The following is a 144,179-nucleotide window of genomic DNA, read 5'->3' on the forward strand; positions in this document are numbered from 1 at the left end:
GCCAGATAAAACGATGTGGTGGCCCAGTTCTAGCCCCCTGGCCTTGAGTTGAACACCTGCGAGCTAGACCCTCGGAACAGAGGCAGATGTGCTAACTCATAGTCCACTTGTGCAATCTCCCCTTCTATTTAGTATGAGGATAGCAAAGTAGAGCCACTCAGGCTTGGAAGATATTATTTTCATTGGATCTCATTGGTGGAATTGTACCTAATATTATGGCTCGCGGGAATTCATCCACATAAAAGTCAGTGGCTTCTGGTTATTTATTTCATATCGTTATTACAAGCGGATAGAGAAAGTCCCAGTGTGATTGGCTGGGGAGTCGGAGTGGGCGTGGCTCGAAGAGAGCGGCTGCTTTATTTTTTATTTTATTTTTTTTTTCCCAGGGAGTCTCCACTTGGTGCAAAAAGCAGCTGAGCGGAGGAGGAGGAGGACGAGGCGGACGGCATCACAAAGTTTGAGGTTGCAGCCGAGGAACCTCGCGCGGCATCAGGTTGGTGCAACATTTGTCTTCTTTTTGAAAGCCTTGCATAGAAAAAACACAATATAGTTGACAAACCCTTGGTGGACGTCATGAGGGGCAGTACGGCTGCAAAAGACAAAATGATCTCCACGTTTATGTTTGGTCAGGTTTCTACATTTAGCATGAAACCAAACCTGTGCCATGAAGTACACCTAAACATTATGCGCATTAAGTTTTGAACTTAAACAGAGTGTCTTGTTTACTGACCATTGTTTCCCGACCTTTAATGAGCCAAGGCACGTTTTACATTCGAAAAACAAAAACAGAAACGTGGCACTCTACCAAACTAAAATGTCAAAATAGTCGCTTCATTCCAGATTTTACCCTCATTGTTCTGCCTGTCACCAGTCGTACCTGGCTCAAACGGATGACAGATGATGATGATACATCATTGGTGGTTGTTAAATAATGATTTTTTATTAAATGCAAATGTATTTGTTCTCTCACAACACATTAATGTGCTGCAAACAACATAGGCTGATATAAATTGATATTTATTAGCCTCCTTATCAGGTAGAATGCATTTAACTATCCCCACTTAGCGGAATTTCTTCTCTTTCACATCATGGACCAGCGTGCCATGAAATTGCAATGACACGGGTTGTGTGGAATTCCCATTTAACCTCAAGACACCTTGAGGTTATTGCATTTTCCTGCAATTCTTTTTCTTTCATTTTATTTCACAGCTCCGTCACTCGGATTGCACATGTGCCTAAAGCCATTAGTATATATCTTCAATTTAAAAGTGTCCCCAAAACCAATAAATCTCGTTTTCCCATCGTGATGTCATTTCAGCTTACAAAATGGATACTTGACGGAAGAGGTGCATAAGATGTCGCGTTATCTCAGACGTGAAGTGTTGTGACATGAAATAACTTGTGGGATTCAAGTCGCTGTGTGGGGCTCCTAAATCCGGACCTGGCGTGAATAAGTGAATAATTGCTGAGTTAACTTTTTGGTTCATAGTAATTGGTGTTGCTTTCATGAGTTTAATGATGCCAGATGATACTTTGGTGTCTTACTGTTACTTTGGAATGTTCAAGTGGATAATATGATGGAGATATGCACATTACATAGTTTGCACTTACAGTCTGTATTTATGTGACTTTTGTTGCCTGCAACCTAATTTAAAGACCTCCTACATGGCCCAGTGTTGGTCCATTAAATGGAACTGCATGTTGTTCATTGCTCAGACTTATGAGGAAACTCAGTAAATCGTGACACTTGAATGCACACAGATATATTGAGCCCGCATCTCTTTACCGGCCACAATATTTGATAGACTTGCTCACTTTTTATTGACACTGTCAGAGAGCTATTCATTTTATTTTGAATATTAATTTTTAAAAATGTTATTCTGTTATTTTAGACTTTTTTTGAAAATGCTATCAACAGGCATGTCTCAATTTTGAACACGTATTGTATGTATATACAACATTCTATATTGAAACATGTCTGAGCATGTGCATTTTCTATGAACAGATGTTTTATTAAAAACGTTAGTGAACAGGGAATTTCCAAACAACCTGTAGACATGATCATTTATTTATGAATACAGTACTACATTACTTGAGTTGAGTAGAGTTCAAATCTGAATTCCTGTAAACACCTCTGTACAGTATACCCATGAATTACTACAGAAAGTTTTCATATAGACACTGATTGCAATTTTCTTTATGACATCCATGTAAGATGTCCAACACACTTAGTTTAATATTAAAAACTAGCCACAAAAATGGGCAGCGGTAACAAATTGATTAACATTTTTTTTTATTCTACAAAGGCTTGATCAGGACTGAGCATTATAATCACTGTAAATGCGACATTTTGTATACAGTGCTTGCACTGGATCTCAAGCACGGTACAGTGAACCACCATTTTTCTCATGGAAGCTGAAAAGCTTTGATCTAGAGAGCTCATTTAAATTGAATGAATGAATACTGACAGAAGGACTTTCCATCAGACTTTTTTTCAAGGTATTGGATACTCATCAAGGGTGTTGATACCAGTCACTGCTAATTAAGGTAAAAAAAATATATGACATCAATTTAGTTGTCTTAATACTTAGTTGGCGCTACATCGCTGAATGATCATGTGCTTCAGAAGAAAAGAAGAAGTCACGGTCGGGATTTGGAGGTGGGAGAGGCAAGACAAAATGTAAAGGATCCAATTTCAAGAAAGCAGGGAGTCAAGCCAGGACTACAGGAATCTATGAACAAAAACCACAACAGGCAATCAAGGATTGTAGGGGCAAAAAACAAAATTAACAAAGTCAAAAATTTATAGTCAAAGACGAGAACAGGTGGAGACAATAACCAAACATGCCACAAGACATGAACATGTGACACAGGAAAACACTGCAAGAAGCAAACGAAATCTCATCAGAACCAAGTCAACAAAAACAAAGACCACAACAAACCCTCTGTCCTCATAATTTTTTGTCTTTGTGTTCGTTCAAATTTTATTCAGCAAAATCACTACTGGCATTGGTAATCAGTATCGGTATTGATGAGTACTTACTATTGCTGGTATCAGTCTAAAAAAAAAGTGGTATCCGTCCATCGAGTCTCTTATCCTCACTAGAGATCCGGGTTTCCTGTCACCTATCTCAGCTGACTTCAGCCCAAAGTCGGGGCACACGCTGAACTGGTTGCCAGATAGTTGCAGAAACACTGGCGAACATCCCTGATATAAATGCTTTAGAAAATAGTTTTACCCACATACACACACTTTTAGCAAACCTTTTTTAAAAAACACACTTCAACATGTGAAAAAAGTAAAGTTTAAATTATAATAATCATACTTAGCGCTTGTTCACTTAATCCAGTGGTTCCCAAAGTCAGCCTGGACCCGGACCCCCGGTGAGTCGTTCAAAAAGCTCCCGGACCCCCAACCTCAACTTTCGCCAATAATGTAGTGCTGGACACAGCTATGCCATTCTGGTACAAAGAAATACTCAATTTTAGTCGCTCACGTGCACTTGCTTTTTATTTTTGCACGATAAATCAAAACGTGGTTCAAGACTGGAAAGGGCAATTCTCACATCATGATTAGCTTCCAGACGATTTAATTTTTTCGGGCTGGGGCGTGGTGCTGCCTGAATCACTCATCTGGGCTGGGCTCAAAATAGAATAGATAGGATGTAGGACATAGTGAGACAGAAGAAAAAAAAAACTTTGTTCTTTTCTTCAGAAAAATATTTTATTATTACTGTGTCTCAGACATCGCGTCGCAGACCCCCTGGAAAGACATTTTTTACCCCCTGGGGGTCCGTGGACCCCACTTTGGGAACCACTGACTTAATCACACGGTTAACAAAAAGAGAAGCAATCTGTGCTTGCGTCAAGCTTTTTGTCAATCCCAGTTGAAATTTACTGTAAAGCTGAAAAATAAAACAAAGGAAAATTAAACATTGTAACACCAACATGTTTACCAAAACCATATAATATTGTCTAACCAAATTCCGCTTCCGTAATGCTAACATATAGAGGGAAATGCCATTGACAGGCTAACAGAATCCCTCACAAGTGTTATGATAGAATAAAAATGTATTCAGGCATGTATTCTTAGTGGTCTGTGGAAGCAACTAGGAATGGAGCTCAGTTTGATTTGGGGGCCCTTCTTCTGGCTCTTAATTACTCTGAATTGCTTACAGTAGACAATTTTTCCTGACATGTTGCAGCACAATGTGGAACTCCACTGAAGGCATGTTACCCTAAAATCCTACTTGCCTGTATAAAAGTTTCTTTTGGCTTGTCCTGTTAGGGGTCGCCGCAGCGTGTCATCTCAGATGAAACGCTCATATTTACTGCACTGTAAAAAAAAAAATCATTAAATGTGATCTTTTAAAAATCTGTCGTATGGCAGGGGCACAAACGATAAACTTTGATATAGCGGCGGGAACACCGTAATGGTGATGCAAATAAGAGAAATCAGCGCTTAGTACAATCCCAATGTATATGTCCTGTATTTTTGACACTAAAAGTACATTTTGTTTTTGATTCAAATGTGTGGAAAGTGACTCCTGGTCCTCACATGGGGCCAACAGGCAAACCACTTTGGATACTGTACAGTGTCTGCCTTGCCTCCATGTGCACTCTCATCTTCCCATTCGTAATTCAAGACGACAATAATGCTGATCTCCAGGAAGCCCTTACCAGTGTGCCGTTCTAATGACCTGTAACTGGAGCGGAGTGGCTGGGGAAAATGAAAAACTCTGGTGGGGTTTGCCCTGGAAAGCCCTCCCGAGGTTTACCGGGAGGATTGTGCAGTGTAACGAAGAGAACATTAGTTAATCCGCACACACACACACTGTCCCACGGCCCGCCTGTGTTATCCGCTGCCATATCTGCTGTCGTTTATTCTCCATCGCCCACCATGGCGGCATCTTTATGACACTGTGAGGGCTCTCTTAAGACACCAAATTGTCTTTGTCTCCCTGTTTTGACAGCCATCATTTGAATGCTATAATACACTTCAGTTCTAAAATGACTTTTTCAAGTGGCTGTGTGGAGAAAATGGCCTGTATATCTATATATTTTTGATACTACAGTTTATTGCCCCTGAAATAATAGCAATGTCACAGTGAGTTTGATTCAATTTTGGCTGTATGTAATGTGGCTACGTAGCGCACAAGGTCATAAACAACCCTTTTGATGTCATTTGAAAACACCAATCGCCCACCCACCTTTCGCACTCACCTCCCGGGGAGAGTCTATTAATGGCAAATCCTGGGGGGGAGAGAGGACATATGTCAATGAAAAGTGCTGATGGTCCCCAAAGCGAAGTGTGTAGATAATCTCTCCCATTTTTTTTTCCCCAGCACAGATGTGTTTGGCCCCTTCTGGTGTGTGAGGCTTTCTGACCTGGCGGTCCCATTCTCCAGCCCACCCTAAGCTGAATAATGTAATCAGCTGCACTGACTGCCTTCACTTCAGCAAGGTGATGTGTCCATCTTTTTATTCTGTCTTTCTTTGTTGCTTTCAGCGCTACTTCCAAGTAAATCTATCACGGGGCTTCTTTTGTCACGGTCTGATTAGAGCAATCAGCGAGTTCTCGCTGAACTTTATCATTTGAATAAGTATTTTACTATACTGTACTGAGTATAGTCAGTATAATACATACTCCATCATGAGATCTTTTCCAGGCCATTTTTTCCTCCTATTTATTGAGCCAAGACAACCATTAGACTGTGATTGCATTATGCTACAAAAATCTTACATCACACAACCAAACAAAAAATTTGATTTCTGTGACATACATTTGAAGCGCGCTTCGCATTTGTTCTCACAGCTAGCTAGCTGCCTTATTCATCGTGATATTCTGGCTAACTACACACGTGTGCTCACTAGACTTTTATGGTGTTTTTTTTTTTAGCTACATTGGCTAAGAGTTTTTATGAACCAGCGCTGACCCTGATTTTGTCTAACTTTGTGTGTCGTATGTTTTCAACAGCTAGATGCAAATAGTTTCACAACACATGACTTGGTGAAATAAGTTCCTGCCGTGTGCGAGCATGCAGCCCTTCGCTGCTGCTCCCTTTGCTTTTCTCATAAACCTCATAAATAACTTTTGGAAAATAACACCAATAGTTGTCACCTTCTCACTAAAACCTTTACTGTTGGTTTTGTATGCCATGCCGGCGTTGTGCAGGTTACAATCTTGTCTGCGACATCTTTTAACAGCTATTTGTTCTTGCCTATGGTGGTTTACCTATGGATACTGGATTCGATTGGGAAGGTTTAGATCAGGAGTATTGATGATTGGTTGATGGGCTCATGGGGACCTGCCAATCAATGGGAGCAGCAATTTTGCTGCAGGGGATCAAATACATATTTCACTCAACAAAATGTGCATTTTATAACTTTGATAGTGTATTTTTCCGTGCATTTAAAAAAAACTTTCCTACAAGTGAACAAACTGATAAATTTAGCACACACGTTTGAGATGTTTGTCATCAAAGTTAAGAGCAAATATATATACAAAACGATTATTAATTCTGCATCTGAACAAGACATTTAAGACAATAGTACACTTCCAACTATGCGATAACATTACAAGGAAGACCCTCTTCTGTTCTTGCATGAGTGTGCACCAGTGCACAAAAGCATTTCCTTAAAGATAAAATTTGGTGTGGAAGAAGTTGGGCAAGCTGACCTTAAGTCTGTCAAACATTCTTGGAGAACAGCGATTGGAAGCCACTCCCAACTTCATGTAGAAATACTTCCTGAATGGGAATAAGTAGCTACATTGACCAAAAAAATATTGTTATACTTCCTGTGTAATCATCTGCATCCTTCACGCCTCCCACAAGAAACCTTCTTGCTTCCTTTCCCTGCTGGTTTTCTGATGTTTCTTTAGGTCTTGTGCTGCATGAGTAGAGCATATAATATATACAGCCTTTGTCATAAACCGGATGATGGGTTGGCACTGTTTCCGTTCTATTCCGGTGGACTTGACGGACTAGCGGCCTGACAGAAGAGAAGTGCTGTTTTCTGACTTTAAGAGTGCTGACATCTCCATATTCCACTGCTTTTCATTTTCCTTCAGTCTTGTTGTTTTTTTCCTCTCCTCCAAGCGTTCTCTCTGTTCGACCTCCAGATGTATTTGATCGATGCCACCCGACCTCCCGAGCTCCCCGGGTAGCCGGAGAATGAAGGGGTGAATCACAACCATTACCGTTCTTCTTAATGCCTTTTCTCCTTCCTTTTACCAGCTTTTACATCGCTCCATTTTGACTTTTCACTGCTTATGCCTTCACTTAATTCAACTTTCATCTGTTAGTACAGTATTTTGTTTTTCATTATATTTTCCCTTCCAGACCCCAATATTATCTTTCACAAAAGTCAATTTTTAATGCTGTGTCCCAATGTAAACAGGTCAACTTTACACTAATGACATGCACTATGGGGTGTCTATACATTTTTCAGCCATGGTTTGATTTATTTCCAGTATATGTTTTGTGTATAAATATACAATTTTTGTCTCTCAAACTGGTTATTTTGCTTCGCTAGAAGAAATGCATTTTATAGTTTACTGAATAATTCAACTTACTTCGAGATAACTGTTATTTAAACAGAACTCTTTCAAATCTTAAACTGTCTTTTATTCCTCGACTAATTCTATAGATGTTATATATAAAACAGTACTCTAAAAATTTTTTAACACGGTAGGGTAATGGAAGACTAAATTGCCTGTTGATGTGAATATGAGTGTGATTGTTGTTGATTGTTTATATGTGGCCTACAATTGGCTAGCAACCATTTTAGGGTGTACCCCGCCTCCTGCCCGAAGATAGCTTCTATAGGCTTCAGCACTCCCACGACCCTTGTGAGGATAAGCGGCTCAAAAGAATGGTTGGATAGATATATATTTTCCCAAAGTGGAGCTCGTTATTGGATGAATATTTCATTTGTCGGATGCATAAATTAAATATAGGATGTCAGTGGAGGTGATTGGGGTGATGTTTATTAGCTCTGACTGGAGGAACTGGGGCCTTTGGAGAGTCGAGGGGTTTGAGAGGCCGATAAGGGGGGTTTAAAAAAAACCCAGCAAATGACAACACAGGTGCGTGTTGAGAGGGACTGATAGAACTGAAGATATGGCGCACGATTGAGGTGTTGTGCTGCAACTGCTGGTGGACAAGAGAGATGCATTAGATCTGAGAGTGTGTGTGTGTGTGTGTGTGTGTGTGTGTGTGCCTGATGTAGATTTCTCACTAAATTTGAGAGGTGGGTAGTAGTGTTTCGAGTGCATGCTTTAATCAGGCTCACATTGCGCCATGGAAAACTACAGTAATAAATACATTGTTAAATTAATACCTCAAAAGGGCAAATTTGTCATTTTAAATTTCAGAGATAAGATATCTAACATACCAGTGTGTCTAATGTTTTAGCTTTTGTGATTATTGACCGGTGACCAGCTCAAACTGTTTGCACACATCTCAGATTTGAGCAGAGACACACGAGTGCTCCATGCTGTCAGGGAGAAAGACACAAACAACCAGTGGAGATGACACGGCGAGGTGGAGGTGGTGTCTGGAAGTTTGATCCTGCTTCATGTCTTGGAGTGCACACAAACACACACACACACAACATCGACTTTTCTGCCTATTTACGAACAGAAATGTACAAAATGAGCTCTGATCTGTAATCTTGAAATCTGTGAATACTAAAGCAGAAGTGACCTTGAACCCTTTCAAAATTGCTGATAGGGGAAATAGACTTTGCTCTTTTGAGCTGGAGCTAAAATGATAGATGGTAGGGCAGTTTCCCAGAAGGAATTGCTTGCTGTTGTTGAGAATCACAAAGCGCTCGTTCTTTTTCCCCTTGCTCCTTCATCTGTGTACACTTCCATTTGTGTTGTCCTCAATATCCCTCGCTCATTTGTCCGCTTTTCCACAATGTCAAGTTTCTCTGAGGGCTGACCGGAACACTTTCCAGCAGCAGTGGACCACTTTTTCCCTTTTCCAGTCACCATTTATCACCCTGATGAGAGCAAAGTGTTGGGGGTACATACTGTATGTTATTGACATGACACCATGGAGGGCATTGATAGACTGTACAGTGAAGCCTAAGCGCAGACAAAATCAGTTTGCTGGCATTGCTTGGCCTCCAATTTGTTCATATTTGACGTTTTTCTCAAAGTTAATCATGGTAATGGACATAACCACTATCGCCACTGCAATAGGACACTTTCTTTACTTTGTTAACATATAGTTACTGCTTTGCAAGTGAGACAGCTTTGTTCATATAACTTCCAGTGTATATTCTTCTTTTTCATGACTTCTAAAGTTTTTCTTCTCTTCATACCTCTTGTTCAGGCTGATTTGAAAACAAAACAAATAAAAAGCAAGCCACACAAACGTGATCGTTTAAAGCTAGTAAAATTAAGAGCTCCTGTTTTGCGAAATATCTCGCATGAGAACAATTCCAAGTCGTGACATTGTCAATCAATTGTGTGCAATTGAGGGTTAGTGCACATGGCCCCTGCAGTTGTAACAGCTGTCTTGAAAATAAACAGGAAACAAACGTTTAAAAAAAATCCCCACCTCCCCTCTTTTGACAATGGATCGATCACCTGATGCCATTTGGTCACCTCTGAACAGAAGCACCATTTTGACTTAATATCACCATTGCTCCACTCCCGGTATTTAAAATTCGAGTGGCCAGTTTTTATAGTGGGGCCTCCTAAGGTGGCAGAGGCAATTTTATCACCTGCAGGGTTAGGGACTGGATCACGTGGACTGAACGTATACATGTGCACCGACTGTGAAGAACAACAATGACTGCCTACTTCGAGGAGTGCTTGTAAGGGTCGATACGCCTGTATTCTCATAAAACATTACGACAAACAGGTTTCTTTTAGCTTTTGTGGTGTCGGTATTTAGATTATAAATGTGCATGCAAGCACCGTAATTACCAACGATGATGCGTGAACCAATACGGATGGAACGCATACAGACATAAACTCTGAACTGTTGCCTGAATGGAAGTCCAAAGTGGTGTGCGTACATACAATGCAGAAAGTATAAAAGAGTGACAAAGGGGGCAACTTGGCTGTGTGTTACTGGGAACATTAAAACGTGGCACTTGCACAAATGTGACATAGAGGAAATTCTTACTCACAGGCTGGGAAAAAAAGGTTGCCCGTGTGACCATTTTGGTCACAGTCTCGAGCCCCGGTTAGTACATACAGTAATTCATAATAAAATTAACAAACAAAAATATCGCTGGAAAAAGTCACATTTGCAGGATCAATACTTGAATTTGCAATTGATTGAATGAGTGCCCTATAAAGGGTTAATTCAAAGTGTGCTACCTTTTTCTGTGGTAACATTTTGTTTTAAAAGGTCAGCAGTCTTGAGTCTCCTCATTTGCATGCACGCGAGCTGAAAGAACATTTGGCCCGCCTTCGGTGTGTGTGTGTTTGTCTTTCTATGGGCCTCTCGCGCACAAATGTCCTCCTTCTGCTGCTTGTCCAAGCGCAACCTTCGGTTGTGAGGAGGGAGACAATGGACTATTTAATTGTCAAACTTTATCATCCTTATTGTAGCTAGAGCCTGTCTGCCAGGCGAATTACGACGCGTGAGGAGACGTCTGGTAGTGAGCTAAGAGTGCAAAGAGAAATGACTCCACAGACACTTTGTCTCGCTCGGTGGCTAAAAATACCTCCTAGGCTCGATTTGGTATCTGCAATGTCCATTCTTGCAGGTTAATTTATAGACTGTGGACATTTTTTTTTCTCCCCACTATTTTTACTTCTTTTGTTCTCAAGGTGACCTACTTACCATCACCTTCATTAGCAACGCTCCACAGGTGGCAAGTCCCTCAAGTGATAAATGAATTCAAGGACACATGAATAATCACATCAAGACAATATCAATGACACGTCTATTAAGCAGTACAGTTGAATTCAATTTGGATACAGTGCCGACGACATTATGGGTAGTTTATTCTATTGTATTTTTTATAGCTGATTTGATATTGAAATATCCGTACACCATACAGTCAAGTAGTTATTTGCACATTTGCCTCACAGTTAAGCAGTTCTGGGCTTAAAACTCAGTTTCAGACTTCTTGTGTGTTGTGTGCGTGTTGTAGCCCAATTTTGCACTGTTTTCTCTCTGTACAGTCTGACTTGCTGCCAAATTCTCAAATAATGTATGTTCAGCACGTCAGTGTCTATGTTATGTTTCTTTGTCTATTGGCCTCGAATTGACTGGTAACTAGTCTACCGTGTGTCATGCCTTTCACCCAAAGTTAGCTGGAAATAGCTCCAATTCACCCATAAGCGTTATAATAAATGTATAAATGTGGCTGTCCTACTAACATACGACACTTTTCAATTAGTCACAAGTTGCGCCATAGGGGAAAAAAAATCCTTCTTACTGAATTAGATCTTCCTTTAAATCAACGTCTCCCTTTTCACCTCTTGATAAAACCACCTTTAACCACATTAAGTAGTTAACTGCAGACCCCACTTGATCTTCGTTGCCCTCACAAACTACAGCACAATGGGCCTACTTTGGGTCCCTGCTGCCAGTTGTTTTGGCGCCCCGGTGGGGCCGGCTAGCTGCCCTGGGTCCTTCGGTGTGGGATGTTTCGTGTCTGCTGGGTTGCTTCCTCTCTTTGGCCCAATCCAACTTCTAGATTGATTGGGTGGGGTCCTCAGCCCCCGTGGTGCAGGTCCAGCAATCACTGGACTTCTGTCAGTCATTGTGCATATGAAAAGGTGTCAATTAATTTGCATGAGTTTGTAAGCACACACCCCTGGGAATCTTTCGCTGGGTGTGGGGAGCACTCACTTATTGCGACAAATAACTCATGAATATGCGAATTGCTCACGTATCCCCGACCACTCACACTCTGGTTCTATATACACTCCCACCCCACCTAATTGTACAGCTGGGTTCACGAGACTCAGCCTGCTTGGATCCCCCTTTTCTTGTCCTGTCCCATCTTGTCCTGTCTTTCCCTCACAGGGAGTACTACTACTGCTCCATAAAAAACTCAAATCTAATGTCTCAGTGTTGTAGATAATTTACTTAATAATTTACTTTTCTCATCTTGTCTACAGTTAGTGCTTTGTCTTTTGTTCTCTTCTTTTCACAATCTCCTCTAACAAACATGTTCTGTTCCACTGATTGACTTTGATGCTCAATAAATATCCATTATAGTACTCAGAAACTACAGCAGCATCTTAAAAACTCTACTGTGACAGTAAAACTGTTCAGGCATACAAAGGATACAGGTCCTCAATTCTGCTTGACCCAAAAGGACAAAAAAAAAAAAAACATTTAAACTGTTTCTTGCCTCGTTCAATGCTTCTATAATTTAATTGGTCATTAGTCAGGTTATAAATAACAAAGCAAGACTGACAGCAGTGAGCCAGTTAGTAGCTCGGTTGTGTTGCACGCAGAGACACATGTGTGTATGTGTTTGTATGTGTGCATGCCTGCTTGTGTGTTTGTAAATGGCAGATGGGGCCTTGCTTGAAGGGACAGGATGCGAAACAGGAAGATAGGCCCAGAAAGTACCAACCAAAAAACATTTGGGGCCAGTTGTTGTATGTAGCTTGTGACTGGAAGGACAGATTTTAATGCCCCTAATCTCCTGGCATTCACATCTGTGGTGCCCTTGTCTGCTTTGATCTATTGCCATTTTTTGTGGTGTCCTGTCCTGTAGTTTCAAATCACAGAGTATTTTGTGATGGTGACACTGGGGAACACAAATTTTGTTGCATTAGGTCTGACAGCTGTTTTTAACTTTTACATTTTTGCTTGCGAAATTCAAATCTGATCTCAGTTTTTCTCTATCACGTCATGTTTAGAGCTATAGCTTTCCATTTTCTTGAAAAAAATTAAAAAATCTTGTGTACTTGTTCTATACAGGTTTTGAAATATTGACATACAATTAAGTATGAAAGAAACAGGCATGACTGCAGTGTTTAATGAATGAATGATGTTTTACGAAGGCCATGTAGCTGAGCCCAATCATAATCAGACCATATCACAACTAATCAGTGCTAGAAAAAAACTGACCACAATTTTGGAATCACCATGCCAGTTTTAGTTTTAATGAAGATAAAAATCTTTTCACATTGTCCCACAGTGTTACACATCATTTTTCCCCGCAGTGTTCTTCGGTTTTCAATGTACTCAAATGAAACCAAATTAAATGATTTACCAGACTTTTCATGCCCATTTCTTGCATTAGGATGAATGAAATGGTACATTTTCATTTTTTTTTTTAAATGACAAACAGGATAAACAATGGGGCATGAAATTATCAAAGACTTTTTTTTTTTGCACAAACACGAAATACACTGATGAAAATACCCAGGAATCTCTCTTGGAAGAAGTCATATATTAGGTTCTTCAAATGTTAATGATTAAGCAAATAATCATTAACTTTGAACTTTATGACTGCACATTCTAAAAATGCAGCGACAGGTGGCGAAAAAGACACAGTGAGAAAGTAAAAATGAGACTGAGAAAGGACTGCTCATCAAAAACCTGTTTGGAACATCCCATTGGTGAACAGGGTGATTGGGAACAGTTGGGTGGCATGATTGGGTATAAAAGGCACTTCCCTGGATTGCAAAGTCATTCACAAGCAACGATGGAGCGAGGTTCACCGCTCTGTGAACAAGGACTTGAGAAAATAGTCAAACAGTTTAGGAGCAATGTTCCAGAAAGTACAGTTGCAAGAAATTTAAGGAATTCATCATCTACGGTCCATGTTACCAAAGGGTTCAGAGAATCAGGAGAAATCACTGCATGTAAACGGCAAGGCCGTAAACCATCATGAATGTCCGTAATGGTCGACCCAGAGGCGGCAGTGCATCAAATACCGACGTCAATGTGGAAAGGATATCACTACATTGGCTCAGTAACACTTCAGAAAACCAATGTCAGTAAATCAGTTTGGCGCTACACCCATTAATGAAACTTAAAACTCTCTTGTCCAAAGTAAAAGTCTTTTAGAAACAACACCCAGAAATGTCACCAGCTTCTCTCAGCCTGACCTCATCAAAGATGGACTCATGTAAGTGGAAAAGTGTTTTGTGTTTCCAACAAGTCCAAATTTCCAAAAGGACCATCCGGACCATTATGGACGCAACTTTCAAAAGCGGGCATCTGTAATGATATAGGGCTATGTTAATGCCAATGGCATTGATATCTTACACATCTGTGAGGGTACCATTAATGCTGAAAGGTGCATACAAGTTTTGGAGAAACATATGCTGCCATCCAAGCAACATCTTTTTCATGGACAACCCTGCCTATTTCAGCAAGACAATGCCAAACCACTTTCTGCACATATTACAACAGCTTCATTGGAATTGGATTTGTAGTTACAACAGTGTGACTGCTGTAGTTTGTAGGAATAGGAATATTTCTTGTGCAAAAACATCTTCGTTTTATCATATCATATGTATAACGATAAATACAACTATATCATCAATCATTTGTGTTATTGTCGATAGCAGAATGGATAACTGAATTGCAATTGCTAAATTATTAATTCCCATCCCTGTGTGTTATGTTTGATTACTTCCTGTTGTTTTAATGGAAAAACATGCACCCAACATGTACATGCACCCAAACTGTATTGTTACCGAGTTGTTGTTTTTTTTCCATTTGTGTGTGTGGGTGTGCGCGCGTGGGTTTATTTGTGTGAGTGTACAGGGGAAAGTATGACTCCTTGGTCACCTGAGAGGTAACAACATTGTCTACTGCCCGGATGACTTATATCGATGGTGGCAGAATGATGGCCCACTGGATGCAAGCCGTGTGTGTGCATGTGTGGGCGTCTGCGAGAAAGAGGAACAGATGACGGGGCTCGATGGTGGGAGGCACAGTGGATTTAATGAAGAGGAAAATAAGCTGAGTTGAGTCTGTTCTGGCTACTTGCGGTACCTCACAATGAAGTACACACGTGCCATACTTGTTATAGTATGATTTAATAAATGCCACACCGTGAAGGTCAAGTACAATCATTTTTAGCCTCATGGGTTACAATGTATACGCTTGCTGCTTAGTTTAGGAAAGATTAAGACTCAGATGGTTACATTTACCCTTTTAAAAAAAAAAAAAAACTTTTTTCATCCGGGCTTACAAATGTTATCTATCCCAGTGTCTTGTTTTAACTAACAGCTGTTTCCTGTGTGTAGATGTGTGTTCTTGCTATCTCTGTGAGTGTTCCAGTGGGTCAGTTTTAGGAATTAGTCCACCTTGTGAGCCTCCGGGCTTTGCCTATCTGACCAGTGGAAGATGAAGAAAATGAAAAATACACCTTGGGTTCCCACCCCAACGACACAATTGTGCATCCATTTTTTAAATAATTCAAACTATGTCTTAAATAATGTATTTGTATTACACGTCTGTATACAGGTGGCACACTGGACAACTGGTGAGCACATCTGCCTCACGATTCTGTGGACCCGAGTTTAAATATGGTCTGGCCCGTGTGGAGTTTCCATGTACTTTCCCGGCCTGTGTGAGTGTTCTCTGGGGACTTCGGTTTCCTCCCACATCCCAAACGTATGCGGGGTAGGTTGATTGAAGTCTCTAACATCCTTGTTGGTGTGACTGTGAGTACTAATGGTTGTTTGTGTACGTCTGTCCTGCGATTGGCTGGTGACTAGTTTAGGGTGTATCCCCCCTCTCGCCTAGAGTCCGCTGGTGTATGCTCCAGCACGACTGCGACTCTAGTGAGGATAAGCAACTCAGATGATGGATTGTTGGCTGGATGGATGGCTTCAAACAATGGAGACTCCTGTCGCTTTTTCAGGCTTCTAGTGCAAGTATACCTAATGAAATTACTTGCAGATAAGATGCAACACCATTCATCATTAGCGTTTTGCTCAAGGGTACTTGAACACCAGACATTATAACTTTTGTTTACAAGACAGCCACCCAATCGTTACCATTCAGAAATAAAGTCATTGTAAGGACTTTGATGCTTTTCTAACCTATTTTAGGCATTTTGTGACTCAGCTACACAAACCCATTCACACTCGCACACATGCACAGATAGTTGTATCTTTCCATCCTGCTTCCCGGCCCAGTTGGTGCAACAAGCACCCCAGAGGCAGCCACAGATAGGAAACATTGACAACGACAGACGGATTGGTTAGTGGCATACAGAAATCCTTTCCCCTCTCCTCTGTGCTACCAATCAATCACCATAGCAACATGTGCTCTGTCTATCCATCACCTCCTTTATTCATCTTCATGAATTCATTCCTCACCATGCATAAACCTGTGTGCGTTTCACACGTCTTCAGTGATTTAAAACCCGGTCGGTCACAGGAGACGAGTGAATTTAGATTATTGATGAGGCTCCACTTTGTCTCCCCCCCACCCCCAACCCCCGTCACCTTTTGGGCTCAATGAGGATGGCCAATGAGTGTCGGAGTAACCGTGCACTGACAAACGAGGGTTGATGTAATCCCATCCTGGCGACCATGATCACTATTCATTACAGCTAAGTGGCCATCATCAACTTCATCACAAAGGATGTGTGCACAGATGGCCCACATTACTGTCACTTATTAATTATTAAGTATACTACTGATAGCAATATGGTGGAAGGATGAAATGAACAAGGTGTGACTTCATGTCATCCTTCTGCTATTCATCCCAAGCAATAAAATGTCCATTCATTTTTGGATGCAATAATGTCTCTTTACTGCATGGATGGGAATTGACAATGTTTCCATCGCTCCACTCTGTTCACAGACGCTTCTTGTCAAAACTACAAGCTCACGATGGTGCTACGCAAAAGTGGATAAACTAGTCTGATCTTTAAAGATGAGTATGCTCACGTCAGATTAGTCCTGGTTTTGGGTGGCAATATAATTTTTTCTGCCCCCCCCCCCCCCCCCCCCCCCGGGTCTAATGCAATGATGGGCTCAAGGGCCCCATTTGATCTTGAGAATGCCTAGGTCATTCATAGTCGAGGTACAAAAATGTGCATGTAAAATTATTCATTTTATTAATAAACTAAAAATTACAACTTATTTTCAAAAGGTTTTGCTTATGATCACTTACCATTAGGATAACAGGTAATTTCCTGCCCCCCTGAAATTTCCAGGGTCCCCAAAACATCTCAGAAAAACTGAGAAAAAGATACATATTTTCTTTGATTTAATTCAATTTTTTTTATTTTACTAGACAGCAAAGGATGGTGGTGTGTAAGGTAACTCTGGTAGAGGGTAGGAAGTTTAAGAAGGCAAAGGTAGAGCACAGAATCAGGTGGTGGAAGTTGAAAAAGGAACAATGTTGTGTGCCTTTTAGGAAAGAGGTGAGACAGACTCTAGATGGACAGGAAGAGCTCCCAGAAGACTGGAATGCTACTGCCAAGGTTTTCAGAGAGGCAGGCAGGAGAGTACTTGGGGTGCCTTCTGATAGGAAAGGGGAGAAGGAGACTTGGTGGTGGAACCCCAAAATACAGGAAGTCATACAAGGCAAGAGATTAGCGAAGAAGAACTGGGACATGGGAAGGACTGATGAGAGGCGGAAGGAATTCATTGAGATGCGCCGCAGGGCAGAGGTAGAGATGGGGAAGGCTAAACAAGACTCATATGACGATATATACACCAGATTGCATATGAAATAAGGAGAAAAGGATCTCTACAGGTTGGCCAGACAGAGGGATAGAGATGGGAAGGATGTGCAGCAAGTAAAGGAGATTAAGGATAGCAATGGAAATATGTTGACTGATGCCAGTAGTGTGCTAAGTAGATGTAAAGAGTACTGTGAGAAGTTAGTGAATGAAGAAAATGGGTGAGAAGGTAGAGTAGACGAGGCAAGCGTGAATGACCGGGAAGTGGCTTTGATTAGTAAGGGGGAAGTTAGAAAGGATGAAAAATGGAAAGACAGTTGGTCCTGATGACATACCGGTGGAGATATGGAAGCAATTTGGTGAGGTGGCTGTGGAGTTTTTGACCAACTTATTCAATAGAATAATCGCGGGAGAGAAGATGCCAGAAGAATGGAGGACAAGTGTTCTAGTTCCCATTTTTAAGAACAAAGGGGATGTTCAGAGCTGTGGGAATTATAGAGGAATAAAGTTGATGAGCCACTCAATGAAGTTATGGGAAAGAGTAGTGGAGGCTAGACTCAGGACAGAAGTAAGTATCTGCGAGCAACAGTATGGTTTCATGCCTAGAAAGAGTACCACAGATGCATTTTTTGCCTTGAGGATGCTCGTGGAAAGGTATAGAGAAGGTCAGAGGGAGCTACATTGCTGTGTCTTTGTAGACCTAGAGAAAGCCTATGACCGAGTACCAAGAGTGGAACTGTGGTACTGCATGTACAAGTCCAATGCGGCGGAGAAATATATAGGAATAGTCCAGGGGATGTATGAGGACAGCAGAACAGCAATGAGATGTGCCGTAGGTGAGTCAGAAGAATTTAAGTTGGAGGTGGGACTGCATCAGGGATCCGCCCTGAGCCCCTTCCTGTTTATGGTAGTAATGGATAGGCTGACAGACGCGGTTTGACTGGATTCCCCTTGGATCATGATGTTTGAAGATGATATTGTGATCTGCAGTGAAAGCAGGGAGCATGCAGAGGAACAATTGGAAAGATGGAGACATGCACTGGAAAGGAGAGGAATGAAGATTAGCCGAAGTAAAACAGAATATATGTGCATGAATGAGAAAGGTGGAGGGGGAAGAGTGAGGCTACAGGGAGAAGAGATAGCGAGGGTGGAGGGCTTCAAATACTTGGGGTCAACAATGCAGAGCAATGGTGAGTGTGGTAAGGAAGTGAAGAAAGCCGTCCAAGCGGGGTGGAACAGTTGGTGGAAGGTGTCTGGTGTTCTATGTGACAGAAGAGTCTCCGCTAGGATGAAGGGCAAAGTCTATAAAACAGTGGTGAGGCCGGCCATGATGTACGGATTAGAGGCGGTGGCACTGAAGAAACAACAGAAAGCAGAATTTGAGGTGGCAGAAATGAAGACGTTGAAGTTTTCTCTAGGAGTGAGCAGGATGGATAGGATTAGAAATGAGCTCATTAGAAGGACAGCCAAAGTTGGATGTTTTGGAAACAAGGTGAGAGAGAGCAGACTTCGATGGTTTGGACATGTTCAGAGGCGAAAGAGTGAGTATGTTGGTAGAAGGGTGCTGAGGATGGAGCTGCCAGGCAAAAGAGCGAGAGGAAGACCAAAGAAAAGGGTGATGGATGTTGTGAAGGAGGACATGAGGACAGTGGGTGTGAGAATGGAGGATGCATGAGATGGGCTTAGATGGAAGAAGATGACACGCTGTGGTGACCCCTCATGGGACAAACCGAAAGAAAAAGAATAATAATAATAATTTTGTTTTAGTTTTAACTCACAGAGTGACAAACACATAAAAAATGGCTCATCAGTCATTATTGTCCTTCCACTGCCTTCTCGTAGCGTGAACTATTTCATCTTCATACGCATATGCAGACTTGATCCAGGAAGGGCATAACAACAACTTTGGCATGGTTGTGAGGAAAATTAAGATGAGCTGAGAAGAGAAAGATAAGGTAGAAAAAGATCTTATCAAAAAAAGTTTCTTTTTCACGGCGACGGTGAAAGTGGCTCACCAACAACAGCAAGTAGCAGGTCAGTGTCAGCCTAGGAGGAGACAACAGATCACAAAGATGTGAATATTAACATGCTCGAAAGGGAAAAACCACAGACCATTTTGCACTTCAAACTGTCAGTCAAAGGATGCACGTCTGGAAAAAAATGAGTACTGGCCCGGAAACAATCAGGCTCTGGAGCATCCCATCACGGAATACAGATAAAGTAATCAGTCGTACGCTAGATCACAGTTCTTGTTTCGCTGTCTTGCTATATATTGAAGATATTTATTACAGCTGTTACGCTATTTTTATACTGTTTGTCCAATGCACGTATTTTTGTGTAACACATTGTTCTGACTCTCAGTAGCTTATGTCTAGTTTTTTATTTTTATTTTTAACCATGATATATTTTCCTAAAAACCATCATGACACATTATAGTATCATTCATATTTTTTATGCCACTGAGATAGTGATTTTTTTCAAATAATTATTTTTAACAACAATCAACTCAAAGAATATACTGAAAATTGGCATTGTAATGTAGAACAATAAATACCTAGCTTACATGAATGAAAAATACAAATAAAACACACTTTGTCTCTCTTCACAAAAAAATGCACTTGAACAAATATGAAACATTTTGCACAGTGGTATGAACAGTCATAATTGCTTTCAGGAGCCAAGAAACTGCAATCCAGTTTCCAGTTGATTGAGAAAGGGTCAGAAGTATCGCAAAATTAATAACAGCAAGTAGACCAAAGCGGCCTGTTTTGATCCAAATGTTGTTCTACTTTTCAAAGGTCTGCAGCCTTTCTTTAAGTGCTGCTTTGTCAGCATGTTCACTGGCGACATCTCTTACAGTAGTGCGTAACACAATACTGTATATGATGTGAGCATACGTGCACCACATACACTGTCACAAGCATGCACGTGTCTAATCAAAGAAAGAGTGGGTTCCCTCTAATTGTCCCGCCCCGCCCTTCACTATTTCTTATTGGTTTCAAGACCGGCTGGAATTCATGCATCTGCTTTCAAATTGCAGAGATTTCTTCCTCAGATGGCCGGCTCTCTTTTTAGCAGCACCATTCAGAAATTAGGTCGGATATGCGACCAGATTAGTCACACTCAAGAGCCCTGTCTTGTCAAAAAAAATCCATCCCCAGGATTTCCAGCACTACACTGGAACACATTAATCCAGATCATAGCATCTGCAGATGCAGATTGATTTTACTTTATGTGCCCTTCTCCTTTTTGTCTCTCACAGACTATAATAAATGTTGATTAATGTTATTGTCAATTACAGTAAAACCATTGTGATGGCTCTCGTTAGACAATAACTCTCAAGAAACATTTTAAGGCCATTATCTCAATCAAGAAATTCACACCTTTTAGTTGATGATAAACAAGATTCCAAATCTTTACTGTACACTCATGTGGAGCGACCTATGTCTTGGTTTAGCTTGGTCTTCAAAATGACACAATACACACATGCTTATAATTAATATTTATTCAATACTTTTTTCATCTCATAGATTTTCACAATTTTTATTTTGTTCACAGGAAATCACTTAACCCAGAGCATTAACCATGCAATATCCATCCATCCATTTTCTTAGCCGCTTATACTCACAAGGGTCGAGGGGAGTGCTGGAGCCAATCCCAGCTGTCATCGGGCAGGAGGCGGGGTACGCCCTGAACTGGTTGCCAACCAATCGCAGGGTACATTGAGACAAACAGCTGCACTCACAACCCACACCTAGGGGCAATTTAGAGTGTCCAAATAATGTTGCATGTTTTTGGGACGTGGGAGGAACCCGGAGTGCCCACAGAAAACCCACGCAGGCACGGGGAGAAAATGCAAACTCCACACAGGCGGGTCCTGGATTGAACCCGGGACCTCAAAACTGTGAGCCTAACATTCTACAGCTGCTCCACTGTGCCGCCAAAACATGCAATATAGTTGACTATATTTTGTTGAGGACAAAAAAAAAAACCCAAAAAACAAAAGGCCACTATTACAGGAGATGACATTGTTGATTAGCCCTGTCAGCTCCTCTAACATCTTTTTTCTGTTTTCCAAATTGATGCAAATTATTTTTTTCGTTTAATGAATGGTAGATTAATTTCCTGCAGTCGCCCACTTTGCAGAAATGATGCAGCGGAAATGACAGGATGTAAATCATACTTTTTCCCCTAGCAGTTGCTTTTATAAAAAGCTGAATAAACATATTATTTAACACTTCTCGATCAGAAAACAAGCATGCAATAATTCCTTTGCAAACAAAAACAATAATGATAATTGTTTCCAATGAACAAAAAAAAAAAGCTTTCCGAGAACCCTTAGCTGCCCAACAAGGTGCCTGACATAAAACAAATGAAGTCTGGTGTGACGGTCTGAGCGTTCCCCCATGCTGAAAAATCTCCTTGTGGTTAATGCGCATGCGTTACTAAGAGGGGAACTCTGGGTACGTAGCAGACACTCATTGGGAAATCACCCAGTCTCATAGTTCCTCTTCTTCTACATAGAGGGAGCTAACATACATTATACCCTAACCGTAACCCTAACCTAACCTTAAAACAAAAGTTGATAAAATGAAATACATATATATGCGCGTTCGCTGTGTTCGTCTTTCTGAGATGTCCATACCAAACATGAACATGTTGAAGCATGGGTGGAGACATTTCAGACTGGCCGGAAGTTTACAAAACTTAATATTAATATATGTGCATGCGCATTGATCACAAGGAGACTTTTCAGCACCGGGAGCGCTCAGACCATCACACCAGCAACACCTGAGGAATGCATGTACAAAATGCAGAAATAATTTATAACAATTGCTTCTTCAGAAGAATCCATCCTTTTTTTTCCTCATGGCCGTCATTCAAAACAGAATAAAAATGTTGCAGATTGTTGTAAAATGGACAAATGAACCTGATTGTTTGCAATTTTTTACAGTTAAATGCAAGCACGGAAAAGTGCAGCGGTGAGCCTGTGGTTAAGCAAAGCAAAGCAAATTTGGATCGATGTTGGTGGGGGCCACGTTCTGACTTTTCCAATTTGCTGGGGTCCGTGGCCACACCACACGCGGAGACTCTATGGCCCAGATGTGCAACGTGGTGATGAAATGGGCAACATTTGGCCGGTTTCCATGCATCAAACTTTATTATTTTTTTCTCACACTCGCCTCTCACCCAAATGGATGCACAGTCCGTCTCACCCACTACATCAACACACACACCCATTTGCACCGAACCCGCAACACACTGTAAGACACTGTAAGACACGACCAAAATCGTTCAACTTTTGGACTGGTCTGACTGTAGTAAATAAAATAGCCAGAAGGAAATACTGTAGATAAGGAAATTACACTCTTTATAGTTTGTGCATGACTGACCAATAGCCGCAGGAGAATAACGGAGCGGTACCGTCCTTAATACTGTAGTTCACGATATTAATGGTGGGAATTTTCAAATGAAAAGTTGGTGCTTGCAGGCTAATGTTATTGGCTCCCATCCATGGACTGTATTTGCGTCCATTGAGTTGCAATCGTTGATTGTAGTTTGTAACGTCATATTTCTTCCTAACCTTGTTACTAAAGTAGGATGTTTTGGGCATATTTAAAAAAGGAAATCCATCAGATATGTATTTTTATTTCGATATTCATTTTGAACTAAAAACTGTTACGTATTGCTTGTTAAAGGGCCACTGTCATGAAATGGATGATTTTTAGTATGTTATTAATGAAAAAAACGGCAACCAATATGGAATCACACCGGCCGGCTGTGATGAGGCGCAATGGCTCATCTCCGCCGCAGAAGTGGATCGGACGGCGAGGGGATTTGGCCGTGATCGCATATGATCTGAATATGGCTCGAAACAATAGTGTAATATTGTCCCGGTAACTTCACTCGGTTGTGTAGTGTTCTCCTTTTCCAAAAGAGCTTCCGTGTCAGAAGGGGCGTGTTCGTCTGCCATAGTAGGGTCCACCGCGTGTTTTCATTTGCGAATGTCCGGGTGACGTCACGGACAGGGGATGCAGCCAATATGGCGAACACATGGATGTCGTAGAATGACACTTCTGCAACTTTGCGCATGGATGATGCCCTCTCCACTCATATTTATTTTTTCGTATAGACATTGAAGTGAATAATGTTATATGTATTTTTTATTACAATATCTATTTTAGAATGTTTATAGGGATGACACTTGACCTTTAAAGGTAGTGCAATAAAAATATTTTTTAGCATGGCGAATGATTGTGATTAATTGGGATTAAACTGTTGATCAAAACAATCAATATTGATGGCGATATTGCAGTATTGTATTTACTGTGCACCTATCTGTAAAAAAAAGTAGATTGATTGAGTGTCAAAATTACTACCAAAGCATTCCATTTATTCATGACTTGAGCTTTTGTAACTTGTTTTCCTCCACCTTTTCTTTCAGGTGCCGAGTGAATTTGAGCTGCTGTAACTCATCCACGGCTGACGTCATGTCTACACAGGACGTCACCTGGAGTCCATTCTAAGACTCGGCTATTGGACTCGCCTTTTATGAATGAACTTCACACATCTGTTAGACTCACACTCGTTATTTTCCACCTCTTGTTGCCTCACCATTAGTCACTTTTTTATGTGTGTGCGTGTGTGTGTGTGTGTGTGTGTGTGCGGGACTCATCCCAAAGGGAAATGGTGAGAAGAACTTCTCTGGACACTTGACGTGTCTGACCCACTTGTCAATCTGTATCTTGGTAGGCAGTTGGAGGACTTTTGTATTTGCTTGGGAATTACTGTTAGCTTTCTTTTTTTTTTCTTTTCTTTTTTTTTTTGTATTGATGCACCCACTGAAGAAGACAGTAGGAAAACCTTATCAGCATCACTGAACTGACATCCAAACATTGCTCTACCCAATTGCTTCTCTTTCCTAATCAGCGCCGTATCAGTTCCCAGGACATTGACCTTGCCTTGCTGTGACTTCCTGTCTTGTCTGATTATTCCCCTAAAAATACCTGGGGGGTTCACTGCAGACGGATTTGCAATTTCCTTTCTTAAGTAAGTCCTTATTAATATAAAAGAATGTGGCAGGTTGTCACATCAGATTAGGAAGACAGTTGTCACTCCGACTGACCTACATTTATCTAAATAAACCAGAGTAAACACTGCTCTGGAGGTCGTTCAATCGTATACGCAATCTCTGATTTATACTCCAAGAGAGATTTAAAAAACACAATCAGTTGCTCATGAACACCTTTCCTTCCTTCTCCTCACCACCCCCCAATACACCAACTATCCAGTCGGTGTGCAAACCGTGCCTCCGGGCCCCGTGGGGGATGAGCGATGGGCCCACGCTTGACTACGAGATGCTGCTGTCCCCGGCCGGTTCTTCCCTCCCCGGCAGCGCTGGCGGCGGCGGCAGCAGCAGCAGCCCCCCGCTGGCTCTGGTCGGGGTGGACGCTGAGCAGCGCACCGCTTTGGCCTTCGTGGGCCTCCTCATGCTCTTCTTGGTCTTCCTGCTGGTCAGGTGCTTCAGGATCCTGCTGGACCCCTACAGTCGCATGCCTGCATCATCCTGGACTGACCACAAGGAGGGGCTGGAAAGGGGTCAATTTGATTACGCATTGGTGTAGGAGGGGCTCAAAGGGTAACAATGCACATGGGTACCATCTGTCGGAGCTTTGATTTGAAATCTAAATGTCGACATTGAATCATATTATGAACACTCTCAAGCAGTTGTTTTTTTTTTTTGGGGGGGGCGGGGGTGTTCACTTAAAAGCCTGATTTTGGGTGACGTGTGTTTGTGTTAAGTGTGAGGCATACCGTGACTGCACTCACGCAGACCAGCAGGAACACAAAAAGCCAAAATAATGAAGCTGCACAGCTGCCTTAATCTGACCTGTTGTACTAGCTTGACAGCATACAGCACAGCATCACTTTAGCAAAATACAAATTTATCAATTCATTTTCATCTTCACACAAATCTTTTCAAGTGTGGGACAGTGAGAATAGAGAACAGCTAAATGTAAAAATACTGAATGACTTCCAATTTCCAAGTTCCAATAATAATAATAATAATAAAATACTCTTAATATAGAAAATGTAGCGTCAATTAAGGATGTTAATGTCAAGGGGCACTTAAGGCATGTTACATTGTTTTACAAGGTCACACCGTACAGTGGAGTAAAGAAAAAAAAAACATGCGGTTTTTCTCAGCCCAGTGAGTGTGCATGGATGTGAAACATTTGCAGCACTTGGCTGGTTCCTATGTGTGCAGACACACAGGAGCAGAGCAAGGTGGTGAAAAATGTGAATACATCACCCAATGATGATTTGTCAATGGGCTGCTAAAATTGGCCCGATTAATCAATGGGGGGGATAAAAGTGGGTTTCAGTAAAAGAGAACTGAATAGTTGCAAGATTAAACCACTTTTGCAACATTTCTTTTAGGTTGGTAAAATAACTTGCATTCTTAATACATATTTTTTTATTTTGATTTTATTTCTAATTGCATTGAGGGCAGAACAGTGTGGTCAGTTGGAACGCCTTGGCCTCACAGTTCTGAGGTCCCGGGTTCAATCCCAGACCCGCCTGGGTTTCTCCAGGCACTCCGGTTTCCTCCCACATCACCAAAACATGCAACATTAATTGGACACTCTAATTGTGAGTGCGGCTGTTTGTCTCTATGTGCCCTGTGATTGGCTGGCAACTAGTTCAGCGTGCCCGTTGGCAGCTGGCCTAGGCTCCAGCACTCCCGCAACCCTTGTGAGGATAAGTGGCTAAGAAAATGGATGGATGGATAATTGCATTGATCAAGTATTCAGCCAGCAGACGTGAGTTCCATCCTCCAAGCCAGGACTCCTTTTGTGGCGGCATCGCTTCAGGTATGACAGGAAAAGAAGACACACAATAATATAATATCATTCATCTTGATTCTCACTGAACTGAATTCTAAAAAGATGGACAGGCTCTCTCTCTATATATAAATTAACCTGTTTTGATTTTCTGCATTGCTTATCCTCAATACGGTCTCATGAGGTCGGACTTGGGAACCATGCCGCAATCTGCCCCTCCACTGAAAGCTGCTGATTTAAGGTTTACATTTGGACAGCAAACATCAGTTCACGCTGCTAACACGGGCAAAGATGGCGAGTTTACACTGAAGCAGTGGGCCCTTTAATTCATCAAAAGCTGTTCCAAAGCGTTCATTATTTATCTGCTCATCGAGGATTGCACATGCTACCTTTTTTTGCGTGTGCTAATTGTGTTTATAGATGTCAATCCTTGACTAGCACCGCAACTTCAAATGTTTTCAAAGCCACAGCAGGTAGTTGATGTCTCCTTGAATTCTTATGAGTGTTATGTGTTTGTGTCTATAACTTGACAAGCCATATTGATCCAATATAAATATCTAATCTCTTACTCGCAAGTACGTTTGTGTTATATTTTTTTCTTTTTCATTTGCCTGCCAAGTGTGGTGATAAAGCAAAAGCAATCTTTAGCTCAAACATTGCTTTATTTTTCTAATCTTGACTCGAGTTTTGGAGTCTCCTTTTTGCTATCTGCCCGTCCTTCCCGATGATGTAAAAGTGCACTGTATATTTTGAGAGTAGTGACTCAGCCATGTCGTTTTTTGAGGGAGGCAAAGCTGATTGCTTTTCTGTTTCTTTCTGTTTTTGTAATAACATCTTACAAGACTTGTCTTCTTTGGTTTTGATACTCTGAGTATGATTAGTCAAAAATAAAAAGAAATAAAATTTCCTCTTCAGTTGGGTGCGTTCATTTTATCACAGTCTCAAGCCAAAGTACATGAACATTTTTGCACTGTATGAAGATAAAGCTGACTTGATTGACCCCTCTTCAATTTTATCCATCCATTTTTTTACATCCCATCTGAATTTAAGCGAGAGGCCGGTACACCCATTCCATATTGACAAACATTAACGTTTACTTTCACACCTCACATTCAAGTTTTTTAGAAGGTAGAATGCTTGAGCTCTTGAGTCAAACCTAAGAACGGCCAACATGCACGCTGTTAGGACACCGCACTGCTCCAATTGACTTTTCATTAAAAAACAAACAAACTGAATTTTTAACTGTAAATGAACTCTTTTTCAAATGTACAGAAATCATAGCCAGGAAGCAACACTTAAAAATGTAACCCACAATATTTTATTGCAAATAGTCACTGGGCAAACGTTTACAAGATAATGTGAATCATTCAGATCTTACCAAAAGCCAATGACGCACTGTCTTTGGTTTTTGACTTTGCACATAAACGAGCGTCTGAATATAAAAAACATTGTGATTTATTGACGTTCAACTAAGCACTGTGCCGTGTATGGATGATTGTCACTTTAGCATTCGCTTTTAAAGGGATGACACTCCAAAGTGTTTCTGGCTAATAAAGCACATCATAGTTCAGTGCAAGTGGCTGATGATGCTGATGGAACTGTTCAAGTTTGGCACTGAAATGTCAAAAAAAAAAAAAAAAAAACCAAATAAAAGAAACAGCGGGTAAGAGACACAAGGACACTTTTAGGATACAAAGTGTTACAAGATTTCCAGCCTAGAAATAAACAAAATGGTTATGTGTGATAAACATGGCCGAGGCTGTTGGCCCAGTGCGGAAACCATGAATGCTCAAAATGAGAATTATCATAATCATTTAGCACCATTATGAGCCAAGCTGGCGGTGGTCAAGTTTGTATTGACGCTTATAGCACAGTGTAAGTTCCCCTTATGCCAGCATCAGAGTTGATCATTTTAAATTTAGGATACGTCCTATGAGAACAACAGTCCATAGCACTAAAAGGCCTTCAATCAATCAACTGTTTGTTTAAGCTGTCTTGAAATTGAAAGAAAAAAAACTAAACAAAAAACAACAATTATATTTCAGTTAAAAATATACAATTTCAAGAAGCATGATTGATAATGGTTTTTTTTTCAGCACTGAGACAACACAAAGTACAAACAAACAACAATAATCAAGCCTGGCACAAACTTAATAACAAATGTCACTTTTGCAATCCAGATTCAAGACTGTGTTCTTTGTACAGCAGACGGGATTTTGTATAGCACCTTTTTTTTTTCCTCTTTGAGAGAAAAAAAATTATGAGAAATGAAGAGTATGACCTGACTTTTTTTTTAGTGCATGCATTGATACTGTAATCACGAAAAGCTTGTCAAGACTGGTACTGTTTTGTGAGGTGGTGTAAACAATGCTCGGCCCTCCTTAAGATCACAATTCTGATCAGGTGACTGTTGCCTGGGTTGAGAATCAATGGACCTTAAAATTCCCGAATGAATGCAACGGTGACCGGATCTAGCTTCTTTGTAAAAACCACTCACTGTAGTATTCCCTGCTTGTGATGATAGCACCCTCTTTGGATAGCATGTCAGCATCGCAGTGGGTGAGAAGCTCTGAGGTAACCTCACACATGCAAACAAACGACAACCTGGATTGTTGCAGTCCTCTCACACAAACAGCCCCGTGACATGACACGAAACAGTAGGATGAAGTCAGATGTGATGTTTCAAATGAATGTCCCAGAGAGGCGCCGTGAAAATGCCCCATTCTTTGTCAGACATCACTTGGCAACTCTCAGAACTTTTTTTTTCTGAAAAAAAATCCCGTGTTGTGCATTCTTTTGGATTTGCCTGCCTACAAAAGTGCTTCATGGACTTGTGTGCCATTATGTCTTTTAAAAGTGCACCTCAATAAATTTGAATATTGTCAAGAAGTCCATTTCATGAGTTTATTTTTTTTTAAAATTAACATCATATATTATATAGATTCTTAAACACATAGCAAAAAAATTTCAGGTCAATTCTTACCCACTAATATATTAAAAATTATTAGAATTGTTACTGATGTTCTAATTTATTCAGATAGTGAATTTGCAGTTTCCAAGGGGTTTTAATTGAACGTCTGAAATAAATTAAGTTTTCCACAATATTCCAGTTTATTGAGATGCACGTGTATTTGTGGGGTGTGGGCGGGAGTCGAAGGCCTACGCGCTTCACTGCGATCTGCTCCACAGGAGTACTTGTGGAAAAGAATAATGGACACAAGTATAATCATTGTAAAAAAAAAAAAAAAAGGAAGAAAAAGAAAAAGAAAATCTAAATCACACAAAACATGAACCATAATAATATGAACAGTAACAAAGTGGTGGTAGAGTTGGGCTGCTTGACTCAGTCTTTCAAAGCCCTTGGTTACCCTCTGTTGGATACAAGGGCGGATGAAAATTCAAAGGTTCAGGCTTTAAGGGCGGTCAGTCCAGGGGCAGGGCTCGTGAGCGCGTTCAGTGCAGGTGGATGTGGAGCTTGATGCGCAGGGCATCCCCGATTTCCCCTTGTAGGTAGTCCTTGTCGTGCTGCTCCTCCAGCTGGTTTCGTCTTCGGGGCCCGAACAGAGGCAGACTGGCGATAACGAGCCGGTAGGATCCGGCAGGAGGCGGCCTCTTGCCCAGCCTCAGCACACTCTTTCCGTCGCGGCGCTCCAGCAGGCGGAAGTGTTCGTCGGCGTTGCCGTGGGTGATGACGTAGCGCACGTGGTGCTCCAGCGGCTGCAGGGCAGGCAGCAGCTCCAGAAGAGGTTCCTTGTTGAGGAGCGAGGCCAGAGAAATGTTCATGGGGATGGAGGCTTGTGTGTCCACACTGGCCAGACTCACCGGCTCCTATCAGGGACCCCAAAGATAAGACATCTTCACCATCGTGCTATAATTTACATTTCGACAGGTAAGTTGGAGAGGCAAATAGTGCAGCCTTCTCAGGTGGGGGGCGTGGAGCCAAACCAAGTGCTGAAAAAAGTCTTTGGACTTATTCATGCCGAGCTTCCCATGGTAAATCCTCTCAAAACGTTTTGCCTTAAGTGAAATATTAATTTTTTCCTTCCTCCATGTTAAATCTTTATCTGATCTTTAGTCTTATTCAAGGTAATGTGGTATGTGGTGGGTCGGAGCCCGAGTTCCCTCTGTGGTCAGCCGCCACTGGTGATACAAATTCAGACATAGTTAACATGATCGTAATCTGGGAAGGTCTAATTATTGCAGGATGTAGCGTAGAAAGAAATCAAATACTTTAAAATTGATTATGGTAGACAAAGAGATGTCTTAGCATCAAACCATCTATCCATCCAACTATTTTCTGAGCCACTTATCTTCACAACGGTCACAGGAGTGTTGGAGCCAATCCCAGATGTCATTGGCCATGAGGCAGGGTACACTCTGAACTGGTTGCCAGCCAATCGCAAGGCAATGTGTTAGCTTATGTTCTACGATTACTATTCATGACCATTATTAAAGTGCCCCCGAACGTAAATGTTTTGTTCCTAAATGAATTAAATATGTCTGAAGTGCTTAAAAACGACGAGCAAAGACAAGTAAAAATAAATAGTACTGTGCTAAATTGTTGAGGTATGGTTTAAATTCTGATGGGGGCGGCTTTAAACTATCCTCATGTGGTTCAGGCATACAGTATGATTTCTTTGTGACTGTATAAATACTGAGCACCCTTATTCCGTGAAGTGGCCATTCGGTAGAATTGCAACTCCTTCATTCCAAAGGATATAATTCACAGTATATCGTGTATCTGACTCTTGCTGCTGAAGCTTTGACCATTTTGAAAGTGAATTTCACATACTTTGTGAGTTAATATTATCCTTTTCTATTGTGTGTTTAATTTACAAAACATTTTTGGGCCTGTTTTGTGGCACTTTAAAAAAAATAGCCTAGCAATGAAATGCTTTGGTTACTGGCACTGTTTGACTGAAAAATCTGTGAGGATATAGTTGGTCTATTTCCCTGCTATCTGACGAATGAGGTTCTGATCGCTTGAGCTTGACTTTTCTGTTCTTTCCCTTAATGATACAGTCCAAAGAGTGATATTGATAGCAAACTCTAGTGTACTCAGCTACAGCGGGTGTTCAGTGGTAGTAACACATGTTCTTCCAACCAGAAGAATCTTGACGCATACTGTTTCCAAACATTGTGAATAGGTGAATAACTTACCTGACCAAGCTCATTTTTATTTGCGTTGCGTTTGTGTCGTCCGTTCTTTCCTCCTCCGTTGATCTTACATTCGTAGCAGGCTTCAGGAGACAGACTGTCGTCCTCCTCGCCTTCCCCACCGAATTGGCCAGGGAAGCCTGAGCCTGATATGCAATGACTGCATGGAGACCAAGACAACACAGTCAAAAACGCGACATCATACAAATAAAACAGTGATGCGCTCATAGTCAACAGTACAGTGGACTTAGTGGTCAAATTCAATCGAATGCAGAACAGATTAAATTGGAGATCAGAGATTCACTGACTCCTTCGGAGCCTCACCCTTGTCCGGCCCTGAAGAAGCCTCCAGGACAGCCGCACAGGTACCCTCCATCCGTGTTGGAGCAGCCATACATGCATGGGTTGCTTCCCATGGAGCACTCGTTCACATCCTGGCAGCCGCCAGCGGACGCCTCGAAGTCGAAGCCAGAGGGACACACACACTTGTAGCTGCCCAGCGTGTTGTAGCAGGAAGCCGAGCCGCACATTGAACCTGACTGGCACTCGTTCTCATCTGCACGCACAAAAAGAAGAGAAGTAATTATTCAGCGTAAGCAAAGGCAATACCAAGCAAATTCATTTACAGTATAGTACGCATTTCATACACAAGGTAACTCAAAGTGCTTTACATGACTGTTAAAAGTAAGGTTGGAAACTATCAGTACACAAAGGTTTTGGACTTGGTCTTTGTTTTTTTTTTTTTTTTTAAAAAAGAGGGACTACAGGTTTTTACTAACAGCAACCTCTTTACTTTACTGCCAAAAACAATTACCTTAGTTTTGGGATCGTTTAATTGAAGAAAGTGTAGCCTCAGCCAAAAGATAATCTTTTTTTAACTGAACATGTTACTTTTTGTAGTCCTGCGATTATTATTATTAAATCTAAAAATGCTACACCCACTTGTATATTCATTATTCTAAAAAGATAAATCCAAACTATATAAAGAGTTTGAAGCTAAAATGTGTCAGACAAAGGTTCTTTATGTCTGTACTGTATACATCCACTGGTCACTGCATTAGGTACAACGTAATGAGATTTAAAAAAAAGAATGTACTGTAAAACCTTAGAAACATAAAGGTACTTACTTTTGATTGTCACCATCAGACATAACATGCATAATTTTAAGCATTTTTTTGGTTGAGTTTTTTTTTTTTTTATTCTTATGCAGAAACACTCAATGGATTCAAAATAAAATGGAAATTGGGAGCTACACTCCTCCTCCCCCCAGTCACTGAGCAATTCTGAATTGTAACATTGGACAATAGTGCCATGCTGTAACAAGTCATGTCATTATTCAAGCCACTTATCCTCACAATGGTTGCAGGAAAGCTGGAGCCTATCCCAGCTAGCTTCAGGAGAAAGGCGGACTATACCCTGAACTGGCTGCCAGTCAGTCGCAGGGCACATATTGACACTATCACTGAGTGGGAACCGATCCCACGCTGCCTGCACCAAAGGAAGGCGTGTGTACCACTACACACATGTATGTATGTACACATGCCATGCTGGAACATATTAATCTATATTATCTTCCTGAATGTCTGTGGGAATAGCAGTTTTGAGGTTTAAAAAAAAACGTTTATTCAGTCATTCACTATGCCGCCCAAACATAAAAACATAACCTATAAAAGCTTAAAACCATGTAAACACTCCTGCCTCGCCTCCACTGTCTTGATCAAACTGTCACAGTCCTTGTTAATTCAATTGAATGGTTAATTAAATGGGTGGAACAGTGGCGCAGCTGCAGAGCGTTGGCCTCACAGTTCTGAGGACCGGGGGTTTGAGTTTGCATGTTCTCCCTGTGCCTGCGTGGGTTTGCTATGGCCACACCGGTATTGAGATGTCAGCGGAGCTCACCGACACACTGGTTCCATTGGTAGTGTTGGACGTAGCCTTGAGGACAGCCACAACGGAAACCTCCCATCATGTTCTGACAGCCATGTTGACAGCGGTGGTTACTGCTACACTCATCCACATCTGACAAACGTAAAAGTGTTTGACATCAAAACATCACGCTATCCTGGTTTGGTCACATCCGCCTGACGCCTCACTAAGGGGCCACTTACCTTCACATTCCAGGCCCGTGGTGTCCAAGGAGAAGCCTTTAGAGCACTCACAGTTGAAGCTACCAGGAGTGTTGACACAAGAAGCCTGAGAACCGCACACACTGTTCTGACCCATGCACTCATTGTTGTCTGGAAAATCAGAATCGATTATTAACTATTTCATTCTCCACAAGGCATGCAAACATGATTTGCAGGAATCTCCTCCACACCGATGCAGGCCGTTTGATGCTGAGAGAAGCCAGGAGGACACTTGCAAGTGAAGCCTCCAATGGTGTTGACACAAAGGAACTGGCAGTTGTGTTGCTTGGTGGAACACTCGTCCAGATCTTAGCATGACAGAAGAAACAATGAGTTGATTAAAAATAAATAAATGAATAAATAAATACTTTTTAAAAAATGAGCACCGACCTCCACCAAGCCTTTGGCGCATGCATATGCAAAATTTCTCAGTGAAAATCCACAAGAAAAATGGAAGTGAGCCTTTTCCATTGAAACTGGGCCTGATATGAACTCACTTAATTTTACAGGACTAAAGCTATATAAAAATAGTAGAAGCTATTCTTTCGTACGTGAATAAAGTTGCATTGTTCAAGAACGAAAGTTTTATTATTACTGGCAATAAAACGAAAAAATAAAAATGATTACAAACTTGCAATATTATGGTGCTAAAGTTGTAGTATTTGCTGGGGATAAAAAAATAAGAATAAAGCTTTATTCTTATGAGCTATATTCTTAAGGCACTAACATAAAATAACTAATGAAAATTATTTTTATGAGAATAAAGTTTATCTGCTATAGGACTAAAGTGATTTGAAATAAATAAAATATGGAAATAAATGTGACGACTATTCCTGCTGGATTAAAACTTTTTTCCTTTGAAAACCAGGATTTTTTTCCACTTTGCAATTGTAACTTGGCTCAAATAATAATCCAGAGTTGTGATTATGTCATTGAGCTGTGACTTGTGTCCAAATCTTTCTCAGAACAATTCCAAGTCAACATTAAAAGAGATCATTCTGAGCAGGAATAATGAAAAGTTTGGAGCAAATGACACGCTATGAATCTTTGTTTGTACCTTTGCATGTCTTTCCATCAGGCTGCAGGCTGTATCCTCTTGGGCAGGAACAGAGGTAGCTACCCTCTGTGTTTTTACACAGGAAGTTACAGGGCTTAGGGGACAGCGAGCACTCATCCATGTCTGTAAACCGCATTAATCATCAATGAGGACTAGAAAGCAAGGATGCTGGAGCATAACCACAACATTGCTCAAAATCAGAAAAGGACCTAATTCTGGATAGGGGTCAACCTTACCGACACATGAGGTAGCAGTAAAGTCGGTCTTGTATCCAACGTTACAGTGGCAGCGGAAGGATCCGATAGTGTTGATGCATTGACCGTTGCCACACAGCTCCGGCAACACTTGACACTCGTTGATATCTGGATAGAACGCCAAGTTGAACATTTCCAAACAGTTCAGTTTCCACAGATGAAATAACCCTGGAACCTGAAAAACTCGTTATTTTTTTCTTAATGTTTTTGAGAAGGAAAGTGACAGTAAAAGCTGTTGCACAAGTGTGCACACCCTACTTTAAGTGGGATGTGGCTGTGCTCAGAATCAACCAATCGCATTCAATCTCAAGTGAGCTCAGAGTCAGCACAAACACGCTACTCACCCCTGCCATCTGTGGTGTAGCCGGGCCCAAGAGGGCACATCTTCTTGTACTGGACGGTGCCCGGCAGCGGGCAGAGCTCACACTGCGAGCCCCAGCCTCGACCCGTGTTGCAGCAGCACTCGGACTTGGTCACGCTGTTCCTGTTGGTGGACGACTGCTGACACATCGTCTGCAGGACCTCCATGTAACAGAATCCCTTGCGGTTGTCTGGAGGAGGGTGGGGGAAAAAAATTACGACTCATGCTTTTTGTAGGTTTCAACTGGATTTACTTACAACATCTCCATTAAAATGTATTAGAGTAGCTTATCAATGTCTTACCTATGCACTCAGTTCCAGTGGAGCTGGGCTCAAAGCCATCATTGCACTCGCAGCGGTAGCTGCCCACAGTGTTGATACAACGCCCGTTCTGACAAATGCCAGGCTTGGCTCTGCACTCATTCAAGTCTGCACGTCCACAGAAGGACACAGAGACATGACCCAGATGCATCAGTACATCTCATTAGCATCTACTTTTAATCATCGCATCCACTTTATAAGTGAATTGTTGCTGTTATTCAATGCAGACTCTAACAAACGTAATATTGGTTGTAAAAACTGTGTTTATGGTGGTGGTGGTGGGTGGGGGGGGCACGTGTACTTGCATGCGAGACTGTCATTGTGCCTCATTGAAAGGAAATGAATGAATGAAGCCCCTTTGAACGGTGGCGAATAAAGTTGGCTGTGATCACGCCCACCACTTTTTTTTTAATTACACCAGCTGTGCCAGGACTGGAAATGGAGCCGTTCGTGTGCGGTCATGTGACTGCCTGGCTCTATTTGATTGGTCCAAGCAAGTCACATGTCACTAGTAGTTGCACTGGATTGGTGAAACAGTCTTGTGTCAGCGCACAAAGTATAGCCTATGAAAACCACACGATAAAGATTGTGCAAGCATATAATGAATTAAAAAAAATAAAAGTAGCAAGCCAAATGTATCTCAATGTAAAAGTAAGGAGGAATGGAGTAAAAGTAGCATTACTTCTTCCCAAAAATACTCGTATAAAGCTAAAAAGTACATTGTGTTAAAGCTACTTTGAAAAGTAAAATTAAATCCCCCAAATTCCTGTGGTAAATTGTTTTGTGTTACAAGGCACAGTACAGTAAGTACAATGTGGCAAGAAGTACATTTCTAAAATCTTTTGAAAAAAGATTGCTATTTTCTCACCCATGCATCCCTCTCCATCAGGCCGGCGCTGCATGCCAGGTGGGCAGATGCACATGAAGGTCCCGATCAGGTTCTTACACATCATACCCTTGGAGTCGCAGTCATCCAGGCCCTCTGAGCACTCATCTTGGTCTAATTGGCAAAAGGCCAGCAGGTAAATGGTCATCAGCCTGGATAATGTTCTCTAAATGAGTACATTTTTACACTCTTCTCTGACCTCTACACATGCGCTGGTCATCTCGCAGCACGTAGCCGGCTGGGCACATGCACTCGTAGGAGCCAAAAGTGTTCACACAGCGGAAGGCGCACAGCAGAGGGTTTTTGGAGCACTCGTTGATGTCTGCAGGTCGGAGACGTATCATACTGTGTATAATACTGAATATAGTATAATAACAATAATAATGTGGATCCCGCGACCCTTGCGTGGATAAGCGGCTCAGTAAATGGATGGATAATGTGGATGGCTGACCTTCACATGTCATCATGGGTCCAGGTTCGAAGCCCTCCTGGCAGGAACATTCAAAGCCTCCCACCACATTGGTGCAGGTTCCATTTCCACACGGGTTTCCAATGGAGCACTCGTCCGTGTCTGCAAAGGACAAGAGTGGAGATCGTTCCAAATCAATACAATTGCATGTTGACCTTTTTTTCCACATTGAACCATAGGCAGCTACTTAAGTGGCTCAAATGGGACATAATGCTTATTACTTTGAGGCACTGGAGCCACGTGTAAAATGTACTTTCATCTAGTGTCTCTGATAACTGTCTATTCTAATAAACCTAATAAACAAATTGCAAACCAACCCACCGACACAATTAACTCCAGTGTAGTCCAAGTTGTATCCAAAAGGACATTCGCAGCGGAATGAACCATCTGTGTTGATGCAAATACCATTCTGGCAGATACCCGGGTTATCCAGGCACTCATTCATATCTACAGGGAATAAAAAATACATTCAGACCTATGTTTTACAATATCCCATCAGATTGGCTTATTCAAATTGTTTGATGTAGTACGCACCCTCACGAGCATTGCCGGGTCCGGGCAGTGCTCCGTGGCCGTATGGACACAGAGTGTTAAAAGCAGCTGGGAAACACAACAAAAAGGTCAGTTTCATTATTTTACAAATGTCATCATGCGCATACATTAATTCAGCCTCTTCACACATTTTTTGTGAATGAATGTATGGATGTCTTGTATCATAAGTATGACTTTCACACACACTACGGAATTTTTCAGTCATATTGACTATTACAATATTCTCGCACACAACTGGAATAGCATCACACACTACTAAAACACTCTCAAACATACTGCTGAAATGCTCTCCAGACCACGAATATGCACATGGACTACAGAAATGTTTTTCTTTCACACAGACTACAGAAACACTCATGCAAAACTAAAGCATGCCACTTCAAAGTCGTTGACCTCACTAACAGCCTTCAAATAGTTTCATTGGATCAGAAGCAGTACTTAACAATAAACAGCTCCGGTGTTAGCGGAGACCATCAGAACCTTGACAAATGAACATTTGGAGCTTCATTTGCATGATTTTGTACTGTAGTCTTTTGAGAGTACATTATATGGCTTCATAACAAGTGTACGAATACGTCTATGCATGTGTGTTACACACCTTCGGTCTCTCGGGGGCACAGCTCGCAAGGGAGCCCCCAGCCCTCCCCGGGCATCTTGCTGCAACAGCACTTGGCCTTGGTGGTGTTGAAAGCTTTTGGGACAGAACACTTTCCGACCTCAAATTTGGTGAAACAGAAACTCTCTCGGGTGTCTGTCGGAGAAAACACGAGAATCAGTCGGATCAAGGGCATCGGCTGGCAATACTTAATGGTAAAAACAGCAGCTACAGAGGTTCATCTATAGCAGGGTGACCCATCAAAAGTCCCATAACAGTTTTTTTCTTACTCTTTTTTTCAAATATGTATTTGGCTTTATGTATTTATCTGCTTATTTATTTGGTTGTTTGTGTATCTCTTTATGTATATTGGATAAATCAATTATGGCACACAGATAAAAAATACTTCTGAATGATGTCATATTGAACACTTGATGAAATATTGGATATTTAATTACAAATATATTAAATATAAGTAGCAAATTCAAATATGACTGTAAAAATAATTATTATTTTATTATTCAAATACCTGTACATATTTTACTTAGACACAAGAAAACTTTGTTTTTTAAGCTCATCTATTGACCGAGCTGGCCCATCTGTCCGTTTTAAAGCAAATTTTTAAAGCCTCTTGGTCACGACCTCCACCCACTGATGATAACAAGGAGCTTTGTCTCACCATAACAACGCCGCTTGTTGTCAGAGAGCACGAAGCCCGGTTGGCAGGTGCACTGGAAGCTGCCAGGGGTGTTGGTACATGTGCCAAACTGGCAAAGGTTCGGTTCCACTTCACACTCATTAATGTCTGGTAAGGCATAGGGACATAAGACCATGGTGTGAGTGGTGAAGAGACCAGATTTATCTTCATTTATTTTATTTTTTTGCTAGTTACTACCATAAGTGCTCATGTCCGTGTCTTACCAATGCACTGGTCATTCTGCACCTCATACCCCGGAGGACAAATACATCTGAAGGATCCATCCAAATTCTGACAAGTTCCTGGTGAGCATGTACCAGGCAGACTCACGCATTCGTTGATATCTGCAGAAAAATAAAGTATGGAATTAAAGCCATAATCCACAACAATTTTTTTTATTAATAGAAAAGTTATTTTCACCACCCCCTCTACAAGCATAGATGACAGAATGCAGATTAAGCCAGTTAGCTTCTGAAAATCTTGCTACTGTATATTTTTCAATATTGGTGGTTTTACAGTATACTTAGTGAGTATCTTTTGTGGATGGTGTGGACTCAAGTCACACGACTTGGAGTCGAGGCAAACTCCAGTCATGAATTTGATTACTTTATACATGACTTGAGAAAATGTTACAAGACTTCGACTTAAAGAGCAATGACTCGTGACTTTATTCGGACCTCAGCCCCTTAAATATGCTAACACCTGTTACTTTCACCAAAACACCAAGAGTACTGAGCACTCCATCTCTCTCTCTGTCTCTCTCTCTCTCTCTCCCTCAGTTGTGTGTGGGAGCTGCGGCCACTGCATCCAAAATGACTGTGGATCACATTGTTTTGATAGGACAGCCTTCAATCAAATTCTAGGGCAACCAAAGAAGATGAAATGATGAAGAATGTGCCAGTTTGAAAAATCAGTTGTAGCTGTGAAATAATTGAAACCAAATATAGTGTTGTTTGGCTAGAGAGGTTTCCAGGTGGCACATTTTTGTTTAAAAGTGTAGTGTGCAAAATGTGGAGGTCATGAATATCGATGGAGAAGCCAAAGCATGAAACACGAAACATATCATATATACATAATATCAGGAGTTTTATCGACCTCATAGATCAGACTTACCGACACAGTTTTTCCCATCAGGTGTGTTTTCATAGCCTTCATGGCAGAGGCATTGGAAGGAACCCAGCTCGTTGATGCACTGTCCATTCCTGCACACTTGACCCTGCAGGGCGCTGCACTCGTCAATGTCTACAAGGTGAACATTTAGGGTTAAACCTGTAATGTATTTACATGTATAAAAAGTTCACAACAACCAGTAAGGTGTTAATATTTGCAAACTACAGCTACACTGCCACATTTTCTAATTATTTATTCAATTAGGCATCACGATCCTGGCGTCACCATGCGCTGTGACCACCGCGTTGGCAAAAAGCAAAATTTTGAGAGCATATTTTGTAATCCGTACCCATGCAGTCATTGTTGTGAGTGAGCTCGAAGCCAGGGAAGCACAGGCAGTTGTAGGACCCGACAGTGTTTTTACAGGTACCGTTGCCACACGGCTGTCTGTCGCACTCGTCAATATCTGAAAAATACATGCGAGAATTGTGAGTGAAACACAGCAAGGGTAAAAAAAAATAGTCACACATTGACTTGTGGATCCTCCCTCTCACCCATGCACATGGTCTGGTCTGCAGTCGCCTTGAAGCCATTATGGCACAGACAGCGGTAACTGCCTTGGGTGTCGATGCACTCGCCGTGGCTGCACACGTTAGGAATCTCCTGGCACTCGTTGCGGTCTGTCAGAGCCAAGGACAGCATGATTGAAGGCAGCATTTTCACAATGTTGGAGAAATCCAGGGGGAAAAAAAAACTAAAACATACATATATATGTCATCCATAGGACATGAAGGTAAGAATGATTTTGCGTGGAGCATGAACCAGTACTATACATTCAGTAACTACCACACGGTACTATCCCCTCTATTTTCTGTGGATAAGAACCGAGCCCTGCTGCAAACAGTGAAAAACTGTGAGTTGTTGAGCACACTAAATGTTTATGTATTGCACTGTAATGTAATAATGATAATAATATTGTACACAAAATATTATTTCTGAATCATTTTATAAGTTTATCCTCACAAACGAAACAATGCAACAGAAGTGCTCTTCAAACAAATACTAATCCTCTTCATTTTTTAAGAAAACAGTGAAGCTTCAATCACAAAGGCAGAAAAAAAACTCCTAAAAGTTTATAAATTAATCTCGTCAACAAAATCAATGCATATAATCACGAGATGGGAAGAAAATCTTTCTATGCCTGCTGATCATAATTACTTGATCCAGATATGTAACAATATGTTTAGCATGACAAAAAATACAAATTGTTCTCTATAGACACTTGACTCAATACATTTTGCATAAAATGGGCGTCATTTCATTTAATATATGCACCCAATGCATTAAAAGTACCACAGAAAGCTGTTTTCATGGTACAGTATATGTGGATCCACACCAATTCTAAGTTTTGGAATCGAGTTTCACAGAAAGTCACTTGCTTTAGTGCTGACACTCAACCAGCATCGGTGAAAGCCCAAATCGCATGCACTCACCCACGCAGGCCCCACTGGGGGACAGTTTGAAGCCTGGAGAACACTCGCAGCGATAACTGCCAGGAATGTTGATACATTTGGCGTTACGCTGGCACAGATTGTCCCCGCTGTTACACTCATCAATATCTGTGCAGGACACAAACAGTACATCAACACGGAACATGGGCGCAACTGCTGTCGATTATTTTACAAGGTTACCTTCACAAATGAGCAATATGTTATTATAACTGAAGCCCATTGGACATTCACAGCGGAAGCTCCCGATCTGGTTGATGCATACGCCATTGGCACAGATACCAGGAATCGCCCGGCACTCATCAATATCTGCACACAAGGATGCCACACGATGGATGGATGGATGGATGGATGGATGGATGGATGGATGGATGGATGTCAACCAGTTTGATATTCTCCAGTAGAAGCCATGCAAGTGAATATTTTTGACAAGTTCAGCAGGATGTTAAGCACATGTACAGTAACTATTCCTTTTTCAGAATATGCATATACAAGTGCACAACCACGGTGTTTGTTGTTTTGTATTGTGGGCTCTGAATGGCTCACTTGAACTTCACAGCTAGCCAGTGGATGAATTTAAGTTTGTGTTTTAGCAAATGTATATTGTTGAGGCCACCCAGGAGTGGGAAGTTTAAAAAAACAATACACGAACATCTGGATTTTACCCTATAATTAAGGTTACACTTGAAAAGAGAGGAAATCACGCAAGGAAATTAAAGCTGCAATCATGTGAAAATAAACTTATATTGTAGTATACTTAATATTAATATTATAATTTAAAATAATGACATTGTTTATTATTGAGAAAAAATAATTATATATTATCAAGATGAAAAGTGTTTTTGTTGGTTAAAGTTGAAATAATAGAGGAATGAAGTTCCATTTTCTTTCTGAAGGTCGTATATTTTCAAGACGCATGGTTATGTACTTACCAGATGAGTCATAACATTGCAATAAAAAAGTCAGAATTTTACGAGGGAAAGTAAAGCAAAGATGTCAGAGGGATAGCTTCTTGCTTGATGCCCAATGAGCCTGTCAAGATGTACTTTAGTAGAGAGTTTGCAAAACAATACAATGCTTCATTTTTCTGTCACATAAACATGAAAATACACTCCTTTTCTTTATTTTGCAAAATACTGACATGCATAATTATGACCTTACCAATTGGCTTGCCGGTGTGGATGTCAATGATAAAGCCAGGGGCTTGGTTGCCACAAAGTAACTGATACTCAGCTGAAACACAAAAGGGTGGGTGCAAGATTACCACAAATGCATCATATTTGTTTCTTATGTCTCCATCAGACCACTACACAAATGAAAACATTCCTGATCGCAAGATTTCTTGCTGTCTCTTGGTCAGACGATTTAAACACTACGCGGTATTTATTACGATACCATCGTATACCTTCTTTTACTATCAAAGGGTTTTATCTGATCACATCAAACACTGTCAGGTGGATTTTTTTTTTTTTTTTTTTTACAGTGGATCGTAGCAATACGCAATGTGTTTGGAAAAAAGAGGCAGAAAAAAAACACGTGGTGCCATCATGACTCGAGATGACTTTTGGACTATCGATTTAAGGAGCACTTGAGGTATATTCATCATTATATTAGTATTTGAATATGCCTCATAAGCAGGCAATATAACTTCTTTTAGCCAGCTAATGCAAGCACATCATTTGTCATGGATTATGTCACACTACAAGAAGTTTTACCATTGCTGACAAAAAAACGCCGAGCGCCACCCGACTTCACGACCACGATAACAAATCGAGGTAATAATGACTAAAATCCTGTAGGCTGTTCTAGGCTTTAGTCATAAGGTTTTATTTATAGGGTGCCACTCACGAGTAGCGGGGGTGGGGCAGGCCTCACACGGCTTGTTCCATGCCTTGCCCACGTTGTAGGCGCAGCAACACATCTTCTTGGTCATGTTGAAGGACAGCTCGTTCTCGCACGTGTCGTTGAAGTTGCGGTAACACACGCTTTTCCTCATGTCTGAATTGCACAGACAAAACAAAATCAGCAGCAGCATTCTTAAACAAACAGCAACAATGTGAGGGCTCATTTACCCATGCAGTTGTTTCCTCCGTTGACCTGCATGTACTCAGGGGGACACACGCACGTGTAGTTGCCCAGTGTGTTGTAGCATGTACCAGGTCCACAGATCCCAGTGTGGGTGGTGCATTCGTCAATGTCTACACATTTTGAAAGGTGGAGTGCAGTTAGCGCAATAAGAAAGAAATGGGATGGAGATCATGACTGGTTGTGAATCTTCGTACCCTCACAGATGCGAGTCTCCTCATTGAGGTAATAACCTGCTGGGCACTCACACTGGAAGCTACCAAAGGTGTTGACACAGTTTCCACCCTGGCAGAGACCAGGAAGCTCCTGGCACTCATCAATATCTAGAGAATGAATCAAATACTATACTGTGGGACGGCAGTTTAATTTGGAGCTAAGAAGGAAGGGAAGATACGAGGGAAACTGCTTTGTTTACCTTCCAGAATGACAGTAATGGGGTTGGGTCTGAAACCTTCTCCTCCGGGGCAAAGGGTTCGATATTCGGCTGTTGAAAAAAGAAAGTTTGTAACTAGGTGTTCAATAAACTATACTGATATTTATATTTATATATATAAGAAACTAGGATGTGCGCATGTATTGTTAACGGCTCATACAGTGTAGTAGCTCATTAAGTACAATACAAACATTGGATAAATTTGAGAAGAACTGTATTTAATAAAGTGCAATGTATAATAATACCAATGCATTTATTTATTGCGTAATGTTAGGCGCATGTAAGTAAAGAAGGTAACCAGAATATGATCCATTACAGCTCTCAACCACTGCAAACCTAAACCACAATGATTAACAATATTGTTACATTTTCCTCTATGACAATGTCAATCAAAGTTGATCATTTCTAATCGCAATCTTGTATTAATTTAAGATTGGGCACGTGTACCATATTTTGTGGCCACTGAAAGAATATTGAATATCACATCTAAAATTAAATTGGAGATCAGGAGCTCATGCATACTAGAGTTGGGGGCAGGGCAAAGTTCGCAAGGGTTCCCCCAAGCGCCTCCGAGCGAGCAGCAACAGGAAGCTCTGGTTACGCCGACTCCAATCTCAGCGCTGCATGAGATTCCTCCATCGCCGCGTGCGAGAATGTCAAGGAAGCAGTTGCCCACACGAGTATCTAAGGGAGACAGACAGTATCGTGAAAAATAGATGCAGATAAATGAATAGAAATTCACTTCAAAAGCAATGCTATTCAAAATCAGAGCATATGGTAAAACAAGGGTGAGTAATCATTTATGCATGTACCATACATGCATCGTCTTAACTAATAATATAGAACATACCATCTTCATAGAGATTGAAAATGATCTATGAAAATGTAACTAGACTGAGTCCATCAGAACCATACACATAAACGGCGTTTACTTTTGCTTTCTCTTACAGTCAAAATTAGGATATTCTTCCTCACCTACACAACCAACACCAGTGGGGTTGAGCTCAAAGTCAGGTGGGCAGTTGCACAGGTAACTTCCCGGAGTGTTCACGCACAGCCCGTTGATACAGTTCACTGGGTCGGCGCATTCGTTGATGTCTGTGATACAAAACGGCGCAAACAAGCTCATCGCAACATGAAAAGTCATTGAAAGTGTATGGAGAGATTGAAAAAAATCAAATGCATGATTTTATCTACTGATGGAGCCCTGACCCTAACCTGTGCAGTTTCCTCCGCTACGATCCAGTTCATAACCATCATCACACACACAGCGGAACATCCCCGGAAGATTCTGGCACGTTCCAAAAACGCAGATGTTTTGGAAGTTGCACTCGTCGATATCTGTAGCATAAAAAGGACTATTCCTTTAACAAAAAAAAAAAAAGAATGTAACTTAAGTGTGTAAAAGAGGCAGAGGCGCACACCTTGACAGGCCTTGCTGTCCTCGGTCGGGGTGAAGCCCATCTCACACTCGCAGCGGTAGCCTCCCGGTGCATTCAGACACTGGCCGTTTTCACAAAGGTTGACGTTGTCTGCACACTCGTCCATGTCTGAGAAACAACACAGCCATGCGAAGTCAGTGACAACATCTCTGGTTCAACAAGAAACATTGTCTTGCATGGGGTAGAGTAGGTATGGAGATGTTTGGGAAAAGCTCTTTAAAAAAAAAATAAATAAAAAAAAAGTCTTACCAGAGCAGGAAAAGCCATCCCCGTTGAAGCCCTCTCTGCAGGTGCACCTGTATGATCCTGGCGTATTGACGCAGTCTGCGTTCAGGTTGCAGTTGTGGTCCTCTGCGGCGCACTCATCCTGATCTACACACAAAGAGAAATAAATCCACAGTAATGCTTTGTCCAATCATGTTGAACGGTGTCATTGGAAAAGTGATCACGTTTGGGTTAAAATGGAAATACACTCACCAACACACTTGATGCCATCTCCCACCCAGCCATCCCGGCAGCGACACTTAAAGCTGCCGGGAACGTTGATGCAAGCGGCGTGCATGTCACAGTTATGAGCGCCGATCTCACACTCGTCAATATCTGCAAATACAGGCAAGGAAAGCCTCGTCATCACTGTTACTTCATTGTTCCGATTGTGGTTATGAGAATACTGAGAGGGTCATTCACACTTGACAGGGAGTAACGGTGTCACCTTTTAGCAACGGAATTCAATGACACACTCGGTGCTTTTTCTTGGGTGCGAATATAATAATTTCTACATTATCACACTTCATTATTTATGAAACTATTGAATACTTTTTCAGAGGATTAAAAATCACCAGAAATCTGGTTCACACACTTTTCGTAGAATACATTTTTAAAAAATATATGAGCCATCATCCTCAATTAACTATTCTTGTTTTGTATTTTTTTTTTATTCGGTGAAAGCCCATCTGAGCAGTTACATGAAAATATAAATAAATTGGAATTTCATGTACAAAAGTTAGATATTTACATAAAATGGTGTCTTACATATCCTAACCATTGGATAGAAAACTATTTCAAATTTGGTCGATTTTATGTTTTTTGGGGAACTAATACTACTGGTCAATCCCCACATTATTTTTACGAACTATTGACCATTACAAAAGCTTGCTCTTGGCTGAATAAACATGCCATTTTTGGAGGTTGCTGAAAATAGTGGGTTTTGGAGAGGATTCCACCACCGGCAGTGAAATGTAAAATGAATAGATATTCACTTTTTTTTGTACCTTTCTTCAGAATAACTCTAAAATAAAAATGAGAGACATGCATAAACAAGGAACATGTTTGTCCCACTTGCACTAAGTGCATCTATTGCATGTATATCACATTTCACATACAGATTGTACATTTCTGTGTGTGCATGTATTAGTATTTGCGTGTGCACCTGTGCATCCAGTGGATCCCTTCTTGACAAAGTATCCAAGCTGACAGTGACATATGAAAGAGCCTTTTGTGTTCTCACAGTCGCCGTGGAGACAGATGTTTGGGTTCAAATCACATTCGTTCACATCTGTGTGTAAAAAATGGCCACAAATAAAGGATGTGTGATTCTTGAACTGCACAGATGACTATATTAAATTACATCTTGAGAGATAAAACATGAAAAAAAAATAATCTCACCAATGCAAGTCCTCATGTCCATAGAAGCCATAAAACCATCATAGCACAGGCAGCGATATTCCCCAGGAATGTTTGTACACTGGCCTCCATCGCAGATGTCTGGCGTCTCCTCACACTCATCAATGTCTAATCCAGGTGGAAAATAATTTGAATTCTCCAACTGCCAGCTACAAGCGGGAAGAAATGCGTTCGTTTACCTGAACACGTCCTGAGGTCAGGCATGAGAGCGTAGCCTTCACTGCAGCTGCACTCGTAGCTGCCCTCTGAGTTGGTGCAGTGGGTCTCGCAGCCTCCATTCATGATAGTGCACTCATCAATATCTAAATAATCAATTGTATGTATGATCACAGGGTGTTCAGGTAATGTTAAGGAAATTGTGGACTCGTGTGCGCTCACCAACGCAGCCCTGTCTGTCCGGCGTGGCCTGGTAGCCGGTGTCACATGAGCACTGGTAGGTTCCTGGCATGTTGACGCACTGGCCGTTCTTGCACAAGTTGTCACTCAGCTGGCACTCATTCACATCTGTTGAGAAAAACTGAACTGTTAGATATTGTTGTCCGAATCATCTTAACCCTAAAATATGATTTAGAAGTGGTGCACGATCAGGGTCAATACGGCCTTTTCTGTTGCCCTGAACACTATCCAAGCACTGACCTACATTTAGAACACAAATTCCAAAATGTGGTCAAGAAAATTGTAATCAGTGATTAGAAGCTATTTTATTCATTTTGGAGCAGTTGTCTTTGGTGCTCCGCTTTCACTACATGTATGATTTCAGCCTCTGACTGGCTTGTCAGGCGTAAACTCAAATATAATCATCAATCAACATATTTATAATCGGGCTGTTTCTTCTTTCTACAATCAAAATTCAAATTGTGTGATAATTGGTGATGTCAGCATTTGCCATACTCTGATTGGTTGGTGGTCACAACAAAATGTTACAGACAACTTTAACGAGCAAATAACATTTGTGACAAGTGGCGCATATTCATAGAATGAATGATCTGCATCTCTGGTGATTTTTTTGAAAAAATATTTTGTCAAATTATTAGATGTTGATTCTGAACAGAAAGTGGGACTGTTGTGTACTGTTACATTCCATTTTTATATTGTATTGACATTTTCTATAATCATGATGTGACAGTGGGTATGGCCCATTAAGGTCCGTTACCAAATGCACGACCTCTTCTTTGGAGTTTTTGGAACATGTGAACCAAACGTTACTGGATGTTAGGAAAGCCTGCACACGCTAATAAGGGCAGAATACAGAAGCAATACCCACACATTGACAATAATATGTTTAATAATGTACTGTAGTTGTAATTTGCAATAGTTTTAAAGTGGAGTGCATCACATTAAGAGGTGTGTGTGAAAGGCAACCATAATATCAGAAAGCTACTAAAAACAAACAATGACATTATTATATTTTTGTGTTCACCGCCTCCACACAATGACATCTTGCAGGTTAAACAAAATGAAATTGGGTGGAAATGTTTTTTCGTTTTGTTTTGTTTTGTTATTACACCAATGAAATCTCAACTGAAATTACAGACATTGTAAATCACAAAAGATTGAGCATCATTTCTTCAGTCAAGGTCAGCCATGTTTTGATTGTTTTCGTATGCTTGCTGCAAAAACCTCTTTACTGATTTCCACAAAGGTGGCAAAATAGAACATTGTAAAAATATTGGTATGAACCCGGGATCTTTTTTTATTTTGTCCTTTGAGTCCCCCTAGGTGAGGGTCTGCCCTCTACTGAGTGAAATTCGAGCAAGTATTTTTTTAAAGAAATCATTTTTGCTACAGTTTCTTTCAGTTGAGTTTGAGGACTGTAAGCAGGAGGAGGTATGCCAGTCTAAAGGTCAATGGCTTAAAAGAGGCCCTTTAAAAATATATATTTTCCATTTGCAGCATTGACATAGAAACCCCCCAAAGTGATTTTTTTTTTTTTGGGTTCACAGGAAAGCAAATATCTACAGATGCGTGCCGCACCTTCACAAGCTGATCCATCCGGGCTGAGGGAGTGTCCCGGGGGACATTCGCACTCGTAACTGCCTTCAGTGTTGAGACAGGTCCCTCCGCGACACAACAGGGGGTTTCGCTCGCACTCGTCGATGTCTGCCAGTCGTCAGGAAGACAATAGAGAGGGAGGGGAAGTTCAGTTCAAATGTACAAAAAGGTTTCAGAATCAAGAAAAGACTGTATTGATCTGTGCTGATCGTGTGTGTGAGTTTCCTACCCATGCAGTTTTTCATCATCATGAAGCCACTTTCGTAGCCTTCAAAGCATTCACACTCAAAGCTGCCTGGAGTGTTGACACATGTACCGTGACCGCACAGATCCGGGGAGATTCGACACTCGTCGATGTCTAATGTACAAAGACAGAATCAAGAACAGCTCAATAACATGGGTCATTTAAATTGTTTTCTCCGTTTGTACCTGTGCAATTTCTCTCCTCATCTGTCAGGGCGAAGCCGCTGTTGCAGCGACACTTGAAACTTCCGATGGTGTTTCGGCAAGTTCCATGAGTACACAGGCTATTGAAGACCTTACACTCGTTCACATCTGTGTGAAAACATGCATTCACAGAAACAGTTCATAATACAACAGTGAAACAAGCACAAGCAAATTGTTTTTCTGAAACAATGTTTTCCCAGGTCTCAACATGTGTGACAGCTTATTAATATTGGCAAGCGTATGCGTGCTCGTGAACAGTTACTGCATGTTTTTTCGGCATCTCGAGCACAAAGCTTAAAAACCTAATCAGTAGCCCCCCACAGCAATGTGTTTCTCACAGTGATTTCCAGTCTACCTTTGTAGAAGGGCCTGCCAGTCAGGATGTCCCTGTTAGCAAAACCAGGTCCTCTTGGACAGATGGCCCGGTATTCAGGCGTGCTGGCTTTGGGACACTCTTCACAGTCGACACCCCAGGCGGCGCCCACCGAGCAGCAGCACATGTCCACCCGGTAGCGCCCAGGCAGAGGCTCGCCACACTCGTCCTCGTGCCACTTCATGTAGCACTGCTCGCTGCGCATATCTTAAAAAGTAGAAATGTGCTCGTCACTTTAGGATTTTTGCTTTCGCGCCATGGCTCTGATTCCACATATTTCCTCTTCTTACCCACACACGTGCGGCCAGTACTGTCCAAAGTGAGGCCCTCGGCACACTCGCAGCGGAAGGAGCCCTGAGTGTTCACACAGTAGCCATTTGTACACACTCCAGGGAATACCTCACACTCGTTTATGTCTACAAGAAATAAGAGCGGGGTCCATTTGAAGCCATGGGAATCAAGGGACAAGCTATTCATTAGGGGTTCAGGTCTTTTTACCTTCACAGACAAGACCTTTCATGCGAGCAAATCCTCGTGAACAGGCCGCGTCTGGTAAAAGTGCAGTGAAATCATGTCACCAATTTCATATGGATATGTTATGTTGTTATCATAGATATTTTGTCTTCTAAGAATTATTGTGAGTTTCTACTATTGTTCTACTATTCTAGGAATGTGCATCTTCATAATTATACACTTTTACATGACTTCCTCAATGAAAGTCTATGACACTGACCAATCTCGCAGGGTTCGCAGGGGCTTCCCCAGGCCGCTCCCAATGTGGAGCAGCACTCGGACTTGAGCGTGGCCCCGTTGATGTTCACCTCACAGCGGCTGTTCTGTATGGTCAGCCAACAAGTACTCTTCATACTGTCTGCGGGGGCAAAGCAGAATACATGGAGTGTGAGATGTGCTACTCCAAAAACCTTAAAACCTTGTGGATCAGTGTTGAGTATGCATTACTTCAGAAAACTACATTTCATGTACTGCTCACGGGTATTGGGGAACATATTCCCATGACATCTGAGGATTTCTCTATGTTGTATGATGCTGTATATGTTTTTTGTTTTAGCGCTTTTGTTCAGCGACTGGATCTCTCTGCACCAAGACAACATTTCTAAAGACAAACTCTGCTTAGATTTGGCCTCTTAGTAGACAGACAGATAGATGCTGTAGATGGATAGCAAGATATTTTCTTCAGCACATCACCATTGCAGAGAGTGAACTTAGTTAGTTGAACTTAGAACAAACTTAGTTGCACATTTTAAACAAAATCAAAAGACCATCCAAATAGCAAAGTACAATTCAAGGCCCCTTCATCTTTCCGGGAGACTGATGATCCCTCAAATTAAACCAAAAGCAGAAACAGTTATAGCTCTCTGACAGTGGCAGCTCATGTAAATCTTACAATTTATTCACAGAATAATTATAGCCTCCACTTACAGCAACTTCAAGCAATCTTCCAAAAGTAAGCAACCTCCAAACAAGCACAGACTATTAATAGCAGAGCAGTACATGTCAACTCATAGCTTTAACTCAATGCATAATGTAATGCAGTGTGCAGCTGAACTAAGGCAATGCATGCAAATACCTATCCAGTAAATCACCTTACAGACCATTGCGTGCATAGTCGGAGTCTTGAAAAAAAAATCCCACTATTGTACCCCGTAGGACGAGGACTAATTAATGGATTCACATGAAACTGACCTTTTTCCAGGGACAAAAATGCAAAGATGTTCCCAAATAGTAAAAGTCAAGGATAAAATAGTCGTACACTTTAGATATCACCCCAGTGAAAAGCCATTACACTAAAGAATTTAGAGTAGGGGTGGGCAAAGTCTGGTCCACAAGCCACAAATGGCCAAGTTTTTTAATATGGCCTACTGAGGATTTACAGCGTCAAACCATTTTTCGTTCTAAAATTGGTTAATTAAGATGTTTTTGTAATGCATGTGTTAATTTTTTAATTCATTCTATCTCAATAAATAATTGATTATTTTATGTATTGTAAATAATTTAAAAGCAAAATGGACAATTTGCTGCTATATTTAAGGTAGTTGTTTATCCTGTTCAGCGTCATAAAGGGCAGACTATACCCATGACTAGTGGCTATCACGTTGAGGGAACAACGACAGATGCACAACCACAGTCTGTCCCCATTTTTTAAAATCAAATGTTGGCCTTGGGCACAAAAGTTGGTTTGAGTATAGGACAACATGGTGGCAGGATGTCTTACCCACGCAAATGGTGTTGGTAGCATCCAGCTTACTCCCATGGGTGCACTCGCAGTTAAAGGACCCGATCACATTGCGACAGACTCCATTGATGCACGGATTTGACTCACATTCATTGATATCTGGAACAGAGACAAAACACCTGAGGCCTGGGACGTGGATCAACATACAGTATTCACTGTGGAATCTAGGTCACTTTGTTATAACCTTTATTGAAAACAGATGGAAGCCAAGATGCTTGCGTTTGTAGACGTGCGTGCATGCATGTGTGTGTTTGTGAGCATCTTCACCTTCACATGTCTCTGAGTCTGGCTTGAAGATAAAACCTTTTGGGCAGGAACACGTGTATGAGCCAGGAGTGTTTCTGCATAGGCCATTGTCACAAAGCTGGCGGTTGACCAGACACTCATTGATGTCTGAAGAAAAGATCAATATAATTCCATCACAAAAAACATTAATTGAGTTTTAGCAAAGTAGATGTTTTGAGATATACTATAAACAAAGCATAAAGATGCTATATTGTTTACCCATGCATCCATCCATTCATTTTCATCCACTTATCCAGGGTACGGTTGTAGGGGCATCTTAAGCAGGAAAGCACAAAATGTCCTCTCAATGGCTACGTTCTCCAGCTCTTCCATGGAACTACAGAAGTACTCCTCGGCCAGCTAGAGACATAGTCTCTACACCATGTCCTGGGCCATCTCTGAGGCATTCTCCCCATGGGACACGCCAGGCGCACCTCAACAGGGAGGCTTCCGGGGACATCTTAATCAGATGAACGAGCCACCTCATTTGTCTCCTCTCAATGCAGTGGAGCAGCGGGTTGACTTTTAAGCCCTTCCAGATGACCGAGCGTCTCATCCTATCACTAAGGGAGAGCCCAGACACAAGGAAACCTATCTCGGCAACTTTTATCCACAAGCTTGTTCTTTCGGTCACGACCCACAGTTCGTGACCGAAGGTGAGGGAAGGAACATAGCTTGATCAGTAAATTGAAAGTAATGTCTTTTGGCTCAGCTCCTTATTTACCTTTGTTTTCCTTATTTATTTTAGACAGATGGTCTGTATCATTGCAGATACTACACCAATATGTCTCTTTATCTCTTGCTCTATTCTTAGCTCACTCATGAAAAAGACACCAAGATATTTGAACTCTTCCACTCGGGGCAGCATCTCATCCTCAACCCGAACAGGCAACCCCATCCTTTTAGAACCGAGGACCACGGTCTCCGATTTGGAGGTGCTGATTTTAATCGTGTTTCACAGTTGGCTGCATACCACTCATTGTGAATATCACATTTGGATGAACCCATCAGAACCAGGTCATCTGCAAAATGGCAGAGACTCAATTCAGATGTCACATACCGGACCCTCTCAATGCCTTGACTGCAGCTAGAAATTTCTGTCGGTGAAGGTAACAAACAGAAGCAGATACAAAGGGAGGCCTTGGGGGACTCCTCTCACTGGAAATGTATTTGAAATGCAGACTAAGCTCTGACACAGGTGGTATAGGGACTGAACAGCCCTAATCAGAGGGTCCAGTACACCATATACGGGAACTCTCTCCAGAGGACTCCCAAAGGGACATGGTCAAATGCCATTTTGTCCACAAAGCAGATAAAGAATGTTTGGGTGAATTCCCATGCACCATGGAGGATCCTGCTGAGGGTGTAGAGCTGGTGCACTGCTCTACGGCCCGGACAGAACACTGCTCCTTCTGATTCTAAGATTTTACTTCCATATGGACTCACCTCTCCAGTACCCTCGAATAGACCTAAACATAGAGGCTGAAGAGTTAGATCACAACCTTCATGATTTGATTCTCCTTCTTAAAAAGGGGGACCACCACCCCATTCTGCAGATTCCAGAGGCACTCCCTAAATGTCTATTTTGCAGAGGTATGTGATCCACGACAGTCCCACAACATTCAGAGTCCTCAAGAACTCTGGGTGGATCTCATCCACTTCTATGACATTCACATCGAGGAACTTTTCAAATATCATGCTGACCTCAACTCCTGAGATAGGAGAGCCCACCTCAGAGACGCCAGACTTTACTTCTTCATAGAAGGCTTGCTGGTAGCATTGAGTTGGCCTTTGAGGTATTCGGTCTATCAACTCAAACCATCCTAAGTAGAGGTCAACCCGGCCCTACAGTACAGTTTACACTATACAGCACTGCTTCAATCTCTTGAGATGTCGGATGGTGGAGCAGAATTTCCTCAATGCCGTCTGGAAGTAATTCGCCATAGCCTCACTGAAATCCTCTCATGTCTGAATTGTTGCCCGGTACACATCAGCTGCTTCCAAATCACGTCCTAAAGGTCTCAGTGTAATTCCCCGTGTGAGTGTTAAAACTTCCCAAAAGATCAAGTGAGTGATCTCCTGCACCTCCTCCAAGGACTCCAAGAAGGGTGGATACTCTGGACCACTATTTGTGCATAGGCACAGACAACAGTCAAAACCAGTCCCCTGATCTGAAGGTGGAGGGAGGCTCCCCTCTCATCCACTGGAGTAAACCCCAACATACATGAACCGCCACATGTGCCAATCAGCATGCCCACACCTGTTCGGCGCTTCTTATCGTGGGGCATTCCTAGTGTCCAGCCCATCTCGACAAGAGTGCTATGAGAGCCCAATTTGTGTGTCAAGGTGAGCCCAACTGTCCAATTGGAACTTCTCAACACCACACACCAGCTCGAGCTTCATCCCTGCCAGAGAGGTGACATTCCACATCTCTAGAGCTAGCTTCCATAGCCGAGGTTTGGACTACCAAGGTACTGAAAATCGGCTGTGCCCAGCTCAAGTACACCCTGCCCCTTTGGACCCTCCCACAGGAAATTAGTCCATGGGAAGGGTACACTGTGTAAGGAGAAAATGTTACAGTTGTAGTCTGTATTTCTACTTCATACTGTATGCGGTATGATGAGTGGACTTTGCACTTCTATTTCTGTATTTTTCAATATACATTTGCCACAAATTATATTAGGAACACTGACACATTCTGAAAACATTCCATAAATGTTCTGCATCAAAAGAATTGACCTTGACAACTTCAATTGTACATTTTAAAATATTATGTTATATAATGTTTATACTCAGTGCTGTTCCTAATAACCGCGGCTCCAATCTTTAGCTTAAGGAGGAGGACAAACTGAAACATTTCTCTGCATGATGCAGTATAGTTGCACATCACTGCAAACTAAACAGTAGTGAAAACATGATTGAATTAACAATTGTCTGGCAGTGTAATGTCATGTAAAATCAGAATATTTGCTGTTTTTCGTGTATTAGATCCTTTTAGAATGTGCCAGTAATGTGCCAATGTACCTAGTAAAGTTTCCAGCAGAGGATTTTTATTTGCTATAGTACCACTACTGGACTACAAATCTCATTTGAAGATGAAGGTGAGAAATGTACAAATTATTTGAGCAAAATATTGACATTTATGCAGAATTTGAAAATATACATACCTCATCTCAGGGGGGAAATCCAGTCTACCAGGTCTCACTTCAACGTTTTATCATTACAGTAGTGTATTGTTTTTTTAAACTAACTCACCAACGCAATTTTTGCCACTGGTGTCTGACTCATAGCCGATGTTACAGATACAGCGGTAGCTTCCTCTCAGATTCTCACAAATTCCGTTCTGACAAATGTCTGGGTCCAGGGCGCACTCATTGATGTCTGAAAGCAAGTTTACAAAAAATATTTTATAATAGCAGAAGGGATGTTTCGTAGCAGCACTGATGGCCACAATACTGACCTCTGCCATCGGCAGTGATCCCGATACCACTACTGCAAACAGCCTGGAACTCAGCTGAAAGAGCATGAACACCGTTAAAATTGGATAGTATATGAACTATCGAGTTAAATTAAGAGATACAACCTGAGTTTCGCGAGGGACAGGGGTAGCAAGGTTCTCCAAATCCATGTTCAGGATTGGCACAACAGCACTCTGATTTAGTCACGGCGCCTGGAAAGGGCCGTGAGCACGTCCCCATCTTTATGTCACCGTAACAGGTGGTCCTCATGTGGGTGTCCACACACACTCTCCCATCTACATCAATAGCCAAACCCGGCGGGCACTCGCAGCGGAAGGAGCCCTCTGAGTTGATGCAGCGGCCGTTCATGCAAATTCCTGGTGTCAGACACTCGTCGATGTCTATAGGAGGGAGAACATCAAAAACAATGTGTGGGGTGAATGTCTGATTGCTCCATTAAACTACACTTGCAATGGGACTGTTTCTTGAAACACTCAGATTTCAAATTTGCCTAATTTTTCATCCAGATTGGTTGGTTAGAGCAGCTCAGTTTCCACTAGCAAAATTAATCTGGAGCAATTTGCACGGACGAGCTGCACACAGAAACAGTGGAACCTCATTTTTAGTATGTCCTCGAGTTTGTATATGTTTTTTTAAAGATTTATTTTATGACTAACTCTCAGTTTTCATGCAAAAGCTTGGTTTTTGCAAAAATGAAAATAGTCCGCACCAAACACATTCATGTGCCCGTGTGGCTTGGCCACTAACTTCCTAGACTCATCGTGCACAATTGTCTCTTTTCTGGTTGTGTGTGCATCACACTCCTTGTTTATCTGAAACATACTGCAAGTTATATTTGTGTGTGTTTATTTATTTAGTGCAACTCTTCAGTAAGCCCGATGGAGCTAAAGAAAATGACCAAAAAAGTGACAAAAAATATCTTTATCTTGATATTTTTGTGTGTCTGGAACAAATGTTTTGAATTTCCATTATTTTGTTTGGGAAAAATTGCTTCAGTTTTTCTACAATTTAGTTATAGAAAACATTGGTTCCAATGTAAAACCAGAATACAATACAATCAGCATCTTTGGTGGCTATGATAAGTTTTATTGTCTTAATTTTGTGTTGCTGTCACTTCTTAGATAAAATATTAATTTTCAACTGTTCTGGGTGACATGTGTGACAAATGTGTATTCTGCACTGCCACCACTGCTTTCTAGTTACTTCCTGTTGCATTTCCCATCTTATTAATGTGTACAAAATGTTGGTGCTGGCCAGTGCATGTGAAGCAGAAAGTGTTTAATTCTGAACTGGACTGAACTTATGAATCTCAATAGCATCATCCATTTAAGGATTTAAATTTGGACCAGAACCAAATTATGCAAGTACAGTCTCAAAATAAATAAACATACCAGTGCAGTAGCGTCCATTGGGTGCAAGGGCAAAGCCAGGCTTGCAGATGCACTTAAAGCTACCGTCCTCATTGATGCACATACCGTTAAGACACATATTGGTGGTAGCACATTCATCATGATCTGAAAAGAGAAGAAGACCACAAAGTTAACCAGACAAAGAACTAGCCTTTAATAATTTCCCTACGGTGAAATGAAAATATCACATGCTAGGAAAACTCACTATATAAGTAAAAGGGTTCGAAATATCCACATACAGTACTGTACATTTTCATCCAACTCTAAAGTTCAACTTTCTCGTCTGATTCCAACCCAATATTTTACAGAATGGGCTTCTATGGTCTGAGTTGGTGCTTAGTTTAACCTAAAATAAGCAGTCTGTGTCCTTACCAATGCAATTCTTGCCATCAGATGTGAGTTCAAAGCCAGCATTGCAAATACACTGGAAGCTTCCCTCAGTGTTGACGCAACGGCCATTGCGACACATCACCCCGTTGACGATGCACTCATCAATATCTACACAGGAGAAATAAAATAGTTCATTAATAATGAAGAGCCTAAAACCTTTTTTTTCCCTGACATACCAATACAAGCTTGCTTGGTGGGTGTTCCCTGGTAGCCCTCATGACACTTGCAGTGGTATGAACCGGGTGTGTTGACACAGTCACCATTGATGCATGGATTACTCACACATTCATCCACGTCTAAAATGAAAACATAAAGCAAACTAAATCACTGATTTCCAGTTGTTTCCAGTTGATGCTCAGGTCCATGGACGCATGATCTGTTAAGTTACAAAAACTGTCACAAGGTGGCAGTACAATGCTGTTTTTTTTAACACTATGCATGGACAGTTGGAGGGTTGTGTGTGTGTCGGGGGGGAAATGGGTATGGGCAGATTTCTTACCAATACATTCCCCTCGTCCATCCTGCTTGTACCCCATATTGCACTCGCAGCGGTAGCTTGTGGGTGTGGGAATGCATCGTCCATTCAGACACAGATTGGTAAAGTGCTTGCAGATATCAATGGTGTCGTTCACAGTAACGGTGCCTGACAAGAGAGATTAAAAAAAAAAAAAATCACACACAAAAAAAAAAATCATGGGTAATTCCAGAATTGGAGCACATTTGATGTCTCCTTCATGACATTTCCAAACAATCCATGCATAAAACAGAAACATTGTGTAATTTATAGCTGTCCTAAAACAACATATAACTTCCATCCATCCATTTTCTTAACCACTTATTTTCACAAGGGTCACGGGAGTGCCGGAGCCTATCCCAGTTGTCATCGGGCAGGAGCCAGGGTAGACCCTGGTTGCCAGCCAATTGCTGGGCACATAGAAACAAACAACACTCACACTCACGATCACACGTAGGGGCAATTTAGAGTCTCCAATTAATGTTGCATGTTTTTGGGATGTGAGAGGAAACCGGAGTGCCTGGAGAAAAGACACGCAGGCACGGGGAGAAAATGCAAACTTCGCACAGGCGAAGCTAGGATGTTAACCCCAGTCCTCACAATTAAGAGGCAGACGCTCCAACCAGTCATACACCATGCCACCTAAAATACAACGTGAAAGTAAATGGGATTCCTCAAATATTTATATAGGCCTTCCTTTTTAATGAACAACTCACTTCTGAAATGAAACAACTAAAATTATACACTGTAAACTGTTTGTTCTGGTGATATTCCTTGTACTTGTTTAAGCATTTTTTTAAACACAGACATGTTTTAAATAGTAGTTATCATACTGTCTCAACAACAACACAGCCCTGTTATTAAAGCCATTGAGAAAGAGAAAAAAATGAGCTACACGACTATAACATATACAGCTACACGGGTATAAATAAATATCAGCAAGGTAAATGACTAGGTAAATGTAAGATAATTTCACATTTCATAACCTATGTAACCCACCTTTTTGGCAGGGGCCATCTGGAGGCCAAGGGTTTGAATTCCATCCTGGATGGAGTTTGCTTGTTCGCCCCATGGCGGTGTAGGTTTTCTCCGGGCACTCCGGTTTCCTCCCACATCCCAAAAACATGCAACATTATTTGCCCACTCTAAATTGCCCCTCAGTGTGACTGGGAGCGCGACTGTTTCTCTCTATGTGCCCTGCGATTGGCTGGCAACCAATTCATGGCTTACGCCGCCTCCTGCCCGTTGACAGCTGGGATAGGCTCCAGCACTCCCGCGACCCTTGTGAGGATAAGTGGTTCGGAAAATGGATGAATGGTGACCCATGTTTTTAGCTGTAGTGGAGTGAGTCACTCAAACTAATGCAACCCTTTAACTCATATTATCATAAAAATACATATGATGTATTTACATGTATGTATGTTTACATGTATTACATGTATATTTTTTTATTATATGGCTAGGTTTGTTCTTGACCACTTCGTTCAGCAGCTAAAAGAGCTAGCATGAACATTAGCATTGATTTTCAACTCTGTCCAGTCCAAACCTTGTTAGAGAAATGTTGTTGGAGAAAAAAAAATGAAATGAAAAGGTAACTTTCATTATTAACTGTTAAAAAACAAAACAACCACGTTTCTTTTTTTTAAAAAAATAGCTCTTTTGTTGTGTGCCTGATTATTTGTAACAGGGCTGGCTCGAATACACCAAAATATTAGCTAATAGTTAATAGTGGCTAATAAAATGGCTCATAAAAAGTGTACTATTGATTCGTACAATCGATTATTACCTGTCTTTTGTGAAAACATAAGACAAAATACATAGTAAATCATTTTTTTTCTAAATGGTGCCTAAATTGTCAAACCATTTTCAAAGAACCCACATGCTAAATTAAATTAGGTCATTTTTAATGTAATACCTCACACAGCAGACGTCTGAGTAAAGTGTGTGGGGTGAAGTCCTTCTTACTCAATGTCCCATTAACAATCACCAAGTGATTGACTGGTGCTCAGTCTCACCCACCTATTTGGTGATGGGTCATAAGTCCCCCTCCGTTCCCACCAAAGCTGCCTCCGTTCCCCCCGAAACTTCCGCCATTGCTGCTGAAACTTCCGCCGTTTCCTCCAAAACCCCCACCGCCATTGCCCCCATTCCCATTGGAAATGCTGGGAAACTTGTGTCCGTAGTTGCCATTGGTGTTGGGGAAGTATCCGTTGGGGTAGCCATTGGGGAGGCCGTGTCCCTGAGGAACGCCGACAATACATAAACGACGGAACTCATCTGTGAGATAAAAGGAGAGAGAAGGTAAATACTGTAATATTATACACAACAACACAAAAATGATGGTCTCACACAAAGTGGACTTGTTACATTTTTACTGAAAACATGAATGCTATCAGTCTGAATTCATGAAATTGCTTTTTGCTTCAATCTGTCTGATTTTGCTGTGCTACATTACGTCATCTAGGCAAGGGGTAATGTTTTCCATTGCAATTGTTTCTTGCATCAAGACCTTCTCAAATAAAAATTTCCATGAAACTATATGGAGGTGTTGGTAAAAACAAGAAACGGAAAAAAATATTCCCTTTTGATGCATATCGCTTTCTGTATCGTGCAAATTAATTGTCAAAACTCCACCCAAAATGTCAACCTTGGTGAAGGGCTGTGATCTACTGAGTGACGTTTTACTTTCAGCCTATTTACAATCAGTTGCATAAACGTTCCATATTCAGCATAATGTAAAAAACATTAACTGTTCTTGAAAGTTTAAGATTTACTCTATGTTAATGTGGGTTTACACTCACCAGACCCCCTCACAGGGCACATCTCAGGAATCTGTCCCAAAGCCCAACAGCGGCCGGTGTCGCAGCAACATTGCATCTTGGTGTACTGACCCGTCAGCTCAGCAGCACAGCGGCCATTAGCCAGTGCAGAGAAACATGTTCCCCCACGCTGGTCTGCAATGGGAAAGAATTTCGTTGGCAATATGACACATAAGACCGTAAACGTGGTCTCACATTTTTTTCTGAAATTACCAGTACAATTTCCTTTCGAGTTCAAACAGAAGAACATTTGAAGTTAAATGTAACAGTTAACAAATGATCTCAATGTTTTGCTGTCTACCAGGGGCACCAACGTAGCACGAGACAATGGATTTATTTTTCCTTCACACACATTTGGTCAGTTGTTGCTAAGCAGAGTTCATATGGCTCAATGAGAACTGCTGAAAAAAGTCTTTTGCTGATTAAAGAAATTGACCCCAATTACAAAACATGGAATTATTTTATAATTAGATGGCTAATGCAAACTAAACATTTACAAGATGATGTATCGGAGAAGGTGCGACTTATGGCAGGGCCCAAGCATGTCACTGAACCCCCCTTTAACCCAAGCCCCGAAAACATCAGGGATACTGAAATGGTGAAACACCGTTTAATGCTTTATCTCCAAAACTAAGTACTATAGAGTTGTTAATCTGTAAATTTTCAGCAACTATCTTCAAACATGTGCAAAGTATTTAGAAGCCATCTTTAAGTCTGAAATAGTTGCCATAGTTTCTCAGTATGAATCAATGCCAGATTTTATCAGATGGTGCAGGTGCACTTTAAAGAATATACTTAAAATACAGTATATACTTTCAGTTTATACTTTTATAAGGCAATATATACAAGAGGATTATACAGTACACCAAGTTGCATAATGATGCAAGGATATGATGGTTAACATTACAGGTGTACAAAAGGACGTCTGGAGTGAACAGAACAACAACATTGGTAGCAGGTGTGGTCAGAGATCCAAAAGACTGCACTCTTCAATTAGGAGGGACTGTGTTGTTATACGTTAGCTAATAAAACAAGTTCATTTTTCCCCGTCATGCAACTGTATTGCTCTCATGAAAAGGTCGCAGGTAATAACTGCTCTGAAAACAGCAGCCGTAAGGCAGAGGATGCTCTGCACCCTCCAGGGTGGTTGGGGAGGAAGTTATTTTATGGGTCGGCAGTGGGGAAAGAGTGCCTCGGGTCTCGACTAACTGCGAGCATCTGAGGGGGCGTCCCCCCCAAAAAAGGAGAGGGTTCTTATTTGTAACAGTTTGACAGGTCAAGGTCATTGGGGCAGAAGTTCGAGGAGCATGTGTAAGTTGAGAGAGAGATTGAGGGGAATGAGGCTATTACCTGGAAATCACTTGATTAGCATGAAAGCACCATTCATTCATTAAAGTATGTGTGTGTCTGTCAACGAAAGAGAAAGCTAAGCATTATTGGAGGGGGGGGGGAGGGTGCGTGTTACGGGCCCCACATCTCGATTATCTCACTAATGAGTAAGCAGTCTGGAATTAATCAGTTCCATGTGGAGCAATTCTTGCCAATTAGATCAGAACATTAGTGGGGCTCTGCGGTGTGTGGGAATTCATGACGTCTACACACACACGCACTCACACACTTGATATACAGATATGCATAATGTGCACAAACGCGACACTTGAGTTCAAACCCATTAAGATCCCATAGGACTCAACGAGCTGGAGGACTTCGATGGGATTTGCTGATGAGGATGACAAAGAAATATAATTAGAACCAGATGGTGGTTTCTGCCTTAGTGTTGTGCCACGAGACCAGCATATACTTTCATTTGAAGAGCGATGTTTACAGAGCCCAACTGAGTGGACAGATCTTTTATCCTGACTTCCACTGTGTGACTGGGCATGACGCTCTGATTCCTGCCACGTCCTCCTGACCGCCGCCACTGACTTCCTCTAATGTAGCATCAATGCAAAACATCCAGCAGACCCAGTCACTTTGCCTCCAAACAGCAGTCATAAACTCTGCAATTGGCCTTTTACCATCCATCCCTTTTCTTTGCCGCTTATCCTCACGAGGGTTGCGGGAGTGCTGGTTGCCAGCCAATCACAGGGCACATGGAGTAAAACAGACGCACTCACAATTACACCTAGGGGCAATTTAGAGTGTCCAATTAATGTTGCATGTTTTAGGGATGTGCCCGGAGGAAACCCACGCAGGCAGGGGGAGAACATGCAAACTTCACACAGGGAGTGCTGGGATTGAACCCAGGTCCTCAGAACTGTGAGGCCAACGCTTTCCAGCTGAGCCTCTGCCTTATTTATTTGGAGAAAAATAATTGTTGGGCACCAACAACCACAAAATGGGAATTCGATGAATTATTCATTTTGGGGGTATTTTGATGAGTGTATGTCACAGACGACTGATTATGATAACTCCTTCCATCCATCTATGCATCTACTTTCACTTGTCCTCACAGGTGTTGCAGGACAAATGGGAAGTTTTTCCCAGGGTCTTGAGTATGGAGCACCCCTGGGTTTTAGGAAATTGAAGTGCAGATATTTTGAAAGATTGTCCTGCCGGCGAGTCCTTTCTGATCGGCAAAATTCGTCCTCCCTCACTACCGCCCTCGAATAATTTTCCCTCGTGACCAAAATATTAGTGTGTTGGGTCTAATTCATTGAATTTACGTAAGCGAACCCAGATTGTGGTGGTGCGCCCTTGGTGGCACTCTCATGAAAATGTAAGTGTTATTGTACATCCATATGAATGAGGGGGACTGTTTCTACCATGACTATCTACTTTTCCAAAATGTTTTGATTCGAAAGTTCATGAGTTAAATACAGCCTTAACATGGGCAAGTACCGGTATGCTTACTTGCCCTGGTCTTGCACAAATCAGTCTCCTATATTGTACAATGAGTGGTTTTGTGCATTTGTAAAGTTCTTATCAAAAATGAAAGTTTTACTGATACATTCTTTATTTTATTTTTCTGTAACACTGTCAGTCTATGAGGCCCAATGCAGAATAGCTCGTGGCGTATTTCTCCCCATTCAAGTCGATGTTGAGCTCAGGCCAAGATGGAGGTGTGACCTGAGATTACGGGCTCGGAATATTCCAAGACGATATCAAACGGATACGTTGGCGGGTCTGGCTTCCTTTATATGTCTCCTCCGTGTCTTGTCTGGTTCAATTTGGAAGTGAGACAAAAGCCTAGGAAGGATGTACGGGGATTGCGTCTGGCACCTGTTGTATTTGTTATTGCTCTTTTTTTTCCCTTCTCTCCCTCCAAAAGGCTGAGGAGAAGCAAACCATCAACTAAAAGATGTGAGGTTGGGCAGCAACTCAGAGAACAGAGGGGAAAAAATTAACCATGAAGAATATGGATACATTTTGGAGAAATAGAATGCAAAATTAAAGGAGGAACTACCATTCAGCCTTTCCCCTGTACAGTGTTATATTTTTAAAAAAATCTACAGTCTCTCTTCAATAACTCCCTTTAGCCCTTTTCATTCACATAATTTGTGTTGATTTTAAATAAGTTCTCACACGCTCAAGTTAAGGTTATGACTCACAAGGCACCTTGTGACCAAACACAAGTGGACATATATGGGGATTTTTATTCCTGTGCGTCGGATTAAGGGGAATTCTTGGTACTTGACCGTTGAACTGAGGCAGAGAAGGCTCACTCTTGTTTGTCTGGAAAATAACAAGCGATATCGTACAGCGGTAGTCATGCTGTATGGGAGCAAAAGATTGCTGGCACATCACTAAATCATGTCAAAAACTTTTTTAGAAAGAATCTTGTATATATATTCCGATTTTTATAAAATTAATTATTACCTGTCTGTCTCCAGGCAAAACTTTTAGTACTGCATCACCAATTGCTTTTGATTCCTATTCCTCTCCACTGTTTCCCCTTCAAATCTTATTAATCTGATACTCTGAAGGAGACCACCAGAAATCAAAATCATGCACTGAATACTGATATCATAGAATGTCATTAAATACATTTATGTAAACATCTTGTGGAAACCGAAGCATGCAGCGCTGTGCTGCCGTCATGAATATTGTTGTCGTCATGACCATTTTCACAGGTGTGACAGTTATAGCTAATAATATATTTACTCAGGACTTAGCAAAGGACTCGTGGTACACATTTAATGGGGCTCTGACCAGATGTCCATTTCCTTGCTTTAGTTGTTTTAGGACGTGCATGTTTTTTTTGTGTTTGTAGCATTTCATTTTGCAGTTGCTTCCTGTTACTGAAGCATTTTGTTTTTGCTGTTTTTGTGATTGCAGTGTTTTTATCTTGCAGAATTTTTCATTTGCTGTTTTTTTTTCTGTTGATTGCATCATTTTCATTTTGTTTTTAAATCTTGCAGCACTTTTGGTCTACAGCACATTTGTCCCTGTCAGCCACCGTATAACTAGGGAAGGTATCTTTATTTTGACGTTGAGCTTGGTCTTATTAATAAAAAAAAAAAAAAAAAAATGGAAAGGCTATTTCAAGCAGACCCAATAACTACGTATCTCTGAACTACAAATTGTTGCATATTATTTGTCCATACAGACTAAAGAGCAGACTTCCTGATGTATTTTATAAGTCATTTACATATGTTTTTAACAAATTTCCTTCCACACCAGCAATCGTCTGAAAATTTGACAAATACGGCTTCTCACGCAGAAACCAAAAATAAAAACAAAAACATTTTTCTTTCATCGTAAACAGGTTTTGCATAACATGAAATGTATTAATTTCTTTCCTGGACTTAATCTTATAAGTAAACACCTGGTCGGTTTCCTGGGATAAACTTCAAGAATACAGCACATTAACACCTGGTAAAGTTTCATTGGGCGCATCAGTGAGGTATGCTGTGTATTGATGGCTCACCATGTATAAATTCATGCTGTGGAGGCCAAAAGGTACATCAAAGTATGTTTGTCCGCTGCAAATGTGCACCCATGCACATTCAGATACACGAGCCAACTAACGAAAGGGAAAAGCACGCGAATGCTGTCCGGACATTTGGCGGCACTCACCCACACATCTGGAGCCATCCGTGCTGGAGATGTAACCTCGTGGGCACGTGCACACGTAACTACCAGCCGTGTTGGTACACTCACCGCCATCACACACGCCGGGGATGGTGCTACATTCATCAATATCTGGAACACATTTATTTACAGGAGATCATCACATGTCCATTCTGGTGTGCATGGTGATGAGTAATCAGCATTTGGAAAATGAGGAGCTATATTATGAACACACACACAAAATCATATCCACAGTACATGTATTGCAATTGAAAACCAACATTACAACAAACACTTCAATTTGATTTTAAACAATAATCAATAAACACCACTGATAGACACATCCACAATTTTTTAAAATCTTTTTAAAATGATATTTAAATAAGAATTCAATACACATATTGTTATGATGACATTTTAGTTAAAGGTGAGAATATTATCTTTACAGAGGCAGAATTTTTGATACAGCTCTTATGTTATACTCCAGATTTTCTCATTTGAGCAGGATTAATCAATTCAAGCACATACGCAATAGGGCAGTCTAGTGTTTTTGTGGAAACCCGACTACTCATCCCCGAAGTTTATCTTATGAAGTAATTCTGTTAGAAGATATTGAAATTATTCTTACTATAATGATAAAGGAAACAGGACAGTAAATTGTGAATAACATTTTTTCATTTTCATGGAAAGATGGTATCATATTGTGCATCTCTCTTGAATATATTACTTTGGAATTATTGAGAGGACATACTCCACGAACATGGAATATTGTTCCACACAACCAAATGATCACTCATTTATTCCTGGCGACGATCGGTGCATGAAGTCATCCAAGCAATTACGTCTTTATTCTTTAAATGGGATTTGAGCTGCAAACATGAGATTCTGTCAACATAAAGCTGCTAATTCATTTATATTTCCATATAATGGGAGAGAAGAACTCAATAAATCCCAAATGATACGCCAATGACCCCTAAGTGTACCAAAGCACAGCGCTGAGTTGGCCCACCTAGGTATGTGCGGTATCCTTTATAACAACCCCATTAACTTATTATTATTCACTGGGGGATTGGGCTTGAATGGTTCTTGTTGCGTCGTGAGGGGAAACCCAAACTCACTTTGGGTTCCACGCTGTATCAGATTTTTATGGTGTGTGCCACATATTTTTATGCATGTGCAATTACTCCACCGCTGTGGGGCATAATTAAAGCTTTAGTGCTGTGTGGTTCAAATGGTTTCTGTATCATTATATGTTTTCCCAGTACAATTGTGTGTTAGTGCATTTTTCAGGACTGTATACTAGGAGGAAAAGTATTCAGGTAAACATTTTCATTCATTAACTAAGCCATCCAGCCATGAGCTAGACTCTAAATGCAACTAACATCTTAATTTATCCCACTGAGGTATCTTGAACGAGTGAATGCGTCTGGATGGATGGAAAATGGAGGAATGGGCAACGAAAAAGAACATGTGCCATCATTTGTGTGTGTCTACAAACGTCTACATTTCAGCCGAAACAAAATCCATGTGGACATTCAGACACAAACTCTGTGTCATTCTGCATCTGCAAAATGTAATTTGATGTTAGCGTGCTATATTAAAAATAAACAAATCAGAAGTTAATCGCCAGTTCCTCAGAACTTGCGTAACTTTATCACTCAATAATGAATTATTTGGAGGAGGACTTTTTCGTTATCCTTATTATTCGAGTGAGTAAAAGATGCCCGACTTCATTTGATTTATTTATTTTTTTTGCTAGTCTACACAACTCTAAAGTAAAGTCGAAAGTCTTCTCTCACAAATAGACCAAAAACAACAAAATACAAAAGAAAAAAAACGATACCCACATCTTTTCAAAATTTCAAAATTTGAAAACGATTATAGTTGCAATGTCATAACTCTACAGCAACTCCTCTTCTTTGAAGGTGTAATCTGTATGGTTGGTGCTTGTAATTAAAGTATGTAACAGAAAATATTTAAACTAGCCATTATGAATCCATTTATCTCATCTAAATACGAGGGCATTAAAGAAGCTGAGAGTGAGTGTAACTTAAACAAACCGAAAGTGTTCCTTTGTTCAGAAACCAACAGCTGGTTGGCAGAACTGTTAAGTGTAGACTCAAGTGAAAGCAGACCATAAAAACCAGGTGCCTTTTGAGCCAAAAACAATCAGACACCCACATCTTACATCTTAACTGCACTTTATCTAAATTGCCTTAAAGCCTCAGTCAGGATCTCAGATTGTGCTTAGAAAGGCAGAAACATGAAGAGCCGACCCAAATGGACCCCTGCTGAACGTTTCTACTCAGACCGTGAAAATCCTTACAGACTGATAATATATAATCAGAATTGTCCTTTTGTTTCTAAATGTTTTGTTAACCATTTCAGCTCTACTACAGTATTTTAGAAAATGTATGACTACTTTCACTCGTCCGGCCACATGATTAGGTACACTTATTGAGAACGGTCCTTCTGGTGCCTTTGAACGAAAATTAATTTTCATTCAAGAGTGGCAGGTTGTGTCATGGGACTTCTGGGAAAAAACTCAGAAATCTGATCGAATGTGTTTTTTGGTTACTAGAAAAAATATCTATATCAAAATGTTTTCGTTAAAACACTGCGGTGCAACTGGTTAGAGCGTTGGCCTCACAGTTCTGAGGACTGGGGTTCTAATCCCGACACTGCATGTGTGGAGTTTAAATGTTTTCCCCTTGCCTGCGTGGGTTTTCTCCGGGCAGGTCTAAAACCTGTTTATCTAGGGGGACCCTGGCAGGGGCGTGAAGTCCCCGACAACATAGCCCCTGGGATCATTGGGACACACAAACCCCTCCACCACAATAAAGTGACAGCTTCCAGGAGGGGTATTCTGATTAATATTCTGCTGATTTGAAATTGATCATTTCCAATTCTATAATTACACTTATTAAGACCAGACTCACCTTCACATTTATGGCTAGTTTCGCTCTGACGGTGGCCAGCGGGACATTTACACTCATAAGATCCCACGGTGTTGATGCAGTTACCTCCGGCACAAAGACCTGGTACTGCTTGACACTCGTCCACATCTACCAGCAAAAGAGAGCATATCAAATATAAATCCACAAAGTGGTGGCCATTTGTCAGATTTTTGTAGACGTATTAAAAGATTACACAGTGGGAGTGACTGCAGAATGAGTCATAACTTCCAGGAAGATGAGCTTGTTTGAACAGGAAACAACTTTGTTAAATGTAAAGTTTTCCCAGAATTCACAGTGAGTCACTTTTCCCAGTATTGATGATAGGTCAGTTGGCGGTGCTACTCGGGAAATGAAGGTAACGGCGTGCATACACATTTTCACCAAGTGGATTTATTTCCCCCTCGACACCCTTCAGAGTCCCAAGAGCTTTGAGCACGTGCAGCAGTAAGACTCTAAAAGAGGCTGTTTTCAATCTCCGGAAGACATTCAACCTCTGCTCCACTTGAAAACAACGCTGCCTGCTCTTGAGTACGAGACACAAAGAAAGCATGTCGCCGCCAACACTGCGATGGGGCCTGGAGTGCACTCCTTACATTTGGATTCATGCTCACGTGCACTTTGTAGTGGTTCCAGCAGGTCGTCATTCAAGGCTCTCTGGTAATTTGGTGACATCAGCATAGATATTAAGCGCAATAAACGAGGATGTGTTTAACCTACAGCTGCATACAAGCTGATATTTGGATGACACGTATACTTCTGTGTATATAATTCCCGGCGGGCTGAAACTTTCCTAAACTTTAATACCATGTGATGAAATAAACTTTTAGGTGATTTAGACACATGACTTGTTTATGCTTAATGACTTTTATATTCAATTTTCTAGCAAAAGATTACGTAAAATAGAAACTTTAAAGTCAAATAACGGTACACTGGTAAAGAGAAATCAAACTGGGATTTTTATGAAAAACATGTCTCAAGACTCACACACACAATGGATTTCTTGCTTTTTTTGTGACTTTTTGGCAAAATTCCAAAAGATGGACCAGCCTCAATAATACAAGAGGAATACATACAGTATATTACAAGGCAGCTCACATTCAAAACAATAAAACTTCATCTTTGTTCATCCGTCCATCACTTTTCCGTCAATTATTATTAAAAAGTTATCTCGTTGATTTTCTTTCACAGTGGTTATCTTATTTGATGCTAGTTAAAGCTCATAAAGTGATACCAAAAAAATCCTGTACAAAGATTTGATGACTCTGCTCATTTGACTAAAAAAAATTACGGTGGTGGCTTGAGGTCAGAGTGAGAGACTTTTTTTGGAGCTAAAAGCTGTCGTTCAGCCAATTTTTCCCCCTCCTCCTACCCGACGATAGCTGGGATAGGCTCCAGCACTTGTGAGGATAAGCGGCTCAGAAAATCATGATCGTGGGAGTGCTGGAGCCTATCCCAATTATCTTTGGGCAGGAGGTGGGGTGCACACTGAATAGGTTGCCAGCCAATCACAGGGCACATACAGACAGACAACCATCACACTCACAATCACACATTGGGGCAATTTAGAGTCTCCAATCATTGCATGTTTTTTGGGATGTGGGAGGAAACCGGAGTGTCTGTATAAACCCACTCATACATGGGGAGAACATACAAACTGTGAGGCAGATGCTCTGTGCCACCCCCTCTCACTATATTTCCATTACTTCATTTGGGAATGTTTGATTTTGTTCAACAAAGCTTCCACTGGAATTAGAACTGATTATGTTGCATCAAACTTTGCTAAAGCCCAATTTCTTTGTCAGATTTTTTTCTTCACATTCTATACTTTGTATAACTAGCTGACCTTTTGTTGGGAGTTTGACTTCTCTATCTTTTGTCTGTTCCAGATCTTTATGACTCCAAATGATTTTTTTTTTCCATTTTGAAAAAAAAGATACAGTTACAGAAACTGGGACACTCCTACAGATATGTAAACATGCCTTTTCCCACGAAATACGCGTCCGGTACATGTAAACAGGCCTCCGATTTGTTGACACTGACCTAGACATGTTGCGGGGTGTTTAGTCGAGGTGATGACATCATGAGTAATGTTTGCCGCGGTGAAGAACATTAGCAAAGGTAATTATCTGACCTTGGCATGCTCCGGTCCGGATGTTAGGGATGAAGCCTCGTCTGCACGGGTGGGGCTGGGCGGGGCACTGTTCGCAGGGGTGTCCCCATGCTCTGCCAATGGTGGCGCAGCATAGTGTCTTGGTGCACACGATTCCACTGAGCTGGCCCTGACACATCTGGTTGTTCACCTGCGTGAAACACGGCCCAGTCCTGTAGTCTGTTGTGGTGAGAGCAGAAATGATTGGTTAATCGCGGACATTTGATTGAATTATGATAACATTCTGAGTCATCCCATTGACCACATCTGGGGCTGCGGAGAAGGATTAATTTAGGAGATACTAAGATTTGAGTCACTGATCTTCAGCAATACATCACACTATGACTTCAACAGCATGACCAATTCACCATGAAGCTAATCTTCACTTTTATTGTTTTAAATCACTTTGCATCAATGACTGGACCGCAAACAAAACAAAAAAACATTTACAAGTAGCAGCTTTTAGCAAGAACTAACAAAAAAAGTACAAGTGCGGGTAGCAGCTTAACTTGACTCATGACAGCAAAGGTTAGCCACTGCCAGACAACTACAGCCCTGCACTGGATATATAAACACCCCAAAAGTGGTAGCAATAATTAGATAACAACAGAAAGTTATATTGGCCTCGTGACAATCATTCACTCCTTAGTTGAATGCCACGATGGGACAATCCATTTTCATTTGAGTGCAAAACTGTACACACTCATGGTAACATGCCTCATGCGAAGCATGCTCTCCATTAGACAAATGTCAGATGGATGTGCATATTTGTTTTACCCGGAGACAATAGCATTGACAGTGCAGATAACGAAAGCAAAGAAAAAAACATGTTTTTAACAATACAAAATGTTCTTCCTTTCAATCGCATGGAGCCCCTTAAAAGAGAAATTACAACCAGAGTAAACAAGTTACATTTTAAAATAACGAGATTGACGCAGGGGGATATCAAGGTGAGACTGTACGGTCAGGAGTTTGGTTAGTGACATGGAGAAAAGAGGGCGGTCTGCTCCGGTGTGACCCACAGAAAGAGATGGAGAGATAAATTAGTGTGGCGCCGAGTACAGTTAACAGACTGATTGCCATGGCTGTTCCTGGTGCCCCATGAAAAGTAATCACATACCGTGTGAGAAGGATGTATAGGAGGCGCGGAAAGAAAGAAAACAACGGGGAAAAAGTAGGTCAACGTGAGCAAAGGCTAATGCAGCGTTCGAGTTCTCAGCCACCTTGTCTTTGTCCACTTTCGTCCACAGCAGTGGAATTCCTGCCTGCGCTTTGGCCTCTATTTAATCTTCCCAAGGTCTTCATACGCTACTGAGCTTGTTCTGTCATGATCCTGCCGCTCCAGCCCGGGCTTTGCGGGTGCCCGCGCGGTCACGCTAATTGGGAGGAACACACCTGCGCCTCATGCGGGCTGATTATCCCGTGTATATATAGGACCCCGATGACGACCGGTGCTCGGCCAGATCGTTGAGGTTCATGTCCCGTTGTAGCACTCTCGTATCCCTGATTGTCAACCCGTGTGTACCGACCTTCGCCTGTTCTCCGACCGACCCCGTAAGCCTGACTCCTTTGACACTTCTGCCTGCCTTGATCGATCTCCCGTGTACCGACTCCTGCCTGCCCGCTGACCTGCTCTCTTCGCCCGACGTCCCAACTACCGCTGCTGCACCTGACTGCCTGCCCCGACCTTCTAATAATAAACGTTTTTCCCCGAACTACCTTGCAACTCCCGAATCCTGCATTTGGGTCCTACTTCCGTTCCGTTGGGTCGTGACAGTTCTCATGAGGCTTTAGTAGGATTTTATTTGAAAACAAAAGTTTCAGCGATTCATGTTCTTTCATACTTATCCTGTTCAAGGTCATGTGGAAGTTGAAACCCCTCCCAACTGACTCGGTGCAAGGTTTACAACAAGCACTGATCGGCTGTCAGTTACAGGGCTGACACGGTAATCCCATCAAACAGTACAGGTAGTTTCGGTTCACCACTGTATGCTCCTTGTATTGTCTGACAATGTATGCGTGACTCTTTCATTGAGGAACTGGTCTCAGTTGGAGGCAATGGGGACAATTACAATATTTTTGACATTTTGGTCTCTGACTTTGAGTTCTTTTAATATAGGATGCTCTAACTGCTATACAAACTAACTTTGAGTGTCTGCTAATAAATGGCATAGAAAATGAAAAAAAAGTGTGGCTTAATCTCAAATGCAAAAATTTAAATGTTTTAATTGACACCCCCATAGTTCAGGTCATTTGCAAAACACCTTGGGGTGAAATGCAGGATAATTAAACATGAAAATGACTAATGATATTGAAAGCTTTTTGTTCAAAACAATAAATTGCTGTGGTTCTCCTACGTGACATAATCTTCACCGAGAGTGCCTAATGGGGCGATCACTATCTACCAGTCGAGTTATGGTCGATCGCGAATGCGTGCAAAAAAAAACCCGTCATCCATCTCGTCGCATTCAATATGTCAATCGCAGGCATAGATTGACTGACACTCTGTTTTACCAATCCAGGCCTCTTGTGACATGTCACTGCATATGTGCACATAAAGACATGTTCTAGCAAGCTGGATTTCGATTTATCGTCCGTCTCAAGTTTTCTCCATGGCAGTCGCTGTGATGTCCCTCCTGCTTCACATCATTGCGGCGATAATACACTCAGCACAACCATTTTTCTGTTTCATCTCCTCAGGTCTTACTTCTGCTCTGCTTTCTTGCCATCTTGCCTCCTTAATTCCACTGACATGCCTTCCCATAAGGAAAAAGACTCTGGGGTCTCTGAGGCGGGCTCTCCTATCTCTGGGATTGAGGTCACCGAGGTGGTCAAACAGATCCTTGTTGGCAAGGCCCCGGGAGTGGATAAGATTCACCTGGAGTTCCTAAATGCTCTGGATGTTGTGGTGCTGTCTTGGTTAACACACCTCTGCAATTATTGCTTACACATTGAGGACAGTGCCTCTGGATGGGCAGACTGAGGTAGTGGTCCACCTTTTTAAAAAAGGGGATGGAGAGTGTTTTCCATATACAAGGAGGGTCACACTCCTCAGCCTCCCTGGTATGGTCTATTAAGGGTTGCGCTGTAGAACATGGATGGATTTACAATTTAAAAAAAAAAAAAACTACAGAACATGTCCTCCATGTCATTTTACTATCTTACTTTTTTGTTCATACAGTATGTGGATTTGATTGTTGGGGACACTTTTCTGAAGTGAAGTGTAGTCCTATTTGGACATACTAGATGTGAATTCAGTGGACACTTCGGAGCATGAGGTCAGGTGTCATAGGACAAGAAAACAATCCAACATGGGAAAATATTTTTTTCTTGTTCACATTTTGTTAATCCTAAATGCTTTCCAGACCGCCATGTAACATCCATGTCTTGTCCGTCAGGTTTTTATTTAACACATATTGTAGAGAGGCCAATTCCGAACCAGCCCAGAGTTTGTTTCAGGCAACTGATACACTGGTAAACTTTGACCTTGAAAAATTAGCCAAACGGTCATAGTTGGCAATCAAAAGAGATGATGCTTTCGCCTTATCCAGAAAACGTGACGGCTCATCTATATCTGTAGCTTTTATACTTGGATGAAAGTTGGAGTGGAGAAAGACAAAATTGTTTCAAGGTTGAAGTGAGAAAAAAAAATGATTCTGTCTGGAACTAAACTCTTCAGCACTTTCCCATCATTGCTGTCCAATTGTGGGATTGTAAAAAGAGGCTAGGGCACTGACCCAAGCAGTTGGAGGAAAAGACAAGTGGTGAGAGAAAAGAGGTACAAAACCTATTTCAGACTCATTAATAATGGCAGAGGCAGTTCCAAAACTCCCAAGAGGTGGACTGGAATGATAAGAAACTGGAAATATGAGTTGATTGCATGGTCAGGAAGCCATTATCATTCATACAGACGGTCCAATAAAAGGAGGTCAATAAGTCAAATGAATAAAATTCCGTTTGTGTGTGTGTTGTGCGTGTGCGTGTGTGTGTGTGTGTGTGTGGTGTGTGTGTGTGTGTGTGTGTGTGTGTGTGGTGTGTGTGTGTGTGCGTGTATCTGTCAGGGCATGCATGTGATTTCCAACCGGATGTCGTATCGAGAGTTTGTACAGCTGGTAATTTGGTTGTAGCCCTGTTGTCATGTAACACACCTGTTGTGCGTGTGCATGTCCGTATGCTCTGCACACACGTCTTGCAGTCTGATTGCATCATTTTGTTTCTTTCCACTGATATGAATAAATGACTAAGTTTCACATTTATTTATTTGTGTATGTGTGTGTCTTTGCGTTACTTCCAACCATAGCAATGTTTCTCATTCTTATCACAGCCATTATAAACAGGGCCAAAATGTCTCTGCTACTTCAATGAAGTGTAATGTTGTGTGTAAAGTGAAGCAGAGAGGAGAGGAGAAAAGTCGTCTGCAGTCCAAGGAACTCAAACAGGAAACTTGGATAAACTTAAACACTTATCTGTCCTTTCATCTATTCAGGGTTCACAGTGTATAGAGTACTTTGAAACGAGATGTTATGATGTCTGAAGCTAAGCCAATGTGAAGAAAAAAAAAAAAACCTCCATCACGGCTTTGACCTTTTTTTGGAGGGGGAAATGTGCCCTCACAAAGGTACCCAGCATTGGAACACAATAATGGCAACACTGTTGAGTACAAGGAGGGTCTATCCTCAGTCGGTGTATTGTAGTGTTTACTTTTGGATAAAATTGCTGCATTTTACATTTGATTCAAATAAATTGGTTATTTAGCATTGACCTCGCCATTCCAACACCATGACTTTTGGAAACATTGCCACTGTGAAAACCAGGAACGACACATCCCATTGGAATTAAGCTTTACAGATAACAGCAACTGGTACCAAATCATAATCCGGGTACTGGTATAAAGGAATAAACTATTATGAAATCCAGTAGCATTTTCAAGGACGATTAATACATTCATCAGATACCACACAAAGTTCAGGGCTTAACCTTAAGCACTGTAAATTCACTTGCAAAGAAATATTCACATCTCCTCTTGTTTTCACTGTAATTCTGATAATATGGAGCCCATCATTCTGAAGACAGAATTTCCTGGTGAACCAGATTCATTATCAAGATTTGTCTGTTTGCAGAACACTAAGATTATTGGGGAGAAAGGAAACGCCGACAGTCCTCCTCGCGATTTTTCACTGTGCAGAAGAACAATTTGAAACCTGTACATTTGCCCAATAACTTCAAGACATGCTTATTTTCACACATTAGCCAATCACAGTGGTCATTCACTGCCTGCCTTCCTCTTATGTCTTTAACGTTGGTTGACAAATCACCTCATTTGTGCATTAACACCCACAACTGGAAGTCCGGAGCAGATGTTTGTCAGTGACAGAAAAACTTGGCAAATTTTCCTAGTAGAGTACATGAAAAATTTACTCTGACTCAATGTTCCCTCTAAACTGCGCAACTGCAGATTTGCGCACTTGTCACGCACTGTCAGCACAGATGAAAACTGATCGAGCGCAGTGAAGTGCAGTATGACCTCTTTTTTTTTTTTATATATAACACGTTAGCACACTGCCTCTTGCAATGAGCTTCTGCTCGGCCACACACTCTACTTAGTACTTTACCTGACCCCGCCCACCTCCACTCTTAAAGGGGTACACTCATAATTACATATACGGCCCACCACCAGTGCTTTAGTCTAGGCAACATAGAGCAAAGAGTTAGACATGCTGCTTACATTTACTCTCGATAATAATGGTAAAGGTTAATAAAAAAAAGAAAGAAATTCTGTTGCTCTAATGAATATCAGAATATGTGAATAATGGAAGAAAAAATGGTGAAACTTGATGACATTTTCTCTTTTTTGGTTAAGAAGGTCAGGTCTGAAGCCAAAGTAGAAAGTACAAGATAAGATGGTGTATATTGTTAAAATTCCATCTTGGCACAGCCTGATCAAGGATGAAAGCACAGACAATACAGTGCACAAAATGTTAATTCTGTATCTTAAATAGAGGAGGCAACATAAAATTAACCTTAACACTGTTTGGGAGCATCATTCAGCTTTCAACATGCATTGCTGAACATATTCTGTAAGCAATAATTCAGTTTTATGCCAAGAAAGACAGATGAGCATATCATTGTGTTAATAACAAATAAATGAAACAAAGTTGGAAGCGACATTTAAAATTTATATTTCATAGTTGGCTTGGTTTAGTAGGCAATGTATTTTTTTGTTTCTTGACATTTTCAGTGTCATTGTTCAAAAACACAAAATTGTTCTTAAAAATGTTCTAATGGGAATGTAATCTGAACCTTTTAATGAGCCATGTAACTTCAATGGATGATACTGATTGACCACAGTGCATCCGTCTGACGTTGCTCACAGTGGCCAAAGGGGGCGCTCATCGGCTAAGTGTGTTTGCTCAGACACGTAAAAAATAAGAGGGAAGAGTGCTACGACTGTGTCAAACTTTAGGCAAAATGTGACCAGTCAAAGTCTGGAGCCCTGAAGTTAAAAGTGGACAATTTGTGACAAGTAGTAGGTCTCTGGCGGCAGGGTGGACGATTGGTTAGCACATCTGCCTCACATATCTGACCTCAGTTTTGTAGAGTTTGCATGTTCTCCCCTTGCCTGTGTAACAGGGTCAATCTTTACATTGAATGAAGTGTCTGTATAAATACACAAAATCTGTTATTGCCTGACACTACACCACACAACTCCAGTGGTGGTTTTCTCCAGTACTCTCACATCCCCAAAACATGCATGGTGGGTAAAAAGATAACTCTAAATCGCCTGTAGATGTGAATGCAGGTGTTAATGGTTATTCACTTATATTTGCCCTGCGATTGGCTGGCGACCAGTTCAGGGTGCACCCTGCCTCTTACCCGAAGTCAGCCGCTAAAGCACGACTGTTATTCAGCGGTAACATGCAGAGGAAAAAGCCATTTAAGAATGCTCCATCGCCCATATTGTAAAACTGGTATACTACTCTGTGCTGTGTTTTATGGCATGTTCCAAACACCACTCGATATGACATTTTACAGCGTCTCCACGCTGATTTAAGAGGAGTTTACTGTGAGTGCGATGTTCTGAGGCCCACACTATGACTGTATGACTATACAATTTATAGTCACACAGGAGATCAAATGTTGTCTGTGGGAATATTTTGTTTCCACAAACACACTGACATCATTTCTTGCACTTGGGAGATTATATTACTTTGTGATTGTTGGGAAGGCAGGGACTGCAACTTGGAGTCAGAACAAGTCAATGAGGCTCAATAAATGGAAAGGACTCCAAGAATCAAACTTTTACAAAGGTACGTGAAAATGTGGCGTAAATGATGCCCAATCATCACTCCTGTTATTATCAGTGCATATACAAACAAACTAAAAACTCACTAATTCAAAGAATAAAAACAGCGTTTAAAGTTTGGTAGCTTTGAACAAATCTGAAGTGTTTTAATGGAAAAAAAAGCATTTTTTTTTTGGAGGGAAGGGGGGACCGCTTAGGGTGTATAACGATCTAACAAAGTGCAAGTACAATTTTGCACACTCAGGTGTCCAGAGGCACAATGGGAGTCTGGAAAAAAAGGGGGGAATGGAAGGCCAAAAGACAAAAAAAATTTTTGCAAACTTTCAAGACAAAAGCTGTATCAGATCTCAAATGACCGACAAAAAATAAACAAGAAAAAATGGGGGAAAAAAGAAAAGAAAAGAAAAATGCCACAGGAGTATTTTGAAAATGTTGTTTAAAATGTCCTTTTTCTTTTCACACATTTTTTTAAAAATACAATTACGTATATGAGCGATGTTAGTAGACTGGGAAATTTTGAAATTATTGTTTTTGGGGGGAGAGCCTAATAGTTAAATGAGGACCTCTCTTGTAACTCTTGTATTGGATCTTTTACATCATACGGTTGTATGGAGTGATAGTGAGCGATACATGTCATTCTTTCAGTGAAACCTTTGGCAAAAGAAAACAGACAAGGAAAAATTTTGGAGTGTATTTGCCCAAAGGGTTTGTGGACGCAGCTGGGAAGTCCATTTTTATTTCTGCCTCGCTTCCTCCATCCATCCTTCACTTCCAACCTCCTTCTTTTCTCCCCTTACTTATATCAGGAAATGTCCACAATCATTGGACAAAGCAAGGTTAAGCAGTGAGTCCTGTGATCTTGTTGGGGAATTATGGAGGAAGGGATGGTGTTATTTTTTGCCAGATGTCACGATAGCTCCTTCTGACACATTCAATCCCCTAAATGATGTGTTTTTCAACAAACAAGACTTTAAACCCTCCTGTTTATTGGAAACAAGTGGGACGGCAAAGACACAAAAGGCAGAGATGATGGAATGGTAACACAAGTTGGAGGAAACACAACAAACAAGGATAAAAGCAAATGGCAAGGTGAGCCAACACAGCAAAACAAATGTCTAGTGGCGTGAAAGACAAGTGGATGGAAAAAGGGAATCTAGAAGAAATAGAAGAGGTGTGCAAAACCACCACACAATAGCTTTTTTATGACCCCCCACTTTTTGCCTCACCACTTCTTCAAATGACTTGTTCTTATGGGTCAAGTTCCAGCGGACTTATGACCAAACTCACCTCAACTGACCGCAACAGAACAGTATACGCGATTTTCTAATTAGTTTTCATGAGTGGTCAATTGTGGGCTCCCAGTTTTTCTGCGATTTGAATCACAGGCAAACAGCAATGCAACATGCAGTTGTCACTTCTAATTAAAAATGCCACGTTGTATGACATGTTCTTTCACAACGGTTACTTTTACTTTCAGCGTTATCGAGCAAGACCCAACCAGCTACTACTTGGCTGCATCAGTACAGCATGTACATGTATTGAGCTTCATAATAATAATCGATATTTGTAATTTCATTGATTCCTTTTGTTGTTTGCTTTTCACTTGGTGCAAAAGTTTTGGAAAAATCAGCTCCTGCAAGAGAACCACAACACAACCAATTGCTGTATCAGGCGGTACTGTAGAAGAATGTAAGAAAAAACATGCATAGCCAAAATGGCAAAACCAGGATTTGCTTCAAGCTAAATTGAATGAAACCATCCGTAAAATTTCTATTTCTGAATATTTTTACAAATGGCAAAATGATTACAATGAAAACAGCTGTTAAAATATCCCAAGCTAGTGATTAACTTTTGAACAAGCTGGACATGAAGACACAAAAAGCCCCCCACAATCCATTTGAGGATCACTGTGGAGCTTTTCCAAGTATAAAGGTTCAAATATCTCTGAGCTTTTACTTGTGTTGTTTTTCATCCACCAAAAAGCTGCATCCATCCCCTCCCTCTATTCGTCATCATTTATAGAATAAATCTGGGCATTATAAATGACCACATTAAAGTTGTGTACTGAAAAAAAGTATAAATGTCTAAGTACTTGGTGTCTCACCCCAATTATCGATGTCTGAAAAAAAGATTTTCCCGACAATATGTTTACAAAATAAAAAGTAAAGACATTTATTTGTATTTATTTTGTACTTTTGAGTATTGAATGCGTTTTCTAAAGTGTTCATATTAGTTGGTGTCGTTGATGAATTGGAGCCTATCCCAGTTGACTTTTGGCCTCGGTAAACCCAGGTCAGGTCACCAGCCAATTCGATGCAGACAAAAAACAATTTTCACAGTCACACCGATGTAGAATTTTGTCCTTAATGAATCTGACATGCATGTTTTTTAAATGTGGGAACACGTACCTGGAGAAAACCCACACAACCATAGGGAGAACATATAAAGTTCACACAGGAAGGCCTTAGCCGAGATTCAAACTCAGTTAATATTGACCTTCAAAATGTATGACTTCTCTCTTTAAAAAGAACACATATGTCACTTTCATTTTCACGCGAAAGGGATTTTTTGGGGGGAGATTTGTTTTTTCTGGAAATCAAGTATTCAGCAAATATGCGGATAAGAATAAGCTCTCACCTCTCTCGCACTGAGGGCCAGTGAAGCCATACACACAAGCACATCTGTTGGGGCCGATGCAGCGTCCACCATTCTGACAGCCATTCTCGCACACAGCTTTAAAAAATAAAATGAAATTTAAATTACTTATTGAGCAATATTTTGATTTCAAATTCAAATGTTCTGGTCAAGTGAAGTTACTTGTATAGCCCTTAATCACAAAAGAGTATCAAAGGGCTCCACAAGCCCACAGTTGGCAATGATTGATAACATCCCCAAATTTAACCCTCCAAGTTCTCGTGAGTATTTTAGTGTGTTTCTTTGTAAAGAATGAAAACCACATTAGATTAGCTGTGCTTGTGTACCTAATGATATAGCCAGTGAATGTACATGCAAAACATTTATATGCAGTACCGCTGTTTGTACTCACGTTGTCCGCAGTGGTTGCCCGTGAAGCCTTTTGGGCAGGTACAAGAGTCCTCAGCACAACTGCCTCCATTCATGCACCTGACATTACATGACTGAACTATAACAAAAAGAAAAAAAAAGTTAGCAATGAGGTCCATAAAGGAGAAGATGAACATACAATCTGGTGTTTTCTTTTTTTTTTTTTTTTTTTTTTTGTGAGTCAGGTTTTATTGTCTTCAGATGTCCAGTAAAGTGGGTGTGCTGGAGCCAATCCGGGTATCAGGGTAGAGTACACCCTGAACTGGTTGCCAGCCAATCGCAGGGCACATAGAAACAAACAACCATTCACATTTACATTCAGGCCCAAGGCAAATTTAGAATCTTCAATTAACCGACAACGCATGTTTTTGGGAAACCACAGTTCCTGGAAAAAACCCACACAGGCAGGGGAAGAACATGCTAACTACATCCAGCCAGGGCCATGATTTTAAACCGTAAGAACAATGAACAGAACAATGAGGCAGATGTGCTAGCCATTTGCATTTGATTTTGTGCTTAGGCATTTTGGTGCACAGGCATGAAAAACAGTCATGAACTGTCCGTCTTTTATATATTTTTTGGGCCACAGGCGTGAATACCACGCAGACACGGAGACGTGGAGCAATCAGTAAACTCAAATCTGCGGGGCGGCTCTCCCCATGGGCAACTCCAGAGTGGAAGAGAGTCACCCCCTTGTGAGAAAACTGGTACCGAAAGCCTGGCTGTGTGGTGAGGTAACCCCGAACCTTGTTTTAAGTCGAGGCCGACTCTAGCCAGTTGGAAATTCTCTTCCCCTGCCAGAGTCCCACAACCCTAGATTCAGTTTTTTAATACGTAAGCGTAGAATTATAGTTTAACAATATAGTTTACATTTCCTGTTGCCCAGTCTAAATTCACCTGAAGAGTTTGTTCCTAAAAGAGCACTGAGGGTGCACAAGACATCAGCACTGCTTCTTCAGCAGCTTTGTCTCAGCAAACGTCAGGCTACATTCTGACAAGCAGAGCAAAAGTCATCAATAAATAGATCCTGCTGTATGCTGCAGTCACTAAGGAATTTACACGGTGAGGGAGGAGGACTTGGTATAGTTAGGAGAAAAGGAGAAAACAAAGAGCAGGACCCACCAGAAGATATGATTATTGTGATGAGAAGCAGGATTCTGCAGGCAGTCGCCTGCATTAGCCAAAATGCCGTAGGTTTACAAATTAACAAATATGTCACCCTAGGAATTTGTTATTCAATCATTTTTTAATTTTGAGTTTGTGACACATTTATGTCACAAGCTATTCCTTCCACCCTAAAATCAAGTGGTATATCTGTTTCATGTCGTACTTCCAAAATAAATCAAACAAAATCCAAGTGGTCCACTCACGTACTGTATGCATACACAAATCAATTAAAAAAAAGTGTTTTGTTTAAGATTTAACTGTGGCAAAAGATGTACTCTACACTTGACCCCAGGGGTCACCAACTTGGGGCCAACAGGGACCGAGTAGCTTGTTCTAGACAATTGAGCTCACCAGCGAGATGTGTCTAAATTGTGTCTGTTGATATTCTAAATAAATTCATTCATGAAAAGAAAGTTATCTCACTTTTCTGTAGCCATTCTTTTTTAAATCACATTTGCATTTGCGTTTATGGAAATGAGAATATTACCCCCCAAAAAAATGTTGTGTGGTTCAAAGGTCACAATTGTAGCACATGCCCAAATTATAGCAATGGTGGAGAAAAGCTAGCAGACTCAACAACAACGAGGAGATGATTTATCCTGAAATAATTTGACCAAATGTTTTGAGAGGTTTGCATCAACCTGGTGGTCTTTTGCATTAATCAGTACCAGAAAGTATCTCTCAATTTAAAAAAATTTAATGACCCAGAACACCACTTCTATCGAGTGCCATTTGAGTTATCCAATCGCTGCAAAACTCAATGCGATCTATATGACTCTATTCTATGTTGGCTTTTATGTAGGCTTAACGGGATGATGGCTGGTTGTCGTTTAGTCCTTGTGTGTTTGTTTTCCTTTCTTCTTCCACATTCCTGCATTCACCCTCATGCTTTCAACATCCTAATCGCAAGTTCAACATTAATTTCCTCTTTCTCTTTCTTCATACATGTTTTCTTTTTCCACCATCTGTTTATGTCTCTTGCTTTCACATTTCTGGCATGCAGAGCCCTCGCTGCAGCAGAGGGGAGCTAGCCGGGGACCCTCCGGCTCAAACCCCCTCTAATGAGATCCTCAACACGATGTATGCCAACCAACAGCAGGCATTGTAAGCCACCCACTAGTTTGACTAAATTAAAGTAACTAAATGCCACGCAGACTTCACTTTTGTGAGCTAAGGTGCGATTCACTGTCAACAAAGCCCTTGTTACTTCTTGTGTTTCATGTTTCGAGACCAATTCTCATTCACAACACTTGGCAGAAGGTACTTTTGGCCTGGTTGTGCCTCGGGATGACAAGGCGATAAATTAAAGCTAACAGTGTCAGATTGGGATTGGCTGGGCTTTTAGTCTAGCGTGCAGTTGTGTTTTTCTCTCTGTGGTTGAACTCATCTTAAGGGAAAGCAGTCAAGTTTTTCTCTCAGGGTTGGAACATCGGGCACATTGCAGACGATGTGTAAGTTCTATTGACTTGACTCGAGCCCAGATGCAGAACACGGAGAATGATCGCACAAGAAGAGAACAAATAATGGCAAAAATTGTTCCAATGTGTTCCACGCATCAAGCACACCTTATAATGTGTTTGGTAAGATCTAAGACTCATTCTTGGCCTTTAGTGGTGCAGGAAACTGATCTTTTCTCCTAACACAAACAAGACATGGGACGTGGTGTCTGAGAGAGCTGGAGTGTGTGCTATGTTTTCTTTGTCAGAGGAGCTGGATGGGAGGAGGACGGGGAGGAGCGCAAGCAAGCAAACAAGCACATTTGGCGACAGGAGAAGATGATCTCACTGGCTAACTTTGCTTCCTTGCACCTCCTCCTCGTGCGCTTTGCATCCTCTGCATGTCGAGAGTGAGAGAGAGCTGGAGTGAGACAGTTCACCCCAATGACCCGTGCCTGGAAAGCCGCACGTGCACAGCAATGGCCTGTTGGGGGATGTGCGTTCTAAGGCGTTTGCTAGTCCGTGGAGCACCACAATGCACCTCTGTCTTATAGCTCGCGCTGTCGCTCAGCTGCTCACATCTGGGTGCTTTTTACGAGAGGCTGCGAAACACAGGAAGTCGATGCGTGTGTGTCGAGTCTGTGAGTGGCTGTGCATGGATTTGTGTGTTTCTGTGTGATGGAAAACTAGGGAGCTTTATTGCTGTGTTGTGTTCTGATTAGCACAGCCCAGAGACGAGTGACAAAGCAGTCTACGTTTTTAGATTGTGCATGCATACATACATACATACATACATATATAAACTGAATGGTGTCGAATGTCAATTGTATTGTTTTTGTGCCATTGAAGGATGCAATTCTGTAGTCACATAAAGCTGACTTTAGGGATACTCTATGTCAAAACATTTTTTTTTTTGCTAGAGAGCAAAGATATACTGCATTTGACTGTAATTTAATGTATTCCTCGTTTAAAAGAATACAACTGTAAAGTATATTCATTACAATGCATTGTAACCCACACTGTTTGAGTAAATGTTAATGTGTAATTAGAATTCAACGATTGAGAGAACTCTAGGATGGGTTTTCATAAGAAGGACATTAATTTGTTAGAGAAAGGCATGAGCGTATATTTGTCAAGTGCAGTCAGTGTCTGGCATTTCAAAAAATTCTCCACATTCTGAGAAGAAAATCCTATAAACAGTAACTGACAATATAAGCAATTGGAACAGGGACTGAATACCTAATCATGTACAATAAATTGTAGGTTTTAAATGCTGAGTTAAGTAACTACAAATAACACAGAAGTGGTTACAGTTGAAAGCAAATAATGTCGTAAACCAATTAGAGATATTTGGTCTGTAAAGTTCAAACGCATTATCAGTTTTCTGGGGGTAAGCAATCATTTCTCTCTTGCATCACACACCTTAAAATGTGATTTATCATGAAGGAGTTTGGACTTTATGATGACACCAAAATCTAATTATAAATGGCCCTTCTCTGCCTTCCCAGGGTTCACGGGTGCCAATTTTCAATAGCCTACAGATGCTTGTCGATCTGATGACAGCTGTTTCTCGGCCTCAGTGCAAGAATGTTGGTGGCAATGAAATCTTAATAATGGTTATGAGGAAGTGGGGTTATTAAAAATGACCCTCGCCACTGTTAAGTACAGCTGCCCAACCCACTTCTCTGTCAGGGTGACATACAACCTGCTTCCTGGGAAGTGATCTCTATCTTCAGGTAATCAATACGCTGACTCAAGCACACAGTAATTGGGAAAAAAATGGGTGTGGTGAAAATGGGTGTTTTTATACAGTACAGTATGAAGAAACTCCTTTAAATGGGACACTGTTTTCTTTAAACCTTCAGTTTAAAGTTTATGTGCTGTTATCTGAGACTCGCTAAAACGTTTGCTCAAGTGTATAATAAAGGTAGACTCACCTGGTAACTCTAAATGTAGCTAAATTGCCTTTATAAATGATGGAGTCTGTACAAAGATAGACTTGAGCAGTTAACACATTGAAGAGAATGCAATCAATCTATTAATAACATGGTGTAAAACCTGCGAAAATATCCAATTGGTGAAGCACAATGCAATGCAATGAACAAACTAAGAACTTATTAAAGAAGTATAACAGAGTTCATATACATATATAAGTTAATCATTTGCTAAAAACAGTTTGAACAGTAAACATCTTGTCGTTGTAGAGTAATCAATTAAATATAGGTTGAACATGATTTGAAGCTAATTGTATTGTTTTTATTTAACACAACATCCCAACTTCATTGGAATTGGGTTTGTTTGTCCAGTGTTTTTGTTTTTGTTTTTCTATGTGGGGGTTACATTTTCTGTGAGGCGGGGGTGGGGCAGCAAAGAAGGTTTGGTCACCACTGGCTTAAGGGTTGGGCAGACACTAGATCTCAATTTTTCCTGCTATCAAGAACATTCATCCATTGTTTTTTTTTATGCTACTCAGAAATTGGTCCCAACACTAGTTGCATGAAAGTCAGCTAGAATTTGGGCAATTCCTTGGTTCCAACTTGTTGTAAAGAGTTTGGGTATGCTTGACTGCAAACGATCACTCACGCGACCATGATACACAAATCACGACCACCGGCAAATTAAACTGGCTCACATCGTATTGATATCTCAGTATTTTCCCTTCCACTCACTGCAAAAATAACAAAATAGCTCCGTAATGCACAACAGGAGGATGGTGAGGACTCACAGTATGTACGAGTGAGTGACAGTTCAGCTGAGCTCTTCTAAGGTCTGTAAGCTTTAATTTATCGGTTCACTTTCCGTGCCCTTTGACCCATTCTGGAACATGACTTCATTGCTTTTGCCAAAGCAGTGATGCTGAAAGAGACCAGTGTGCATCCTGCTGTACAGGTCAGAGGCTATCCCCGCCCCATCTCCAGGACCTTCCTCTTCAGAGGAGGTCACCATTAGTCTGGACTCACACAGATCTTTGCATTACATGCACTCGCTTTGCATGTGTCTGCGCACTCAGCTCGCTTTTCTTTTTTTAAATCATCTGATATAAGATTCACATTGGTATGTGTAATTGTGCGAGTTGGGCCTTTGCGCACTCCAAATCGAATGTAAGCATGTGTGAAGGTTTTGGCGGGAGGCCAGGCATGACTGATGAGCTGACTTTGACCTACTAAAGCAATGAGGCTGAACACATTGCACACTTCTTAATACACACATCCACACACACTTTGCACGCTACAACAGTGGGCTTAAAGTGTTTGCTAACACCCTTCTCATTTAACTATTGCTTTAACCCTACACTAATCCCCAATAAGACTATTTTGACTTTGCGCGCCTCACCACATACTGTAGATGTACTGTACTCCTCTTAAATAGGTCAAGGCAATCAGAATCTCAACTGGAATTGATCAACTGAAGAGCTGGCAAGAAACTCCAAGTCTAAGTCTGCACACACAATACAAGATATGCGTCCAGTGGGAAATAAAAATGTAGTGTTGGAAACAACATTATTTTATAAGTAGCTTGAGCAGTTTGGGTTGCATGAGGAAAAATTCCTTTAGAGAGATAATAATGCTAGGAAAATTATACTAAAACTAAACACATGGTAGATTGTCCGCCCTCCCGGAATTTGTATAATATTGAGATTCTCTGGCTCTGAAAGTCATATCTCCCAAAACAAAATCCGAATCACGTGATCCATTTCAAATCAATTTCAAGGGCACGTCAAAAAATAACACGGTAGACCAACGTACTGTGTGTTTCATTAAAACACAAATAAAAAAAAAAAACATGCATAAACATTAAATGCTCATACATATAAAACCAATAAATCACTGAAAACCACAGCAAGAACTAAATAAAACAGTGTGCTGGCAATTCTTGCACATCGTTGAGGAATGCGAAGTAAAAAAAAGTGAGTTTTAAGAAGTCATTGTGGAAGTCTCGAGCTGTCTGCAGTCGTCAATGATCAGGATTGAACAAATATTTGAAGAAGATGACTTAGTTAGGGCAAAACACGACCATTACGATTTTGGTAAGTAAAAAGTACATGTAAATCACAAGTAAGTCTAAAAAGTACATGTAAATCGGAAGTAAGTGTATTCGATATTTGCAAATTATTTGCATTTGGTTCGCATGTGAAAAATACCCAAATTAATCGATGATTGTACTTTTCACAGGGTAGTGTTTCCCAGTGTTTCTGTGGAAAGTGTGACGTTAACTCACCTCCTCCTCCTGCCCCACAGCTGGAAGAAAGCTGCCCGTTTGAACAGGTGCACATGTTGGGTCTGGAACAGAAGCCATCACCACAGGAGTTCCTGCAAATTGCTGTTAGGTCACAAGAGAAAGGGGAGGGGACATCATTTAACACATCAGGTAATGCAGCAACAGAAAAGTCTTCTTTTCTCCGCTGGACATGATTTGATAAGAGTGAAGAGGATTATTGGATGGTGGAACCTACGGACAATACACTGGTTCCCGCCTGGTAGAGTCTTCCAGCCAGGGCAGCAGTATGAATGGAAGCGAGAGCCACACACATTGGGTCTGTGAGAAGAAAGAGTAACCAAGTTAGAAATCAATCATATTTGAAACCCCTAAAAGATGGAAAGTGTCCGATGTTAGTTTCAAAACTGGCCAAGACCCAAGACCTGCTTTGCTTTTGCTTTAAGACACACGTAAACAAAATGAAACACTTGCAAAGCTCTCCCCAGTTATGCCTGATGTGTTTCCCAGATCATGGAGAGGAATGGGTTTCTCAGGTCTTTGGCCATCACTGGCCAACCACTCAGAAAAACGGAAAAAAAAATAGGTCTACTCTCTTCAGTCGACAGATATAACAGTCATTGCAGCCTATGGAGCATTTCATTGTTCTCGGCCACAAGCTTTACTCTCAGGAAACAGCAAAACCACATTTGCAAATGACTGGCATTACTCACACACACACAAAAACACATTAAGGTTTTGTAAACCAATAAGAAGACACCGATGTGCTACCTAGAATAAAAACAAAAATCCACTCTATCCTTAAAAAATATATTTCAGTTGTGATGTAGAAGTAAATACGTTGCAGCAATTTGAAATGATTCCAACAGTGTGGGTGCACTAATGCTATTGATCAAGAGCTTTCAAAGCAAATAATGATGGTTGTATCTGTGGTCATTTTGTGGTGTGGTCCCTTTTATGCATTTTCTACAACTAATGTTTTATTGACCACAGACTGGACAATTGGAATAAACAAATATCTTGATCGACATTTGCCTCAGAGATCACATCTACACATCCAATTTCTATCTCAAAGGGTATCAATAATGATGGGCCTTGTAGGCACCAAATCGAAGACGAGCAACTTCTTGTGTTGAAGGGTAATTCCACGGCGTTAGACCAACCTAACTTGACACTTGACTCAAAGCCCCATCCCTTCATCCATTCTCAATACCACTTCTCCTGTTCAGCGTCGCAAGGTGCTGGAGCCTATCTTGGCAGACTTCAGCCGAAAGGTGGAGTACACTAGAGATGGAGACGGCAGTTCTTTTCAGTCTACTGAAACACTCGAATCAGTTCCTTAAAAAGATTTGTACGAAAGACTCGTTCACCAAATCATTCAGTTGTTTTTTATGAAATAATTTAAGTGCCTCATCATTCTGTTAATGCAGTGTTTTTCAAACTGGGGGGTGCGAGGTCACAATAAACTACCATAAACACTTCAATATTAAGTGACACCCCGCTGTGTTCTTCTTCTTCTTCTTTTTTTTTCGGCTTGTCCCGTTAGGGGTCGCCACAGCGTGTCATCTTCTTCCATCTAAGCCCATCTCATGCATCCTCCATTCTAACACCCACTGTCCTCATGTCCTCCTTCACAACATCCCTTCACCCGTTACTTTGGTCTTCCTCTCGCTCTTTTGCCTGGCAGCGCCATCCTCAGCACCCTTCTACCAACAATCTCACTCTCTCATCTCTGAACATGTCCAAACCATCGAAGTCTGCTCTCTCGAACCTTGTCTCCAAAACATACAACTTTGGCTGTACCTCTAATGAGCTCATTTCTAATCCTATCCAACCTGCACACACTAAGCGAGAACCTCAGTATTTTAATTTCTGCTACCTCAAGTTCTGCTTCCTATTGTTTCTTCAGAGCCACCGTCTCTCATCCATACATCACGGCCGGCCTCACCACTGTTTTATAAATGTTCCCCTTCATCCTAACGGAGACTCCTCTGTCACATGGAACACCAGACACCTTCCACCAGCTGTTCCAACCTGCCTGGACCTGTTTCTTCACTTCCTTACCACACTCACCATTGCTCTGCATTGTTGACCCCTAGTATTTGAATTCGTCTACACTCGCTAGCTCTTCTCCCTGGAGCTTCACTCTTCCTCCTCCGCCCCTCACATTCATGCACATATATTCTGTTTTACTTTGGCTAATCTTCATTCTTCTCATTTTCAGTGCGTGCCTCCATCTTTCTAATTGTTCCTCCGCCTGCTCCCTGCTTTCACTGCAGATCACAATATCATCTGCAAACATTATAGTCCATGGGATTCCAGTCTGACCTCATCTGTAAGCCTATCCATTACTACCGTAAACAGGAAAGGGCGAAGCGCGGATCCCTGATGCAGTCCCACCTCCACCTTAAATTCTTCTGACACACCTACGACATATCTCACCGCTGTTCTACTGCCCTCATACATGTCCTGTACTATTCAAACATTTTTCTCCGCCACACCAGACTTGTGCATGCAGTACTCCTTCTTTTGTGTCTAACCTGGTGTACGTGTCTTCATATGCCTCTTATTTAGCCTTTGCCACCTCTACCTTTGTCCTATGTCGCATCTCGATGTACTCCTTCCGCCTCTCCTCAGTGCTCTCAGTGTCCCACTTCTTCTTTGCTAATCTCTTTCCTTGGATGATTTTCTGTATTTTGGGGTTCCACCACCAAGTCTCCTTCTCCCCTTTCCTATCAGAAGGCACCCCAAGTACTCTTCTGCCTGCCTCTCTGAGTACCTTGGCAGTCGTATTCCAGTCTTCCGGAACTCTTCCTGTCCATCTAGAGCCTCTCTCACCTCTTTCCGAAAGGCCACACAACATTCTTCCTTTCTCAACTTCCACCACCTGATTCTGTGCTCTACCTTTGTCTTCTTAATCTTCCTACCCGCTACCATACTCATCCTACACACCACCATCCTATGCTTTCGAGCCACACTCTCCCACACCACTACCTTAAAATCAGTAACGTCCTTCAGGTTACATTGTGTGCACAAAATATAATCCATCTGCGTGCTTCAACCTCTGCTCTTGTCGATCAATCTATGTTCCTGTCTCATCTGGAAATAAGTGTTCACCACTGCCAATTCGATCCTCTTTGCGAAGTCCACCACCATCTGACCCTCAAAGTTCCTTTGCAGAATGCCGTACTTACCCATCACTTCTTCATCCCCCCTGTTTCCTTCGCCAACATGTCCATTGAAATCTGCATCAAACTCTCTCTCTCTCTCTCTCTCTCTCCTCTCTCTCTCTCTCTCTCTCTCTCTCTCCTCTCTCTCTCTCCTCTCTCTCTCTCTCTGTTAGTTACTCAGGACTACTTCATCAACTTCCTTCCAGAATTTCTCTTTCAACTTGAGGTCACATCCTACCTGCTGGGCATATCCGCTAATCACATTATACACAATACCCTCAATTTCAAATTTCAGCCTCATCACTCAATCTGATACTCTTTTCACCTCCAAGACATTCTTAGTCAGCTCTCCCTTTAAAATAACCCGCACTCCATTTCTCTTCCCTTCTACTCCATGGTAAGAAAATTTTAAACCCTGCTCCTAAGCTTCTAGCCTTACTTCCTTTCCACTTGCTCTCTTTGATGCACAATACATCAACCTTTCAACTAATCATCATTTCAACTAACTCCCGAGCTTTTCCTGTCATAGTGCCAACATTCAAAGTCCCTACACTCACTTGTAGGGTCTGTGCATGCCTCCTCTTCTTCTTCTGCCGAGTATGCCGCTTTCCTCCTCTTTTTTGTCTTTGACCTACATTATCTGAATTTCTACCTACCCCTTGCAGATTAACAGCGCAAACAGTGACAACCAATCAAAGGAAAGGGGCTGATCTTAGACAAATATGGACAAAGCAGATACAAAACTGGGTCAAACAAAAGTAGTTGTTTTTTTTTTTGTAAAGGAAACTGTTACTTTCATACGAATTCCTTGTTAGAGAGTCACTCAATGAAGGTATAAATAGCCAAAGTACAAGACATTTAAAGCAACACAGTGAAGTTATTTTAGCACATCTGCCTCAGAGTTCTGAAGTACAGGGTTCCAATCAAGGGATTCTTGTGTAAAGTTCAAGTTGTACTGTATGTTCTCTGGGTACTCTGACTTCTTCCTCAAATTGGAAAAAACTTCCAAGTTAGGATCATTGAATGATTCGAAACTAGCCATAGGTTTAAATGTTTGTCTGGTAGGTTGTTTGTATGTGCACTGTGATTCACAGAAGACCAGTCCAGGGTGTACTCCACCTCTGGCCCTAAATCAGACTGGATAAATTCTACCCCACCCATAACGAATAAGGACAACTTTTATAGAAGATAGATAGATTAATATCACTCTTAAATGTATGTGAGCATTCAGTATAGTGAAAACACATTCTGCTAGAAAGTGCATAAATAGGATTGAAGACTACATTTGTGTTCACTGCCAAGGCCCAGTGTCCTTGGCATTGGTTGATCAATTTATATCTGGTTAACAGAAAAGCAAAAGAGACTATTTCTGGACTAGAAATGCTAAAATGCAACACTCAAATCCAAATGTGTGCACAAGAATGACAATAAGTACATGATGTGTCCAGTTTCTGAAGTTTTTATTTAATGAGGAACACATGACCTTCCATCAGTGTGGCAATGACAGGTGGCTTTTGCCAAAGAGGTGGACAAGCAAAACGAGGAATTTACATCTCAGAAGTAGAGAAAGCAATAGGAGGAAGAGGAAGGAAGGCAAGAGTCGAAGCAGTGGACCCTTTGTGACCATGGCCAAAACTAAAACATGACGTTGGAAAGTGTGAAGTGATAGGGCAGGAGGAGGACAAGACGGTGGGAAAGGAAAAAGAATGGGGGATAAGTGGGAGGGAAAGCAAAACAAGAAGAGGAGGAAGCCACACTAGGAGTGGAAAACTGAGATACTGAAAGGAGAGGTCGTTGCAGAGTCTTGGTGAGGGGTCAATTTTCTGGGGCACAAACCAAACATTGTTACAGTCTAAAAACACCTCAGCAATGCATAGCCCTGAGCATTCCAGCGCTAAATGAGCAACTGATTTATTCCCTCCTCTTGTTTCTCCAGAGTGCTGAAAATATTCCACTGTTACAGACTGGGAGGATGTTAATATAGGACAGATTTTATGCGCCTGACCCTGAGGTGCTCTCCTTTGTTATTCTTCCTCTGTCCCTCTATCCCAGTCTTTCCTGCAGGTCAGCGCCTGCTCTCTCGCAGGGCTTTGGAGGGCCGATTCCAGTCAAACAGAATGAAAGACAGAAATGTAAAAAGAGTTTAAACCCTGGGGGTTTTGCTCAATATTGAAATGTCCCAATGTTCTCAGGGCTCAATCTAAAGGAGATTAAGTCTTGTGCGTCCACGTTGCGACCTTTGAAGCTGCCTCCTGGCCCGTAAATTGCTCGTTAACTGCCATTAATAGTAATAAAACGAAAATGGCTACCACCTAATCTGAAGGAAAATGTGAAGCAGGGACCAAAAAAAGGAAAGGAGAAATCCATTGACTTGAAAAAAAGAACACTAACTCAAATAACATTAAAAAGGACAAACACTTTTGCATTAACTCTACTTTTTACCGCCACTAATGTTTGGATTGCAGTTAGTTAATTGCACAGAACAAATATGTAAACACAACACTTGTTTTTGAGTTGAACTCAAAAATCCCATAGTCTCTGGTATTTCTCTGAAATATTTTTCATAAATCTGTCTAAATCTGTTAAGAACGTCTTCTTTTGCTGAGATAATCTAGCCATAATCTATCTATATGTGGCATATTAGATACTGATTAGATAGCATGATTATTGCTCGTTTGGGCCTTAGGCTGCCCAAAATAAAAGGCCACTTTGATTTAGAGTCCCTATTTAATCAGCATCTCCATATACAACACTTGTGAGATAGTCGATGGACTAACTGGGAAAAAAATAAAGGCTCACCAAAACAGATTTTGAAAGATCTGTAAAAAATATTTGAGATAATGCATACATTGAAATAGTCTTTGAATGAATGAATGAAATGTTTTAATTCAGTTCAGTTCATGAAAAATTGGAGGAAATACAAAAGTTTTACATTTATATTTTTATTCAGTCTAGCTATCAGTAACTGACCTCAAAAGAATGAATACAAAAAGTTTTGTATTAAAACTTTTGTTTGAGGTATTCTGTTTTTGCCATTTATGAAGTTCATCTTATTTCAGTAAGGGATTGTTTATACTGTAATTTGTTTCTTCGTTCCTGCATGTTTGGAACAAATGTTCAATCTATTAGAAAGTTACAAGGGCAACCTGCTTTTGTTCTTACCTCTCTTCTTACCTTAAGGCTCCGTCACACCATGACGTTCTGGTCAATGTCCTCTGAACATTTCAATCGTTCTATTTTTCAGCGTTCTCAAAAGCGGATGACACATCTGGCGTGTGATTAACGTGTGTCTCACGCATGACTTAACGTGTGTGTAACGCACGAAAAGCGTGTCTAACGCACGAAAAGCATGTCTAATGCACGAAAAGCGTGTAACAGTGACCAAATAAGATACCCCTAAACACCATTGGCATGTGCAAACGCGTCATTGGGGCACGACGAGCAATTTGTCAACGTAAGACTTGTCACGTCCCATCGGAAACGAGAGTAGGACCCAAATGCAGGAATTCGGAAGACGCAAGGTAGTTCAAGAAGAGACACGTTTATTATATGCAGAGGGATCGAGCAGGCAGTCCGGTGCAGCAGCGGTAGTTCGGACGACGGGCGAAGCAGGAGTCGGCGCACCGGGGAACAATCAAAGCAGGCAGAAGTATCAAAGGACTCAGGCTTACAAGGTTGGTCGGAGAACGGACGAAGGTCGGTACACACAGGTTCAATCAGGGATACCGGAGCACACGAATGGGACATGAAGATCATATGAACTGGCCCGGCCAGTTGTCATCGCGGTCATATAAATCCACAGCATCATCAGGCTGCATGAGGCGCAGGTGTGCATCTTCCAATCAGAGCACCTGCGCGGACACCCGCACAGCTCGTGCTGGAACGGCAGGATCATGACAAGACGAGCGTGTTGCGCGTGTGACCAATGGGTGAATAACGACAGAAAAGCGTTTTGCTGGCGTGTAATTTTTACAGTGGAACCAGCACTAAAACGTTGGAAAGTTCATAGTCACTTCAGTTGTTGTCGTGAGTTAGAACAGTGAGCATCATGCCGCCGAGAAGAAAAAAAAGTTAGGGTGCGGACTTCAGCAACTAGCGCTGCTAGTAAGAAAGCTAAGCCTTTTTCATCACGAGCAATGTGTTTGGAGGAAACACAAGATCAGGAGGATGAGCACGTCCGCGAAGTCACGCACCATGTGACACCCCCTGGGGACCCTAAACACCTTGCAAACCCCAGAGAGGACGGTCCGACAAAGAGACAAAAGAACCAAAGAAAGGATTGCGGGATCCTGGACCGGGCTGTTGAGGATAGTCTGGTGGAGTTTTTCCACGAAAACGAACTGCTGCTTTCTGGATCTTCCATAGTAGGTGCTCTCTACCGTAGCTTAATATTAAATGGACTTTTACCTCGATTTATATACCCATATGCATGGACGTTCGGGAAACGCACGAATGACGCTCAATGTACTCCGAACGACGTTTGTTTGACTTTAGTTACACGCTGTGTGCGCTAGGGGATTGTTCAGTGGTCGTTAACAGGTTGCCAGTGAGTCATCCACTGCAAAGCAAACGATTAAGTAACAACCAAGTAAAGCTCGAGTTACGACTGACTAACGATAGCCAAACGCGTGCAACGCTCGGCGAACCTTAGTAAAACGTTCCTCAAACGTTTTGAACGTTCTGCAGCGTTTAAAATTAAACGTTGATGAACGCTGGTCATGGTGAGAACTTTTGTGCATGTTCACAACTTTTTTTCCGGACCGGCGTTCTCCGGCGATTCCCGGCGATCATTGACGTTCACTAGCGTTCAAACAACGCTCTTCTGGAGCTATCCCGGTGACTATGGGCGACTACCAACGTTTCCTCAAACGCGAGAGAACGCTGACCAGAACGTCATGGTGTGATGGGGCCATTACCTATGGCAATGATTGAGTTGACATTGTTGTGTGTTTGCACTTTATCCATACTTTCTTTCATCCATCTACTCATCCATTTTCTGCAGGTCTACAGAGCTGGAGTGGGGTATACCCTCGACTGATCCCCAGTAGGTTGCATGGCATGTTTGCTTTTTAATATACGTCACAAGATCACAGTCCTTTGTGATCAGTTGCTTCATTCTTGTAAGAGTCCATGTTGCTTTTTGCAGAAACTGCAAACAAACAGCCCCAAAAAATTACAGTGCTGTTTATTTACTTTGATTCACTGTTTATCGTTGCTGCAGGTACACTCATTGCTGTTCTAGTTTTCAAGCATTCACTGGCTCTGAAATTCTTCAATCACCTTTTTTCCTTTGGCCAATGAAGCACTGATGTCATTCCTCAGAGTTTCCAGTGAACGGTTACAGAATTCGAAAGTACAAAATCAACACAGCCCAAGGGTCCATCCACCCATGCAGAATCCCCAGGGTCAAAGGATCAAGCAGTTGAGAGCAGCCTGTTCAACCGACAACAAAGGGTCGCCATGTGACCACAGACTGCTTCCGTGGAGGCCAGATCGAAGTTTAGCTCGGGTTCTCGACGACCCTGCATGTGTTAGTTTCAGTGGCCCGGTCAAAGATCAAAAGTCATCTGTCTGGTATTTGAACCAAGTTAAGAGTGATGTATAGTTGCCTGAAGCAACACTTGTGCCTGTTGGCCTGCTATGAGGTTAGGAGTGAGAAGGATTGAGGAATGTATAGAAGATGACACACGTGGTCATGAAGAAAACCAATAAAAGGTACTTCACAGCAGTAACATCATTCAACGGCAAACATTATATCAGGAGCTTGGGCAACACACCCAAAGCAGATCATATCAACTGGGGTAGCAACTTTTATTGCAAAAGATTCAGCCAGCTTCTCCTTATTCCTAAATGATGGATAACCCCTATTTGTAAAATTCAGAAAAATAGATGCCAAAGCTGTCCATCCATCTAACTATCTTCCATACAGCTTATCCTCACTAGACTGTAACCTTTCTCAGGTGACTTTGTGCGAGAGGCGGGGAACACCCTGAACTGGTCGCCAGCCAATCGCTGAGTACAAACTAAATGAACTAAGCTAAACTACACAAGCTAAATGCGGGTACATTTCAAGTGGAAAATGGTAGTTCCCCACTCATCTTGAATTTAAATTCTTTCAAAGCACTATTCAGGTAGGTTTGGCGTAGAAAATATTCAATTTTGTAAAGTATTACATTTTATTTTATTAGGGGGAAAAAGGGACTTGGTGAGCCAGACATTCTAGGGACTGGTGGAGGACTCAGTCCATTCAAATTGGGAGTGACTATTGATGTTGTCCTAATTTTGTACTTTTGGACTAACTGTCTTTAAAGTGGAGAAGGTTCTAAGGCGGGTCCTTTCAGCAAGGCTTGTTAAAGCTGTTTTGAATTTACAAGGAAGCTGGTTGGCAAGTAAGAGCTGGAATTTTGCCTCACTAGCAAAAATATTGACTATTAAAGAGAAAATGTGGCACTTTTCGCTTTTTGGCCTGCATTGAAGGTAATTGTGGAGGACAGTGAAGCTGTTAATTCCTTGCTGTGTGAAGTATTGCTTTAGAAATCACTCCTGTAGACGAGTGATTAGTCCTTTCACATGTGCACTGATATTATTTTTCTAATGGACAACACTATGAATTTCTTGTCCCTGCAATTTGATGCTGGCCAATCTGAGCCAAAGCTTCCAAAGTTATATGATGATTTTATGAATATGAACATTAGGACAATAGCAACTGCATTCTTTAACTACCAAGCAGGGCAAAGATTGGTTTAAAGATGCCGTATTAACTAACCCTTCGTGCCACAATTTTGGTAGACTCATGCATGGTACTAATTTTTTAGATTCAGCTGTGAACTGACCTATCAATGAGACAATCTGCTTCTTTACATAGAATTGTGTTCCTTCTCTGTTTATCCTTAATTCTCACACAGTCAGGGTAGATTCGGGGACAGTTCAGATGTCACAGTGGTCATAAATTGGAGTATTTTTTTCTCCCCACAGTTACATTTAGAACAATGAAGTGGACTGTGATGGAGAGACAAAGCTCTGTGTTTTTATATTTCCATTTACAGTTACACACTTCATCTGTATTATTCAAGAAATTTAAAAAAAAAATGTTCAAAAAGTGCAGATGTGATGCAGTGTGTGTTTTTGAGTGGGAGACAATTATTAAGTGGAAGTATGTGCCTCCTCATGCTGACGCCGACTCTGGAGCCCGGCCTGGCAGGGGAGCTTCATTCTACTCTCTCGGGGCAACAAAAGTTGCCCCAAAACTGCTCGGGGTCTCAGTTTCTTCTATAGAATGCTTTGACAGAATGGGAAAGACCCTAACAGAATCTGATCATCTGGGTGGGAACGTACTGGCATTCATGGTAAACCGCAGGCCAAACCGTAATGCAGCCCAAGCCCACCACAGACTGTTACAGATACTGTGATAGCCCCAGAGAAAAATTTGCGAGAGTAGACTACAGAGAAAAAAATGGCCAAAATATCATGCTACAGGCCAACAGGCACCCCAAAAAATAATCAACAGCGTGCGGGTTGCCAGTTCTTCGACTGTGGATGCCCACAGCTTAATGTTTTTGGGGTACAATACAAGTCCACCAAAATAATGACACTCAGCCAGCCCCTGTTCCGAGGCACTCTCTCACATCACCGCATTGCCGGATAGAACATGTTCCGCTTTGTGTCAGCTTCCCTGCACTTGGAGGCCCTTAAACACTGATACCACAGTCCTAATACCTTCTTCATTTCACAATGAATAAGAAACTCTGCCGAGGTTAGGGCACCCAGCGTGCCAGTGTTTATGTCATGTAGTACCACCCCTCATCTAGCCCTGATAAGATTTCCTGATTGCATCACATCACCATTACGTTCATGTCACAATATGAGGAATCACATATTTTAACAGAATTCGTGTCCTTCCAGATTTAAATATTTTCCATCTATCCATTATCCAAGCAACTTATCCTCACAGGGGTCACAGGAGTGCTTGAGCCTATCACTGCTATCTTTGGGCAGGTGGCGGTGTACACCCTGAACTGGTTGCCAGCCAATCGCAGGGCACATAGAGACAGACAACTCACAATAATACTTGGGTGCAATTTAGAGTCTCCAATCAATGCATATATTTTGGGATGTGGGAGGAAACCGCAGTGCCCGGAGAAAACCCAGGCAGGCACGGAGAGAACATGCAAACTCCACACAGGTGGCGCCGGGATTCGAACCCCAGTCCTCAGAACTGTGAGAACATCGCTCTAACCAGTTGCTCCTCCTTTCCACCACTACATACACCATTAACACTAATTAGACATACAAATACTGTAAAATGTGGGAAATCGTTCCTTGACATTAGAAGTATTTGGATTTTTTCATGATGCATGCAAGGCAGCGTTCAAATCTAAAACACTTTCAGGCCTTCCCACAAGCAGAAATCCTGCTTCAATTAAAGCATTCAAGGCAGTTGGCCAAAAGTCTGATGAGAAACAAAGCTGAATGGATTGATACCAAGCAGCACTGTGTTGTGGGAACCTGGGAGTCAAAAGTACTCAGCATCAACACTAGAGGCTGTACTAAGGACAGATTTGTGGATATAGAATTCTCGCCAGCAAATAAACACTGCACGTTAGCCCAAGGCCAGCATAATGCCCGTCATTACACTAACCACCCTGCGTCTGCCACACGCAGTTACTGACAGTCCACTGTGATTGCTGCAACACTTGGATGAAAGCGTTGGATGCACTGCAGGGTGTTGAATGTACCACATATTGTTTTACTTTGAGCTGAAACAGTGACCTTCAACAACTCCTGTGCAACACGGATTTCCCCCACCACATACTTAAATGATTCCTTGCCTGCCCTCCCAGTTTACGTGCATATTGGCATATTTAACACACCTGTCAGTGGCAGTGAATGAGTTAAAAGTCCCCTAAGATCGTTTTTACTCATCAATAGTCAGATAATCAAAAAAACAACACATGCACAAAATATATGTGACAGACCTCTTAGACCCGTTTGATATGAATTTTGCATCTTACCAAGACATTTAGAACAAATGTATGCTTCAAATGTTGTGTGTGTTCTGTTCCCAGAGCACAAAGTAAAGTCTATAAAACTCTGCTGGGATGAATTTGGTGCAGAAGAACCCTTACCCAACCACATCAAACTAACCTTTGCCTTCTCAAATGTTCTTCAAAACAAACGGACCTAAAATAAATCTCACTGACACATTCCAATGTCTTAGAATATATCCTGCCCTCATGGACCAAATTTCTTATATACTGTAAGTATAAGGGCCAGGTGTCACAATACTTTGTCAACATAGAACATATTTCCTCAAGCGGTGTCTCAATAATACTCCTTTCACATTTGAAACTATTGAAAATATTTTTTCTGCCAGTGACGAACCGTAATAAAAAGTCCAATAAATAAACTTGAGACATAAAGCCAATTCGCTTAGGCCAGTTAAATGCAGCTCCTGAGGGAAGTAAAAATATACTGACAGTTGCCAACCAACATTAAAATTAACAGTCGGATTTCCGGTCCAAAAGACCAGGTGGCGCTACACTGCAGTCTTTTAATTTCTGTGCAATCTCTTTCCTTAAATTTAATGAGCTATTGGAAAAAAAAAAATGCATGAGACTTTCATCCCAGTCAATGCAATATTCCCGCAATTGCACAATGCAGTGGAAAAAGTCTGCAAGCTTTTCTTGTACTATTTGTTCTTCAATAAATAAATTAATGAATTAAATCAAATAAAATCACTCAGTGTTCGAAGAGAATAATACTGAAACTCACCTCATCTCTTGGTTTACGGTCACGCCACTATACAAACTGTGAATGTACACAGTAGATTATTGCTCTGTCAGGTCATATATTTAACTTGGGCAAAAGAATGCCCCCCAGATGTTATTCAGTAAAAATTTGAGACATGTCAGGAAACACAAACCAGATGATGAACTGTTCAACGCTAAATCAGCCATCCCAAACACAGACTCTTAGACTGATGCATTTATATTAAACTGGACCTCCAATATCTCATCACACTACCGTATTTCATATTGCTCTTATTGAAAATTTTGAACTAGCAGTATGTCATCCTTCTTTCTTGCGTTTTAACCAATAAAGTCAAGAAAACACAAGGGTACTGTCTGTGGGTCTACACTCTCTCCATTATCGCAGGACCCTGCGCTTTTGCTGCTTTGTTACCTACAACGGTGCAACAAACTCTGCTTTTCATAGGTCCTTTGGGTGAGAGACTACCTCATTTCCTGTGGCTTGGCACAAAGGCAAACAAATGTTGGGGCATATGGGGAGCATGAGTGGCAAAACTGATTTTGACGACGGGGCTCAAAAAAGTAGGCCTCGTTATTATTATTTTTTCCACCCTGTAGCACAATCTACAAGGCCAGCTGATGTTGGCCGTTCTACAAACTGAAAGATTTTGAAGAACCTTAAACACCTCTAAAAACATACATGACTACAGATGTGCATGGTATAAAGACATTATTTCATTTTGTGAGGATGGACGACCTCTACTTGGGTTGGATTTCAAAACAATTGGAATTTCACTTTACTAATAATTTGAATTGTCATACAAGCATAAAACTGAGTTAACTGTTTCAGAAGGGTAAAATGTGAAAACAACCTCTCCACCATTCTACCAATGCACCAAAAATACTCCTCATGCATTGAGGAGTTACTGTTATACAAATGTAAAAAGAAGTTTAAGTGTTGATAGTCAAATGTATAACTAGAAACACTTCACGTGAATCTTCTTGTGGACAATAAGTGTGTATGGGGACTTTGTCATCAAAAACAAACCAATGCAGTCATAGTGCAATAAGCTGCAGTAAGTTTTTCTGAAAACTTTTGGCAAGTTCCATATTTATTGTTGCATGGATTGTCATTTAAAGGTCTACTGTATTTCTCCTTTAAGTGCCCTAATATGTTTGTTTTTTCATCAGTATCAGTAAAGGGCTTGGTAGCTACCAGGACTTTCAGTAGGGACTTACCCAACTTAACTGACCTCTCAATACCACTACTGACATGTTACAATTATAGAAACTATCAATACTGTACAAAACACGGCATAACAACATGAATCAGTGCCATGCACGTACACAATATGGGCCAGTACAGTATAAAAGACCAAAAACGTGACAAAAAAAAAAAAACAAATAAAACCCATCATACTCAACAACAAAAAAAAGTGGATTAATAAGAGCAAATCACAACAGGTGTGTTTTGCAAGTATGACAAGGCATGCTCAGACCAATAAATTAGAAAATGGAAAAATGCGACTTGACCCTGGCTGGCCCTCTCGGGACAAATTGGAAAACTGAAGGGTTAAAAAAAAAAAAACGAACATTCACATTCAGGTCGTTGTGAATGAACTGTTTTAAATTCATAGAATAAATATAAAAAGTTTCAAATTTGGTCTGTGGAGCAGTCGTTAATAGATCTGAAGGCTCACTACTTGTCCATATAGTCACCAGACTCGATGCAGAACAGCCACTACCCGTACATCAGCTGCCTCAACTTAGCACATCCCTCAGTGACAGTGAACTAGTCTCTCCAGCTCCTAACCAACACACACAAGAATTTGGGTCACGCACTCCCTCCTCATCCCCACGTGGGACGTATTGTATAGAAAGCTGTTTTCTCCTCTCTTTCCCATGTAAAGTCAATTTGCAGTAAATACACATAGAGAGTTGAGAACGCCAGCCAGCCTGTTAAGGCCAAACGTGCTGTTTTGGCGGAAAACAATGCACTAGTATTCGCCAACATAATTTGATATAAAGTGGGCTGGCCTCACACCAGAGAGCACAGCAGTTGAAAGGGTGCTGCCAGGAAATCAGAGGGGGTAAAATCCTGGTTATGGTTTTTGGCCTCTTCAGATATAATATGTCGACAAAGCTCTCCAGTTGTTTATGGAGTCTTGGAGTAGATGCACTTTTCCATGATGCTGCTAATGAAGCTGTTTCATTCAAACTTTCCATCATACACTAGAGAAATACAAAAGCTACTTCGCCACTGGCCACCTAAGCCGGCGTTTTCATTTGTTTTCCCACGTTGAGATTTGAGATTGACTCATGCATTTGCAGCCTTCAGGGATAGTTCTCCACAAGTAACCAGTGTTGTTCAAGTTTGCTTTCCTTACGAACTAGTTTAAAGTTAATTTCACCATTCCAAAAATGAAATCGTTCACTTCATATTTCAAATTCAAAAACTACGTTCACTGTTCAAAAATGAACTTGTGCATACTTCCTTTTTTTTTATTAAGTATGCTGCAGACAGGCTATTACCCTCAGAATATTTGCATTTCATTTCCCCATTGCCGCCACCCATTCAGTCCACAGTAGCTAGCTCCAGCTTTCACCCTACAATCTCAAAAACCTATTGAGAAAAACTGTCTTAAAATGATGAAATAAAACAAAAAAACTTTTGTCCTTAACATGCAACAGAAACACAATGGACTATGACAAGCATAATGGGGAAAGGACACTGAGAATTTAATTTATCACAGCTCTGGCTAAGTAGATTTACAAAATATTTTATCATTATTTGTTCTTATAATTAAAAAAAATAATCAGTGTCATATAATGTGTGACTGTTCTGACTTGACCATTCTATGCAAATTTTCCAAGTACTGTTTTGTAATAAATTTTTACAATTTACCCAGTGCCACTGAATGCCGCTTGCACACTCACGCAGTTGCAAGATAATCATAAATGGCGGCAAGTAATTGGGTGGCCAAATATGCCGTTTTGAGGCTGACAAGCAAAGGCTCATATGTTATGTGTTCAGCTGTGTTTTGTCCTGGAAGTCTCTCACAAAACCAAGCACAATTGAATGAAAAGGAAAACTGTTCACAGATGCCAGAACCAGCGCGTTCTCAGTAACATTCATCGGGCAGAAATGAATTAAATCAGTTTACAATCGCCCAAAATATCAGGATCAGATTTAATGACCAAGTGTGTAAAAACACACAAGGAATTTTTCTCCAGCAGTCGGTGCAGCCCTGGTACGACATACAGAACAAGGAACAACGTAGCAACATGAACAAAGAACAAGAGACATTTCTGTTTATAGGGACTATTCCTTATAAGACGTGCAAGATGTAAAATCTACAGATTGATCTGTAGCGCTTTCCCGACGGAAGAAGCTGGAAGAGCTGGTGGCCAGGATGTGGAGGATCCGAAAGGATCCTACCTGCTCTGGACCTGGTTCATTTTGCGTGTAAGTCCTCAACCATTGAACCGTTGAATCTATCAACCGTTTCATGCCAGTTCCTTTATTGAACTGGTTCCGGTACAACACTGCACATAACTGTGGGTAAGTGAACGTTTAATGTGCCACAAAACGGGCCAAAATATTGTCTTGTAAATTCAACACTCCACAGAACAGAGTAATAAGGCCAAGACGGACAATGAATGAATGGATGGATAACAAAGATAGATGGCAAAGCATGCGTATTCAGGTTTCAAAATGGTCAAGGATTGAGACATTCTTTGAGTTTACAGATGCTCTGGGTGTGTCACTGGGTGCTCTGAAAATCTGTCCGACAGTTATCTATCCAATACTTCTAGCGCGGATGCTCTCCCTGCTCTTCTGCCTTGCAGGGGGATGAACGATATGCGGCACAGGCTTCATTTTGTCCCTTTGTTTCTTTTGAAATTTAGCAGGCCGTTAATCTATGGAGGGACTCGTCATCTGCGATCCGTTGCAAGGAGAAGGAGTGGAGGGGAATCCATGCTCATGCCTTTTGAGTTGTAGCTTTCAGCGGTGGGTTTTTAAAGATATACAGTAAGTTATTCTTACCCTCTCAGTGTCTCCTGACCACGGCGCCGAACCCGCTGCACCTCTCTCTGGTCCGGGGCGGTGTTGAAGCGGCTAGCCTGGAGCGGCTCGTTCCCGTTCGCAGTCTGACTGTACGCCACCTGGACTGGTGCAAGACATACTGCCACCCATCCCAGCAGCACCTGGGCCAGCTTCCCTGATCCCATTGGTCCGACCAGCGATCCCTCCAAATGAAACACAAGCCTTTACTGTTGCCTCTCAGACTCTCTGATCACCGTTTGGACCCAGACTCAGCAGAACAATCTTGACCTGGATCCAGACTAAGTCCTGGTGTGCTCTCCGCAGTCAAGACTGGAAAGAAAATAAAATAGAGATAAAAGTCCAGAAAAAAAACAAAAAACTAAGGTGCAGTATGACTCTCACATTTGCACTGTGAACGCGGCTCATCTATTACAATAGGCCACGTATTACAATTTTAGCGGCTGGCCTATTTTTACACTTGTATGGCTGTCAAGAATGTTAAATGTTACTGTTATATTATATATATGGTATGTGCATATATAGTTGAATAGAGTATAGTTAATAAAACCTTTATGACAATGACAGTCTGAATTGCGAACAGCATTGGACTGTGTTCTCTTGTAATTAATTCTTTTATTGTTATTATTATTACTGGGTGGTTTACTTTGACAAAATCCAATAACCTTGACCAGCTTCATGACTCAATTATACCACCTTTTGAAAGAGAACATGCTCTGTTTTCACTGATTGTCAGAATTAATGTAATAATAAGTTATTATTGTATTTGTATTTTGCAGTGGTATGGAACTACACAGCATCATATAATGCATAATTGCACTTTTTTCAATGGGTCGTAATGTTTTAGCTAGTTGATCTAATCAACTCGCTGCCACATTGATTCTTGGACAATGGGTTATGAATATAGAAAAAATCTGGATTTAGAGGTCCACACACTTAAAACATTGGAAAGTTAAACCCCTAAAAGTATTGGGCCTGCCTAGAGGGAGCCAGAGACACACAGTTGACAGGCAGAGAAGTTCCGTAAATGGTGAGGCACTAATAACCACTGACCTAAAATTTGTTCCCTAAAAAAAAGAAAATCGGGAATTCCAAAAGAAAACGTCAGACCAGTTAATAGAGGCAGACAAATTACTCATCAAGTATAGCAATTATGATCATTATGTAATTTAGACAAGCAGGGACATTCGAAATCATTTCATTTTGGATGAGCTGACCTCATACAAGAGCTGTATAGTCTTTCCATTTCTGGCTTTTGGGGGTACGTTACAGTTGAAAAACACACTGGGTCCCACTGAATTGTACAGCCTTGAGGTTTATTTTCTCTTCACCACCTCATTATAGACCATAGCTTGAAGAAAGAACTGTGGGGCCCTGGTCTGACTCTACCAACCGTGGCTCCCACCACAAGACATACAGTGTAAATAAGGCTGGACAAAGATATCTGGCACACATCACATGAAGAAAAAAAAAATCCTAATGTTCGACGAGGATGATGAGCAGTCAAGGATGCAGACTTGACAGCATTTGGCAGAGATGAAAGTATGAGTTCCAATGAATGTGTGTTCCTGCAGTTTACAACTTTTCTACTAAGAGAAAAGGAAGTCCCTGTCATAAGATCAACTGAGCAGCACAAGGCATTCTTCTCCATTACATTACAGATCAGAGCACTTTTACACTACATGCTGTCTAAAAAAATCTGGATTAATCTTGTGTTTGGAAAGTTGAAGTCTATACCCATCCATCCAATGTCAAAAGCGTTCCTTCTGTTCAGGATTCGAGCGTAGCCCAGCTGACTTCGGACTAGAGGAAGGCTACACCCTGAACCGGTCGCAAGTCAGTCGCAGGGCACATCTAGACACAGACAACCATACGCACCGCCAATGAGTGGGAACTTAACCCACGCTGCCCATACCAAAGTCAGGCGAATGTGCCATAAGTGACTAAGTCTACATCATTGTGACAAAATCTGAACAACAACTTTGTCAGAACAAGAAACTCTGGTGATTAGATGCTGAGAATGCAGCATTATTCCATTCCCCTTAAAAAATATTAATAATAATAATAAATGAAGGTTTAATGACAACAATAGCATTCTGTCTTATTCAAAATGCCAAATATTTTGTTTCTGGAAAATGGGGAAATATGTCAATTGATAACAGAGTTGTAATAATCTCCAGCAGGAAGATCAGAGCATTCTAAGCACCCAAGTACATGACTCTGACTTTCATCATGCGTTATTTTAATCCCCAAACATAAAGGTCAAATTTACAAGGGAATTCCTGTGATAGTGTGGTGTGGTATGCTATGATTTATCTAACTAAACAACAACTTCTGAAGCATTCAGGCAGCTTTTGTGAGAAAATGTCAATTTTGTTGTTCACCTGGATACATGGATTCTTTTTTGATCGTGAGTAACTGGAACCCATCCCAACAGACTTTGGGTAAGAGGCGGGGAACAGCTATTCACACTCACATTCACACCTATGGACAATTTCGAGTCTTCTATGAATCCACCAGGTAAGTTTCTAGAATGTAGGAAGAATTCTCACTACCTGGAAAATACATGCAAGATCACGGAATGAGATTCGAACACTGAACTTCAGAACAGTGAGGGAGCTAACCACTGCCTTAACATGGATTCCTCTATGCCAAATAGTAAATTTACATTTTTGTAATGTTGAAACCAAATAATAATAATACTTTTTAAATAAAAGAATTAACTGACTTGTATTTAGTTTAACAGTGGGAAAAACCGTGACTTTACTCTATGTGTCCTCTTACGCACCAGTTTGCCAAACACATGAAAAGTTGAACGACTAGAAAATGAAAAAAGTAAATAAAGTTGTATTTTTCGTGTGCAAATCACATGACTACTGTTTACTGTATACTACTATGCATTTTACACCACGGGGCTGCAGCACTGAGTCCTCACAGAAACTTTATGAATGGAAATAAAAGCATCAGCCAATACGTGCTTGATTAAACGCAAAAGTGAGCGGCACAAACAGGAAACTGTCATATTGCCAAGGGAAAGAATCGAGCAAAAACGTCACCACTAACCTATTTTTGTACATGCAAAGCAAAAAACAAACCAAAAAAAAAGGCCGGTTTAAAAATAACACACACATGAACATAACAATGTCAAACTTTTGCAGCAACTTGCAGCATTTTAACGCTCACGTGACGTGAATCTACTCGGTGGACAGGACGCGCTTAATCCGCCTTGAAACGCGCACGAGCTTTTGGAACAGTAGTCACCCCCTCGAAGTCATTGAAGAAATCACATTACACTCTTTTGTCATGAGGATTTCCAATAAGCATGACCGCAATACCTTGCAACGATCGGAGCGCCTTGACGTCGAGCAGCCCTCTGTCGGAATTAAGAGGCAGAAATATATGCGCCGTGCAGATGGAATATTCAACTACTATAGGCTTGGGAGTGGGGAAAAGTAAGGGAATTGCCCTGTTTGGGATAAGGGGAGGGAGTTAAAAAAAAAAAAAGTGTGTGTGTGTGGGGGGGGGGGGGGTTACTTAGGGGGGTAGTAACGGTCTAAAGGACAAACCCACATTCCTCAAGAAGACTCCTGGAGTTGTTCTAACAGGGGATAGCAGTGCTCAAACGTCACTATCATCCCTCCTCCAGGCAAAAGGACACTACACATGTGATAAGATGCATTTGCATTCACATCTGCCCGCTATAAAGGAGCCCACTTTATCAACAAAAGAAGGTGAAGGGGGTCATTATGGAGTCCAGTCGGGATTTGACGGAACATAAATATACTCCAAGTCGGGAAAATGTTAGTTTAAACTCCCACATTGGAGCACATTCAAGCAGTTCAATATCTGTTTGCACAAGAGGTCCACTTACAAAGCATAGTTCCTTGTTACAAATCCAACTAAAGTACAGGTGAAGTATACATTATGCCGTACTCCATGCTACTTTTCAGTTTAGTCTACCACCCTATGTAGTCAACTACACGTGTAGAAATGATGGTGTACCAATGCATTTCATTGTGAAATATTTAATTCACACTCTTAGGGCCTTGCGCACATCTCATCCCGAAATTTCTTTCATTTGCTGGTTCTTGAACCGCCAAATTTCAGCTCCACAAGTAAGACATTTTCAGGGTTGAATCTAATTTTGTACGCATATATTTGAGATTGTGTCTCAATATCATTTGAAAACTCATAAAATAACATTAACCCTTCAAAGAAATGGCTTAGGCCAGGTACAATCCTCAAGATAATCAAGCAGTTTTCTCCTGATTTTTTACCTGAAATTTCAGACTACCTCATATCTTCCAAGATGCTCTGATAAGATTCTCCTTTGGTCTGGGGTCTGTTAAGAATGGAATTGTCCTAATAATAGGTTCCCAAACAGGTCAGGGCCAACAATTGTAAATATTCAATGTTTTCAATATTGACCACCAAAACTGTTCCTGATAATAATCATGAATCATCCTCATCTGCAGTGTAATAACACCAGCCATTAGCCTTATTCAAGAAGTAACTTCTTAACATAGTAGTTTATGTACTCCGCTTTCATGCTATCTACCAAATTTCTATCACAGTCAATTTTTTTAAGAGGGGTTTGTCCATGAAAACATAGTGCTAAAACCACCATCCTTCCCTCCTCTTGTGTTTCCTCTGCCATGTTGCATCTTGTTTTTCCTGGTTGTTGTTCCTATGTTTCTTCTGCTTTGTTTTTGTTACAATTGATCACACAAGATTTCTTCTGTCCTGGACGACAAAATTCTAGATTGGTGGTAAAAGAGAATTTCTATGTGTATGGTGTGCTACAGTATGCTCATCTTACTGGAGCATAGCACACACAGCAATGGGTGCGATTTGTGAATTGGTAAAGACTGACCTGGCACTTGTCTGCGTACGAAAGCAGAGTACACACATATTGACAACTGGGGAAAATGTAAGCATTTTTCCTCCCTCGTGATCAAATTTAGTAAGTAGCAAGATATCCTCATTGATGATCCTGTGGTATGGGATGTTACGAGGAATTTTTCCTCCCCACTTGGCTGAAAGAAAAATAATAACATTGATCTGACAATCAATCATAACTGATAAACCAGCTCACCATTTACAATCACTAATTGTTCTGTCTGTGGTCAGCTTCAACCTCGACTGAGCACTCCTTGATTTTAATGTGAAACATAACCATAGTCAATCGGAAAATAACCTAAAGCTCTTGTTGTGTCGAGTGTTTCTATAACGTGTCTTCTAAGTCAGTCAGCGCGATAAAAACAACAAGAAGAGTTCGTAACCACTGAGTAAGTACCAGGTTAGTTAACTAAAACAGTAGTTTTAGTTCTTCTTCTTTTTCTTTGTGTTTTGCGGCACCATTATGCCGCTCAGATGACAGGCTTGGTACTATGACAAATCTTGAGAACAAAAAACTCTGAACTCTGAAAACACTACAGTGCATTTACGTTATTTTTCGTGGAAAACCAACTGGTGCCGTTGCGTAGGTAGAATTCGTTCCCATTTTTGCTCGATCTACAACTTCAGTTCATGAACACTCTGGGGTCTCCATTGTTATATTTCACACTTCGTAATGCGGCATACATTTTCAATGAGAGAAAATTCTGGACTGCTTACTGCCCATTCTACTACCCGCACTCTTTAACTACTACGAGGGCAAACTGTTGTAACACATGCTGAACGTGGCTTGACATTGTTTATGGTGAAATAAGCAGCAACGTTTGAAAAAGACATCGCTTGGATGGCAGCATATTTTTCTCCAAAAACTGCATGTACCTTTCAGCATCAATACCCCTCATTGTCCTGGAGACTAGTCGGCGACTTGATATTGACTTGAGTGTCAGGTGGTTACAGAGACATTTCTATGAAAACTACTGGAGTCTCCTCGAAACTATGTTCAGTGTGATTGGAGACTTTTGGGTGATTCCTCTATGTTATCGATATAGAGAAAAACCTTTATGTAGTTAATGTCACAAAACATCAGGCAATTCTCACCAAAATTTTAATGGAAATCTATCAATACTTGCTTCAACCTCTGAAATTATCTGAGCAGTCTTTTTCCTTTTCATCCCACAGTGCAAGATTCAAAAAGAATTTGAAATGTGGACTCGTGACAGAACAACCCAGTTTTCCAATTTATGTTGGTCCATTTCAGTTGGGTTTGATGTCTAGAGAAGCCGGTTTCATTTCTAGGTGTTGTTGATATTTGAGTTTTGCTTTGCATGGGATAGTTTTAACTTGCATTTGTAGATGTAGCATCTTATGTGAACAGATCATGCAATTTTTATTTATTTATTTTTTTTTTGGGGGGGGTGAACTGTCCTGAACGCCACTCATGGTGATCAACTCATCATCACATCTGCTTCACAGTTCAGACGACTGGGGTTCAAATCTACCCTCTGCTGTGTAGACTTTGCCTGTTCTCCCGGTACCTGCTTGCCTTTTCTCAGAGTACTCTGGTTTCAAACAGGAAGGCTAGATTTGAACCCAGGACCTCAGAACTGTGAGGTGGATGTGCCAACCAGTTGTCCACTAAGCTGCTGTCAACTTGCTTGTTTTACTTTAAAACACAGATATTAGCAGTACTCTACAATCAGTTTTATTCTCTGCACGGATTAGTGGTTTTAAAAAGATATACTCCTTGTGTCATGGTCAAATTTCGATCATACTGTTTCCAATAGTGTCTCTATTTACTGCCTGAACCCACCAGCCCTTGTGATTGACGCATCCTTGTGCTTTGTTGCCACAAGTGCTGACAGGAAGTTAGCAGTGAAAGGCAAGGCCATCTGGGTGGTATATTGGTGAGGACAGCTGAGCACATCTTTGCTACCTTCTACACAGATGTCAACGCTCTTTGGCCAAAACAACTTGATCAAAATAACAAATTAACTCTAAATTCTTGCAAAGGGTTAGAGTAGGTTTATTTGGCAAGGATATATTGTGTTTAAAACCACAGGACTTCCGAGTAGGAAATCCAATGAGTGTTGCAAAAAAGAATCTGCCTCTATACAGATAATAATCTTTAGTTTTGATTGACACGATCAAGCAGGGATTAAATTAACAATATGTTTATTATTCTGGTTGAGTTTATGCAAAAAGAACACCCAGATGTTTTATATAATCATATGTCAGCAGGTGATGAACTAAAGGAGAAACCGCAGAGAGTCTCTGGATGATTTGATGATGAACATGAAATCCGACATCTGCCGTGGCCTTCACTTTATGCAGCTCATGTGACCACAGCTCATTTTGGAGAATACTTTCCATCCATCTGGGAATCTTTGAGCCCCTGACAAGGAGCTCTGTAGCCACCTTCTCACCTCAGCATAGCTTTACATTTTAAGAAAACCACAAACAAGTGTTTTGGTTTAACGTCCCTCGTAGTGCCATTCAGTTTAGTCAAAGATAAGAGCTGTTAAACACGCAAAGAACCATTAAAGATTCAGTTTTATCATGATATCGGTTTATCCCTGGAAATGTCTTTGAGGACAACAAACTGAGAACTCTTGGAATCATATCTTCTCTTTGGCTGCTAAAAGTCACTCATATAAAACCAAAGGTTCTGTAATGGTCATAAATCCTCGTTTTGGAGTATAGACGTTTAAACGGGCTTGCGCTCAGTCTGCAAATACATATTTTGTTTTTCTATTGCTGTAAACCACTTTTTAGGACAAAAAAAAGGAAAGTTTAGTCAAGAAAGGTGTTTGATTATAGCCATAAAAGTTTTGGTGTCAGCAGGAGTTGCTATGATATATATCCAGCAAGTGGAAAGCAGTGCAATTGAATTTCCGGCAACACGATTGTGGGAGAGTGTTTTATTGTCTGGATGTGCTTGAGGTTTGTCTTGAAACTTGACACATGTTGTTAATCAGTACGTATGTAGTCACTGTGGTTGCTAGCCATCAAATGATTCACACAGTTACGAACCATACATGGAAATTCCCATTTTGAGGTCACATACTGTAGGTAAACACTCATTTCATAAAAGGTACAGACGTGGTCAGTACGTGAAAACCCCAAAACAATGAATCTATTCAGTACTTTGAATTTCAAATTGAATTAATTTCATAATCAACAGCAGAAAAATTTTGACTCGAATATCAAACCAATTAATATTTAATGAAATTCCATTAATCTGTTCTAACACCCCCCCCCTCCCGAAAAGAAGTTTGTTTGTGAATAAATTAATCACTGGAATGTCTGCAAAACTCTACAGAACATAGTAGAAGAGAATGTAAACAAATAAATTGTTTAAATTTCTTGGAATCTCTGCAAAACTCTACAGAACATAGTAGAAGAGAATGTAAACAAATAAATTGTTTAAATTTCTGTACGTACTGTAGTATTTGTATGTTGGATGTGTGCCTCTTAGGGGGCACGGCCTGAGTGACATCGGGAACTGGAGCTGTTTAGTTGGTAGATGAGTGCCAAGATTTGTGCTGGTAGGAGCACCAACACATACCACATAAAAGATACCACAATACGTTTTTGTTGACTTCTTTTGATCAAGATTTAATTTTTGTTTTGTCGTGTCATGTTTTTCCACGTCTCTTCAGCTGTCATGTCTTTTCTCGGTAGGTTTTTGTGTCTACCTGTGCTCATCATTCTTGTCCTTTGTGTCTACCAGTCTGCTTCCTCCAGACACTCGTGTCTTGTCCAGTTGTGACTCATTGTACATTCCATTTTGTAACGCTTATTTTGTTCAAGGTCATGGGTAAGAAAACAACAGCGGCCAGTGGTGTAATGCCAAATTTACCTTCCTTCTGAAAATATGGGGAGAATTCAGTCCACGCCAAACAAAATAAAATGACTGGTGGCCACTCCAGGGCATAGTTAGCCTTTAGTCCAAAAGTCTGCTGAAATAGACTCTGGCTCCCTGAGATGATGGATGGATGGTTTGTTAACTTCTGTGTTGTTGCTGTTCTAACTTTGTCTTTTTCAATCTATTTCCACACCGATTGTTCCAGATTTTCAATCAATTCAAGTACACTCATATTTGATTTGTGATCTTGGAAAGTGGTTGCTTATAGGCACTAATTGAACGAATGAATGTATGAATAGTCTTCATTAGAATAGGAATGATACACTAACTTAAAGGGAGAAACTTGCAACTCATGTGCCGTACAAAGGGTTTACAGGAGGGGCCTCAAACGCAATTACCTTGTTGTCGCTGAAGGCACATTCTGGTTGAGGTTTGGGTATAGCCTCACCGCACATGCACATGTGCGCAAGTTAAATGAGAAACTATTTTTAAAAGCTCTATCATCTCAAACATATTTTTTATTTTTTAACACAAAATAAGATAAGCAAGGAAGCTGGTGTAAACAAGTTGTGTGCAAAATTCTTAATAAAACTCTCCATGGCAACACTACTGTAAATTTCACTCAGTAAAAAATGTTTCTCTGCGTGCATCAAGCCTGGGCGATGTCACGCAGCCGAGATCCATACACCCCACTGTGATTGGTAGGTTCATCAGCTCCGCACACAACATGTGGCGAAAGTGCCATTGATATCAAATTTGAGGGCTGGACTTAAACGTTTGTAGTACGGTGGGGGCCACAAAATATCATCTTGAGGGCTGAAAATGGCCCCTGGGGCATCAGTTTGAGACCAATGGTTTACAGCTAGTGCTAGTTTTCAACACTTGTCCCAAGTTGAGGTTGCACATAAAGATGGTCAAATAATGTAAAATAGTAGAATATAAAACTACACTACAAAATGCTCCAATATGCTAAAACTACATTACATTACAAAGCTGATTTAATACCTCGAATATATTATTGTTATTATTTCAGTCAAACATTGCTTTAACAGGCAACATGGTGTAAAAGTGTTAAGCACATTTTATTCAAGGTTCTGAGGTCCCGTGTGGAGTTTGAATCTTGTCCCTGCATGGGTTTTGTCTGGATATTTGGTCCCGGCTACTTCCTCCCACATTCCAAAAATACATGTTAGGTTCATTGAAGACTCCAAATTGTCCATAGGTGTGAATGTCAGTATGAATAGTTGTTTGTCTATATGTGCTCTGGAAATGATTAAACAACCCGACTGTGGGGTAGCATAGTTTTTGCTCAAAGTCAGCTGGGTTAGGCCCCAGCTCGCTAGAGACCCTAATGAGAATAAGTGCTATCAATAATGAATGGATGTTGTGTCAACACACAAATGCACCGTGGGAAGTGAATGCTCAGACCTCTTTTGACTTCAACTTCATGCAAGCCTTCAAGATTCCTTCAAGAGGGTCTATGGCATGCTGCAGAGGTTTCAAACTCTTTAAGTAAGACACCTAGAAAGACTGCAGACAATGAGAACAAAGAATTCAATGTATGAGGACTTTGGCAGTAATATATAGTATGTGTGTGTTCCCCACCCACTTCTGTCTCTCTTTCATCCAGAAGTTCTTGCCTCCACCCCCTTAAGCGGAACCATATTCCACATAGTAGTACTGTAGCCACAGTTTCAGGGCCCAGACAAATACTATTACCAGCTTCTCCCTTTGCCTCTGACACTCTCCCCCCTCTTGTCTCCTTTTTACCACGCACACACTTTTGTTTACACGTACGTAAACACTCACACACAAGCACGCCATATGTCGACTTAAGGTAAATATGCCTTGACAAGCAGTTTGCCCCAGCCACCAAAAATCAGCAGGGGTTTTTTTCCCAATCGCAGTGAAATGGAAGTTTTATTGACAGTGGATTCAAGGGAACAAACACGCAATTTGAGCATGTGCTTGCAAGAAACACTGGTATTGTCAGCTTTAATTGGGTTATCCCATTAAAGGATGGTATTAGTCACAGTTGTTTTGGGCGTTGTGCTGTCTAGTCTTTGACAAAAGAGAGCTGTTTGTTGTACACAGACCAGACTGCATTGTTGTTACGTTGCCCGGGAGAAAGGGAACAAAATAAGGAACTTGTTTGTGGAAGAACATCATCATATCATAAGACAATTGATTGTTGCGGTGGCAACAGACCATGGATTGATGGACACTCAGTTGATTTCAGTCCTATTCATCTAAGCCCAGTTCACAAAAAAAAATGTTATTTTAAGGTATTTTTCAAATAGAGCAGGATTAACAAAATGGGACCAACAGATCTCCACGGGAACAAGCACTTTGGTGACAGGCAAAATAAAACTCCCTTGACCAGGGGAAACCTTTAACAGAACAAAGACAGAGGTCATGTTAAAATACCCATTTTTAAAAACACCCTTTATATTTTCCTTACGGGTCACCCCTATGCCATTTTAAACAAAAGTCAGTCGCCATTCACAGGCTGTCAAGCTACTTCAGCGATTGAGAAGCCTGAAAAAGAAACAACAGTCTCTTTCATTACATAGTCTACATTTTTCCTTCTCTATAGTGGGAGATAAAATGCATTTTTCTGCATACATGTGCATAAAGTCTGATTATATTATTCAGACTGCACTGGTATGGCTGTCATTGCATTAATTATTCAATATTGTCTTCTTCTTTTCTTTTCGTGTTGTTCCGTTAGGGGTCGCCACAGCGTGTCATCTTAGATGAACGCATATTTATTTGACACAGTTTAACACCCGATGCCCTTCCTGACGCGACCCCTCCGCATTTAGTCGGGGAGAGAAGCTTGCAGCACCTGGTATTCCCAAGCGGTCTCCCATCTAAGTACTAACCAGGTCCAAACCCGCTTAGCTTCCGAGAACTGACGTTCTTAGGGTAGCATGGCCGTAAACACAAATAATCAATATTGTAAAGGTCGATAATCCCTACCATTCTCTGAGTATTCCAAAATGTGTTTCCCGTGACTAGAAACACATTTTGCCATCTGTCTCGACTTCTTGGATTAAGATAGAGGATAGAGGTGGTAGGATGAACACTACACATGATAACAGATAACGTAACGTTCTTTAAATAAAATGCAATATTTTTCGACAGCAACAATAATCCTAGTAGTAATGCTATTACTAATAATCATGACTTTACATACAAACATTACAATAACCAATCTAGTCAAAAGCATCATCATATCTATGGCCCCTCCAAAAAAACGAAAGATAAACAGGCACGGAATGACTGGAGTTGAAGATGTCACGTTACACAGAACGGCCACGACTACATGAAAACTTTGACTTTCCACGACAAACACTCAACTGATCAAGTTACTCCTACTGTTACGTTTCACTTTGCAGTCATGAAAAAATCAGGGAGTCGACACCTTTGCTGACTTTAATCGGAAGCGAGGAAAGATGCTCGGATGAGGCATTTGGCCTGAGCAATGATGTTTGTATTTCTGAGGCAAAAGCAAATTTTAACTTCCGGTGGATGTAAAAAGTCTTCATATCCCTGTTCAAATGCCAGGTTTTTCAAATAAATTAGACCAAATGACCGTTTGAAAAGCATTTCAACCAGTCATGTGACCTATAATCAGTACAAGTCTAGTTAGTTAGTTAGTTAGTTAGTTAGTTAGTTAGTTAGTTAGTTAGTTAGTTAGTTAGTTAGTTAGTTAGTTAGTTAGTTAGTTAGTTAGTTCATCTCTTTGAAAGGATAATTAAAACCGGCTGAAAATAGCTGTTACAAAAGTGTGGTCATCCTTTTACAAGTGGGATGTGGCTGTGTTCACACATTCGTGTTAAAAAGGAGTCAGCACAGACCCTCCTCCGTCCACCCATAAATACAACACACACACTTTCTTCCGTTTGTCCAGTGTTGGGTCGCAGATGGAGCAGCTTAAGCTGGGAAGCCCAAACGTCCTTCTCCCAAGCCACTTCGTCCAGCTCTTCCAGAGGAATAGCGGCATTCCCAGTCTAGCCGGGAGACATAATTTCTGTAGTCTGTTCTGGATCGTCCTCGGGCCTCCTGCCAGTGGGGCACACCCAGAATACCTCACCAGCGAGGTACTCAGGGGGCATCCTAACCAGATCCCCGAGCTACCTTATCTTGCTCCTCTCAAGGCGGAAATGCAGAAACTTAAATCTGATCGCCTCCACTAGGGACCCCACACACCCTGCCAAGGAACCTCATTTTGGTCGCTTGCTTCTGTGATTGTGTCCTTTCAGTCAGAACCCAAACGTGGGACCATAGGTGAGGGTAAGACCAATGAATGACCAATAAATTGATAGCTTTTCCTTTCTGTTCAAGCTCGTTCTTGACCACAATAGACCGATACAGAGTCCACATCACTGCAGATGTGGCACCAATACACCTGCAATCCCCCACGCCATTCTTCCCTTACTCGTGGATAAGACTCCAGCATACTTGAACTCCTCTACTTGGGACAGGATCTATTCCTTAACCCGGCATGTGTACTCCACCTTTTATGACTGAGGATCTTGAACTCAGATTTAAAGGTACTGATTTTCATCCTGGCCATTTCACATTCAGATGCTAACTGCTCGAGTGAAAATTGAACATCATGGCTTGATGAAACCATCAGAACCACATCATCTGCAGATTCGCTGTCCCCAATGTCCATGCAATGTCACAGAGACATGTCAACCAGGACAGCCCCACAAAACCCAAAGCCTTGAGGAACTCCGGGCAGATTTTATTCAACTCTATGCTCTGCCACTGAGGACGTTTTTCACCACCTCAGTGGATTTAACCTCAGATGGGAGAACCAACCTCAGAGTTCCCAGAGTGTGCTTCTTCATAGGAAGGTGTGCTTCTGGAATCAAGGAGGTCTTCGAAGTATTTGGGCGACCGACTCACAAGGTCAGCAGCATCCATCCCCACTATACAGTGTTGACCTTGCATTGCTGCACCCGAGATGCTGGTGTGTAGATCAGTGCTTCCTCAAAGTGGTCTGGAAGTCATTCTCCAGCGCTTCACCAAATTCCTCTCATACCTGAGTTTTTGCCTCACCAAGCACCAAAGCCGCATTCTGCTTGTCTATCCAGTGCCCATCAGCAGCCTCTAGAGTCCACAGGAAAAAATCCCCAAGAGGATTCCTTTCGGTCGATGTCATCCCTTACACTGGTGTCCACCAATGGGTTCAGGAATTCTCACCATGACAGGCATCGACCACCTTACGGGCACAACTTTCATCAACTACCTCAACAATGGAGGAAATGGTATATTGTGGCCCAGTGACCCATGCCTCCTCAAGAAGTTTTTGAAATTTAGATGGAGGGGCAGTAGAAAGAATTACACCCTTCTAGTTCTGCTTGTCATTGCCCATGTGTGCATTGAACAACCCCAGAAGAATGAGGGAGCCCCGAGGAGGAACGCATTCCAGCAACACCCCCAGAAAATCCATGTGGGGTGGGTACCTTGAGCTGCTGTTTGGTGCATAGTTACAAACAATGGTCAGAACCCATCCCCCAACTCAAAGGTCGGGGTAGGCTTCCCTCTCATCTACTGGGTCGAACCCCAACATACCGTGCAGGGTGGAATCAGCATGCTCACACTTGCATGGCACCTTTCACCAAGGGCAACTCCAGAGTGGAAGAGAGTCCAAGAGGAATGGTTCCAGAGTCCAAGCTGTGTGTTAAGGCAAGCCTGACTATGTCAAGCCTTAATTTCTCTACCTCACACAGCAGTTCAAACTCTTTCCCTCCAGTGAGGTGAAATTCCATGTGTGTAAAGCCAGCTTCTGTTCCCAAGGATCGGATAACAAGGGTCTCCGCCTACGTACCCGACCCCCTTGGCTACTTCCAAAGGTGGTGAGCCCATGGGAAGGGTGACTGCCTTTGATTAATACCAAATAAATTACAGATCTTTTATGAGGCTTTTCCTGATTTTTTTATTCTTACTAACAATGACAGCTATTTTGAACTGTTCATAACTGTTCCCTCAACCTTGTCTAAGCCCCCCGGTCAATCTGAAGAAAAGCAGTGTGGTTTAGCTTGTAGTACTTAAAGGTGGAGAAAAGAAGAAAGGAGAGAGCTGTACCATGGGAAACATTCCAGCAGTCCAGGCCTATGGCAGAATAACTAAGGGATGCTTCAGGACAAGCCTGAGCCAGTCCTCGATGTGTTTGTTAAAAATATCGGGTTTAACTCTGCTCTTTAATATAATAACTATTACATGTTTCTTAGTGCAATGTGTTTCTGCATCTGTGCTTGCTTGGAATTTTACACTGTATATGTTAGATTCTCGTAGTCTTCCTGACAAATAAGCAACCACTAGAGCTTTGTGGAGGTTTCCAGAGTGTGTTTGGCCCATCCAGGGAAGCAACCTCGGTGCCAAATCACTTCCACCACAGTTTCTCAGCAGGAGGAGATTAATGACCAGGATTAGTCATACTGTACTGCTTGCCCAGTGGGGTGAACCAGTGCATATGTAGGTCACATCAGCTGAAAAACATCTAGGGGGGGGGGGGGTAATTAATGAATGTACATAGAGAATGTTGATTACTACTGCTTCAAGGCCATCAATTACTAATCCTGTTTGGGTTTTACAATGTCACAGTTCTCTTTTTCGAACATTAAATTTACTGAGCATATCGATCCCATATACTCTTGTATTATTTGGGCAGAGGTTAATCTTAGGTCACTGGGTCAGGACAGAGTGTGTGTTGGAGGGCTCTAGGCTTTAGACATCCTTGCAGGGTCATGCTGTTTTCACTCTGCAGGGTCACTTTGGAATGCACTCACTGACACAAAAAGGCTTCATATTTGAAATTGAAAAGGATAACTACTGAATAGTTAATAACTCAACAAATGTTTTATCAAAAATATAAAGTAGAATCGAGTCTACAAGCAGCATTAAACAGGACTCGCACCCGTTTCGTCATCAATCATTAAAATAATCATCAAACTTTGACACCATGATTTGCTCACATTAGACAGTCAAAGCCCTAATAGGATTTTAACCATCTTTTTGGGTTTCTGATAAGACACCGTAAACCAAGCCTGCACCCAACATGTTTGAATGTGTATTTGATCTAACAAGAACAAAATAAGTCACATCAATCCATCCATGTCATGGTCCTGCCGGTCCAGCCCTGGCTGTGCGGGTTGCCGCGTTGATTGGGAGGCGCACACCTGCGCCTCATGCTGGCTGATTGGCCCCGGTGTATATAGGACCGTGGGGACGACTGGTCCGGCGCCAGATCGTTGCAACTCATGCCTTGTTCCTGCACTCTGATCGACAATCTGTGTGTACTGACCTACGCCTGTTCTCCGACCGACCCCGTAAGCCTCACTTCCTTGACACTCCTGCCTTCCCTGACCGATCTCCAGTGTACCGACTCTTGCCTGCCCGCGGACCTGCTCTCTACGCCCGACGTCCTGACTACTGCTGCTGCACCTGACTGCCTGCCCGATCCCCGAGCTTGTAACAATAAACGTTTTTCCCGAATTACCTCTGTGTCTCCCGACTCCTGCATTTGGGTCCTACCTCCGTATCGATGGGTCGTGACAGAACAATCTGGCCAAAACAGGACCCAGCAGGAAACACCCGGACGCAAGGTAGACCGACTGACGGAGGACCAAGCCTGCCCGATTCGGGTAGGCTCCATGATGTCCTCTCCTTCCGTGTCACCCTGCAAGTTATGAATACGTCCCGAGCACGACCCGTCCAGCACCTCATATTCTTTTGGACTCTGATTTTTCGAACTACAAGGAGGACCATGATTTGTATGACCGGCTGCCTGACTACGACTCAGATTATTTTGATTATGAATCTCTTCGCCCAATCATTAATCCCAGTCAGTTTGTTTCACCTCCCCACGTCTCTAGCACCCGAGTTTCTTCACCCGGTAGGTCCAAGTTCCCCAATCCGTTTGTGGGAACCTGCTTGGCCAACTACCTGGGAACTCCGCGTGGTGGCCAGAGGCGACGCCCAGGCCGGGCGCTCCGTTGTGCCTCCCGCTGCGCAGCAACAAAGACAGCGTCCTCGTCCACCCACTCCTCACCGGCAATGGTTAAACCGACAAAGCTGCTGCTGGTGGCGAAGCTTCCAGCCCAGAGGGAGGAGGGGCCGATAAATCACGAGGTGTTCTACCGCGAAATGCGGGCGGAGATAGAGTGGCAGAGTGGCGAACTGGCGGTCCTCACAGCCCAGGTTCAGCAGGGATTGGAGGATCAGCCGAGCTACACCGACGTCGCGGTTTCAACGGACTCGTTGCTTACTCTCGTTCACGCCGCAGTGGCGACGGACGCGCTACTAAGCAAGGCTCACGTCGCTGTGGCAACGGACCCACCGCCACGCCATTTCCATGTCCCGGTGGCAACAGCTCCACTGCAATCACACATTGCGGTCACCACTGATCCACTACTGAGCCAAGCGCACGTTGCAGTGGGAACGGATCCGCCACCTTGCTACGCCGATGCCGCAGTCTTGGCTGTTCCACTGCAGGCTCACGCTGTGGTGGCCACTGATCCGCTACCGAGACAAGTGCACCTTGCAGTGGGAACTGATCCGCCACCTTGCCACGCCCACGTCACAGTTTTGGCTGTTTCACTGCAGGCTCACGCTTCGGTGGCCACTGATCCGCTGCCGAGCAGAGCTTAAGTGGCTGTGGAGACCGATCTGCTGCCGCTTCACGTTGTTGTCCAGGAGGTGGTGACGTCTCCGCAGCCACTTCTCGTTCGTGTGCAGGAGTACCGGTGGTGACCGGTCCGCGGCCACTCCACGCTTCTGCTTCATCCTGTTTTGGCCAGATCGTTCTGTCATGACCCATCGATACAGAGGTAGGACCCAAATGCAGGAGTCAGGAGACACAGAGGTAATTCGGGAAAAACGTTTATTGTTCCTAGGTCGGGGATCGGGCAGGCAGTCAGGTGCAGCAGCAGTAGTCAGGACATCGGACGTGGAGAGCAGGTCCGTGGGCAGGCAGGACAGGAGATCAATCAGGGAAGGCAGGAGTGTCAAGGGAGTCAGGCTTACGGGGTTGGTCGGAGAACAGGCGGAGGTCGGTACACACAAGTTGTCGATCAGAGATACGGGAGTGCAGGAACGGGGCATGAGTTGCAACGATCTGGCGCCGGACCAGTCGTCCCCATGGTCCTATATACACCGGGGCCAATCAGCCAGCATGAGGCGCAGGTGTGCGACTCCCAATCAGCGCAGCAACCCACACAGCCAGGGTTGGACCGGCAGGACCATGACAATCCATCATTTTCTACTGTGGTTGTCCCCATAAGGGTCAGGGATGAGCTGGAACCAATCCCAACTGAGTGAAGATTCAAAGCCCCAAACTCTAGACTGTGAGGCAGACTTGCTAACCACTCACACACCATGTCAGAAAGTGAAACCAACCATCTAGTCTCTATAGAGCTTGTCCTCAATAAACAACTGCAGCCTATTCCTGCTGCCCTCGGTCAAGAGGTAGGATACAGCTGGTCAACAATCAATCACACGTACAGTATAGTAAAGTTCACATCACTCACACCAGCATCTGTAGATAAAATATTCAATTATCGTCATTTAACCTAGCATGGATATTTTCAAAATGTGGGGGAAGTGGGAATATCCGAGAACACACATGCAAGCACAGAGAGAACACAGGCAAGCCCGAGCCTTGATTCAAAACCAGAACTGCAGAACTGTAAGGTTAAACACTAACTCACCATGGAGCCCAATAAGGCAGATCCATCCATTTATTTTCCATTCTGATGCCTACCACAGCTAAGTAAGGGCGAGAAGCAGGGTACACCCTGAAATATTCACCAACCAATCTTAGGGCATATGGAAACAAACAACCATTTGTGCTCACAATTACATCTATGGGCAATTTAGAGACTTAAATTAACCTATCACGCATGTTTGTGGAATGGGGGAAGAAACCGATGTACCTGGAGAAAACCAATGCAATCACGGGGTTAAGTCTACACAGGCAAGGTTGGATTTGAAACTGGGTCCACATAACTGTAGGTCAGATGTGTTAACCAGTCATACATATGAAACATGCAAATTCTTGACAATTTATGAAGTCAATTGAGTGCAATTGATGAGGTTAGACAACGGTTTTAGCTCAACTGGTTCCTGCAACATTCATCCATCCATCCATCCATTTTCTTAGCCACTCATCCTCGCGAGGGTCGCGGGAGTGCTGGAGCCGATCCCAGCTGTCAACGGGCAGGAGGCAGGGAACACCCCAAACTGGTTGCCAGCCAATCCCGGGGAACATCGAGACGAACAGCCACACTCACAATCACACCTAAGGGCAATTTACAGTGTCCAATTGATGTTGCATGTTTTTGGGATGTGGGAGAAAACCAGAGTGCCCGGAGAAAGGACACGCAGGCACGGGGAGAAAATGCAAACTTCGCACAGGCGAATCTGGGATTTTAACCCCAGTCCTCACAATTAGGAGGCACATGGAGAACATGCAAACTCCACGCAGGCGGGTCCAGGATGGAACCCGGGACCTCAGAACTGTGAGGCCAACGCTTTTCAGCTGAACCACCGTGCCGCCTTCCTACAACATTGTGGTGGTAAATTCTTCTCCCTGTCATTTTTATTGTGGATGAATGAGTTCAGAGACACATTATAAGAACCTCAAAACAATCGGGTGCTCATCCATTTGTGTCGGGACTCAGCGTGATCTTCAGGTCGCATCCGTATTAGTTCACTTTCATATCACAATCACTCAGTCAGTCTTGACCACACATAAAAAAATCAGACATCCTAGTTATTGGACAGGTTACCATTTATACCGGGAACCGCGAACGGGTAAAGGCACTCTGTACAAGCGTAACACAATGTGGGACATTGACACCCTCTTATCTCTTACCTGTTCTAAATGAAGAAGACTTTACATCTTGCGCATCTGTGACTCTTATAAGGAATAATTCCGATAAACAGAAAAGTCCCGTTCTTTGTTCTTGTTACTTTGTTGTTCTTTGTTCTGAATGTCGTACCAGGGCAGCAAAAACTGCTGGAGAAAAATTCCTTGTGTGTTTTTACACACTTGGCTGATAAAGTGGAGATTCTGATTCTGGTCAGTGTTGTGAAAAAAAAAAGAAACAACAACAACCTTAACACAGCCCACACCACAAATAATCTCGATAAAATTTCAGATACATTTGACAATTATGCCTTTGCTGACATTGACCAACGTCACCCATGGTGTCGTGGGGCACACGCCAGACTTGGGTGCAGGCACCGTGGGATCAATTCCCGCTCAGTGATGGTGTCAGCATGTGCCCTGTGACTGACTGATGACCAGTTCAGGATATAGCTTGTCCTTCACCCAAAGTTAGCTGGGATGGGCTCCAGCATTCTTGCGACCCTAGTGAAGATAAACGCACTGAACAAGGACATACTTTGTTCAAGTGAAATGCTCAAATTTGTTCTGTTTATTGTTTAAGACCTCCGTGTCCCCATACGCATCGTCATTTGTTTTCAAAAGTAACTTTTACAGTTTTATTAACAAGGCTTGTTGAAAACGTATTGCACACGAGGAACATGAATTACCCTCACATTACGCCTTTGTCATTTATAATTAGTTTGACTGTTTTTTTATGCGCTCTCCTCCCATGTCTACTGTTCTGATTTTTCCGTTCTCCTGTATCCCACTTCTCCCTCTGTCTTTCCATCATTTGCCTCCAGCGCAGACATTTTTTGCCTCACCTCCAAAGCTCACCAATGTTTGGCTCTGTCAAGAACGGGCCTTGTGCAGCTGTGCTGTCTTAGTGATCCAATGAGACAGGAATGCAGAACTTCAAAGTATAACAAGAGCACAGACAAAGAATAGTAGTGTTCATGGGCGGGTGGGATGAGAATATGTGATCTCATAAAATAGCGCACAAACAGATTGGTACGTTTATGCGAGGTTTGACAGCAAAGGGTGAGGAGGATGGGGGAGGAGTGGTTCCCTCACACAAGTCCTCTGCCTGCTATGAGAGAACAAGAGAGGCGGACATAAATGATGGGCTTCCTCAATGACATTGCAAATCTGACCACAGTGTCTTAGACTGTTAAAACGTAACAGAGGTAAGTGTAACAGAGTCTCATGTGTCTAACATGACCAAAGACTGAGCGATGTTGCCTTTCGTGGCCCATAGTGGAAAAGTTTCAGGTTTTGACTGAAGCAAGAAATAGGTCAAAGGCGGTCAAATAAGAAATAAGGCAAAGAAAGATGTAGTCAGATGCCAAGAAAGCGGAAAGAATTCACCGAGTGCTTGCTAACAGTTTGAGGGCCTAATAGATTTCAGATGTGCTCTTTTATTTTTTTTTTTTTTTTCATTTCACAAAGGCACATAAAACATTCTCTGAAAGAGGAATCCTAACAACGGCTGGAATTGACAGTGTGAAAATGTAACAATAACGAAATGTCTTTCATGATAAGCATGTTATGTATTTTGCATTGACGGGTGTGCCGGTATTCTTAAATCCTCTTTTATTTATTTGGTTCTTGACACTTGGGTGTCTTTTTTTTTGTGGGGAGCTGGGTGCAACTGAGCTGGGTGGGGGTAGTGCTCTCCCCTATTTCCTGTCCAGACCTTGGGGGTGCTGGGATTCGTAAGGGGTGAGGTCATCACTTGCTCCATATGTAAAGTTGACTCAAGCAAGAGAGAGGAAAGAGAGATTTTGCCACATGCACATCACATCTGTTTGACACCAGCGAAGCTTAAACAGGTATTCTGTATAACAGTAAAGTGATGGCCTTTCAGTGTACTCTGCAATGTGCATACACGGTACTTACATTGAAAACCTTTGCCTACTTTTACTTTGTACATTTGGACGTCATCAATCTGCAGTTTTGATTATCAGAAGTCAAAACTAAACAAATGGGTATCAAAAAAGAGCCAAAATTCCCATCACTGAAATTGGTGCAATTGGTGTTGGTGATGAGGCTAGCAAATTCTACAAGGAAGCCTCTACCTATGTTGGTCAAAACCAGGTCGACAGGATCTTGAGGACAGCACCTACAAAGAAAACTAAAAAATCAATGTGACTTGTTTCCCTCTGAAGCAATGGGTTGTTTTCACGTGACGTCATCCATTGGGCTGCCTCACACGGTGGCCATTTTCGATCCCTGAGGTCCCGTTACTAATACGTAGGCAAGGTGGACGACGACATTTTGTTTCTAACCGCATTTATTGAAGAAGTGACCGACCACATATCAAGTCCAGACTGACTATTAGGCTACCTGACATACACACATCATGGGACTCAGGACTGTGTAACAAACTTGATCTTTTATGCTTATGTGACAGAAATCACAACAGAAGAGCACTTACCTCTATGATAGCACGGAAAACAAAAGGCGGTGGAATATTATTTTTTAATATCGAGGCAAACTCCATTTATTTAATTTTTTTTTCAAAAAGTAAAAACCTGTATATTAGTTCACCACAAGCAAAGCGAAATGTTTATTATTTGTTTAAAATTCGATGACAGTGGCAGAAAGACTAAAGAATGAACAAATCCAGTATTTCACAAAATTCTCGAATCTTTCAAGTGACTAACAAAAAAACGATCTTAATCGTCCACAAGCCAAGTCTCTGTGAAGCACAGAGCCGCAGAACCTCCAAAGTCTTCCGTCGGAAAGCGTTTGACGATGTCCCCGCTTACGCAGCCGGACTTGTGTACCAGATCGCGAGGCTTGCTAGCGCGCCGACTAGTAACTCTGGAAAAAGCTTCAGCAAATTGGCGTGAGTTGTCGAAAAAAAGTCAGAAGAAGGCTCTCTGATGGTTAGCAAGTCCTCTCTTGTGTACTTGACTCCAGAGACGCCCGTGAAACACAAAAACACAAACAGTAATTGAGAATATTCCGTAGACATCCACACTGGGTACACGTTAGGTTGAGAGGTTAAATGGTGGCGCGCAGTGGTTCAGCAAAAAATGTAACATAAGTGAAAACAACCCATAGGATTAAGAGTTGGAGACAGTAGTTTTAGTACACTCACCTGATATTAGTTTTTACTCACAAAGCCAAAGACTTACCATTCATTCAATTTCTGTACTGGCGTGCTGGAGCCAGCTATCTTCAGGCGAGAGGTGAGGCACACCCTGAACTGGTCACCAGCCAATCTTGGGGACATATATGAACAAACAACAATTTGCACTCACATTCACACATACGGGTAATTTAGAGTCTTCAATCAAACCTACTATGCATGTTTTTGGAATGTCAGAGAAAGCTGAAGAACCCGGAGAAAAGCCACGCAGGCACCGGGTGTACATGTAAACTTCACACAGATTCACCTGGATTTGAATCCTGGCTCTGAGAACTGTGTTTCTCCGGTTTTTCCGTCATCCACTGTGCCTCCTAATACTTATCATTTCAGTGTAATTTTATAATTTTGGGGAAAATGGGCATTATTTTCAATTATTTTCCTACAGTTGTCTGGTTACGGGATAAAATTACATCAAAGACTGCTTTGAAAGACTATTTCAATGGAAGTTAATTTTTTCACAAATTAGCCTCTTAATTACATTATTACATTCATATCAACTTAAAATACCCTAATGAAAATCTGTTACATTTAACCCAGAACCAGAAATCTAAAAACTCCATCCATTCATCCATTTTCTGAATCACTTACTTTACCCTCAAGAGGGTCCAGAGAGTACAGGAGGTTGGGTACACCCTCAACTGGTTGCCAGCCAATCGCAGGGCATATGGAGACAGATAACGGTCACACTCACAATCACATCTAGGAGGAATTTAGAGTGTCCAATTAATGTTGCATGTTTTTGGGATGTGGGAGGAAACCGGAGTGCCCGGAGAAAACCCACAGAGGCCCCGGGGGAACATGCAAACCCCACTCAGGAGGGGCCCGGGATTTGAACCCCGGTCCTCAGACCTGTAAGGCCAACGCTTTGACCATTTGCACCACCGTGCCGCCCCTCGAAAAACTAATTTCACTCAATTTACAAAAAAAAATTGTCTGCATTTGGGTTTGAATCCTTCATTTACTTGACCAACTTTGTGTGCATATTACATATAACGTCGGATTTGACCCTCGGGCCTTGAGTTTGACACGTGCCTTTGACACAATATGTTTAAATGCATGGCTCCATGTCCTGTACATAAGCACATATTTTATACACCTGCACATTGTAGCAGTAGATGGAGGCCCCATAGCTCAGTGGTTAGAACACTGGTTTGGTAAACCAGGGGTTGTGGGTTCGTATCCACTGGGGCCTCCACTCCCTGAGAAGCATTGTGTCAGGAATAGTGCCAAACAAATATGTGCGTTCATCTGAGATGACATGCTGTGGTGACCCCAAAAGGGACAAGCCAAATGAAACTTTCTTTTTACATTATACCAGTAAATAAAAGAATTATAGGAGAAAATAATTCCATGTGTATGTTCATTGGAATTGTGAATATAGATCAAGCAATAAAAGTATCACCTCACACATCTGACACAGAACTCAACTTCTGGGAAATTAAATCGATACACTTTAAATGGCGAAGTTGTGAAACTCAGTGCTCCCTAGTTTTGTTATCACCTTTACACCAAAAATCTCTCTTTTCAAACACAACCTCTGTTTGTCGAGAATCCATATTTATGCACACAAATTAGCTGGTTATTTTAAATTGGGTGGATCCCCAGAATACAATGTACAGTATGGCTGACAAAGGCAGTCTCAATAGAGAGGTTGCTTTCACCTTCTTTAAAGATTGCTACATTTCATATGAATCAGAACCACACTGTTCACCAGGGATTCCCATCACCCGCCTGTGCCTTAAATGTGTTTTTCATGAAGTGAAGTCCATGCATCACCCACTAGAAAATCAGGGAACGTTCTCACGTCTCACGTCATGCTTCACGTTCTCATATCTTACAATGTCAAAAAGTTGGATTGTAAATAGATAAATAAATAAAGGTTCTTGCCTTTGGATTCACAATGGATGATTCTAGAGACAATTCAAAATTTTCAAGAGGCGCAATTTGGACAATTTGGAAAGAGGGGGAAAAAGCAGAATTAGATGATCTTACATTTAATCAAGCCTCTTTCAAATGTGGATAAAAAACTCATGTCTAACAATGTAAAATATCATAACCACGGACAGGTCAGTCCTAACCTGACATCATCCAAATACACTAAATAGTAACATATATGTACCCGCATCTACTTAAACAACACAATTGGTTTGCAAAGGTGAGATACAGTGGCTATGAAAGGTTAATCTTTTATCTTCTTCCATCTTTTTTAACACTTGTGTGACAGTAAAGAATATTGGGTGTTGTTATTGTTTGTTCTTGTTTTTTAACTTTCTTAGTCAACTGTTTTTTTACACTAGATGACCGTGAAGAATGTTTAAAAACTGCTAGTTCAAAAATGGCCTTTACATTTAATGACAGTTTGTTGTATTCTTTTTATTCTCTATGATTGACTGTTTGATTGATTTTATTTTATTTTTGTTTCTTTATGCATTGCCAGCAAAGAACATTAACATTTGTACACAAATACTGCGAAGTAGAGGAGACATGGAAGACCGTAAATGTCGGCCAAGGCTAAACTAACCCATCAGCTGATTCCCTTGAAGCAATCGGAAATTAAAAGCATCCCAAAGTATTTGGTGATGTCTACCTCACTTTGTCTGACATCAATGAGACTGCATGCAGTCATTGTGTGTGTGTGTGTGTGTGTGTGTGTGTGTGTGTGTGGTGTGTGTGTGTGTGTGCGTGTGCGTGTGTGTGTGTGTGTGTGCGTGTGCGTGTGTGTGTGCGTGTGCGTGTGGAGGGGGGGGCACGTGTTTATGTGCCCATGTCAGCTGTGTAAGAGTTGAAAAAGTCACAAAAAGGTTTTATGAGTATGAAAGTCTAGTAAAGCAGGTGTACTTGGGACAAATGGAAGAACAGGATGTTCAGCTGACAGATACCCCGCTGCCTGGCCCGATCTACTTATGGTGATCATTACAGGTTTGGATAACAGATGCTGAGATACTTGGAACATCCTCTTAACTTACCTGCATATCTGTTTTCCTGCCACCTTTCATGTGCTTCCTGACCCATACCACACAGACCTCATTATTTGGAATGCAGCTGTTCTCATGTGTACTTGAAAATGAAAACAAAAAACAAGAAAAATATCCTTACTGTTGTGAGAAGACGTTTGGTTTGGTTTGGTTTGGTTTGGTTTGGTTCACACTCTCAAAACAATGTCAAGCGATGGATTCCCAAGCAAAGCCATCACATTGCGAAGCAATTAAACATATAAACTGTAGAGTTTCTGCTAAAACAAATCCAAAAGCGGCGTCTCACCATCTCTGCCATGGGAAACTGGAGTCCCGTCCTGCTATCAACACAAACAGATCTTGTTGTTCCCTGCAACTGTCTGCGACACATTTGTTTAGGGTCAAACATCGAATGCTGTAAGCGCCGTGTATGCCCGGAGGCCAAAGTGTAAGTGCTCATCAATGGACCACCCAGAAGTTTTACACAGACCCAAAAAGGGAAGACTTTTTGTCTGGAAAGACAGGGCGGGACATTTGTAGGGTCAAGACTGGAGATCTAAAAGACACGATGAGTCCATTTTCACACTCAGAACTGCTAATGTACACAAACAGTCCTTTGACGTGTTTGTCCACAAACCACACACATTGATTATGGAGCTCATCTCAGGGTTCAAAGCATAAAAGCATCAAAGCATTGGAAGAGTGGCTGAAACGTGATGATGCCAGTCACTTTATTAGGTATACCTCCAAAAGCAAATATGTTGCAATGAAATAGTATAAAGTTATCTTGCTTGATAAAGGTAAAACTCGTAAGTACAACTTTGTGTATAACTATGATTGCAGTTAGAACCACCTCAGATTAAGAGACGTATGAAAATTTGACCAATAATGGTAATACATATTTAAAAAAAAATACTAATACATTGATGACCTCATTGACTGTACCTATGTGAGTAAGGTAAAATACAAGAAACCCACACAGGGACGGGGAGAACATGCAAACTCCACATAGGCAGGAATTTGAAGCTCAGCTTCACAGGACATGAAAAAAAAAATCAACTTCTATTTTCCTAAAAATATAACTCTTTTATTAAAGTCACAGACATGTCAAATTCAGTGAATTACAAGACCAAATACCACTGTGTACCAGGGGGTTAATTTATTCCCAACTGACTTTTGTCTTCATTTATTCACATTTCCCATTGACACACTGATTTCAACACAGCACTTGTATGTGGATGTTAAATTGCAACCAAACTCCTCATTTTGTTTCTAAGTACATTAAATATGTTTGAAGATACAGAAGATACATTTTCTTCATCTCTTTTAGATGCCTCTTGAAACGTGTGTCACTGCACATGTGCACATAAAAGTGTGTTCTCGCAAGATGGCCTCCTATTTACTGTCTGTTTCTTGTTTTCTATGTTTTCGATTAAGGCGATGCGCACCAAACCCTCCCTCTCGCTGATGATACACTCGGCAGCTCCACCACACCCAATGGTAGCTCGTGACAAGCCCACTGCTTGAAAAGTAGATCTTGGGGCAGTGTGGGCACCCATGATCTAGCATGATACCCTACCCCATGAACATCAAGCGCCCTTCTTCCATGCAGTGGCCTTTGGATCGACACATCCTCATTCATTAACTTGACCCAGTTCTACCAGGATAGCGTGCGACTGGCCATCAAACTATGCCCACAACTTGAAAAAAAAACATCTTCCCTGAATGTGTTTTGTGTTATTTGGGCGACAATGTCTCTACTGTCTGGCTCCATGTGCCCTGAGTTGTGAGGCAACGGCGAACCGGGTGGGATTCACCACCCCATTTCCCATTGCCAGCTTGCCAGCAGTTATGGAAGCAGCTGGAGGTCTGGCACAATGGCATTTGGGCCACATGCCACACACGTGGCAGTGCGAGGAAAAGAAAAATCATCCAGCCATGTAGCTACACCTCGGCGGCTACAGCAAATTAATTTCATTCCTTATTCTATCTACTGTAAATACTTTGTTTTGTCACGTTATCGGAGAAATATTAATTCTGAACTGTTCCAGGTGATGTACATGATAGATGCATGCTGTTGTACTGCATTTTAGTATTGTATTTAATCATTTCTACAACATGATAGTGCAACATGATAGTGGTAGCACTAAGAGCTGGATTAAGTTGAGTAAGTGTGAGTGCTTGGTGCAAGGGAAGTATTGTCAGGATGAAAGCTGGGGCAGCAGCAATCCAGCTGTGTGGATCTGAAAAAAATAGATCTGGATGAGTCAATATTTGTTGTTGTGCTTTTATGTGTCTTCTTTGCTAGATCGCGTGAATTCACTTGGCAGCCTGTGAGGTCACCCAGATGCCACTTTGTCATCTGTCTTTAAGATGTTTCCTTTCAGTGTAGAACACACAACCAGAATATAGCATCAGCTCGGTCATCCATTATCAATATTTCCTATGCAGTGGCTTTAAAACTAACTCGATTTTACTTTGAAGACATGTGGTTCCACTCAGGAAGCTTTTATATTGTGTTACCTCCAGCTTCTGCTGCTTGTTGGAGGCTGGCATTTGACTTTGGGCCTCCCCTGCACCATTTGGTGTTTCACTCGATTGCTCTTCTCAGGTCTATGTCACAGAATAAAGTCAGAATTGCACAGGGACTGTTGGGGTGAATCGGATGGTGAGCTGGAGATGGGTGGGGTGGATCTCAGGGATGTTGAGCAGTACTCAATACAAATACAAAATAGACTTCCCACTTCTCTTCACTCACTAGCCTCAAAACATTCTTAGAGAAAAATACAATGGTAGTGTCAAAGATAGAGCTTTGTTACCAGGGTGTACAAAACTGTACCTTTTTTCTGCATGGAAAGCATTCACAGTTACCTAGGAGTCTACAGTGTCATGTGTGGTACTGTAAACTGTATCAGCCCTGTGATAAAATGGCCCTCTGTAAACTAGGATAGGCTCCAGTGTGGTACATTTGTGTAGATTGTACCTTGAGGGATGAAAATTTACTTCTACTGAAACCCAAGACTCATTTAAAAAAAAGGTCATTGTCATCAACCATCTGGTTCCTTAATCAGTGGTGGTGCCTTTGAAGATACTATTTTGTACCATTTTGAGTTGAAAGGGCTTGAGAGTCAATGTCAAAGTCCAAAAAGGAACATTGAGCTCTGGAAAATAAGTCGTATGGGATACATACATGACCATACCTAACGTTCCTACACTCACCGATAGTCACGAACTGTGGGTCAATCAAAAGAATAAGATCAATACAAGCAGCTGAAATGAGTTTCCTCTCCAGGGTGTCCAGACTCTTCATTTGAGATAGAGTGAGGGGTTAGGGGCTCAGAGTTGAACCACTGCTCCTCCACATTGAGAGGAAAAAGATGAAGTAGCTCGGGCTAAATGTCTCCTAGTGAGGTGTGTAAGGAGGTAGCACTGAGATGACCCAAGGGACACTGGAGAGACTATGTCTCGCAGCTGGCCTTGGAACATCTCAGGAATTGGATGAAGTGGCTGGGGAGGGGGAAGTATGGTCTTCCCTGCTTGAGCCGCTGCAGAGGAAAATGGATGGATGGATGGATGGATGGATGGATGGATGGATGGATGGATGGATGGATGGATGGATGGATGGATGGATGGATGGATGGATGGATGGATGGATGGATGGATGGATGGATGGATGGATGGATGGATGGTATTGAATGTAGTTTGGACTCCAATAGTCACCTTAAAGTCATGGTGGGTTAAGGGCTAGAATGGATTGTCAGCAGCAGAATACTGCTTTTTATCTCTTGATAGCTGATCTTTACAAATTTGTGCTACACCTGCGCCTTTTTGGTCCCAGACAGAATTCTAATAGCCTTGTTAGTGTAGGTTCTATCTCTTTCAGAATCAGAATCAACTTTAATGAGCAAGTGTGTAAAAACACACAAGGAATTTTGCTCCGGCGGTCAGTGCTGCCCTGGTACGACATTCAAAACAAAGAACAGGGAACAACAACATAGGAACAAGATTTAACAACAAGATTTATTGGAACTATGCGTTAACAATGTCAGTTGTGCAAAGGGAGCAGTTTAGAGTGATGAATCATGCGGTCTACAAAATATTTTAAAAATATACATATACAAATATACAGTATGTATATATATATATATATATATATTTATAGAGAGAGAGAGAGAGAGAGAGAGAGAGAGAGAGAGAGAGAGAGAGAGAGAGAGGAGAGAGAGAGAGAGAGAGAGAGAGAGAGAGAGAGCGTGGTGCCAACAATCTGTTCAGCTATTTTGATTCTCCATTGCAGTCTGAGGTTATACATTATCCTTCTTTGTGGCGGCCCTAAACCAGACTGTGATGGAGGTACACAGTACTGATTGGATAACTACTGTGTAGAACTGTCTCAGCAGCTCTGTAACAGAGTGTGCTTCCTCAGAAGCTGCAAGAAGTAAATCCTTTGCTGATCTTTTTTGAGGATGGAGTTGATGTTCATCCCCAACTTCAGGTCCTCTGAGACTGTAATTCGCAAGAACTTGAAGGTCTCAACGGTTCACACAAGACAGTTGGACAGCGTCAGGGACAGCTAAGGTGAAGGATTCCTCCTGAAGTCCACAATCATCTCCACATATTTCACTCTTTAAAATACATACATAAATAAATAGTGTTGTACTTTTAGGCTTTGTCAGTGTGGTCTAGGTAAATGTACAACCTTGTGAGTCTAATCCAGCATTGCTGTTATCTACAGAAAATCAAGGGGTATGAACTGATTTGAATGATACCTCTTATTTCAAAGACAACCAAGATATATTTAGGAGTACCTTGGCTTGTCAGTGGAATTATTGTGTCTTTTTGGTCTTGGGAAGGTATTGTGAGTCGTCCTCTGGGAAACAGAAATTGACCCTCTACTTTCTACCTTCATTGTACTGTTACGGGTACAATGGTTTGTTCCATGGTTGCCACACAGGAAAGTTATATGTATGGTATGGCACGTAATAATCTTTTTTTTTGTGGTATGTTGGTGTGGATTTTATCTTGAGGGAAGCATTGGCTCATACTGTACTCATATTTCTACATGTTCAGAATGAGCAGTTTAGAGCATATTTTCTGTTTGTGACAAAACAGATGATTATACTTCCAATGGAGGAATCTTAACATACAGTACTTTAACATAAAACATTATAAGCAGAGTTAATGAACACATCTGTCATGACTGTTATCAAACAACTGGCCTCAGGAATGCAACTCCCATTGTCAGTTCCCAGTCCATATGTCCATCTTCGTTATGGTCATTCCCAAATGCTCGTCATGTGATTTACAGCTGCGGGCCCCAACTCCAGTGATGTAGGGCAAATTCCTGAGCGGCATTAGTCAAGTTTCATAGACTCAGCAAGAGCTGGCAGTCCAGAAGAGATGTGTGATTGATTGTACAAATGGAATACTGCAGCTAAGGAGATAAAATGGAACTGAAGCAAACAACAAGATGACACGGCCTAGACAAAAGAGGTGAAGAGGAAAATAAGTTAGTAATCCAGTATATTTTAAGTATTATTATGTGGTTTGGATCTTTTTATAGATTCAGAGGACCAAGCAAAGATGTTGCACATGACAGGGAAGACCTGGAGAAGGGTTAGCAAAGAACGACTCAAACAAAGGTCAATCCACAGTTTCCTCAGAGAGGTGTGAACTTTAACAGTGCATAAAACCTCTGAGGTCTTGTTTACATAAGACCTCAAAGAAGATCTCAGGACTTGTGCACCTCCTTTGGTATTACATATATAGGGTGGTAGTCAAAACACTGAGAGTGTCGTGGTTTTGTGGTCTGACTTTGTGAATGCCCATATTTCAGTGTGAGTATGTGCATCAATGTCTGCCTCTAGTGGTGCCCCGTGAATGACCGGCGACCACTCCAGTATGTCAGTCTGCCTTTTGTTTGAACTTAGCCACAGTATGCTTTTCATTTCGTTGTCTTGGCTCCACTGTCTTGGCTCCACTGCTTCCAGTATGTTTCAAACTGGGGGGTGTGGATTGTTTCAGCCATCCCATTCCTTTCCCCAGCTTGGCAATTTTTCGATTACCCCCGGTTTTCAATTTTCAGCACTATGACCCACCACTGCGCTAGCACCCCTGCCGTTGTATTCTGTTTTTATCTATGTTTAAAACAACATGTCAACTTCATTGGAATGGGGTTTGTAAATAAAATACTAATGTAATAAATTTGTCATACAACCAGGAAGAGTGATTTAAAAATGTGGATGGAAAAGAATTACAACGTATGCAAAATAAGACACCCCCTCAAGCCATGGGACTGTGTGAACATGTCTGGTGAAGGCACTGTAGAGGCCAATTCATCTGTCAATCAAATGTTCACCAATATACTATTTGCTGCTCTGATGTCATCTAATGGGTGAATTCATGTGTGCCACTGTGGTTATGGAATAAACAACTATTTTTCCCATATGTCTGTTATCTGAGGGGACCCACACACAACCTTAGATTGTTAGCGATATGATGGGTAAGTTTCTCTAAATGTGTCTGTTGTGTGGATCTACTTGCAGGGCATGAAGCAAGTCTGCGGGGTTTTGGACGAAGCCAAAACAGGTCTGCGCCGGTCCACACACCCACTAGCGGCTCATAGAAGGCCACTTGCCAGGAGGAGTTGAGTGCGGGTCACCACAGTAGCCAAATAGCACAAAACACTTGAAGTAAGATCAATTTTTTTCAAGTTGTATCGAGTGCTTGATGTGGTTGCAATAGATACGGCTACGGATAGTTATTATTATTACGGTAGATAACTTGTAATTCTGGCGAATAGTCATAGGGAGCTCTCGTGACTTATGTAGTTGTAGTATCAGTCAGATGGCTAGTTTTTAGCCTCGCCCCAAAAAAATCATACCAACTGAGAGTTTTAAGTTATATCTCATCAATTCAGTACTAAATTGTTCTCATTCGTTCTTGTGACACATTTTCAGCACTTCCCCTTCCAACGTGTAATTTTTGTATTTCTATATTAATAGAAGAAGACAAAGAAGAAGAAGAGAGAAAGAAGGAAAAGAAGAAGTGACAGAAAGAAGGAAAAGAAGAAGAGAAAGAAGAAGAAGAATTACTTCACATTTTCATCCATCTATCCAACGGCGGTTCATCTCAGTTGACTTTGTGGGATCTTGGCCTGGTCGCCTGTCAATCTCAATTTTGAAGCATATTTACCAAAACCTCTTTAACCTCTAAAGTTTGACTGTCACTGCACAGTGAACTAACTTCCCTTGTCTGTAGTGAATTGCAATGAATATTATCTCACATATGGCAGAAGCTGCAGCTTTTGTCACATTTCACAACTTTTTTAGCTAGTGTCCAATGTTGATAAACGTTGATTTCCAATCATGGTGAAATGTAAATAATTTCGTCCATATAGTCCTTTCAGAAAACACCATTAATTTAAATCCATTCAACTTTTATAATTCACAACTCATACACAACATCTTGAGTTATGTCCACATTCTGAATTATAATTCTGATCATCGGTTATTAATAACATTTCATGGAATTCCAATATCAACTGTTTGAGTTACGATTAAAAAAAAAACAGTTCTTGTATTGGAGCTCTTTGGATTTTTGTGGGTGTGCCTAATTTATTGTTTGCTGAATGTGTTTCACATGGTTTTGATCAAAATAGCATAAGATAGATCTTTGGAACTGTGTGTCTCATCCTGTCTCAAATGCTTCACCATCATCTCAGTCCCCAACAAAGATGCAATTTGTGCTCTTAATGACTGCACGCCTATTGCCCTGATATCAGAATCTGAGTCAGAATATAGCTTTATTGGCCAAGTGTGTAACAACACACAAGGAATCTGTCTACAGTAGTCGGTGCCGCACTGGTATGACATTCAGAACTAAGAACAAGGAACAACAACATAGCAACAAGATACAACATTAACAGGATTTATTGGAACTATGTGTTAACAATGTCAATTGTGCAAAGGGAGCAGTTTAAAGTGGCGAATGGTGCGGTTTACAAAATACATATATATATATATGTATATATATGTTTATATATTTATATATATTTTTTTTCTTTTTTTTTTCTTTTTTAGCGTGGTGCCAACAATCCATTCAGCTATTTTGATTGTCTATTGCAGTCTGAGGATATCCTTTTTTGTGGCCGCCCCAAACCAGACTGTGATGGAGGTACACAGTACTGATTGGATAACTGGGACTCCACTTCAACCTAGAACATTTTGACTGCAAACAGGCCTACACAGGGATCCTGTTCATGGAGATCAGCTCTTCAACACAATAATTTCCGGACAACTCTCCTCCTCGCTTGTCCAGATCAATGTCTTGGATGCCATTTACAGGTGAGTTTAAAGCTTCTTGACAGCCAGGACACAACCACATGCAACATCAACACCGGAGTACCCCAAGGACGCGTCCTCTCTCCGCTTCTCTTCTCTCGCTACATGAAAAACTGCCCTTCAACGGATCCAGCTGTCACACACCTGTAGTTTGCAAATGACCTCACAGTCATAGGCCTCATCAAAGATACAAGTCTGCATAATGACAGGAGGTGGTGCAGCTGGAGCTTTGGTGCGGCCAACATAACCTGAAGCTGATCACGCTCAAGACTGGAGTTGACTGTGGACTTCTGGAAGAATCCTTCACCACAACTGCCCCTCATGCTGTTCAACTCTCCTGTATCAACCATCATTACTGTCTCGCAGGACTTGAAGTGAGAGACACTGTCGAGACTTCTACATCATTTATACACTCATTGTTTTATCACACTACACTGATTACTACCGCCCCCTTGTTGGTTTGAGATTTTTTTTTTTTTTGCAGTTTCCACAATGCCATTAAATAAGCATCACTGCATACTTCGTTCAATTTCGTTGCTCAATAATGCTCCATATTTGTGTTTTTTTATGTACCAAATGTATATTTTAGCTGTTTGTTGTCATACTAGAGTGATTCCAACTACCAGAGACAAATTACTTGTGTCTTGCGACATACTTGCCCAATAAAGCTGGTTCTTCTGCAGTAGAAAAGAAAGCAAAAAGCTTTCAACAGTATTAAATTTAGCAATTTTGCCCCAATGGGAGAAAAAATATTGCATATTAAACTGCAGATTCTAATATCCGGATGTTGACTCGTGCATTCTTTAACCATGCACTCACGCAGAACATCGCCATAACAGGAAGCCATTGCAACCCCACCCTCCTGCTAACATATATAACATAGCAGGGTACCTTAAAACAATGTAATATGCTTGTAGGCGCTGTGAAACATTCCCAGCTGTCAATGCTGATGCCAGATAAGGCCAGTGTTGCTGCTGGGTGACCCTTCCTATCATTGTGAGTGGCCAATTTGAATCCTGTTGGTAACACGTGAGACAATGCGACAGAATTGGGACGGATTCTACCCCCTTCCCCCCAAGTAAATGGTGAAAGGAAGAATCAAAGCATCAGCCAGAGAGACAGAGCCCTGTGCCCATCTGACATGGTAATGATGGTTGAGCAGTAATGATAAGAAAGTGCAAGGTGTAATAGCTGCTCATAGTCTTTTATTTAGGCCTTTTTCCCATCAAGTCTGTGCAATCATTGGTAAAAAAATATATACATACTCCTGCAATCACTCCTCTGTCTGCGACCCAGCTTGCCTCTTGCCCTGACAACCCCAAGAGTTGGCCAAATATGATGCTGTTCGAGCTTAATAGTGGCACTATAATGACAATCTTAACTGAAATGATGATGACAGATGCTGATGCTGTGTTTAATTCAATGTCAGACAAAGACCATGAGAAGATTTGCTGGTGGTGGTGGGAGTGGGAAGACAGATTTGTAAAACCATGGGCAGACACCGCTGGAATGAAGGAGGACCGCAAAAATTGAAGGGCAGCACCATAAGCCAGTTTTAATTTGCTATTTTTATTTATCAATGAAATATCTGTAGCCTGGTGACCTGTTGAAAGATGGGATGCAGAGCATGAGAAAAAAAACTCCCAAACCAAAATCCTCCGAAATGATAACATGAGTAACTTTCTCAGGTCTCTTGTGAATAACTTTAATCACAATCATTTATAGTACTCTATTTCCTGTCCTGAGTTTAGACTTGATCTGTCAGATTAAGTACGCATTAAAGCGAATATGGAGGTGGATGATGAGGTATTCCACCGTGATGATATAATATATGACATTCTCTTGAGCTTTTTATAAAGTATATTTAATGAAGTATGACCGAAATAATAAAGCCATGAAAAATCCAATGTGTTCTCACAGGAATTTAGTTGGGAGTTGCACAAAAAGTCTGCCAAAAAAAAAACATGACGCAACCCATTCAACCAATAAAAGATTATATTTTGCCATTATTAGTCATTTAACCACAAATTATTTTTTCATAGACAATAACCCAAAACAATAATGCAATTGTTTAGTTTATTAAAATTAAGGAGGGAATTAAACAGGAGGCAATATTGAATAGAAAGGAAGTGTCGTGTGTATGTGCATGTGCGTGCGTGTGTGTCCTGCTACTCCCACTGTCTTGTGCTCACCAGATTGTGCCATCCTCACCTGCACCTTATAGTCATAGATTACCTCATGTCCAGTCTTTAACTTTATGTTTTATTCAGTCTCATTAGCAGTTTGTTGTACTGCACTGTCATTATCCAAGCTGCTTATCCTCACAAAAGGTTGCAGGAAACCTGGAGCCTATCCCAGCGAGCTTCGGGCAAAAGGCAACCTACACCCTGAACTAGTCGCCAGTCAGTCACAGGGCAGATATCGACATCACGCTGCCCGCACCAAAAGCAGGCATTTGTACCACTACGCCATCAGTGACTCCTGTACTGCATTGTCACATTTCAGTATTCCTTTGATTTGTCATTGACTCAAAGTAAATATAGTGCCTATTTGATTATTGACCTTGCCTCATGCCTCACATTTTTTATACCGTTACCTATGCTGATTGAGCTTTCATGTACCAAACGCAACCTTTTTTTAAACAGTGTCGATTTTTTAAGAACATTTTTTAACTCTCTTTAGCTCTGAGCCTTGCATTTACAGGCACAGTCCACAGCACAAAGAGGTAGTAATCAACAAAGTAGTATTAAAAGTGTGCTGTTTATTAATTCTGCTGTTATAGTTCAGTTAATGGGCTGTTAAGACCTTGGTTATAGTAATACCAGTTTTACTACATAAAACCTTTGGCATAAACTCACAAAAATGCAAGTTTTCCCAAAAATAATTGCAAAAGACAGCAGCAACAGTACTTGATGGAAACTTGTTGTATAAGATGGGCATAAACAATAAGAGAAAGCAAAGACCAAAAACAAATGACAACAAGAACCTCACCTAGTGTTTGGTTTAGCATAATTAAAGGGGGAATAAAATGTCAAGGTCTTAAAAACATGTTTTACTTTTTTGTACATTGTTCGTTTTGGTTCTGGTGTAAACAAGAACAAAATCTGACCTTAAAATGGAAGTGGGCAGCTAACCATATGTACCGTAAGAATAAGAAGTGTATGTGTGTTCCTGTTATCTATGACCCTAAGCCAGAGTCGCCCATCACCTAAATAACAAGTGGTTAGCAAGTTGCCTCGTCAGCCCAAAAAAGAGAGTGCCCTATTGCAGCAATCTGAATGGCCTACCTCACCTGGTTTCTCTTTCCAGCAAATGCCAGGTTAAAAGTGTAGATTAAAGGACTGCTTGCAACATACAGTTTGAGCTAAATGCAGGCGATCCCCCATTTACGACCTAGTTCCGTTCTTAAGGTGGTGACATAACCCAAATTTTTCGTTGTGTCATGCCCATAGTGACTAGCGTACTCTAATACCATAATAAAGCCACAATAACTAAATATTTGTATGAAATACTTTTCTAGGCCATAAATACAAATCATTTAATTTAAAAAATAATAATAAAAAAACGTGTCATCCCTTCTTCTTGCATGATGTTACGCCAACAATTCTAGTTAATTGTGTGCTGTTTGTGACCTTGAAACTTAAACAATGATTAAATTTGGCCATTTTGTTACTTGAAAATTTGACAAAAAAAATGTCTGAAGGGACTTTTCCAACCATCACTGTTATCGTTTCCGACTATTTCGAAAATTGGTCAACTGCAAATATGGGCGACATACTCTGATGAAAAGTATTCAAACCATCACAGAGAGACAAATTGGTTGTGTCTTCACAGAAGCTACATTTCCCCATGCAATTAAAAATCTTAATTTACAGTCCATTTGACTTCACCATAGGTACTGATTCCAATGTTTACGATAGAATCCCAAGTAGAAGCTCATGTCAACAACATCCAAGGCGCACAGGAAATTTAAGGACAGATTGATCATCCAAAGTCAGTCAGCAAACATCAACAGCTATTGTAGCACAAGCTTAGCATCTTGTTTTCGGAGGAATAGAATAATGGATGGATCTGTGAGAATGATTGACAGCTTCCCTTTGACCAATCAGTGAGCGTCATTTTCTGAACTCCGGCCATGCTATGCACATCCGGGATCTTGTACCCTCAAACAAAGAGAGCGCATGGTTACTTTAAGCCTCTGAATTGCAAGTGTGTAGTCCTGCTTATATGTGATACGGAAATATAGTGCTCCGATGTGGCTGGGGAACGTGTAATGGGGACAAGCGCTGTCCAGAGAGATTACTGGGAGCCTATCTGGTGCGCTTTCCCACCCCAGAGCATAATTTAGATAAATGCAAACGGTGGATTAAGGTTTGTGGTTGACTTCACGACCAGCTGAACATATCGAAGATAAATTAACACAAAACCGTCTGTTCCGAGGTAAGTTATTCAATTAAACCTATAATGGAAGAAGGAAGCTCTACCTGAGCCTGGCGAAACTCAAAGCTTCTAGCCGCACCTCGGCTCTGCTCTCAAGCGTTCTTATCCATGATTATACAAATATGTTGGGCCAACATTTACGTGTACAGTACGTACGTTCAGACTTATAGAGGACACGCACATTGCCATAATTTAT

At 41.5% G+C, this 144,179-nt stretch overlaps 2 protein-coding genes and 2 long non-coding RNA genes across 5 annotated transcripts; 2 read left to right on the forward strand and 2 right to left on the reverse strand.

The window, feature by feature from the left end:
* The first annotated feature begins 384 nt into the window (after nt 1–384).
* On the forward strand, nt 385–27,223 carry LOC133504070 (cortexin-1-like). 2 transcript variants are annotated; one of them, XR_009795894.1, is made up of 4 exons: nt 385–493; nt 5,346–5,464; nt 15,420–15,578; nt 15,674–15,783. XR_009795894.1 is itself a non-coding variant. In XM_061826244.1 (3 exons), the coding sequence occupies exon 3, from the start codon at nt 24,834–24,836 to the stop codon at nt 25,218–25,220; it is 387 nt and encodes a 128-aa protein (XP_061682228.1). In that variant the 5' UTR covers nt 385–493; nt 5,346–5,464; nt 24,041–24,833; the 3' UTR covers nt 25,221–27,223. The 2 variants fall into 2 exon arrangements, 1 of the variants encoding a protein (XP_061682228.1); XM_061826244.1 differs by lacking the exons at nt 15,420–15,578; nt 15,674–15,783 and adding an exon at nt 24,041–27,223.
* A 513-nt stretch (nt 27,224–27,736) lies between these two features.
* fbn2b (fibrillin 2b) lies at nt 27,737–108,865 on the reverse strand. The gene is made up of 65 exons (XM_061825612.1): nt 108,762–108,865; nt 105,409–105,738; nt 88,680–88,762; nt 88,445–88,546; nt 81,607–81,702; nt 81,198–81,293; nt 71,240–71,437; nt 69,091–69,216; nt 66,158–66,283; nt 61,121–61,273; nt 60,339–60,596; nt 58,305–58,448; nt 57,982–58,101; nt 57,788–57,913; nt 57,398–57,520; nt 56,111–56,386; nt 55,988–56,041; nt 55,783–55,908; nt 52,510–52,635; nt 52,222–52,341; nt 50,722–50,859; nt 50,487–50,537; nt 50,279–50,404; nt 49,971–50,195; nt 49,598–49,723; nt 49,398–49,526; nt 49,151–49,276; nt 47,555–47,680; nt 47,356–47,478; nt 47,159–47,284; nt 46,923–47,048; nt 45,971–46,093; nt 45,743–45,865; nt 45,476–45,601; nt 45,270–45,392; nt 45,027–45,149; nt 44,574–44,735; nt 44,034–44,102; nt 43,816–43,941; nt 43,606–43,731; nt 43,382–43,531; nt 42,695–42,766; nt 41,717–41,842; nt 41,519–41,644; nt 40,580–40,705; nt 40,375–40,491; nt 40,029–40,157; nt 39,140–39,259; nt 38,898–39,023; nt 38,222–38,374; nt 37,606–37,671; nt 37,393–37,518; nt 37,054–37,173; nt 36,802–36,924; nt 36,585–36,716; nt 35,699–35,824; nt 35,380–35,586; nt 35,018–35,143; nt 34,782–34,904; nt 33,916–34,032; nt 33,707–33,835; nt 33,498–33,617; nt 31,923–32,154; nt 31,602–31,758; nt 27,737–30,269 (listed from the first exon to the last, which is right to left on the reverse strand). The coding sequence occupies exons 2-65, from the start codon at nt 105,591–105,593 to the stop codon at nt 29,895–29,897; spliced, it is 8,685 nt and encodes a 2,894-aa protein (XP_061681596.1). The 5' UTR covers nt 105,594–105,738; nt 108,762–108,865; the 3' UTR covers nt 27,737–29,894.
* LOC133503722 (uncharacterized) lies at nt 36,332–36,931 on the forward strand. Its single transcript, XR_009795820.1, has 3 exons — nt 36,332–36,519; nt 36,606–36,738; nt 36,830–36,931. It is a non-coding gene; the product is annotated as an uncharacterized LOC133503722 (long non-coding RNA).
* Nucleotides 108,866–127,567: 18,702 nt separating the features above from the next.
* Nucleotides 127,568–131,794, reverse strand: LOC133503933 (uncharacterized). Its single transcript, XR_009795867.1, has 3 exons — nt 131,512–131,794; nt 131,217–131,307; nt 127,568–128,323 (listed from the first exon to the last, which is right to left on the reverse strand). It is a non-coding gene; the product is annotated as an uncharacterized LOC133503933 (long non-coding RNA).
* Nucleotides 131,795–144,179: the final 12,385 nt, after the last annotated feature.

The sequence above is a fragment of the Syngnathoides biaculeatus genome, chromosome 7 (assembly GCF_019802595.1).
Source record: "Syngnathoides biaculeatus isolate LvHL_M chromosome 7, ASM1980259v1, whole genome shotgun sequence".
Taxonomy (NCBI): domain Eukaryota; kingdom Metazoa; phylum Chordata; class Actinopteri; order Syngnathiformes; family Syngnathidae; genus Syngnathoides; species Syngnathoides biaculeatus.

Excerpts from the sequence above, each read along its gene's own strand:
- LOC133504070 (XM_061826244.1), top strand. The coding sequence starts at position 24,834 with ATGAACACCTTTCCTTCCTTCTCCTCACCACCCCCCAATACACCAACT.
- fbn2b (XM_061825612.1), bottom strand. The coding sequence starts at position 105,593 with ATGGGATCAGGGAAGCTGGCCCAGGTGCTGCTGGGATGGGTGGCAGTA. Across the intron at positions 61,274-66,157 it reads GGATGGCTCCAGATGTGTGG|ACCAGCGTGGGGGAACATGT; the intron begins GTGAGTGCCGCC and ends TTCCCATTGCAG. Across the intron at positions 47,681-49,150 it reads GGATGGATCAGCTTGTGAAG|ATGTGAATGAGTGCCAGCTG; the intron begins GTGCGGCACGCA and ends TTTTCTCAACAG.